At 47.5% G+C, this 144,179-nt stretch overlaps 2 protein-coding genes and 1 long non-coding RNA gene across 4 annotated transcripts; all 3 read right to left on the bottom strand.

The window, feature by feature from the left end:
- Positions 1 to 64,944: 64,944 nt before the first annotated feature.
- Positions 64,945 to 124,385, bottom strand: USP12 (ubiquitin specific peptidase 12). Of its 2 annotated transcripts, none has more exons than XM_055542498.1 (9): positions 124,148 to 124,385; positions 92,036 to 92,116; positions 84,199 to 84,412; positions 78,570 to 78,796; positions 76,539 to 76,615; positions 76,335 to 76,418; positions 71,838 to 72,035; positions 69,279 to 69,357; positions 64,945 to 68,155 (listed from the first exon to the last, which is right to left on the bottom strand). In XM_055542498.1, the coding sequence occupies exons 1-9, from the start codon at positions 124,193 to 124,195 to the stop codon at positions 68,054 to 68,056; spliced, it is 1,110 nt and encodes a 369-aa protein (XP_055398473.1). In that variant the 5' UTR covers positions 124,196 to 124,385; the 3' UTR covers positions 64,945 to 68,053. The 2 variants fall into 2 exon arrangements, with proteins under 2 accessions (XP_055398473.1, XP_055398472.1); XM_055542497.1 differs by lacking the exon at positions 124,148 to 124,385 and adding an exon at positions 96,389 to 96,690.
- Positions 124,316 to 124,951, bottom strand: LOC129624837 (ctenidin-1-like). The gene has a single exon (XM_055543125.1). The coding sequence runs from the start codon at positions 124,949 to 124,951 to the stop codon at positions 124,316 to 124,318; it is 636 nt and encodes a 211-aa protein (XP_055399100.1).
- A 3,023-nt stretch (positions 124,952 to 127,974) lies between these two features.
- Positions 127,975 to 134,409, bottom strand: LOC129624493 (uncharacterized). Its single transcript, XR_008700987.1, has 4 exons — positions 134,277 to 134,409; positions 133,882 to 134,011; positions 131,585 to 131,771; positions 127,975 to 128,173 (listed from the first exon to the last, which is right to left on the bottom strand). It is a non-coding gene; the product is annotated as an uncharacterized LOC129624493 (long non-coding RNA).
- Between the last annotated feature and the right edge of the window lie 9,770 nt (positions 134,410 to 144,179).

Raw genomic sequence — 144,179 nt, 5'->3', positions numbered from 1 at the left:
GACTTCTTACCAGGCTCGGTAAGTACCAGAGAAAGAAATGAAGCGGAGCTGGGATTTCTGCAGCTGAAAACCTGTGGGCCGGAGTTTTATTTGAATAATTGACTATAAAGTGACGATTAAACTACTAGTTGAAAGGGAGAGAACTATGATTATTTAAGATTAAGCAACTTGGGAGTTCCCTGGTGGTCTGCTTTCACTGCTGCGGCCTCGGTTTCGATCCCTGTCAGGGAACTAAGATCCTGCAAGCCGAGGGGCACAGCCAAAAGAAAACAATGTTTGATTTAAAAATATAAAGTCACACCAGTCAGAATGGCTGTGATCCAAAAGTCTACAAGCAATAAATGCTGGAGAGGGTGTGGAGAAAAGGGAACCCTCTTACACTGTTGGTGGGAATGCAAACTAGTACAGCCACTATGGAGAACAGTGTGGAGATTCCTTAAAAAACTGGAAATAGAACTGCCTTATGACCCAGCAATCCCACTGCTGGGCATACACATTGAGGAAACCAGAATTGAAAGAGACACGTGTACCCCAATGTTCATCGCAGCACTGTTTATAATAGCCAGGACATGGAAGCAACCTAGATGTCCATCAGCAGATGAATGGATAAGAAAGCTGTGGTACATATACACAATGGCGTATTACTCAGCCATTAAAAAGAATACATTTGAATCAGTTCTAATGAGGTGGATGAAACTGGAGCCTATTATACAGAGTGAAGTAAGCCAGAAAGAAAAACACCAATACAGTATACTAACGCATATATATGGAATTTAGAAAGATGGTAACAATAACCCTGTGTACAAGACAGCAAAAGAGACACTGATGTATAGATCAGTCTTATGGACTCTGTGGGAGAGGGAGAGGGTGGGGAGATTTGGGAGAATGGCATTGAAACATGTATAATATCATGTATGAAACGAGTTGCCAGCCCAGGTTCGATGCACGATACTGGATGCTTGGGACTGGTGCACTGGGACGACCCAGAGGGATGGAATGGGGAGGGAGGAGGGAGGAGGGTTCAGGATGGGGAACACATGTGTACCTGTGGCAGATTCATTTTGATGTTTGGCAAAACTAATACAATTATGTAAAGTTTAAAAATAAAATAAAATTAAAAAAAAAATAAAAATATAAAGCCAAACCAAGAAGGGTGGGAAGGGGTGGGAGGTGGGAGGGAGGGTCAAGATGGAAGGGACATATGTATACCTATGTCTGGTTCATGTTGATGTATGGCAGAAACCAGCTCAACATTGTAAAGCAATTATCCTCCAATTAGAAATAAATAAACTAATAAAATAAAACAACTCTTCTTTATCAAACCTCCTTACTAAAAATGTGGTGAGAAAAAGATATTCCTTTCAAGATGAAAGATTTTGTTTTGATATTGTCCTTAGACAGAATGTCTAATTTGATATTGTCCTGGGCTTCCCTGGTGGCTCAGCTGGTAAAGAATCCACCTGCAATGCAGGAGACCTGGGTTCGATCTCTGGGTTAGGAAGATCTCCTGGAGAGGGGAAAGGCTACCCACTCCAGCATTCTGGCCTGAAGAATTCCAAGGACTGTACAGTCCATGGGGTTGCAAAGAGTCAGACAGGATTGAGAGACTTTCATTTCACATAGGCAGAATGAACCCTGTGCAAATGGGGGCTACCCTGGAATCCCCGGACACTTTCACTTCCTGAAGTGAATGGCTCCCTGAATAGCTCACTTAGCCAAGGGCTAGACAGCAAAGTGGCCTAGAAGTAGGGGCTCTGGGGCCCACACATCTGCGCTTAAACTCTGGCCCCACAACCTACTGAACAGTCCTCACTCACCTCCATGGGCCTGATTTTCTCATCTGTAGGAAGGAGAAGGGGTCCCATCTCACTGAGCATTTGTTGGGAAGTTCATGAATGGGTTATCTGCCTGGAGGATAACTTATCCTCAGTAGCTGATGGCCATGTTCTTGGTAGTTCTCAACTCTGAGTGCTCACTGGCACCTCCAGGAGGATTTTCTAAATGATTAATTCCCACTGCAAATCAAAGTCATAATGAGATATCACCTCACATCCTTTAGGATGGTTATTATCAAACAACAAAAACACCCAAAGAGAAAATAGCAAGTGTTGGCAAGAAATGTGGAGAAACCAGAATCGTGGAGCATTGCTGATGGGAAAGCAAAATGGGGGTGCTGCCATGGGGCACAGACTGGTGAGTCCCCCTCAGTCACACACAGAATAACCATAAGTAAGTAAGTGAAGTCGCTCAGTCGTGTCCCAACTGTTTGCAACCCTGCAGGCTGTAGCCTACCAGGCTCCTCTATCCATGGGATTCTGCAAGCAAGAGTACTGGAGTGGGTTGCCATTTCCTTCTCCAGGGGATCTTCCCAACCCAGGGATCGAACCCAGGTCTCCCGCATTGCAGGCAGACGCTTTAACCTCTGAGCCACCAGGGAAGCCCTAAGGGTCCAGCAATTCCACTCCTAGGGACAGACAAGACTGAAAGCAGGGACTCAGAGAGGCACGGGCACACCCATCTTCGTAGCAGCATTATCCACAACAGCCAGGAGGTGGAGACGACCCAATGTCTGTCCACAGATAAGTAGATAAATGTAGGGCTGACATATAACGGAACAGGGCTCATCCTTAAAAAGGCAAGACCTTCTGACACACGCAAAACATGCATCAACTCTGAAGACACGCTGGGCAGAAGAAGGGAGACACTAGAGGTCTCCAGACACTGTTGGATGATTCCACCCACAGGAGTCAAGTCACGGAGACAGAAGGAAAGGGGAAGGGTGGGCACAGGAGCTGGGGGAGCAGGGGCAGTTACTGATGAATGGGGACAGAGATCCAGCTTTGCAGGATCAGAAGGATTCAAGAGCTGGATGGTGGTGGTGGCTGTGCCACAGCCTGTGTGTACTTAATGCCACTGAACTCTAGATGTAAGAGTGGTTAGAATGGGGACTTCCCTGGTCAGGTGGCTAAAATCCTGCACTCCCAGTGCAGGGGGCCCAGGTTTGATCCCTGGTCAGAGAACTAGATCCCACATGCCACAATTACGAGTTTTTGTGCCTTAGCTAAAGATCCTCTGTGCCCTAACTAACACCTGGAACAGCCAAATGGGGGCTTCCCTTGTAGCTCAGTCGGTAAAGAATCTGCCTGCAACATAGGAGGTCCAGGTTCGATCCCTGGGTTGGGAGGATCCCCTAGAGAAGGAAATCGCACCCCGCTCCAGTATTCTTGCCTGGAGAATCCCACGGACAGAGGAGCCTGGCGGGCTACAGTCTATGGAGTCACAAGAGTCAGACACGACTTAGCGACTAAACCACCACAGCCAAATAAATATTTTTTTAAAGGTGGTTAAAAATGTAAACTTTATGTCAGGTATATTTCACCAAGTTTTCAAAGCTTATTTTTACAATCGTTCAAAAATATTTTAGAAAGAAGAAACAACAAACCGGAATGACAGGAGTCCACATTTGTAGAGTAGAAGAGACTATTTAGGTAAACCTCCTGCCTCCAGCCCCGTTAGTTCATTCAATTATCAGTTTACGGTGCCCTAAGTGAGCTGTAAGGCTCACCCAAGTGCTGCCAGCTTTATGGGGTCTGCGGGCACTTTACGAGCTGCCTCAGCTCTCAAGTGTCAAATTGGGGCTGTATCGACAGATAAAAGGAAAATCAGCTGCTGGAATCGAGGCCTTTCCCTGCGATATCTTTATACTGAGCTATAAAAGCCTATCACACTTAATTTAAGGAGTGAAAACTGTTGACATCTCTTTCAATTGCTAATCTTTAGGAAACAATGAGTGGAATATTATTTGGAATGAATAACTGCTCGCTTTATTGGCGAGTAGTAAAAATCTAATAGTTGGCAAAACAATATGGTGTTTACTCTTCGAGATAGGCGGGTTTATTAGCTCGAGCACCAGGAGCGTTAACAGTCCACTCGGCCCTCGCCTCCTCAGGGCTTCCCTTGGGTTATAGCACTGGGTGTTTTCTGTGCTGTTTTTCTTTTTCTTTTTTCCCCCCTCTCTTGTTTTCTTCTTTCTTCACTCCCCCAATATAAGGTGACTTTTTTTTTAGTTTTTTTTTTTTGGCTGCACTGGATCCTTGTTGCTGCAAGGACTTTTCTCTAGTTGTGCCGAGCAGGGGCTACTCTTCACTGTGGTTCCCTGGCTTCACCCCGGTGGCTTCTCTTGTTGTGGAGCACAGGCTCTAGGCTCTTGGGTATCAGTGGTTGCAGCTCATGGGCTCTGGAGTGCTGGCTCAGTAGTTGTGACGCATGGGCTTAGCTGCTCCGCTGAATGTGGGATTTTCCCAGACCAGGGATCGAACTCATGTCACCTGGATTGGCAGGTGGATTCCTATCCACTGTACCACTAAGGAAGTCTGACACTTTCAATTAGAGCCGCTGCTGCTTAGTTACTTCAGGCGTGTCCAGTTCTGTGCGACCCCATGGCCTGTAGCCCACCAGGCTCCTCTGTCCATGGGATTCTCCAGGCAAGAATACTGGAGTGGGTTGCCATTTTCTCCTCCAGGGGATCTTCCCAATGCAGGGATCAAACCTGGATCTCCTGCACTGCAAGCAGATTTTTTACCACCTGAGCCACCAGGGAAGCCCTTTTAATTAGAAATGTTGTATCACATTGGCATATGGTCTTTTAACTGAAAAATAGCCTTTGAGAGGGGAAAAAAAATGTTCGTCAGATGGTTACGAAAGGTTGTTGTAGATTCCTAAAGTGAGAACTTTCAGGTCAGGAGGCTAGGAAGTCAGAGACGTGACCAGGGCTGGGAGCAAGTCTGGTGGGTTTCTGTGTCCACACTGCCCACACACGCAAACCTACACACCTGCACACACACACTTAGTCCACAGCAGGCCTGGAGGAAACGAGGCTGCTCGGCCCTGCGTGTCTGTCACCACATGCAGTTCCCCTGCTCACTTGAGTGTCTTCTCCACCCTCCCGGAGCCCAGGACTGCTCGGCTCGGTCACTTAATAAGCACAAAATGAGGAAGTTGAGGAGTGGACTCTGAACCAGAGAGACCATTTTTTATTATAACATTTTGAGAACAGACTTCTTGTGCAAATGGCACCGGTTTCCTCTTTCTTGAGGCATCAGCTTGGTTCCCCCCGGAGGCCGGGCTGCACCTTCCCGGTCCAGGACCTCTGTGAGTGAGATGCGCTGGGGGCTGCTGTCTCTCTTTTTACAGGACATTTTCACTGCCGTGAGATTACATCACAGCAAAACATCCAGACAGGGGAAAAGGGCCGGCTGCCCCTCTATGGGCCCCTGGTGGTGCCTTGGGCAACTCCAGTCAGTTGTTTGGACTTCCCAGCTAGGGCTAACGGTAAAGAACCCTCCTGCCAATGCTGGAGATACAAGAGATGGGGGTTTGATCCCTGGATCGGGAAGATCCCCTGGAGAAGAGAATGACAACCCACTCCAGTACTCTTGCCTGGAGAATCTCATGGACAGAGGAGCCTGGTGGCCTGCAGTCCACAGGGTCTCAAAGAGTCAGACACTGAGTGACTTAGCACATATGCACATCAGTTGTTTACAGAAATAAGCTCTTGCACCTTCACCAGCCTCCCAGGAAACAATGATAAAGAGGATTTTTGCACATGGAGACTGGGTCTGGTCTTCAGACCACAGGGTCGGCATCAAGGCCGAGGCCAGTAGTTCCCTGACTTGGGTGTAAAAGTCCCTGCAGAGCACCCTAGGAGAAACACACGGAACAGAGCAGCACTTTTAACTTCACTCAGAGACATTGCAAGTGCTCAGAATGGCTCATGCGAGGCCACTGCTCTCCAGAGACACCACAAGTGGACAGGGCCTACGAGGTCACTGTTAAGCCCCACTGTGGGTTCTGCGCTCCCTGCAGGCAGACCTGGGCACTCTGTCCAGGTGGTCCAGCCTGCCTTGAGTCGAGGACAAAAAATCACATCCACGCTTTGCACACAGGTGGGGCTGGGGCACGTGGTCCAGAATCTTCGGTGCTCACACTTCTGCTGCTGAGACAGTGACACAGCTGGGAGCCAGGCCTGAGTTCAAAGGTGGCAGGGCCCCTGGACCAAGCCCCGCTGCTAGGCCTGCCGATCACTCATACCAAGAGAGGCGCCTTATCTCCTGAACTTTCAGCCTGCTAATTCCAACCACGGTACATATCGCTCAACTTTAGGCAATAAAAGAGGAAAAAAAAAAAAAAGTGTTTATCTGCTATGGCCAAAGCCAGACTCTCCCAGATGACTCTTCCGCAGAACTATTTCCTTGTTCTCTGTGTCCCCGTCTCTCCGGTCAAGGCCAGTCAAAGCTCAAGCCTCACCCACTGGCCTGAGAACTTGGCCTTGTCACCAGGCCAGTGAGAAAGCCCTGAGCCCACTGACCTGACTCAGGGGGTTGCCACCGAGGTCGGGAGCAGGTGCAAAGAGCACCACTGGCCCCCAGGCTCTCTGTCCTGTCAACAGTGAGGTACAGGTCAAAGGGGATTCCAAAGCCACTGACGTTATCTCAGGATCCTGCTGTAGGCCTAACACCTCGAGGGGCCACCACCTGACCCTGGGTGGTACACAGACCCCCAAGGTGGCAGCCAGACTGCAATCGGGCCAGGTGACACCAGGGCCACAAAGGTCACCCGAGCAGCTACCCACCCCACCCAGCAATGGCCTGTGGGCTGCGAGGGAAGGTGCATGGTCACTTCTTCCCAGTGACCCTGGAAAGAAGGAACAGATGGGGGATGAGGACCCCATGTTTGAGGGGCCGTGCCCCTGACCAGAGTGGATCCCAGGCCAGCAGGCTAGGCCCAGCTAGCAGACATGCAGGAGGGGTGGGGTAGGGGCCGGGGGGCCCCACTGGTTACTCCTCAGCACAGCAGCCCCAGGGACACATCCCCCTTGGTGCCTCTGCTCCATCGCCAGCCCCCATCCCTCCCCCAGCCTCGTCAAAGGCAGAAAAGGCTTCTCCTGGCCCTTTCTGTGAAGGGAGCCTCCTGGCAAGGACTGAGCTGCTCAGATACAGGCTGACTGGGGATCCCCTCTCAGTGGACACCTACTAACAGCACGCCCACCTGTCAACTGCCTCCACTGAATCGTGGTTTGGCAGCTTTATTTTTCCCAGAAGCGGCATTATTTGGCCACATGCATATGACATATATGAGGCTTCCCAGGTGGCTCAGTGGTAAAGAATCTGCCTACAAGGCAGGAAGTATAAGAGATGCAGGTTCAATCTCTGGGTCGGGAAGATCCTTGGAGGAGGGCATGGCAACCCACTCCAGTATTCTTGCCTGGAGAATCCCATGGACAGAGGAGCCTGGTGGGCTACAGTCAATGGGGTCGCAGAATCAGACACAACTTAGCACAAGCACAAAACATAATATGACATATTATATATATGACAGCGTCTCTGAAGAAAGCAGAGACCCCCCTGGAGCTTCAAGAAGAGTGTTTCAGGGAAGAGTGCCAGAAACGGCCACCTTTGAAGATGCATAGGGTGCACCCCAAAGAGCTGAGGACCAGAAGGTTGAGGGGCTGGAGGATTCTGGGTGTGTGGGCTGGCTCCTTGGCACCAGCAGCCCCAGTGGGGAAACTCGAGTCACAGCCAGGGCTACCAGATTTGGGGGCACATCAGATACACTTCATGGCAAACAGATGGGCGAAAAGTGGAAATAGTGACAGACTTTGTTTTCTCAGGCTTCAAAGTCACTGTGGACAGTGACTGCAACCACAAAATCAAAACGTATTTGCTCCTTGGGAGAAAAGCTATGACAAACCTAGACAGAGTATTCAAAAGCAGAGACGTTACTTTGCCGACAAAGGCCCATATAGTCAAAGCTATGGTTTTTCCAGTAGTCATGTATGGATGTGAGAGTTGGACCATAAAGAAGGCTGAGCGCCAAAGAATGGATGCTTTTGAATTGTGGTGCTGGAGAAGACTCCTCAGAGTCCCTTGCAAAGAGCCAATTCACTGGAAAAGACCCTGATGCTGGGAAACATTGAGAGCAGGAGAAGAAGGGGACGACAGAGGATGAGATGGCATCATCAACTCGATGGACATGAGTGTGAGCGAGCTCCAGGAGATGGTGAAGGACAGGGAAGCCTGGCAGGCTGCAGTCCATGGGATCACAGAGAGTCGGACGTGACTGAGTGACTGGACAGCAACAACCACCTATACGTCTTGGTGCCTCCTCACTCGGCAGCCAGCAGCATCCACTTCCGGTGCTGATGCTGCCAGAGCATTAATGATGCTGTAAAATAATAAGGCTCGGGACAGCCCGCACGAGAGTGAGCACTTGATAAAAGGGAGATTTACAGCCACATCCATCAATTTAATTATCTTTTACTGGGGTTTAAGCTTAGGAGTAATACTAATCTCTATTTAGCACGGTTTACAGGATCTATGGACACTTTACAATCTTCCTCTACTCACAAGTGTCAAATTATGGCAATATTGATAAAACGGAGTAAACAACGAGTGAGACAACCCCAGAACAGGCTAATACTCTTTTTACTGCACCGTAAAAGCCTATTACTCTCTGATTTCGGGTGAAAATTTGTGGCCAATAATCTGAGTTGATAATGTTTTGGAAACAATTGCATAGATAATAAAAGCTGGCTTCTCCTTCAACACCCCCACCCAGCCCCAATCCCAGCCCAGCCTCCTCCTCAGACTTGTCCATAAAAAGACAGGGCCACAGGGCCCAAGCCAGAGGCTGCCTGGCAATCGGCAGCCTCGGCGCAGGGCCTTAGGGGCCTGGGAGGCCTTGGGGGCTATTCAGGGACAGAGACGCATGCACCCCATTGCCCCAGCTGCCCTGCTCTCAAGCTTCCACCCCCCGCTCCGCCCGCACGGGCCTTGTGCAAGGAAACCACCTTCCAGAGGTCTTCACAGGAATCTGCACTTTTTGGGGTCAAGGAGGAAGAGGAGTAGCCTGCAACACGATCTTGGACACAGCCCCTGGGGACCACCTCCAGCCGATGATGTGCCCCAGCAAAGGGCCCTCAGGCCAACACCCCCACGGAACCGCTGTGTAACTCGGAGTCTGGTCTCTTTCTCATTCACTCACTTTGCTGTTGGCTCAGGATACCCCAATGGCGTCTGTCGATGTCGTTCAGTCACTCAGTCGTGTCCGACTCTTTGCCACCCCATGGACTGCAGCACGCCAGGCTTCCCTGTCCTTCACTATCTCCCGAAGCCTTGCTCAGACTCACGTCCATCAAGTCGGTGATGCCAACCAACCATCTCATCCTCTGTCACCCCCCTTCTATTCCTGCCTTCAATCTTTCCCAGCATCAGGGTCTTTTCCAATGAGTCGGCTCTTCACATTAGGTGTACTGGAGCTTCAGCTTTAGCATCTGTGCTCAGCACAGGTTTTCTCCATCTGGATCTCCTGTGCTTCCCAGCCTGACTTGCTTGGAACCAAGACCCCCCCCCCCCCCCCCCCCGCCCCACCACCCCAGCAAACACAGCAGGGCTTTCAAGCCAAAGCTCCCTACTGGGTGGACGGCGTTCATCATAGATGCTGGCTGGTTCTAGACAGAGAGCAGGAGAGACCTGTGCACCCCTCTCCACCCCGGGGCTTCCCCAGGGTCCTGCGTCCCTGCTTCAATCTGGACTGGCGGCCTTAGGCCTGCACCATCTCCAGGCTGTCTGCATCCGCTGTCCCACGCTCGTCTCAACCACTGGGCCCAGGCTGGAGCTCAGGGAGGGGAAACCCTGACTGCAGACTCGAGTTTTTGGCACCGAGTTTGTCCTCCAGACCTGAAACCACGGCTGTGGTCCTTGGTTCTGCTGCTCCACCCACGTCCTGATCCAAACAGGGCATGGTGGCTGGGGACGTGGGACAGAGGGAGTGGGGAGAGGGGGCACTGAACCCCACCCACAGCACACAGCTGGCCCCTGAGGACGGCCTCGTGCCCCCCCACCCCCACTGTCACCACGACACTCTAAACACTCTCAGTACTGCTGTGGAAGCAGTAAACGTCCACAAACATGAGCCCCAGTTCTTCCAAACACGAGTCTCCACCAACCACAAGTCAGACATCATCGTTGTGAATCAGAGACCACTCCTGGTTTGGCGGCCAAAGAAATGGGCTCCTGGAACTTCTCTGAGTCACAGTTAATCGATCAGCACCATGGAATGACTTGCCTTCTCCACGAGTCTTTACGAAAATCACAGGAACATGTAATATTGATAGAAGCGCCTCGTAAACTGTAAGGTGCTGTAACAACGGCAACAATGACATCCCCCAGCAGTTACTCACTAAGTGCCAGGTGCCAGGATGAGCATCTCGTACAGATTAACTCCTTACAATTACACCCCCAAAATCCCTATGCCCAATGTGTTAGTCACTTAGTCATGTCTGACTCTTTGTGACTCCATGGACTGCAGCCCGCCAGGCTCTTCTGTCCATGGGATTTTCCAGGCAAGAATACTAGAGTGGGTTGCCAAGCTCTCCTCCAGGGGATCTTCTCGACCCAGGGATTGAACCCACATCTTTTGTATTTCCTGCATTGGCTTCCCTGATAGCTCAGTTGGTAAAGAATCTACCTGCAAGGCAGGAGACACCAGTTCGATTCCTGATCAGGAAGATCCATTGGAGAAGGGATAGGCTACCCACTCCAGTGTTGTTTTGCTTCCCTTGTGGCTCAGCTGGTAAAGAATCTGCCTGCAATGCGGGAGAACTGGGTTCCATCCCTGGGTTGGGAAGATCCCCTGGAAAGGGGAACAGCTACCCACTCCAGTATTCTGGCCTAGAGAATTCCATGGACCGTATAGTCCATTGGATCGCAAAAAGTCAGACACAACTAAGCAACTTTCACTTTCAACTTTTTTTTCAACTTTTGTATCTCCTGCATTAGCAGGCAGGTTCTCTACCTTCTGAGCCACCAGGGAAGCCCCTATGAGGGAGATACTGTTGCTATTACCCCATGTTAATGAAGCTGAAGCCAAGGCTAGGAGAGGCAAAGGCACTCAAGGCCACACAGCTGGTGAATGAGAGGTGGCCTAACGCCACTGCTGCCCCTAAAGTGTGGAGGTAGGGCTGCACCGCTTGGGTAATGGTCATGTGGTCAGGGTAGCCACTTGGCCTGGTAGCTGCAGGGACCAGGGTCAGATGGGAGTCAGAGAGCCAGCCCTCTGCCAACATGGCCTTCTGGATCAAAGTATAAAGATACACCCCTCTTCAGAGTTCTGAAGTTGCCCAGAGCTGAGCCAAGCAAAATATCTAGATACTAGCCTGCATGTGTGCATGCTCAGTCATGTCTGACTCTGCAACCCCACAGACTGTAACCCATCAGGCTCCTCTGACCTTGGGATTCCCCAGGCAAGAATACTGGAGCGTGTTGCCATGCCCTCCTCTATGGGATCCTCCTGACCCAGGGATCGAATCCAAGCCTCCTGCAGCTGTTGCGCCGCAGGTGGCTGCTTTACACTGAGCCACCGGGGAAGGCCTAGATACTACCCTAGCTTCCCCCAGTTTTGAAACTGGTGTGGAGAGGGTACAGTGGGGGCCGTGGGAGCTGGAGGACCCTGTAATCCATCTGGGCAGGGTGACTTGTCCAAGGTCACACAGCAGAGGGGAGGCTGGAAGTCAGCTCTCTCCCCTTGCGGCTCAGGGCTCCTCCGGCCCACCAGGCCAGGTGAGGTGAGCTGCATCCCGCATCAGGGCCAGTCAGAGCATCCGGATCAAGTGCCAATTCCACAGCCACGCTAGCTTCCTGCTGGCCAGGAATCTGCACTTTCAACAGATCTATTCTCCTTGCACACCTTGTTCCCAAGAAGATGAGGTGCACCCAGCGCTGCCTTGGGAGGCCTCCGCCGCTGCGTGGACCAGAGGCCGAGGGGTTGGGCTCCAACCAGCTTCTTCCTGAGTTAACTGTAGGCGCAGCAGCGCAGAAGAGGCTGACCCCACCAGGGAAGTAAACCTACTCCCAGGCACACACTGCTGCTTCTGAAACCTACACGGAAATCTTTTTAAACCACCTTTCCTTTCTTTATTTTCCAAAGTCCTTTTCCAGGTGACTTTTCCTGTCTCTTTTCAAGCTGGACCCAACCCAAAGCTGTTTCTTCAGTCTCCTTGACAATCCCACGCCTCCTGAGAAGCATTTACAGAACATGGGTGTGCTTTTACCCTCCCAAATGTGACTCAGAAGACAGAGCCCTGGCCTGAGCTTGTACCCAGAGTGGGGAAGGGCCGTGTTTCCATGCCGGAACCATCTCCGTGTGAACACCTGTGCCCGGATCCTGGCGCTGGGGGGAGAGCTGAAGGGGTGGCTCAGAAGACACCTGTGTCTCCTAGAGCAAGGTCCAGATGAGCGTGCAGGACGGGGGGCACAGGGCATGACGCTGGTGGTGCAATCGCCGCCACTGCCATCCAGGGCTCTGCAAACCTGAACACCGAGGGAGGGGAGAGGCACAGAGGGCTGACCAGCAAGCGTGCCTTCATGGTGGTTCGTTTATCAGCTCGCTTTCCAAGAGGCCTCGGGCACACGGCAGGTGCAGGTGTGTTTGAAACAGACATGAAAAGGAGAAGACGCAGAGCTGTGGAGGGGTGGGGAGGGCACCCCGACAGAGAAAGATCAGGGAGCTCAGGGCAAAGGGAGACCCACGGGCTGGAAAGAAGGGAGCGGGAAGGATAGAAACCCCAATCCAGGGGAGGAGAGCTGTCCTCGCAGGTTCTCTCAGGGTCTGCTTGTCAGCCCTTCTAGAACAAGGTGGATGATAGTGGCCCCTTAATAGTCAGCAGAGTAGACTTCGGCAGCTGTAAAGTATCACCCAGATGTGTGTGTCACTACCGGAACATACCAGAACATAGGCATGGCCCTGAAATAGGCAGGGCCATCCATCTGGCCTGACACCACAGCCACGAGCAGAGGGGCCAGGTGAGCCGCAGAGAAGGCAGGCGGGCAAGGAGCTGGGCATTGTTGGAAAATCGGGAAGACTTCTTTTGATACAGGAAAGAATTAACCCCTCCATCTCAAGAAAAAGAGAGGTTTCTGATAAAAGGAAGGTTCCAATTTGCAGCAGTCATGCTCAAGGCAATGGTAGTCAAATGTTAATAATGGCTAGAAATAGTCAATATCATTCCTCTCCATGAACACATAAATATACTAGAGATGATTTATTTGGCCGTAAATTATTTCCAAGCACACATTTTTCCTCTTTTCCATTGCACATGTTTTAAAATCTGTGTCACATGTATCAACACGTGGGGTGGGGGATGGAAGCACACAGATAATTTTCAATCTGTAAAACATACATTAAAAAAAAATTCTGAAAATGTGAAAGAGAAACAGTGATTGATTTGAACGGTGATTGGGGTGGGAATTGCTTGGGAGGTGCGGTTGGTCCCACAAATGATGCAAGAGACAAAGGGCTCCAACCAGCAAAGAAAAAGCCCACCACCCCACCGCTGTCCAGCCCAGGGTGTTTGCCGTGTGCATGGAGGCAAAAAGTCAGTTTGGGATTCCGCCCGATCTTATCCGCCCAATCTTATCAGGTGGTAAATCTGTCCTTTGATCTTGTCAACAATGTGGAAGGTTGGAGACAGCTGCCACCACCCCAAGTCAGCAGGGCCTCACCATGGCCTCATAAAACATTTATGAAACCTGTGATAAACAGGCCTGATAAGGAAGAGGGCTCAAGATTTCAAAACTCAGCAGCTACAGAGAAAATGCCCTTCTCTGCCTCCAAGGTTCCTTTATTTGAAGAACAAACACAAACCATCAATTCCCAATGGCCATAAAGTTTCTGAGCAAAGAGTTTCACCAAGCCCTGAGATTAGCAGAATTTGTTCGGAGCCTTACCCATAAGGGAAAAACCACCCCCCCCGCCCCGCCGCCTGAAATTCTCTGAGCTGATACAGGCACCAGGGCGGCCGGGCAAGACAGAAGGAGGGGGCCAGAGCGACAATAAAAATTCAGTCAAGGAGAAATAAAGAGTCATTTGATGCCACAAAGTAAACTAATATTCTATGATTGAGTTTAGAAAAGAGAAGAGTAGCATTTTCATGGCCCGTCACAAAATATAACTTTGTTAATATTTATTTTAACTTCTGTTTTCTTTTCTGGGAAATTAATGGCATTCTCTGAGTTTAGCAGAAGTAGAAAGAATCCTCACAACTCCCCCACTGTCCAGGAGCTTTCTTAGTTGACTTTACTGGGCAGGTGTCAGGTGAGTGGCTGAACTCTCAGGTCTTCAAAGAATCTAGAAATAAAGAAAGCCAAGACCATCAGACTTCCCTGATGGCTCAGTGGGTAAAGAATACGCTTGCAATGCAGGAGACACAGGAGACATGGGTTCAATCCCTGAATCAGGAAGATCCCCTGGAGGAGGAAATGACAACCCACTCCAGTATTCTTGCCTGGAGAATCCCATGGACAGAGGAGCCTGGTGGGCTATAGTCCATGGGGTCACAGAGAGTTGGACACAACTGAGCGACTGAGCGCACACAAGAGAAAGAAACACAATGACGGTGACTGGAAACTCTTTAGGAATATGAATGTGCTTCAGGGCAGGGAAAGCTGGCGGCCGCACGCTGCAGGAGGGGCCTGGCACTGTGGGCGTCCGAGGAAGGATGAGTAGGTGAAAGGAAGCAAGACGGGAGATGCTACAGGCAGTCAGGAGCCATAACAGCACACCTGAGCTGAGACAGAGAGAAACAGCAAGCACACACACCATAGGAACAGCTTTGTTTAGTTCCTGCTTCAAGTTGGTCAAGAAGGCAACATAATCAAAGGATAACTGAATTGATTGGGAGGAAGATTCCAGGTCTCTCATATCTTCTGCCTGGCCAACCAGGTGACCAACTACATGAGAAATGAACAGGTGGACCCCCAGGGTGGGGGCTGCTGGACAACCCCACCCCTGGCTGAGCCACGCTCCTGCACAAAAGCCTTTCCACCTCCCACCCCCACCCCACCAGGTCCCCAGGCTGGGAGATGCTCTCCTGCCCTCCTCCTTGGTGCCCACCTGTCGGGCTCACGTTCCTACTCAAGGTCCACACCTGCCTCACCGCTCAGCACAAAGCAAATCCGCACACGTCCTCACACGGGGGCCCCTGGGCGGTGCGAGCATTCTGTGTGTTCACTGTTTTCCTTTCAATTTTTCTGTGTTCAGAGGGTGGAGGCCACCTCGATTGATCTTGGAAGCATCTGCTCCACCGAGAACACCTGGAGTGGACGACAGTGGTGGGTCAGCAGGGGGGCCCCAAGGTGCTCCCTCCCCTGTGGTCGGCTTCTGTGCCCAGAACACTGACCGGCAGGTGGGCTCAGGTGGGCTTCAGCATTCCAGGCTAAGGACACACAGCTGGCAGCATCTGAGCTGTCCGAGCGTGCACGCACTAGCCCTGTTCAACTGTGGTCTGGCCAAAAGCCACTGAGGTGGGCAGAGATGAACTAACCATTCTGTAAGACACAGGACCCCCTGAGCAAACAGGCTATGTTTTGAGGTTCAGAGCTGAAGTGTCTGCATTGCCTCTGGACCAAGGGAGCCGAGCTGGACTTTCATGGAGAGCTTGCCCAGGGGATCTTTCCAGAAGCCCCATCTGATGGGCCATTGTCAGGCAGTGGCCACCTCAAGGCCACAGACCTCCCGTGCCTGGAACCTCAGGGAGAGGAGGGAGCTGGCTGTTGGGACGTCTGCGGGCGGGAGATGAGGGGCCCTATGTTCCGCCCTCCAGGACAGGCCCGAGCATCTCCCGGAAGTCAGGAGGCAGGGCGGGACGCAGTCAAGGGCACAATCTCTCTGCCAACTGCCCAGGCCCCACGCCCGCCCTCACACTTCCTACTCCGTGACCTTGGGCACCAAACCCTGTGCTGGGTTTTCTCCTCTATAGAATCAGAAGGGTGAAACCATGGCTCTCGCTGGATCATCGTGAAGAATGGATGAGACAATGCAAGAGCGGCACCGGGAACCCTCAACACCAGTTGGCATCATCTTTAGTATTCTGAGGCCTTGCCAGCATCTTTCCTCCTTAGTGCTCAGAACAAACAGCTCGTAATTTTCATGCACATTTCACATCCACAGAAGATTCTGTATGAAGCCTGAGTTTTGCCCTGAAGGTTGGCACTCCCTGCTTCTTTCACACGCTGACATCACCAATCTCGATACCTAAGAAACTGTAACTCTCTTTCTTATGGTATTGCCCATAAGATTCAGTTACTTCAGTCGTGTCTGATTCAGTGATGCTATGGACAGTAGCCCACCAGGCTCCGCCGTCCATGGGATTCTCCAGGCAAGAATACTGGAGTGGGTTGCCATTCCCTCCTCCAGAGGATCTTCCAGACCCAGGGATTGAACCCTGCATCTCCTGCTTCACAGGCGGACTGTTGATCACTCAGCCACTGGGGAAACCCATTGCCCATTTAGTTATCTCACACACACACACACACACACACACACACAATCCCACATAGAGTGGATGTGGTGATCAGCCCCATTTTACTGGCAAGGCAACCAAGATCTGGAATGGGTTTCCAAGCATGGCTAGCAGGTGTGAACCTCGCCTCTGAGGCTTGGAGCCTGACTCTGCTTGGACCCAACTGGACAGGACAGTGAGGAGAGGTCTAGCTGGGATGGGGCAGAGGGGCAGGTAGGTCAGAGGCAGGGACAGGGATGAGGGTGACAGAGGGGGTGTCCCAGAAGACGGGGTCACAAGGACATCCTAGTTAAAGGCAACAAAGACCCCAGCCCAACAATCTCTGGCCAAGGTTAAGGCAGGAGAACGTGTTGTGAGGTTATGGCATGTTCCTCCGGGCAGATGGGCAGGGGGGCAGGCGAGGGCTGGCCACACTCACACCTGTGCTGTCTGCCCCCTTCACAGACACCATCCACCCCAGGGTGGCCTTCGAGCGTCCTGGCCGCCGCTCCCCTGCCTTCCGTTCAGGCCAGTGGGGAAGTCCCCTCATCCAGCACAAGTTGAAAGATTCCAAACAGTTTACAATTTGGAGGTTGGGTATCTGCACACCCGTGCTCAGAGCAGCACTATTCACAGTAGCTGAAAGGTAGAAGCTACCCAAGTGTCCACTGACGGACCAACAGAAAAACAAACCGCAATGTATCTGTGTGATGGAATATTATTCAGCCCTCAAAGTGCAGTGAATCCTGACACAGGCTACAGTGTGGAGGGCCGTGAGGACAATGGGGGAAAAAAGACGAGGGCTGCGGGACTCCACCTGTATGAGGCCCCTGGAGCAGTCAGATCCATGGAGACAGAAAGCAGGCCCATGGGGCCGGGGACCAGGGGGTGAGCAGCCAGGGGTGGGGAGCTGCTGTTCCATGGGGACAGAGCTTTGGTTTTCACACGATTAAAAGATTCTGGGGGTGGTGGCACAAGAACATGAATGGACCCAACCCTGCTGAACTGAGTGCATAAAAATGGTGAAGATGGTAAATTTGACATTATGTGTATTTCACCATAATTTGTTTAGAAACTCGGATGGGGTACGCTGCCTCAGTCCAGGCCCAGCGGGAAGTCAGCGCCCCCTCCCCGTGCCCCGAGGGGACACCTGGCCTTGCTTCCCAGCCACCTGCCCACGCTTGCTCAGTGCCCTGGGCAGGGCTGCAGCTGCCCAGAGGAAGGGGGCCAAGCTCACCCCTCTCGGTTCCCCTGTTACTCGGGCAGGGCCTGACACACAGCTGGTGCTCAGTAAAGACACGGGGCAGGTAAGGAGGGTGGGAAAGAGAGAAGAGGAGCAGACAGACGGACACACGAGGCAGAGGCAGACAGACACAACACAGCTCCCTCTCTGCATCACGTGTGTGCTTATGGCCTGAGAACCAAGGGGGCTTTCTAGGCCCTCAGAACTTGCCCTGGCTTTGTTTTAGGACTTGATGAGTCCTGTCCCCATTTCACTGCCCAGAATTCTGAAACCCCAGAGGGCTGGGGGTGGGTTCCGGGTCTCTCCTGTCCTGAGCATTTCAGGGCCCAGACGAACTCGTACGTGAGCACAGGGGCTCAGCTGTCCATGATCAGTGTCCATGGCAAAGGGCCCCATGGCTGCAGAGGTTCACACCAGCCAGGTCCCCATCACCTCGCTCCCCCTGAGCCCTGACAGAAGCTCCTCCTCCCCAGCACCTCTAAGCGTCTTAGTTCCAGAAAACCCGAAGGCTCCCTCCCTGGTGGAGATGAAGTGATCCCCTCCACAGAGCCCTCCCCACACCCCCTCCATCCTCTCACCCCCGGGGCCTCCTTCCAGGGGAACAGCCACCCCCGCGGTTCCGTTATCTGCACAGACTGTTCCCAGGCGATAAAGGGCCAGGGTCAGGTGCGGGGAGCTTTGTGGACCGGCTGAGCACAGGGATTTCCCTGGCCCGTCGCCCCTGCTGTTTGCTCACCTGTCATCTCAGCCTGGTGACGAGGCTGACATGAAAGGGGGAGCGGGCGCGTGTGGCAGGAGAGGTCACTTTTTGGAAGGCTGTTGGCTATAAACATGCCTGCGCGGCTTTCGCCGGAGGCCCTGGGCAGCCACGCGGCTGGTCCCCGGTTAATATGTAACCAGTGAGCACCCCTCGGGCAGCCGTGGGAGGTGGTTTCACCCCCGCTCCCTACCCATTTCTTCCCACACCTCCAGGCCGGCCACCTCACGCTGTGCTCGCTGGGCCCTAACCCACTGCAAACTGAAGGCCAGAGGCACATCCCAGCCCTCAGCCTCCCCCAAAGGCCCAGCTCCTCCAGCTCGGGGCGGGAGGGTTGCCCACACGGGGTGCAGTCGAAGCGCAACCTCTGACCCTGGGGGAGGACAGGGCATGGGGGTCAGGTGTGCTGGCCTCATACTGCAGAGGGGCCGGCTAGGACGTCACCCTCAGTGTGAAGATCCAACGTATGCTGTCTGTTCCCTGCCCCTCAGCTCCCAGCAAAAAGAATCAATGCCTTTCTTGTTAATCACGCCAATGAGGGCTGCTTTGGGGTTGAGCTGATGTCAAGAAGTATCAAAACACAATGCAGGCAAGGACCAGCGGTCCTGACCATGCCACAGAGTGGTCCTTGGTAAGAGCTGAAGAAATGGGCCATTGAGACTACAGTAATTGGTTAAAATGACAAATTCCTAAAAAGCACCAAATCCAGAGTGAATTTTATGTCGGGGGGGGGGGGCAGGATTTTTCCAGAAGCCCTTTTCCTGAAGTATATTAATAACAGAAAAGCACACAAATCACAAGAATACAGCTCAACAAATTCCCTACCCAGGGCGTTTGCCTGTGGGCCCTGCACCCAAATCACAGCACAGAGCATGATCGGCCCCAGGAGCCCCCAGACCCTTCCAGGTGCTTCCCTCCCCAGGAGCCCCCAGACCCCTTCTAGGCACTTCCCTCCCCCGGTAACCACCATCCTGACTTCAAACACCCCATGCAGGTTTTGCCTGGTCTTAAATGTCACATAAGTTCTCTGTGTGCCTGCCTCCCTCTGGGTCAGCCGGACGTGTGTGCTGGCTCACCCCCATGGTCACTGCCCTGACCCAGGGCTGGACCCCACAGGGATGTGTCCCCATCTACTTGCCCCTCTCCTGGTAGTACTCCTGAGGGTTGGTCATGGTCTGGGCCATTGTGATGAGAGCACACGTTGGTGTATTTCCAGTGGACACTGTGCTCTTCTGCTGGGCGCACATCAAGCTGGGGACCAGGCTGGACTCCAGGGGATCTGTTTGTCCTTTTGCTCTCTGAGTTAAATAAGCAAGTGTTGAGTATGAAGAGTTGAGTATGTTTGCAGAGCATTGATTTTTAATAAAAGTGGGTATAAAGGCCAGGAGAGAGATATAACATGCTACTAAAGTGCAGACCAATGAGTCTTCAAATGCTCACAGCTTCCGGCAAGTGGGTCATAAACATAGCAGAATGAGTGTGAGTGCAAGAGCGCTGGTGCTGGGCAGGACTGACTGGAGGAGGATGCGGGCCTTGGGGCTACTGAGCTGGGATCAGGACCCCAGGCCCTGGGGGCAGAAAGGACCAGGCTGTACAGGATAGCGAGGCTGGTGTGGGCGGGAGGGATGCTAAAGAAAGGACCATTCTGAAAACACAAAAGGACAGGGATGGGATGAGCTGGGTTCTGAAGGCAAGCTGAAACCCACCCTATCCCATCACTCCTGGTGGGCGACATTCTGTGGGGTCGCAAAGGGTCAGACATGGCTGAGCAGCTGGCTGGCGCTTTCACTTTGAAGGGAATCTGGGGCTTCCCAGGTAGGACAGTTGACTTCATGCAGAGGCTCTGTCTCCCCTGCTTGGGGTCCATTAGTCAAACAGGCCTCAGCAGCTCCAACCCCCACCCTGCGTGAACCCAGGACACACAGCACATTGGGGGCAGTACCTCCTCTGTCCCCTCCCTGTCAGTTGTATCTGCATCCAAGCCCTCGACTGTGAGATTCACAGCTCTAGAGAAGCTGTCTCTGCTCCAAGCCCCAGGTGAGCCTGTCAAAGGAGAGGACCCATTGTCATAAATCCTGGAGGTGATGCCGACACGCTGAGGAGCCCCTGCCCTTGTGCCCAGCACCCCCTCACTCTGGGGGACAAAGTGAAGTGAAGTGGTGTCTCAGATGGTAAAGAATCCACCTGCAATACAGGAGACCTGGGTTCGATCCCTGGGTTGGGAAGATCCTCTGGAGAAGGGAATGGCTACCCACTCCAGTATTCTTGCCTGGAGAATTACATGAACAGAGGAGCCTGGTGGGCTACAGTCCATGGGGTTGCAAATCTCAATATCCCAATATCCTGGGGGCAAAGAGACACTCTCAAACTCATCAGAATGGGCCTTCCAGCAGAGCTTCACCCAGTGATTATTTTATGAGATTGTTATCACCTGCAGCCACGGGATTAATAAAAACTGAGGGTAATAAAAGAAATCATGAAGGAAACTAATGCTGTCAACTGTGTCATAAAAATGGGACTTCCCTGGTGGCTCAGTGGTAAAGAATCCGCCTGCCAGTGCAGGAGACTCCAGTTCAATCCCTGGGTTGGGAAGTTCCCCTGGAGGAGGGCATGGCAACCCACTCCAGTATTTTGCCCGGAGAATCCCATGGACAGAGGAGTCTGGTGGGCTACTATCCATGGGGTTGCAAAGAGTCGGACACAACTGATCAACTGAGCACGTGACATAAAATAGAGGAAGAAGGCTTCATCTGTAGTGACGTATTCTCCCATCATGCAAACTCAGGAATGAGGGCCAGGAGGAAGGGAGCATAAAGGAGGCAGCGTTAGATGCAGGCCACTCACTAGCCCAGGTGCCTGCCTGGCAACAGCACCTGTGCCCTGCGCAAAACCAAAGGGCCGCCCACAAATGCCCTGGGGGTGCAAGGGGGAGGGGCTTCAGATCTAGCCTTTGTTTAAGCCCCCTCCCCAGGAGGAAGCTGCTCCCATGGCCACCCCCACTGCCTGGATTACAGAGGGGGAGGGGATGTGAGTGCAGCCTCCCCCTCACCACCCTCGGGTGGAGGGGCTCTCGTGATGCACACAGGAGGACGCGCATCTGAACCAAGAGTCCCCTCTTGTTCTGCACAGACACCAACCCCAAGCAGAGCCAGATTTCCCAGCAACACAGAAGGGGCCCCAGCATCACCCCTGTGACATCCCTGTACTTGCAGCTGGCCCAGGAGTTCCCTGGAGTGACCCAAAGGAAAGGGCAGCCCTGCCCAGCCCAGTGCAACCTGGGCACCAACTTCAAGGAAAAATGGAGCGTGGACTGCTGTTCAGACCTGGCCCTGAGCAGACCCCACCTGGAGGAGGGGAAGGAGTTTCAGGCCTTAAATAAGATGGGCAGTCTAGAGAAGGCCGCTGGCTCAAGGGCAAGGTCTAGGAGGCGGCCAGTTAGGGGAGGCGGTGGGAAAGTAGATGGTGGGGGCAGAGGCGGGCAGCATCGTGTGAACAGCACCGCACACGGGTGAGTTGGGGCTGGAGAGGCACAGGGATTTTGTACCGAGTGACTGGGTCAGGGCCAGGTGTTCCTGTAAAACCTGACTCGTTCAGGGGAGGCCATCTGGGCAGGTGGCCCTGGGCCCCATCCCCACCCTTGCCAACTTTCTTTGATTGCTGAGAACTGGGTTATGGTCATCAGGAAGCTGGGAGATGCTACTGGGAAAGCCAACTCGCTTTCGCAACAGGTGCATCGACCATCTCCGGCAGGTCTCAGCAACTCTGAGGACAAACAGGAGGAGGGGGGTTTCAAGAAGGAGAGAGGGTTTCAGAACAGGAAGCCCGATCCGGCCCAGCTGTTTGGACCTTGAGCAGAGGCCCCCCAGGGGCACGGCCGTGACTCATCCTGGCCTCTTCACTGTCCAACTCGGAGGTTTCACCTCTCTGTCTGACCTTCCTGTGCCCCAGTTCTGTCTTGGGTTTTCTCCCCTAGGAGATGTTGGGTGCTCAGGGCCTCCAGTAGCTCAAGGGATGGGGTACCAGCCGCCCAGATGACCCAAGTTTCCCAGGAGAGGCCTGTGTCCTACATCCAGCAAGGGTGAGTTGGAGCCAAGTGGCCACCCATCAATATGCAATCCAAACACCCACCAAGGCCCCTTGGCCAGTAATAAACCCAGCTGGATACAAAAACAGGCCCGAGAGCCCAGGATACAGCCCTGACCAGGTAATGATTAACGGGCAGCTCAGGGCCCTGGAGGTCACACTGATAATAAGAAAGTTTCCCTGAGCTATCTCAAGTGCAGAGGGCCCTGGGGAGGGGCCCTGCTGGCGCCCGACTCTGACTCCAGCTAACGCTTCCTGCCTCTCCAGGGCGTGCTCACTTCAATGACCCAACATGGCCCTGCCCACAGGTACAGGGGCCTGACGTCAGGAGCCTGGGGACATGGCCCTGGTAAAGTCCACAGTGAGGACGCCAACGGGGGGCGTCCTCTAGGAGGCGGCTTTTCCCCGGACCCAATGCAGATAAGCCCTTCCAAGATGAGAAGTCTGCGTGGCTTCTTATCTTTATGGTCCTGAGCCTTGGAGGGCCTCTCTCCAAGAAGAGTGAAACTCAGAAAGGATTTTCAGCAGGACTTTCAGCTTTTTTTTTTTTTTTCTTTTTGAAAAGCACTTTGGCATCTTGCAATGAAATTCTCCAACAACTTTCTTCCAAAGTTCCTGAACAACCTCAAATGCAGAACAAGTGAAGATGGCTAAGACCCTGATTTGGGTCTATCATGGCACTTTGCAGAGTGCAGGAGAATCCTTTCACTGGGGAGGCAAGGCCAACAGAGAAGCAATAACAATAAAAAGGACTCTAAGAGACTTCTCTGGTGGTCTAGCAGCTAAGACTCCTTGCCCCCAATGCAGGGGGCCTGGGTTCCATCCCTGGTCAGGAAACTAGATCCCACATGCCACAACTAAGAATTCTCAAGTGTGAGTGCTAAGTCACTTCAGTCGTGTCCAACTCTTTGTGACCCCATGGACTGTAACCTGCCAGGCCCCTCTGTCTATGGGATTCTCCAGGCAAGAATACTGGAGTGGGCTGCCATGCCCTTCTCCAAGGATCTTCCTGAGCCAGGGATCAAACCTGCGTCTCCTTTTTTTCTCCTGCACTGGCAGGCGAGTTCTGTACCACTAGCACCACTGGGAAGCCCAAGAGTTCTCATGCTGCAACTAAGCCCGGGTGCAGTCAAATAAACTAATTATCTAAGGTGAAGGGCCTACAAAGCCTCAGTGTTCTAGGAAAGCACAATGTCAGCAGAGGACGAATGGGGTCTCCCAATTTGCAAACAGATGTGAAGACTCGCTGGAGGGCATTGTCAGGACGAAGATGGCGCCATGAGCCGCCATCCCAGCTCTGGCTCCAACACCTTCTATCGAACCTTCTGCTGGGGTCCTTATCCACCCACGGAGTCCCAGCTCAGAGACATTTCAGTCTGTAATTCTTTTACCTTCCACTCCACCGGCCCCTCTGAACTGACAGCAAGGATCAGAAGCACCCTTCTTGCCAAGGACAGAAGCTAGGAGACTCTTGGAACACTTTCCAAGCTCTCCTTGCAGAACAGGAGCCGTGTACTGTTCCTTGAAAAAGCTGATCCTGATTCCTGCCGGCACACCCGTCACCTGGCACTCCAGGCGGTCCCCGGATGTCATCAAATATTGACATCCTGTCCTGGTGAGCGGGCAGCCAGCTCTGGGATCCTCTAACCTCAGGAGGCCACCCGCTGAGCCATATGCTCAGAGCCTTTTATCTGCGATTTAATTCATCAGCTAGCTTGTACCAAGACCCCACCTCATCTCTCCAGTCAGGGTCTACTGGGCAAGTGACTGTTTCCCCTTCTTCAGATGAGTATGATCACACCGATCTTCTCTCAGATATGTTGTACTTTAAAGTGCCCACAGAGACATCCCTGGTGGTCCAGTGGTTAAGAATCCACCTGCCAATGCAGGGGACAACGAGTTCCACCCCTGGTCGGGGAAGATCCCATGTGCTTTGGAGCAAATAAGCTTCGAGCCACAACGACTGAGCCTGTGAGTCACAACAACCGAGTTGCAACTACTGAAGCCCGAGCACCTGACAGCCCATGCTCTGCCACAAAGAGAAGCCACTGCCATGAGAAGCCCACACGCTGCAACGAGAGACTAGCCCCTGGTCGCCACAGATAGAGGAAGTCTGTACACAGCAACGAAGACCAGTGTGGCTATCAACGAGTAAATGAATGTTTAAAATAAAATTTCAAAAATAAATAAAATGTATTAAAATATAAATAAGCAAAATACAAAATAAATAAATAAATAAAACACTATGTGCCGTTGATGAAAATAACACCACCTCCTGTAAAGGAAGCAATCTGAACCAAAAAAAAAAAAAAAAAAAACCAAGCCCTATCAAGTTTCCAGATCTACCAACTAGTGTACAGGAAATACAGGACTAGAGGAAAATACTAAATGACACCCAGGGCTGCATGTGGCAGCATCTAGAACATTGGAAACCATATACTGATTGATCTCGATCCTTGCTGGGTTCATGGCGGGGGTTGGGGGGTCACTGTATTCTTTACTCTGCTTCTCTGAATGTGCGAAATTTCAATAATAAGGCTTAAAAATAACTACAAGTATTTGGCACATATACACGTACACAAATACAAAGCAACACTCAGACACCTCTCCATAACCCACCGTGCTTGGAGACAGTGATAAGGAAAATGTGGAGGATGGACCCACACCCCACCTGCTGTAATGGGCCCCTTCCCTGCCCTCTCATCTCCACCTGGACCAACAGGCTCAAGGGCCCCCAAGCCCTCCTTCCCCTGCAGATCCTGGCCTAGCACAGCCTCAGGGCACAGGGATGGGGCCCACAGGCTCGCGGTCATGATGGGTTCCAGGAAACACCACGTCTGGGTGCATGGACGCTGATCTGACTCCGCCAGTCACCAGCTGAGAGACTTTGGGCAAATAACCCCTGGAGCATCACTTGACCTCTCTGAGTGCTGATGCTTTCCTCTGTCAAAAGAGAAGAGTTATTTGTTCAGAACACACTGTGATGGGTGTGAGGACAATGAAGATAAGAATCTCTGCTCTTAGGAGCAAAACCGTGCTTCAGGAACATCCAGCACAAGGCTGGACGCTAGAAGGACCATCCCAGAGGAAAAGGCCACTAAGGAGCTCTGGGCAGAAGAGAATCATTAGTCCCTGAATATCAGGGAAGGCTCCTTGGAGTAGGTGCCATTTGAGATGGACCCTGGAAGACAGGCTGTCAGGGGACAGGAAGAGGAGAGGAAGCCAGCAGAGGGAGCCCTGAGCCCATGAGAAGGAAGATGCCTGGTGGTAGGTCTGAGAAGGTAGGTTCAATCCCTAGGTCAGGAAGATACCCTGGAGGAGGAAATGGCAACCCGTTCCAGTATTCTTGCCTGGAAAATTCCATGGAAAGAGGAGCCTGGTGGGCTACAGAACATGGGGTTGCAAAGAGTTGGACACGACTGAGCAACGAACATACACATACAGGTTACATAGACAGGGTGGCTTAGGGAGAAAGACCTGATGCAATTTAAAGCCAGAAAGAGGAGGGACCCAGGGCAGCCTCTGTGAACCAGCTCTGATGGTAACAGAGACAAGACGTCTGGCAGCACAGCGGGCTTCCTCCTCCGAGGGAAAATGCACACAGACACACACACCACACACACACACACACACACACACACACACACACACACAGGGGTGTGAAGATCGAACCAGGGTCTTGTGCACCGCAGGCAGATTCCTTACCATCTGAGCCACTGTGGAAGCCCAAGGCTGGGGCAGGAGTTCACAAACCATGTAGGAGAGAAAGGACAGCTGGAAAAAGGAAAGACGCCAGCTGCCAAATGCAAACACATTCACCCCCAAGATTAGGCAGGGAAATGTGTCCTCTTTTCCCCCATGTCAGGCCTCTTTGCATCCTGCCCAGGTTCATTCTAGAATCAGTCCTCCCGGACCAAGAGAACGGGTCGGGGGGCCACCTGACCCCTGCAGCCAGAGCCTGGCTCCCTGAGGGGGTGATGGGAAAGAGGCTGCCCTGCCCCCACAGCCCAGCACGCCGCATTCTCTCTGTTCTCTCTATAGAAAAATGGCATCACAAAATCAAAATGCATGTGGGTAAAGAAAAACATAAGAAAAATGTTTCATCAGGCAGCTTATTCACAGACAGATCCATTTCTGTTTGTGGTATTTGTAGGCGTTTTAAAATTTGTAACTTGATGAGATTTTCTCTTCTTATTCTTAAAAAAAAAGCTCTAGCAAACTCGGTCTTATTTTTCTTAAACTGTAGCACTCCCTCCCCAGATCCTCATCCCAAGTCCTCACAGTAGAGAACACCCCCAAATGTGCACCTACCCTTGTTCCTGGGCAAGTGAAGCTCTTGGGAGGCCCCCCACCCACAGCCCATCTCTTCTTGTCCCTCCTTAACTTGACTGATGGATGACCAGTGCCCACAGGGAGCAATGGGCAGCTGGAGGCAGGGCCATGGGACCCTGATGGTAAATGGACTCTGTGGGGGTGTGGGCCTAGGAAGATCGCGGGCCCTGAGAGCCACAGCTCCCTGGTCAGGTTCACTGCCCACCTTCTGGGGGCCTCTGGACACACTGCACCCCTCCCACCCTGACCCTGGCCAGTGAGAGAGCCAGAGACGATGGAGTACGAAGGAGCCAGTGGGGAACGGCGCTGGTGGAGACAGAAGCCAGTGCCCTGAGGGGACCCCATGTGGTTTCCGGCGGTGGCGGCTTCGACAGTCACAGCCTGGGACACAGTGGCCGAGGCCCCCAAAGTGGACTCTGAGGACCAGCTCCCTCAGGAGTCCACCTCCCGGCTCTCACCCTCACCCAGTGCTCTGCAGGCTGGCCACCTCCTCTCCAAGCTACTCCCAAGAAATGGGACTGTCTTCGCTGCCAGCGGAGCCCAGCCCTGTACCTCAGGATTTCAGAGGATACTTGAGAAACACTTGCTAAACGCGTGCATGCTGAGTCATGTCCAACTCTTTGCAGCCCCATGGACTGCTAAGCTCCTCTGACCAGGGGATTCTCCAGGCAAGAATACTGGACTGGGTAGCCATTTCCTCCTCCAGGGGATCTTCCCGACCCAGGGATCAAACCTGCATCTGCCGCATTTCCTGCATTGGCAGGCGGATTCTTAACCACTGGACCACGAGGGAAGTTGTCTCCAGGTGATTCTTACGAGCACTGAGGTCTGTGAGCCTGGCCCTGGCTGTGACATTTCCTTTCTAATGGCTTGCGGCATCTGCTCTCCGGATGTCTGTGGCCCAAGGCTCAGAACTGTGCACCTGTGTGGGCAGGGGAGGGGTCAGGGCATCTCTGGAAGGGGGCTGCTGACGGGCTTCCTCTGAAACACTGTCCAGCACCTGGTAACTCAGAAGGAGCCCACAGCGGATGAATGAACAGTGGAGGGCCCTGGAAAAATGCTCACTGGACAGGTGTGACAGCCAGGGACTGTCCCCCTTGGTGACCCCGCTGTAACCGACCAGATTCTGGGCTGGGAGGCCGCTCTAGCCTCGTTTGCCAGTGAAGATGAGAAACTGTCTTGCAGCCGCAGAACCTGGTGTGAACTCCCTGGTGTACCTTTGAATTTTCTAACAATAAAGATTAAACAATAAGATGTCAGCTGGGGTTGGGGGGGTGGCCCACTGCTGTCGGAGGGCTGGGTGTGGGTTCTGAGGGCCGTGGGGACTGCGTGGAACTCGGGGAGTTTTGCTCCCAGGCCGTGAGCTGCCTGGTTGGCGGGCTCCATGGGGAAAGCGCTGAGAAGACCCATCCAGGCCTCTCGGGCCCTGTGCCTGCTTGCTCCCCGGCTCCCCACTGGACAGAAGCTTCAGCCCTGACCCAGGGCCTGGCAGCAACCTGCGTGAAGAGCTGGTCAACGTCAGGATGGCAGCTGGGCTGGAAGGAGATGCCGCTGACCGTGCCTGAGAACTCATCATGACATGGGTCTTCCTGCAAAGGCCACCCCCCCTGACCTCCAACCTGGGCCCAGGGAGACAAAACTGCTCTCTGAACAATGAGTCAGACGGTCCCTTCCCAGCTCTGAAACCCTAAGGAGCTCTGGGCCCAGCCTGGTTAGCCCCAAGCCGGATGACCAGGCCCTGGGGGTCAGGGGTGGGGCGGGTGTGGCCTGGACTCTGCCAATGGTGGGGAAAAGCTTCCGAGAGTGTATCCAGGACGACATGAGCCATGACCCACTGCCAGACTTCCCGGGTTTGCAGCTTTCCCGACCGACTGCAGCCACGTCCCAGTGAGGAGAGCAGCTTTCTAGAACGTTCCGACTCAGCCCTCTTTTCTCCTCTTCCTCCACTCCTATCCCCTTCCCCATTTCTCTCCCTCTCCAGGCCCTACTCAGCCCTTTTGTCTTCTCCCCAGACACCATCATCAGCGATATTTTCTTGCTGAGCAGTCAGAAGGGGTGACCAGGTGGGCCGTGAGGGCAGCCGCCCCTCAAGGGGTCAGTGTCCCCCTCCACCTCCAGCCTGGCCTCCCTCGCCCGCGCCAGCCCCCATCCAGCTGTTCCCAGGGTCCCCGGGCAGATGCTAACTGAGGACAGAGGAGCCCTTTCTGGGAAGGACTCCACGCCACCACACGGGCCAATTAACAAGGGTCCACAGCACATGCTACACGGCTCACGCAACATCAGTTGATGATGCTGCTTTCAGAGATCCCGTCCTCCCCGCCCAACTTGTGATTTAAATTGTATTCAAGGAAAAGGAGCTGAGTGTTCAAAAGCCCAGAGATAGCAATAAAACCGAGAGAGACAAAAGCCTGGTGGCAAAGCCATTTACCCTGATGTGTTTTTCACCTCACAAACTGCTAAATAAACAGCACATGAAGCCCCACGAGTGTTTTACGGCGCCTCCTGTGTGTGTTATTTCCTGAAGATGTGTCTCTACACATCTGAGCCTCCGTAATTTAGCTGAAGCCGCAGAGGTAAAAGCAGCTGGGCCACTTGTCCCCACATCCACCAGCGAGTCTTGTGGCTGTGTTACCCATGCTTCTGGGAATCACAGCCCTTCCTGGCTGGCCAGGGGATGCTGCGGGCAGCAGGTGGCCACATCGCAGGCAGCTCCTGCCCCCGGGCTGGTGGCATGCCACTCGGCCTTGTTCCAGCAGCCTAGAGTGCATTGTTTCCATTTTATATCCGTTGGCTTTCACGAAACCTACTTATCCCACCCTTCAGTCTAACACTGGCAACTCACATTAGTCTCTGTGGGCCCCAGCCAGTCAGAAGGAGTTAAGTGATTCTGATCAGGTCTGACGCATCACCAGGCAATGTCAAGCTATGCCCTGGACTCCAGATGGTTCCCTCCACCAACTTGAACAAAATGGCAGAACTCAAGTGTCTAAATACTCAGATCTTCTACAAAGCCTGAAGGATTGCTATGGAATTGGGTTTAATGGGTCTCCAAAGCAGCAGAACTGCCATCAGGAACTGGTCTAACTGAAGGTATACAGGACACGAGTGTGTGCGTGCTGTCCTGTCTGACTCTTGGCGACCCCATGGACTGTAGCCCACCAGGCTCCTCTGTCCATGGGATTCTCCAGGAAAGGATACTGGAGTGGGTTGCCATTCTCTTCTCCAGGGGATCTTCCCGACCCAGGGATCAAACTCGCATCTCCAGCATCTCCTGCACTGGCAGGCAAGTTCTTTACCACTGAGCCATCAGGGAAGCCCGCAAAGGACGTGAGCAGGTGGGCACGCAGGCTTGCTGTTTGGAGGTGGTCTGTGGTGACTCTGCGCCTGGTGCCAGGTGGGGAGGTGGCAGCAGGGGGTTTAGATGAGTCCTTTTGGGGGTAAGCTGACCAAAGAGAAAAGGATGCTGACTGTCTGCAGAGTTCTCATCAGTCTTATTATCGGCATCAAAAATGCCAGGTTCTCGGACTTCCCTGGTGGCCCCATAGTTAAGACTCCGTGCTTCCACTGCAGGGGGCGTGGGTTCAATCCCTGGTTGGGGAATTAGATCTCACATGTCTCACAGTGCAGCCAAAAAAAATTTTTTTCTAATTTAATTAAAAAGTGCATGGTTCCCGAAGATCTTGTCAGTAGCCTACATTCAAAGTCCTACTTGAAATGAGGCTCTCCCCTTCATGGACCGGGGGTTAAGAGGGGGCTCCCCATCTCAGTCACTCCTTAAATGGCAAACCTCCTTCCCAGGGTTAAAGTTATAGGGACTGAAATAAAACAGAGGGACTCCACAGGGAAACAGGCATTCTTCACCGCTGTTCTGTACACAACTGTATTGACAGTTTTCTTACATTGCAATATTAAGCCCAAAGTCTACCTACAGAGTTCCCTTCCAGTCAAGGTCAGTGGTTTTCAAACTCACGTGTTTATAAGTATCCTGCACAACTGTTGAATTAAAACCATTTCAGGATGCTTTATGCGAGGCTGAAGGGAATTTCAAAGGTAATTTTGGTTGGACACGATTTTTGCCTTTCGTGTTGATATCAGAAGCTAACCCGTGTGCAATCCTCCCCCCCAACCACATAACCAGGAAATCAATGAATGTTAACACCCTGCTCACTCAGTTCTCCCAGGTGAGTTCTTCCTGCTCTCTCAGAGCCAGTTCGGGGAATGCACTTCCCCCTAAAAACCCGGACTATTTTGTGTCTTCTTCTACTTCTCTGTCATCAAATACAGAGAAGAAAAAAGCAAAGACAGGAGGAATACATTAATAGGATTAATAGAATTCTCTCTCGGAGAAGGCAATGGCACCCCACTCCAGTACTTTTGCCTGGCGAATCCCATGGACGGAGGAGCCTGGTAGGCTACAGTCCATGGGGTCGCTAAGAGTTGGACACGACTGAGTGATTTCACTTTCACTTTTCACTTTCATGCATTGGAGAAGGAAATGGCAACCCACTCCAGTGTTCTTACCTGGAGAATCCCAGGGACAGGGGAGCCTGTCGGGCTGCCGTCTATGGGTTCGCACAGAGTCAGACACGACTGACGCGACTTAGCAGCAGCAGCAGCAGAATTCTCTCTAAGGGTTCCCCTTAGATTTGGGGGATTTTTTTTTTCCTTTTTATATCTTGCATAAATATTTCCAGGTCAAGAAATAATGCTCACCCTACAGTAAAAGGGAAAGAGAAAGGAAACGTAGCACGTGAAGCAGGGCCCAGGCGCCACTCAGTCTGAGGCTGCCTGTGTTTATCTCAGATGTCCGCTGGCAGTTGGAAGCATTACAGCTCGCTGATAACCAGCAGTGAGTAAGCATCACGGCCGCTCAGAATGTCACCCTGAAACACCAATAAAACGCCCACAACTTCTGCGCTGGCATCACTCCATGGCCAGCGCGCTCCCAAAGGCAAGCTTACACGTCTTCAGGTCACAAATGACCGTTTCATCTGTTTTCCGCTACCTCACCTGGACTCTTGGCACTCAGGCTGGTCTCACTTGAGAGCCTTCCACAACAGCTGCAAGGCTTTTCTAATCTTGCAAGGCAGAGTTCGGTGGGGTGGAAATTTCCCACACCTGCTGCCTCAAAGCCAAGCTCCACAAATGTTAAACCAGGAGCTACTGTCCACGGGGTCACAAAGAGTCCGACATGACTTAGAACTAAACCACCACCTCCACATCTGAGCTGCTACAGAGACAATAATTGTGGATGGGCCCCTGGCTACACCCGGGCTCACACCTCCCTTGCCATCAAGGCTCTGGGGGATCCTTCTTAAGGCAGAGTTTAGCCGCAGTTCCAGGAACAGGAGACAGGGCAAGAGACTCCTGGAAGGCTCTTTATAAATGCCTTCCCTGGAGGGGTTTAACAACTGGAGTCCCCCGGTTGGTGGGGAGGAGGTGCTGTATTCAGGACTCGGATCCCTGGAATCCTGGGCTCTACTCCGGAGGTCGGCTACCAGCAGAGAGGGGTGCTCATGCAGGCTGTGAGCCGGGTCGGAGGGAAGCAACAGGTGACAAAGAGCAAAGTAGAGAGAGAGATGCCCCCTGGGGCTGACTGCAGAGAGAGGTCAAAGATTGGTCAGGAGAAGAAAGTAGGAGAGGGTGAGGCCTTCTAGCTTCCAAGATCTAGGAGAAAGGGACAACTAGGCTTGAGGGCAGGGGGCAGAGGGGTGGAAATGAGAAAGTGCTTGACTGTTGTTCAGTCGCTCAGTCGTTCAGCTCTCCACAACCCCATGGACTGCAGCATGGCCAGGCTTCCCCGTCCTTCACCACCTCTCGGAGCTTGCTCAAACTCATGTCCATTGAGTCGGTGATGGCACCCAACCATCTCATCCTCTGTTGCCCCTTCTCCTCTTGCCTTCAATCTTTCCCAGCATCAGGGTCTTTTCTAATGAGTTGGCTCTTTGCATCAGGTGGCCAAAGTATTGGAGATTCAGCTTCAGTCCTTACAATGAATATTCAGGACTGATTTCCTTTAGGATTGACTGGTTTGATCTCCTTGCTGTCCAAAGGACGCTCAAGAGTCTTCTCCAACACCAAAGTTCAAAAGCATCGATTCTTCGGCACCCAGCTTTCTTTATGGTCCAACTCTCACATCCATACATGACTACTGGAAAAACCATAGCTTTGATTAGCCAGACCATTTTACATTAAAAACAATGGTGGAACTTGGATCTGTCGTTACACAAACATGTAAGTACAAGGTTGACCAGCAGGTGTCAGGCTAAGACAATCTATTTTCTGTGAAGCAACACCTCCAGGCTGATTAATTCCCTCTGTGAACCCAAAGCTGTACCTCCACTCAGAGAGGGTGTGACCCAGTTGTCAAATAAATCAAATCTCTGTCTTTATGCCAACAGCCTAAGGAGCAAAAGTAACATGAAGAATTATAGCTCCTTTTCTCTACGTGTTTCTTTTCCTCTGTGACCCCAACTACATTTAAACAGGTATTGGAAGTCAGAAAAGATCCTAAGTTAGAAAAACAGTGTAATTTGAGATGTGGTGCTTTTGAGGACTTAAAAAAAAAGCGAAGAATATTAAATTGTGGAAGATGGTCTTTGCAGCATGAGGTCTCCAAATTCGTCGAGTCAGTACCTTCTCTGTATCATCAGGAAACAACCTTCGAGGGTCCTTTGTGTCCTGGGGTCCAGGCCGGATGCTGGAGACACACAGGCCCCCAAGCAGGGTCCCCACTCTCTGGCTTGATGCCTCTTCCATAAGGTCCTTGAGCGCCTACACTGTGGAGCTTCCCCGCTGCGTCTCCTGCACAAGCACTGTGCAGGCATGGGGGGCGTGGTTTCTAATAAATACGCATCGCTTCTGTCCACCACACGCGAGAGCGAGCTCTCCAGCAGGGCACCACCCTGACTCCAAGACGACATCAGTAACCCCTAGACTGTGCAGTTCAGGCACCAAAGCACATTCAATTTCCTTCTCGGTTTCCCCCAGCTCCTCCTACAGCATGAACCAGGATTCGGTGATTTCCGTACCATTTTCTGAGCATGTACGTGCTCACGCCCGGAATCGTGAGAGGAGGCCAGGGCACCCCCTAGATAGCCACACCTCAGTGAGGCTGTGATTATCATCCTTCCATCACAGAGATGAAAGCCGAGGCTTAAAGACGCTCAATTTCCCCAGTGCCAGAAACATTGAGTCAGTCTTTTAAATGACAGCAGGAGTGTGTAACTGCACACATGGCTGGCAGGGTTAGGGGGAACGGTGTGGCGGTGGCCCGGGCCCCACCCTCAGTGTTCCAGGATCTCCGTGTCCCATGATCGTTCCTGGTTTGTGCACGAAACAAACTGTGCCGTGTAGCCACACGTCTTAGACACATGGCCTCCTGCCAGGAGCCCAACATGTGAACTCCCCAAGGAGAGAACTCCCCAAGGAGAGACCCTCCCTTTGCTGGCTGTGAGCAGCAGACACACCCACTCTCCCGAATTAATTGTGTGCTGGTTCCAGCTCAGGGATTCCCAGAGGAACGCCATTCACCCAGAACCCTGGTTAAACTAAACACTCAGTTCTCAGAGAAGTCACCTAAGATCTCAGCTCAAGGCTAACGCATTTGTAAAGATCTTTTGAAATAAGGACGTTTTCTCCTCTTTTCCTCCCCAGACCTCACATACCGACGCTCAGCCGCTTCTTGCTCCCAAACCTTGCCATCTCTTGCCTCCTCTCTTCAGAGAAAACGTCCTAATGAAAGCCCCTGGATACCCCCAGGAGCGACAGTCACACCAAGCCCAACCTCTGCTTTCCTAGAACCAATGATGCCCAATATCCAGAGCAATGAAATCAAAGCAGCACTCCAACTCCACAGACCAGGTGAGCTCGGGGTCTGCCCCCAAGCCCAGGCTCTGCTCCACTGTCCCCAGGAGCTGAGCTGGAAACCCAAGGGCCCCCTGGCCTCGCCCACCCTGCCGTCCCCAGCGGCCGGGAGCAGAGCACCCTCCCCACCCTACGTGCCCCCGACCCTGAGCTCCTCCCCTCCTCCCCAAGCACCCACGTTCCCCTATTCCTCCTTCTCTACAGGATCGTGTGTAACTGCGCCTTTTATCACATTTTCCTGCCCATAGTTTCCCTTCGGTCCGGTTTTCTTCTCTATTTACTTTTCTGTCCTGTTTTTATTTGTGTCCGTGACCATGGGGACTGGACACAGCAGAGTGTATGTGCGTTCATCACGGCCCGAGATCTCTGTGGCAGAGGTCAGCAGCACTTCACGCTCACACCCGAGGACACCGAGGTGGGCGGGGCAGTGACCCTGTGGTTCAGGGGGCGGCAGGGGGTCCAGGCTCCTGGCGCATCATCCCAAGCCTCCCCTTGCCCCGCCCCACCACTGTGCCCCCACCTCTCTGCCCTCGAGTTTATAACCTGTAGGGTCAAAGACAAGGGAAGGCCACTCCCTTCTCTCATGATACAGGTAGGGCCAGGGTGGACAAGGCCACAAAATAAATAGAATCGAATTTAAAAGGGCCCTCACCTGGAAACGCCCCTGGCCAGGTAGGCTCCTCCCCGCCCCAGTTCTGCCGCATTGTGGGGTTGATGTGAACAACTACCCTCCCTGACCTTGAACCTTGACTCTAGTCTAGTTTCTACATTCCTCTAAAGTCATTCCCCTTTGTGACATGAGATTCAAGTGACAGGAAAGAAACCAGGGTCCCCGGTTAAACAAGAGCCAGCCCTGCAGCAACTCTGAGTCACAGACACCCAGACCCTAAGCAGCGGGCAAGGGCAGCTCCTCTGTCCCCTCCTGCAGAGGGTCTCCCAATCCCTCTCCTGCCTCAACTCGGCGCAGTTGACCAACACCCCTGCCGACCCCAAGGACTTCTCACCCGGGGTCATGGAGCCCCCCGGGGTCTGTGGGCAGGTTTGGGATGTCATGTGTCAACTTGGACAGAGAAAAAGATGACTCTTGATCTTCAGTCACTTCTAACTGCAACTTAACATTTCCTTAGACAGAGCAGCCTCCAGTGGATCTTCCCAGCTTTGTTCAGGTGGAAATGATTTCAGTCACTCTCTACTTCACCGCGTGCTACACTGAGACCTCACATCAACTCAGCTCGGGAAGCCTTGCCTTTGCTAACTGCGAGGTTTGTGTCTGGGGACAGCCTCTGACTTGATGGTTAATCTGTCGATCTCCAGATGTAGAAAATTAGACAGCAAGGGCCTGCACTAAGGTTCCTGACCACTCTGCCCCATGTCCAGTGTGTTCCCAGGGCGCAGACCAAAGAGGGAGCCCGGCCCCTGTGCGCCCGTCAGGGCTGGTTCTCTGGGAGCCTGGCTGACCTCTGGCCTCACCCAGCCCTCCGGGAAGAGTGCCCAAGATAAAATGAGATGCCCATGCTGGTCCTCAAACAGCTCGTTGTAAGCTCACCAAGTGTGATCGTTGCTCCAATGGAGCCACTTGGACCCGAGGAAATCCGGCTTGTCCACACAGCATTCCACAAACACCTGCTGAGTCCCTGCTGCATGCCAGACACCGCACAAAGCATCATCAACAATCCAGGGGATTCTGGGTGGGGCCCCCCAGAGACAAAGCACTGACCCAGACAAAGTCCTTGACCAGAGTCCTGGAGACTCTGATGACAGGTGTGCATTTTATTCCTGATGCAAAGCGAAACCTCAGGAGGGTTTAAGCAGGAAACTGTCACATCCATTAGCGCTTTGGAAAACATCCTTCTGGGCACAACTCAGAGGCTCTGGGCAAGAAGCCCGGATGCAGCCATGCTGGTGAGTCAGGAGACCCGGCCGGGCACCGGACAAGCTGAGGTCACTGGGCAAGTCCCTCATCTCTGGACACAGGGCCTTCACTTGGGAATGGTGGGGCGGACTGGGTGGACCGCAGAGCACAAGTGACCCTGTGAAATGGGGACCTTCCTGGAGTAGCCCGATGACTGGTGTGGACCCTGGGCACCTCTACCCAAGGCTCCCCCGAGTGGGATGGATGGCCCATGGGACCTGGGGCTGGCAGTGGTTCCCCCAGACCCCGTGTGCTTGAAAGGGTGACGGGGGCAGTGGGACCTATCAGCACAGTCATCCATCGATGCAAGTCCTCCCAGGGCACCCCGTTGGCCCACCGCTGACCCGAGGTGGGAGCTGTGTTCTCAGTAACCATTGAGCATTTGCCCAGGACACCCTCTGCCTGCAGCATCTGCCGCTGCTGACTCCCAGCTACTCACTGGGTCTGACCCTGGACACCCTTCCGTGAGGAGCCCTCCCAGGAGCCTTGAGTAGTCCAGGTGCCTCCCATCCAAGCTGTACTTCCCTGTAGAGCATGAACCCATAGCCGCTGCCCCCCTTTCTCCAGCAGTCAGTGCCCCTGAGGGCAGGACCAACCCCACCATACACAGGAAGCAGGTGCTAGACAAACACTTGCTGAAGGAACAAGTGGACACCTTTTAAAAGCCATCAGGACGTCCCTGGTGGTGCAGTAGATAAGACTCTGCCTACCAATGCAGGGGACAGAGGTTCAATCCCTGGTCTGGGAAGATCCGACATGCCTCGGAGGAACTAAGTCTGTGCGGCACAACTACTGAGCCCGAGTGCTCCAACTACTGAAGCCTGAACGCCTGTGGGCCACAACCAGTGAGCCTGTGCGCCTGGAGCTGGCACTCCACAACAAGAGACGTCCCCGCAGCGAGAACGTTACTAGCACAGAACAAGAGCCCACTGGACACGTCCCCTCGTAAACCTCCACCTCCTGACTCTGCACTCCCTGTGGGCCTGTCCACAAGGAAGAGAGCCCTCGATTCCACAACTGGAGAAAGCTGGCGTGTAGCAATGAAGATCCGGTGCAACCGAAAATAAAATTAAAAAAACAAAACATCGGATGCTGGGTTGCTATACACCATGATGCGAATTGTAGTTCAAGACCACTAAAATATCTGTGTAAGCAACAAACGGACCAGTTTCTCTGCTAAGACCACTTACTACATGTGTTCAGTTCAGACTAGGCAGTTTGTGAATCTTCCAATTCAAGTGGTTTATCCTGGGCAGAGAGCAGCAGGTAACCGCCGTCTTGCTCAGCACCCCTAGATACCTCAGCTGTCGACCCAAGCCCGGGGCCTGGACAGAACCTCGGCGATCACAAGGAGGCGTGAATTAGGGAGAAATTCAGCCACCGCCCTCAGAGCAGGTTGCTAAATGGACAAATCACTACCTTAGCTTTTATATATTCATATGGTTATACTTTAAAAGCAGCCTCGGGTATTGATTTTTTTTTTTCAGTATTCAACAATATCACTAAGCCTCTGTGTTTTCAGAATAGTCCGGATGGGTTTATCTCAGAATGCCAGCTGGAGTGTGGGTGGCAGTCAGTGCCAGCCCAGGGGAGCGCAGAGTCGCCAGGTGGTGCCAGTTCAATCACTGATCACTGAGGCAGGAGGCAGGAGAAGGCAGGGTGCTGCCTGCTTTACTGCCATGCCTGGTTTCTCCCTTCCAACGACCTCTGCCTCCAGTCCAGGAGCCCAGGTGAGGCAGCAGGGGAGACGCCAGCTTTGTTCTGCTTGGGCAACCTCAACAAGGCCTGAGAACCCCAGCCAGCAAGCAAAGCTCTCTGCCTGCACCTCGAGGCATGGCTTAAAGAAAATGGACCATCCAGCCTTTCTCCAGCAGGACATGCGCATCCTCCAAACACAGGGGCTCCCCAAGGACAGAGCGGCCCAGTGAGGCCTTCACAGGGGGCTCCCTCAATCATCCTTGGCGCCCTCGGTGGCCCAAAGACCAGGGGTTGAGGGGCATACAACCCAAACAGAGACTTAGGTGTTTTGAAGAAGAGCCCATGAACTTGGACAAAGCTAGGTTGTCTGGCCCTCAGCGGGGACACTCCTTAACAGACGGGGCTCTGCCAACCAGATGTGTGTGTGTGTGTGTGTGTATGTGTGTTGTGTGTACGAGCAAGCGTGAGGCCGGGGGGCAGGAAAGGGAGCAGGAAGGTGGAAAAGCAAAATCCACCCAAGAGCTTTCTCGATAAAACTGCCTTCAAGCAAATGGATTTTCAAAGTAAAATCCTGACTGATGGCCCTCCTCCTTTTCAAATGCTAAGTCCAACCAAGACCTAGACCGGGAGAGCATTTGAGATGTTAATAGCGCGGTGGACGTGGGTGCCCCTCTTTCACTTCCACCTCCTGACTCTGCGCTCCCTGCAGGCCTGTCCAGCTGCCAACCTCAGGCCCCTGCCCAGCCTGTTCCTCTCTCTTCCATGCAGACCAGCAGGCAAGGTTTTCCAGCCTTCCCACAGCCTGCACCTCCAGCCACCCCCTCGGACAAGCACCCTGGGAATGCAGCTTGAAAAGGTGATGCGCTTCAGTGCCAAACAGACTAAGGGGTAGATTCTGCAGCTGCCACTTGCTACCTTTGGGCACATCACTCAAATCCCTTGAGCATCAGGTCCATCAACTGTATAATGGGTATAACCCCTCAGTCATGGACCATTGGTTGAAAGTAACAGAGGCCCACTGAACTGGCTCAAGTCAAAAAAAAAAGGGGGGGGCGGGTAAGTTACTAAAGGGATGCTGGGATCAATCAGAGAATCCAAGGAAGAGCTGGGCCAAGGAAAGCTCAGCAGGCTACAGGCTTCATGAAGAGGGCAGATCAGAGAGAGTGCCAAGAACCTGGCCACTGCAATGCCTGGGCAGCAAAGCTTTGCTCAGTGTCCGCCATTGTTATTAACAGGGTTTCTCCAGTGGCTCAGCGTAAAGAATCCACCTGTAATGCAGGAGACACAGAAGAAACAAGTTTGATCCCTGAGTCAGGAAGATCCCCTGGAGGAGGACATGGCAACCCACTTCAGTATTCTTGCCTAGAGAATCCCATGGACAGAGGAGCCTGGTGGGCTGCAGTCCATGGGATCGCAAAAAGTTGGACACAACTGAAATGACCGAGAACACACACATTGTTATTAACAAGCCAGTTGCACCCTCTCCCAGAGACTATGAAACAGAGATTTCTCACTTGTATGAACTTAGTGTCTGTTCTGTTGGCATCTTCAATATTTCTAATTAGACAGTATAATTAGATGGTAGAATTTTCCAGACACGGTAAGGGATTTGCTCTATCTCATTTGTTTAATTTTTCCAACCAGAGTCTAATTTCCTTCTCATTTGCTGTGCGACAGCGGCAGACAGCGGCAGAGCTGAGCTGCAAAGAGGAGCCTGTGTCGGGGCGGGGGCGTCCCCTAGCTTCTCCCACGAGGTCCTAGCACAGAGGCGGGTAACATCCAGATGCGCCCGCAGCCACCAGCATGGGCATCCCTGTGGCTTCCCTGAAGCCCCCCCCCCCACCCCACCTCTCTGCACGCTGGGCGGCTGCTTCCCGGCTTCTCAGGGTGGCGGACCACCGCCCTAGCCACCTTCACGATGGCAAGATATTCAGCACAGCAACACGTGGTCAGCCTCAGTTACACAGACAGACATACCCACTGTGCAGTGTTTAGTCAGAACTCTGGAATCTCAACGATCCCACTGTAAATCTGAACTCCGGCATTAACCCCTCATGTGACTGAGAGCAAATCATGTACTACCTTTTCCCCCATTTTTTTATTACAGTAGAATATATGTAACAAAACCTGCCATTTGAATTATTTTCGAGTGCATGGGTTAGTGGCCTCACACACATCTGCACATCGCCCTGCAGTCGACACCATCCATCTCTGGAACTCTTCTCACCTTGCAAAACTGACACCCTAAGTCCATTGTTGATAGTAGGGGTCCTTCAGAGAAACAGAACCACAGCCACATAGACACATCCAGAAATAATGCTTAACCAGCTGTCTGGGCACCACTGGCCCACTCAGATTTGTGTGCATGCTAAGCCACTTCAGTCGTGTCTGACTCTTTGAGACCCCATGGACTGTAGCCCACCAGGCTCCTGTGTCCACAGGATTCTCCAGGCAAGAATACTGGAGTGGGTTGCCATTTCCTCCTCCAGGGCATCTTCCCCACCCAGGGATCGAACCCAGGTCTCCTGCATTGGCAGGCAGGTTCTTTACCCCTAGTGCCAACTGGGAAGTGAGAGCAGTGTTTGTCAGGCATGCTCCTGCTATGTACAGGACCCAGCTCGGGCTGCAGACTGACTAGCAAAGCACTAAATGCTCTCCCGCCTGGGCTGTGTGTGATAGACTAGCAGACAGTCCCCTCCTCCCTGCCGCCCAGACAAGGAAAGTACCATCGATGACATTCAAAATCAAGGTTCAGGCTCAAAGTCCTTCTTCATGTCTCCTTGCCATCTGCTCCTGTCTTTATCTCTGAAATACTGTGCAATTGCTCTTCTTTCCAGAACCTCCTGATTCTGACATAAAAGGATGTGTCTGATGCTTAGTCTCAAAGGTGAAACCAATGAACATGGATGAGGTGTGCACCACGGGCAGGAATAGAGCTCCCCTGAGCCCGTTACTCGTGATTGTTGGCTGTTACATTTTGTTCTGTACCTTGAGAGAAGGTGAACAGGTTGCTTTGTTAAATGAATGAAAAAGCTGTTCTAAGTATGGAATAATTAATAGGTTATCTTATATAGCATTCTATAAAATATAAGACAATGAAAGCATTTTCAAACCAACTTGAAATTGCAGTCTTCCTCTCAGCAGAGGTTTTCTTTCCTGCAGCTCGAAGCTGATGTCCTTGTTCACTGTAAGTGTGGTAGGATGATGTACCATCATCCCCTGGGAATGTGACATGAAGCCCTCCCTGCACAAGGTAAGAGGCTGGAAAACAGGGCAGGGCAGAGTTCATTTGGAAAAATCAGCCTTGAAACATAGAAACATTGGCACTTCATGGCGTTCCAAACTTGAGGGGCAAAGGCTGTTTACAGACCCTGCAGTAACCACTGGGCTTCCCAGGTGGCCCCGTGGTAAATAACCCACCTGCCAAAGCAGGAGACTCAAGAGATGTGGGTTCGAGCCCTGGTTCAGGAAAATTCCCTGGAGGAGGACAAGGTAACCCACTCCAGTATTCTTGCCTGGGAAATCCCATGGACAGAGGAGCCTGGTGGGCTACACAGTACAAGGGGTCTCAAAGAGTGGGACATGACTTGGTGACTAAACAACAGTAACCTCTGCTTTGCATTAGATACCTCAAAATATAATTCTGATGTTTCAGATGTATTAATGTATCGGTATACTTAAAGATGGAGAAGGCAATGGCACCCCACTCCAGTACTCTTGCCTGGAAAATCCCATGGATGGAGGAGCCTGGTAGGCTGCAGTCCATGGGGTCGCTAAGAGTTGGACATGAATGAGAGACTTCACTTTCACTTTTCACTTTCATGCATTGGAGAAGGAAATGGCAACCCCCTCCAGTGTTCTTGCCTGGAGAATCCCAGGGACGGGGGAGCCTGGTGGGCTGCCGTCTATGGGGTCGCACGGAGTCGGACACAACTGAAGTGACTTAGCAGCAGCAGCAGCATACTTAAAGATACAATTTTTCACTCACCAAATGGAGGGGGAAAAAGTCACTGAGAATACGTGAAGAGCATAACTTAAGAAAATGCGGAGACTGAAATTTCCTAAATTGTTAGTAAAACACTCAGACATACAGATACACACAAACACGAATAGCACACATCCCATACCATCACTACTTGAAATGAGAATGTGTTAGTTGCTCAGTCATGTCCGACTCTTTGGGACCCCATGGATTGTAGCCCACCAGGTTCCTCTGTCCATAGGATTTTCCAGGCAAGAATACTAGAGTGGCTGTCATTTCCTCCTCTAGGGGATCTTCTTAACCCACAGATCAAACCCACATCTCCAAGTTTCCTGCAGTGCAGGTGGATTCTTTACTGCTGAGCCACTGGGGAAGTCCATTTAATCTGTATGCTTAGCCATTTCACACAGTTCCATATATTCCATCACAGCTCCGAATGATAGTGAAATAACTCCATTAACCTTCAGAGAATTCTACCAAGTGGTGGGACTTTTAACTCCAGTAAGCACAGGACAGCCCAGGTTCTCTTGTAATGTTACCTACACAGCTGCTTCTATCCAAAAGGACTCCACAAACAGTTCATCCAACCACCCAGCACACTTGGAGTATGAACTTCATCTCCACAGCCAGGAAGAGCGATGATCAACAGAGTATGAACCAGTCTAGGCATCTGGACCGTGGCCATCCTGCCCTTGGGGGCAGCCACCTTCCTGTATTTCAGAGACCTTCCTCAGATCCTAAGTTGCCGAGTCTGAGTCTGAGACCTTCCTGGGATAATAAGAACCAGAGAGGTGATGGAAATTGACATGAAGCTTTAGCCAAAGAAATGCTTTAACTGAAAAAGCTATTTGTAGACCATCCTGTACTATGAATTCATTTCTACACAACATCTGTATGGGGTAGTGTGTGTTTAGAGTAAACTCTGGAGAATATTACCTAAATGTAACTAATGGTTATTGCTCTGGTTGAAGCTGAATTTTAGAGTACTCTAAGTTTCTACTTTACTTTGATATTGAACCTTTTGCTAATGAGCATGTATTAGTTCTGAAATCAGAAAAAAAATCATTTTTTAATTTTAAAGAATAAATGTGCAAAATAAGTTTCAACCTATCATTTTACATTCTATCAGATATGGTTTTATTAATGGCAAAATGAGTGACTAAAAATAAGATTGTCTTAGCCCAGAGGCCCTATTTATTTTTCATTTCCTCATTTTTTATGCCCCAAAGAATATAGGAGGATATTTAATAGGATTCTAATTTTTAAAGGTGCTAATCATTCTTTAGCCATGACATGAAGGCACCTAGCAAATGAAACAGAGGAGCTAAATAAATTCAATGTAGAAAACAACAAACTTTATCAGAGTTTATATTAGGATTTTCAGTCATCATGAGGTTCAATGCTGGACCCTATTTCACTCTCCTCTTCTTTTTTCAAATAATTGAAATTTAATAAACAGTCATATTCTACAATGTCATTCTATGACAAATCGTAAGCATTTCCCCACATTGTTAAAAATTCTCCAGAAACAGATCTCGTATCTGTACAGAAAACAACTCTAACAGCTGTGTCACAGACAACCGTGTCTTGGTCAATTTGGCCACTAGTCTGCCATTGGCCTCCTAGGTCTTTAATTAGCTAATGGAAACAGTCATCGCCTGTTCATCAGCTCCTTCATCTACCAATTCAGTGAATTCCTTCTGCACACTGGCTCTGCATCAGGCACTGTGCTAGGCATTGGGATGCAGCCACCAGCAAAGCAGGTGTGTCTTCCCTGTGGGTGGAATTTAGACCTGGTTGCAGGACAAACACCAACAGGTCAGACGCCCGTATTGTCACTCACGTGCTGACCACTTCTGACACAGTTTGATGACACCCAATTTAAAGTTACCTGCAATTCCTCCAAAAATTAAAAAATTGAATGATCATATGATCTAGCAATTCGGGTAAATACTTCCAGGTATTTATCCAAAGAAAAAGAAAACACTAATTCAGAAAGACACATGGACCTCCATGTTCATTGCAGCATTATCTGCAAGAGCCAAAACATGGAAGCAACCTAAGTTCCCATATATAGGTGACTGGATAAAGAAGATATGGTGTATATATACACACACAGTGGACTACTACAGGCCAGCACCAACAGACATCAGTCGACTCTTTTCTGGCCCTGGCCCTCCAGGAAGGGGCTCAGGTACCCGTCCTCTGACCCCTCGGTCTGGGTTCTGTTCCCCTGGCTCCCTGTGGTCACCTTTAGGTCAGCACTTCCTACATCAGACTGTCCGTCTGTCTGTCTGTCTCCCCTGCTGGACGGGGCACTCTGAGGGCAGGAACAGGCCCTCCAACTCTGACTCCCAAGGCCCACCCAGATCCTGGTGACAGGGGCTCACCCATAAACATCTGCAAAGTGAGCAAATTCACTGCAGCTTCACCCAGGGGACTGTTCCCCGTGGGCCCCTCTGGGGACAGATGCACACACATCCCCACCCCGAGTCCTCACTACTTTCCTCCACCTGCAGTCAGGCCAATTAGCACATCTGCACATCAGGCCAGGAGGGCACCAGCTGGAGGGGCCGCTCAGCTCAAGAGCTGATTCAGCAAGCAGTCCCCGACAGGTGACACCCCAAACGCTAGAGCACCCTGGTGAGGTCAGGGCCCTGCCTCAGCTGCTGGGGAACCGCAACTGACCTCCTCCCCTCACCTGCCCAGAGAGTCTGCGCCCAGCAAAGGCCAAGATGAAAGTCAGGCTGCTTCTGCAGGAAGCCTCCGTCCACACAAACAAATGACGCTGCATCCAGCGAGGAAGCGACAACGCACCTTTGCTGCTGCTGCTGCTAAGCTGCTTCAGTCATATCTGACTCTATGCGACCCCATAGACAGCAGCCCACCAGGCTCCGCCATCCATGGGATTTTCCAGGCAAGAGTAGTGGAGTGGGTTGCCATTGCCTTCTCTGAACACCCCTCTAACCATGCCTTAATAAGAAAGCGCCATGAACATGCCAGGTTTAACTGCGGAGGGCTGCCCCAGACCTATCCTCTGAGGTTTTATCCCTACTCACTCGGCTTTTAAAACGACAGCCCAGGCCTGAGCAGCTTGATAGCCTCCACAGACTGGCCCCAGTATAGGGAGGACAGAGGTGCCCCAGCTCACATTTGTGGGGTCTCCAGATCCCCTGGAGGAGGGCATGGCAACCCAGTCTGGTATTCTGGCCTGGAGAATCCCCATGGACAGAGGAGCCTGACGGGCTACAGTCCATGGGGTCGCAAAGAGTCAGGCACGACTGAGGGACTGAGCACACACACACTCTTCAGCCAAATGCTTCTTCCTCAGCTGTCTGGTGCTTTGTGACATTTGTTTCTGGGAAAGGGAGAGGGAGGCCCCGACAGCTGCTTCTGACGTGTGTGCACTCTGGGGACCTGGGGTGGGGTGGGGGGTGCAGGGAGAGACAGCTGCTGGGCCAGCTGGCCTCCTCTCTCCCTAACACCACCCGGCTTCCTAACCCATCTGCGTGCCTCCTCGGGTGCCCAGAACCCTGGTGGAGTGGGACACAGCAGCAAGGATCGCCGGCAAAGCACTCTACACCCAGCCTTTAGAAACACTTCCTCAGCTGTTAGCTGTGCTAGATGGTGGGCAGACATGGAGGGTATGAAGAGTAAACATGAGTTCTCCTCAAGGCGCCTGGGTTCCAGCTGAAGAGCTGAATAAAGTGCAAATGAAACAGGATACAGCAGCCAGTACAGGAAGCACGCTGCATTCCACCTGGGGGGAGTCAGGGGGGCTCCCTGGAGGAGGCAATCATGCCTTAACTGAGTCATGAAGCAGAATCACTAGCTGCATGAAAAACTGGGAGTAAGGGACAGAGATCAGACTGTCCAAAGGAACAAGCAAGAAAGAAGGGGCCCCGCACAGTCAGAAAACCACACAAGCCAAATGAATCTGAATGAGGTCATGTCAGTTATATGAGGATATGCTCGGGTACAAGAAAATTAACACCCAGCAAAAAGTCACTCAAGGGCTTTCCAAACTTCAGAGTGTATACAAATCACCCAGGGATCTCATTAAAATGAAGATGCTGATTTTTAAATGATTCAAATGAGAAGACCTGGGGTGGGGCCTAAAGTGAAATGAAGACGCTCAGTCGTGTCTGACTCTTTGCGACCCCATGGACTGTAGCCCACCAGGCTCCTCCATCCGCAGGATTTTCCAGGCAAGAGTAGTGGAGTGGGTTACCATTTCCTTCTGCAGAGGATCTTCCCGACCCAGGGATCAAACCCGGGTCTCCCACATCGTAGGCAGATGTTTTACCATCTGAGCCACCAGGGAAATCCCTATTAGAAATGTGGAACATAACTGACAAAGTAATTGGCCAAGATAATGGATAATACAATCAGGGTGAGATGTGGACCACACTTCTGGTGGCAAGGGTTAAACTTCCAGGAGATGCCTGGATCAGGTTGTTGGACCGTGGATCCAGTGGCTTGGCCACATCACCAGGGGTCCAGTTTTCTGTCTTTCTACCCTGCTTCTCCAGAGAAGGCAATGGCACTCCACTCCAGTACTCTTGCCTGGAAAATCCCATGGACGGAGGAGCCTGGTGGGCTGCAGTCCATGGGGTCGCTAAGAGTCGGACACGACTGAGTGACTTCACTTTCACTTTTCACTTTCATGCACTGGGGAAGGAAATGGCAACCCACTCCAGTGTTCTTGCCTGGAGAATCCCAGGGATGGGGGAGCCTGGTGGGCTGCCGTCTATGGGGTCGCACAGAGTCGGACACGACTGAAGCGACTTAGCAGCAACCCTGCTTCCCAGCACCACTGTCCTAGTCTCATGTTCTTGTCATCAAAGCTGAGCATTACATCTCTAGACAGTTCATCCTGCCACACCACAATAAAGCCAAGAGCAAAGAGGTCTCCTCCTCCCAGGGCTCTTCCTTTTCATCAAGGAGAAAAACCTCCCCATATGCTTAGTCACTCAGTCATGACCAACTCTTTGCAACCCCGTGGACTGTAGCCCGCCAGGCTCCTCTGTCTATGGGATTCTCCAGGCATGAATACCGGAGTGGGTTGCCATTTCCTCCTGCAGGGGATCTTCCCAACCCAGGGATCAAAACTGCATCTCTTACATCCCCTGTATTTGCAGGTGGATTCTTTACCACTAGTGCCACCTGGGAAGTCCCAATCTCCATCCATATATATACATATATATATACACACATACACACACACATATATATACACACACACACACTTATCTGTTTATCAAGAGAGAAAAGAGAGAGATTCATTATAAGGAACTGGCTCATGCAATCCTGGAGGCTGGGGAGTGCCAAGAACTGCAGGGTGGGTTGTCAGCTAGAGACCCACGGGAGCAGATGGTATGACTCCAGTCCAAGTCTGAAGGTCTGAGAACCAGGAGAGTCAGTGATGTAATCTCTGGTCAGACAGCCAGCAGACTCTAAGCCCAGGAAGAGACGATGTTCCAGTTAACCTTCCAGTGCTATCCAGACCTTCAACCGATTGGACGAGGCCCACCCACATTAGGGAGAACAACGTGCTTTTCTCAGTCTACTGATTCAAATGTTAATCTCTAGGTTTGACATATATACCCTACCATGTGTGAAATAGATAGCTAGTGGGAACCTGCTGTATAGCCCAGGGAGCTCAGCTGGGTGCTCTGTGATGGCCTGGAGGAGTAAGATGGGGAGTGGGAGGGAGGTCTAGGAGGGAGGAGCTATGTGTATCCGTATGGTTGATACACTCTGTGGTTAGCAGAAACTAATGCAACATTGTAAATCAATTATACTCCAATAAAAATAAATAAATGTTACTACTACTCTTACTACTACTATTACTACTACTAATTTGCTTCAGTCCTGTCCGACTCTGTGAGACTCCACAGATGGCAGCCCACCAGGCTACCCCGTCCCTGGGATTCTCCAGGCAAGAACACTGGAGGGGGTTGCCATTTCCTTCTCCAATGCATGAAAGTGAAAAGTGAAAGTGAAATCGCTCAGTCATGTCCGACTCTTCGCGACCCCATTGACTGCAGCCTACCAGGCTCCTCCGTCCATGGGATTTTCCAGGCAAGAGTACTGGAGTCGGGTGCCATTGCCTTCTCCGAAATAAATGTTAATCTCATCCCAAATACCCTCACTTCAACACACAGAATTACATTTGGCTGAATATCTGGGCACCCCCATGGCCCAGCCAAGAATACTGAAACAACTCTGAAAATGAAGATCCAATAACACCACCTAATTTCAAGACTATGCATAGGCTACAATTATCTAGTCAAGGCAGAAGGCAAAGAGATGAATGAAACAGACCCACACATAAGCGCACAACTGACTTTTTACAAAGATGCAAAGTAAAAATGATCCATTAAAGAAAAAGGCAGACTTTACCAAGACTAAAACCTCTGCTTTTTTGAGAATATTATTAAGAGAACAAGAAAATAAATAAAACCAGCCATAGATTGGGAGAAATATCTGAAAAATCATATAGCTGTTAAAGAACTTATATCTAGAATACACATTTTTAATCAGCTTTTTTCTTTCAGTTTCACTGAAGCAAAGTTGACATAGAGCAGTATGTAAGTTTAAGGTGTGCAGCATAATGACTTACAGCTATTGTAAAATGGTTATCACAATAAATTTAGTTAACAGCTGCTACCTCATATAGACATAAGGGGAAACAAGAAAAAAAGGAAACATTTTTTACTTGTGATGAGAACCTTTAGGATATATTCTTTTAACTACAGTCATCGAATTAGTTTATAGAGTCTTTGTGGCTTTTCTCTCACCTTGAAAAGCTTGGCTCACTCCATCAACAAATTTACCTATTGATTTCATCCTCCTATGTAATTAGCTTCAAAATTACTAGACCGACATTACTACAGATAATAACAGTGAATGAAATTCAAGATTTCTCTGCTATTCTTTTTGATCTTAGAACATATCCCATCATCAGAGATAAGCCACATTTCTAGAGAATCAGACATGCAACAGGTTCTAGAAATAAAAACACCGCAGTTGTGGCACAGGACACACTCAGCGGCCAGTGGGACAGAGCAGTAAATTCACAGAAGATCTATGTGTGTAGGATTGTGATCAGACGCTGTCCTTGTCTTGGTGTTTCAGCTGAGGCCCCGCAGCTGAGAACAGGTGACAGGTACCCACATGCTCCAAAGATGCTGGACCATCTATGGCAATATTGCTCACAGGTGCCCCAGAAACAGTCTCCATCTGAGCCGGGAGTGATGGGAGAGGATGGAGGGAGATGATCAGTACGAAGGAAGGAGTTCCAGCAGGGACTGGCCAGGGTGATGGTATCACTCCTCGCCCACTCAGAGGAGGAGAGGTTCTGCTCCCTCCACTGCTCCCAAGCTAGCGAGGGGACTGCAGCCCCCAGCCTAGAGCGGGAAGCCACGCCAGTGGTGCAGTCAGACCTGCGGAATGCCAGGAGGTTGGATGGAGCAGCTGAGGAGGGATTAATCCCTGAGCTTCTACACAAGCCCCGACAGCTGACCCTGGGGGTGGCATGTGCTGGGGGGAACCCCTTCCCGGCCTCTCCAGGTACTTTTTCCAGGATAACCCTGGGTAGGGGGTCAGGTTATCATGACACCACCCCACCCCAAGGCTCTTTCCATTCCTTCTGCCTTGCCCAGCCTCTAGGAGCCTTCAGCCCGGTCCCCAGTGAAGACGTGAGGCTGCCGTGACCCCACTCAGCCCTGAGAAAGGAGTCATACCCTCTGCTCCCTCCAGCTATGGGTCTGGTGACTTCTGCTGGGGCATTTACACATTGTGCAGGCAGTCACTCTGCCATATGGACCCAGGGCTGCAGCTGGGAGGCTCCAGATTGCTGACGGACCATCTAAGCTGGTCAGAGGCCCAAGCATCACCGACAGAGCCAGCAGTGGATGCCAGGAGCCCCGAATGTGTTGTGGCACAACTCATTGTTAGCTGCGGTTACTTAAGGAAGCTTAGTAATCTCCCCACGTGGCTCTTGGAGCATGGGGGTAGGGGTGGGGAGCCAGTGTTAATATTCTGCGAAGCTCTTGACGGATGATGCCTGGTGACCTCCTCAGACCCAGGCTTTTGGACCTGCTCTTCTCTTGCTTGTGATGTCCCCTCTTGCCTCCCTCCAAATCCTACTGGCCCCCCTTTCTCCAGGATACCCTCAGCTCACAGCTCTGACCCGAGTCTTCAAAGATCACGGACCACTCTAGGAGTATTTTCTCAAGTTGCCTCTGGTTGGTTTTGTCCCCAGGTCTCACTTCCCTAACTGAATTTTTCATGCCTGCCCTAGGGTCCTTTTTCTGGTTCTCAGTCCTAGGCTCTTTCTTGTACATCATAAGCTCCAGAGAGGTATTCTCAATATTTGTGTATGTTTGGGAAAAAATGTAATAAAAACTCGATTAATAAATAAACGTGAGGCTCCTCAGAATATTAACACTGGCTCCCCACCCCCACCCCCATACTCCATGAGCCACATGGGGAGATTACTAAGCCTCCTTAAGTAACTGCAGCTGACAAACCATTGCCAAGTACAGTCCGCTGTGCTTTAAGTGATGCCTGTGTTCTGAAAAATCCCCCTCTGGGCGCAAAATCAAAAATCACTCCATGAACAGCCCTGGACTCACAGGAGTAAATGGGGCCCATGGAACAACCCTAAAGACCAAGGACACCTTCATACACAGACAGGACCCACTAGGGATCGTATTTTAACACAATCAATGGTTCACAAATACAAAAAAAGAGGAGAATGAACATGGCACTGTACCTTGGAAATGACCTGAAGTGGTTCAGGGAGGGGGCTGGGCAGGGCTGCAGCCTGTGTGTCTTCGTGAAAGGTGGGAAGTATGACACCCACGGGCCGGGGGCAGGGCCCCTTATCCTTGGTTATCCTTGACCAAAGGGAGGCAATCTTTCCAGCCTTTTATCCTGAGGTCTGGTTTCCTGCCTTGGAGAGGCAGGTCCTTTGAAGCAAGTGTTTATGGTAAATATTTGTTTTTATCAAAGCTGAGAATCAAATCCAGTATTATTGACTTCTCTTACAATCAACTTGGGAATCACTGCTGGAAATGTGTTTCTGATCTTCCTGTTTTTCTCATCGGCGCTCAGCACCTGGGGAAATGTGACAGGACCTGAAACCACTGAGCCACCGGGATGGCGTGGAGCTGGGTGGCTTCCGCAGGGCTCGGGGATTCCTGCGAAGGTGTCCGCACACCTGCAATGCCTTCCCCACACATGCTCCCTGGAGTCGTGGGCCTGGAGCCTCACACTCAAGTTAGGTGTGGAATAACCATTTCTTCTTTTTTATTTAATAGAGAAAAACTCACATATGCACAAGCAGAGTGAAGTCTTTCAGGACCACGGGTGCAGGGAAGCCAAGTCGCTGGGAGCTGTCTGAGAGGGCTGTGCACGTGCATGCTCACACCAGTGCTAGCATTCACGTGGGCACATGTGCTAGTGTGCATATTCGGACACATATATACATGCCCATGTTCACAGTCCCTACCCTGCTCATTTTAGGTGGGTGCAGGTTAACGCTCATAAGCAAACACAAAATTCACATTATGCTTAAATTTCCCCTAATGGCAGGCATCCCCAAGGTCTGGAGACTAATGCCTGATGACCCCAGGTGGAGCTGGTGTAATAATAAAAGAAATAAAGTGCACAATAGATGTAGGCTTCCCAGGTGGCTCAGCGGTAAAGAATCTGTCTACTAATGCAAGAGATATGGGTTGGAACCCTGGGTCAGGAAGATGCCCTGGAGAAGGAAATGGCAACCCACTCCAGTATCCTGGCCTGGAGAATCCCATGGACAGAGGAGCCTGACAGGCTACAGTCCAGGGGGTCACAAACAGTCGGACACGACTGAGCAGGCACACGCAGGAGCAAGAAATGTAATGCGCTTGAATTATCCTGAAACTGTTCCCCCACCCACCTCCACTCAATGGAAAAGTTGTCTCCCCTGAAAACAGTCCCTGGAACCAAAAAGGTTGGGGACGGCTGCCCTAATGTATCAGTCGCTCTGGAACAAATTCACAGGCTTCATAACAGAACTGCCTGTGAGTGGAAACTAACACAGAGACCACCCTTCTTCTGAGTACCACTCTGTCTTCCGCATCATCCTGGTGATGATAACAAGAGTGACAGCCGCCTTCTTCTCAGCACAGTCTCTGTATGTGCTGGGGTCAGAGACAGAGGTTTGATGCACATGATCACATCCTGTATTTACCACAAACCTGCAAGCCAAGTACTATTACATCTGGCTCCACAGATGAGCAAACAGACACAGAGAGATTAATTAAATCACTTGCCCAAAGACACACAGTTAATCGGTGTGTGTTATAGAGTCACGAAAGGCACTCTGCTCACTGCTGCCTCCGCCCTTCCCTTCCCTACCCCCTCCCTTCCCGTATGGTACCCTATTTGAAGAAGCACCGCTTTCTCCATCTTTACTCCGCCTTATTTTTGTTCACTGAATTTACCTGACCTGATCTCATAATATATTGATTATTTATTGTCAGTCCTCCCACGAGACTGTTAAGTCCTCCAAGGGGGGGACCTGGTTTTGTCCCTGCAGAATCTCCAACACCTAGAAGAGTCTGGTCCACAGCAGACCAGACTCCAAAAAGATTTGTGGGATGAATGAATATATCCCATGCTAACTCAAATTTTGCAAAGTTGAAATGGTGTCATGCAAAATATTAATAAAGCCTCACTTTGTTTGCAAAATGTAAAGCGATTCAAATGTTTCCAAGTTATAAGAATTCATCAAGATCCATACAGTTCCAAAGCTGGATGGAAGGGAAAACTGTAAGTTGTGTTTATACTGCTAACTATGGTTGGAAGATAAACCTCAGCTTCTGTACTCCAGACACTTCAGAAACCCAAGTATGGGAGGGATTTTGATGGCTCGTGTGTCATTATTTCCTCATTTGCTATCATTATAATTTAAAGTATTTTGGGTGTGTATAAAAATGTCATCCAAGCACTCACTGCGTTCATGCGGCAAAAAATTTGCCTGACATTCATCAACTTTGGAGCAGAAGTCAAATGTGATAAAGCTCTCTGTAAGGAAGCCTGAACTACACGCTGGTCATTTATGGAGAGTGTGTGTGTGTGTGCATATGTAGTTGCTCAGTCCACTCTTTGCCATCCCATGGACTGCAGCCCGCCAGGCTCCTCTGTCCATGGGGATTCTCCAGGCAAGAATACTGGACTGGGTTGCCATGCTCTCCTCCACGAGATCTTCCCGACCCAGGAATCGAACCTAGGTCTCCCGCATTGCAGGCAGATTCTTTACCATCTGAGCCACCTGGGAAGCCCTCATTTAGGAGCAGGACTTCACAGAAGCCTAGAGCCACTGACTGAGAAAACTGTTAATAAGAAATTACAAGGCCCAGATGGAGCCATTTGTGCCCCAGCCCCACCCCTGCAGCAAAGCAAGACTTACTGACAGTTTCAGTCCCTTCCAGATGTCAGCTTTGAAACAGCCGATCTGACACTTCCTGATCCAGTCTAGTGAGGTAAGACCCCTGCCTGCCTCTCCTTCCCCCCAAAAGAGTTGGCCTGGCCTGGGACAATCCTTTCTTTTCTTCTGCTAATACCTCCCCTTCCCCCACCCCCTTCTGCCTAAAAAAACCCACAGTTTTGTACAAGCCCACCTGGATGAGATGCTGCTGTCCAATTCATTACTCAGCTAACAGAGCACATCACATCTTCAAGTTTACTCAGTCGAATTTTGTTTTTATCACAAAACTTATGGCAACTCTGAGGCAAAAGGAGAAGGGGGCGGCAGAGGTTGGACAGAGGTTGGCGACAGATGGTTGGATGGCATCAACGACTCAATGGACATGAATCTGAGCAAACTCCGGGAGATAGTGAAGGACAGAAGCCTGGTGTGCTGCCGTCCACGGGGTCGCAGAGTAGGACACAACTGAGTGACTGAACTCAGCAACAAGCCGAAAGTAATAATAGTTACAGACTTCTGTGCTTTGTCTTGTGGTCAATACTTTGTATTTCGGTGGCAAAATAGGCCTCAAATCATGCGAGTCAAGTCTCCTTTAATCTGTAATGAGGCCACCAGGCTATGGGGTTCCAGACTCAGCTCCACAGGCAGGGTTGGCTGGGGGATAGCGACCCAACCCTCCAGTAATAAGGGCGGTTCTCTAACTGCTCTGTCCCCTGGGGTGGGTGGGTCCCCAACACTTCACGGCCAGCCCCGAGCACAGGTTTCTTCTCACCCAGATTGCAGGGCTCCCACCAGCAGCCTGGACCAAGACAGACAGAAGCCGTCACTGATGTGAGCCCATGTCTACTCGAGGCCACAAAACCATACCCCAGGCCCTGCAACTAATAGGCCACTTCTTTGTCCTGAACCTTCCTGTCATGGGCTCAGCTAAATATTAGCTTCTCTTTCAAACACAGAGCAAACTGCCCCCCAACACGCAGCAGAAGGAAACTTGAATGCTAACTTCCCCCACCTTCTGGGGCCCCACACAGGCCTGCGTGGAGGAAACCAGTGTCAGGTGTGAACCCTGAGGTGGTCAGTCCACCTCGCTGAGACCCTCCCTGTGGCCTGAGCTTCGTGCTCTGGCCCCACCCTGCCCCTTCCCTCAGGCCTAGGAGAGAGCAATGCACTGAGAAAGGCCACGTAGGTGGCCGTGGGGGACAATCAGAACCCTGGGGCGTGGGAGGCAAGCCTAGTGGGACCAGTGCAGAGGGAGGAAGGTCGGGGCTCTGTCCACACTGAGCACTGACTGCAGGCCAGGAGGGGCTCGGCTCCAGGATGCAGAGACAGCCAGACACACATCTGCTGCCCAGCGGTCCACATCCGGGGGCGTGATGCTTGTGTGGGGGAAGGAGACCCGGGGAGTCAGAGGCACCTGCTGGGGGTCCCACTGCCAGGAAAGTGTCCTTGTGTGCAAGCAGGAGTCTCCTCCGGAGAGCTTCTCTGGAGAGAGGGAAATGAAGGAAACAAAAGAGGCAAAGATGGCAAACGTGCTGTGTGGGGTGACGGACAGACACAAGCTGAAGCCAGAAACACGAGGACTAACTTTGACCTCTGCCGGTCACTGGCCAGGGTGGGGGTCAGGGTGGAATTCTTCGGGCTCTGAGCTCCTTAACCAGGCGAGGCTCCGCTTCGACTAGGAATAAGCCTACTATGCACAGGGCCTGACCCAGAGAGAGGACACTGAGAGGCAGTTGTGGCTCTTAACATGGGTGTGGGGAGGGCTCGGGTCCTGCTTGGGCACAACTGGAGGGGGGTGAGGGGCACCCAAGGGTGCATCGACTTCAAACCTGAGTCACCGATTTCCAGGCTGACTTGGTGTTATCCATACAAACACCCTCTGCTGAGGAGGTAGGAACTCAAGGCAACCCCGTTGGACAATCGTGGGCTCCTCTGGCATCCCTGGGCCCTGGGCCTTTTGGCTTTTATCCCTCAAGTTGCTCCCAAGGGAGGTTTCAGCTGTTCGCCAGCACCATGGTGTCACATCACTCTGACCAACTCCAGTACTCAGCAGCCACTTTCAGTGTGAAAATTCAGCTGCAGGTGGTGCCTTGCACTGAAGAGCATTAAATTAGTGTTTTGGGGAGAAGGACACATGCGTCATACACTCTGCTTTGGAACAGATGGAAGCTGAAGCCGGGTCTCCCATATCTCATAAAGGAAGGACATGCCACAGCCCCAACCCTGAGCTGACCACGCTGGCGGCCAAGAGCCTGGGCCCCTCTCTGTGTCCCAGGCGACGCATGTGACCATGGAGGAAAAACTAGTTCTAGATCCCTGGGAAAAATACACAAGGAATGAGATGCCATGTCCCACTTATTTGACCCTGAACTCTCATAACCTGTTTTTCTGCTCTTCCCTATTTTATAAGCATCCGTTTGAACTTTCTCCTGCTGTCACACCCGCGGCCCTCAGGCCTGGACTTGCCTTCTCACGTCTCCCTGCCCCTCCAGATCCCTGCAGACCAGTCCCAGTTCCTCCATGCAAGAGCTGAAACAGGTTGCTGCTATCTCAAACCAGTTTCGTGGAGCTAAGGTGCTTTGTCTATAAATTCAAGACAGAGAATAAGGCCTGGAGCTTGCTGTTGACCTGCCAAATAATTTCTAACTATAGAAAAGAAGCTTCTAAACACCATCCAGTAACACAGAAAGAAAATGACACGGGGTGCATAGTCCACAGGCATCCGGTTCTTGGGTAGAGATGATACTTTAGAGTTGTGTCTGGAGGTCTGGGGGAGAATCTATATTTCCTCCTTTCTGTCCCAAAGAGGGTTTACTGAACAGACAAGAAGCCCAGGTGGTTGAGACCATGGAACAGAGGGCCTGATGCAAGGAGTGCATTTGGGGTTTTAGGCTCTATGTCAGATTTAAGATACATGAAGATTAAAAACATTGAAATTCACCCAGTAAGAGTAAGACGGTGTTGGCTGATCCCATATGAAGTGATGGGGTCACTTATTACCTTTAGGGGCACATAACTCCAATGACCATGGGACCAGTGGACCGCTGATGGAGCGCTGGGGCTCCCAAGGAAGACAGGACAGCTTCTGGGTGAGGAGGGAGCCAGGCACGACTGGAAGGACCCACTCATGCACAGACACATGTGGCTTCTCTGCTGACAGGCTTTAAGGAGACATGAGGCAGAGATGAGCAGGGGGTGAGTCATAAGGCTGCCCTGCCTGTGGTGATGTGGATGGAAGCTGTGACATGCCAGCTGGGCCTCCAGTCCTTCCAGCAGCCCTCCTACCTCTTGGGGGCCGCCGAGGAGCCTGAATCTCAGTTGAAGGGGTCCAGGCTCCTGCTGACTGCACAGTAACAAGCCCTACAAGCCCCAGGAAGCCCCCTACCCGGGACCCAGCTCCCCAGCCCCCCAGAGCAGAGGCCCAGCCTGAGTCCCTCCACCATCACACCTGCCTTCGCCTTTTACATCTTCTCCTCTGAAAATATGGTTGATAACCACATCACAGCATAGAAACAGGAGCCTTAGAAACAGACTCTCAGAGCCCTGGGGTGAGCCCCTTGGGAGGCCGTGTGCACAGCTGACCCCCAGCCAGCAGGTGTCCCAGTGGGAAGCACTGGCCTCAAGTCTCTGCTTCTCCTCCTGCCTCCTTCCAGCCCCTGGAGGGAGTGAACCGAGGGTCCCCCAACCTCTCTGCACCCCAAGGACTAGGTGCCTCAAGAAGGGGCAGCCTGACTCTCCTGTCTTCTTGAGCTCACTCAGCAGCTTCACTCTCTCTGATTCTTTTTCTCCCAGGATCCTGGAGGCAACAGGGTTAGCAGTACAAAGTTGACTTTACAGCACAAAGCATCTGCAGGGATGATGAGGGCCACTTCATAGTGATAAAATGATAACACACGGACAGTTGCCCACTTGGGGCTGTCCGGCCTTGTTGGCAGTGCACAATGCTCTTACAACAGTCTTTTTTTAATATTTATTTATTCAGCTGCATCGGGTCTTAGTTTTGGCATGCCAGATCTTCATTTCACCATGAGGGATCTTCCGCTGCAGCGCACAGAATCTCTAGTTGCAGGGCACAGGCATAGTTGCTCTGAGGCATGTGGGATCTTAGTTTTCTGACCAGAGATCCGAATGGGTCCCCCATTGGGAACCTTTGCAAGGTGGATTCTTGCTTGGCAAGGTGGATTCTTAACCAGTGGACCACCAGAGAGGTCCCTCTTATCAACATTCTTGCATTTAAATCAAAATTGTTTTGGATATGATCAGTTAACCAAGAAGATATAATAATTTTATGTGTCTAATAACCTGGATTCAAATATATGGGTGTGTGTGTGTGCGCGCTCATGTGCTCAGTCGTGTTCAACTCTTTGCGACCCTACGGACTGTAGACCACCAGACTCCTCTGTCCATGGGATTTCCCAGGCAAGAACACTGGAGTGGGATGCCATTTCCTCCTCCAGGGGATCTTCCCAATCCAGGGATCAAACTCACATCTCTGGCGTCTCCTGCCTAGGCAGGTGTATTCTTTACTGCACCACTGACGATTTGAATCACCACTTGGGAGAGTCAAATATATAAAGCAATAAATAAATAAGACAAATCTACAAACACATACAGTGATTTTGACCTATTTTCATAATTAACAGATAAAAATCAGCCAGGATATAGATTTGGACAAGCCAGATATGTCTTTGAAAAGCAGCTTGGCATTATCTTTAAAATCACAGATATGCAAACCCAGAACTCCCAATTTTCGAGGTATAACCTGCAGAGAAACGACACATGTGACTCATATACAAAAATATTCACAATAGTGCTGCTCGTTGCCAACGGACTTGTACAACAGCCAATTCCCATCCACAGTCAAATGAGTAAGTAACCGGGGTATGTTCACCAGAGAGAACCCTACACGGCAGTAGAACCAGAGGGCTTAGTCTGCACAAAACAGCATGGATGAATCTCAAAGCATGAAAGCTGGGATAAAGGAACAGAGGATGACTCCACTCCCACACAGTTTAGAAAGAGTCAAAGCTCACGTGCCGTGCTTAAGATAGAGACCTGCGTGCTCACACTGCAGTGGACAGTCAGGTGGGCGGTCACTCTGAGGGGTCGGAGGTAGACTAGAGAGAGGCACACGGGGGTCTCCTAGGTGTTAAACTGTACGTATATTTGGGTTGGCCAATAAATTCATTCGGGTTTTTCTCTTCCCACCCGAATGGCCTCATTGGCCAACCCGATACTTTCACAGCAATTTCAGGTATGTTGGCTATTATTTACTGGTAAAAGCAATATTTTTCAAACTTAAGAAAGCTGGAGAGGCCCTGGGAGCTGTCCTGCCCAGAGCAGCTCTGCCCTCTTCTTCTCTGCTCCTCTCAGGCACCTGATCCTCCCTGCCCGCCCCCGCAGGTGCCCCCCAACACCACACCCTCCCCCACTGCTGTCTCCCACCAGGAAAGAGGCGGCTGTGGGATAGGAGGCAAGGCCCAGCCTATCTGGTTCTGGGCCCTGACCTACGTCCAGCTGGGAGAAAGGAATTCCTCATAGGGCCACACTGGTCTGTAAGGACGCACATGGGGCTTCCTCCTTGTAAAAGGTACATCTGCCTTCACCTTCCCTGTCTTGGGCTTATCAAGGGTGAGAAAGGGCTATGTTGAAGCAAAATTCAAACATTTCAGATCTTCAACCTTTTGGCATCGTCTGTTCCCGAAGTCCAGTACCAAGGGGCAGAGGCAGAAATGACAGAAAATTAAAGCCAGGAGGGTGGGGAGAGGGGGCACGACATCTCTGAAGATGTCAAGAGCCTTCCATACTCAGCAGAAGCACACGGTTCCCAAGAGTGACCCCACTCAGGGTACTTCCCGTCTGTGTTGGGGACCCAGCCAGGCCCAGAGGCTTCCAGAAACTCTTCTTCTTATTATTTTTAATAGATTGTTGACGCCTGTATATAAAATATATTCCTATAAACAGACATTTTCCAAAAGCTTTCCAACCACAAGGCGTCTACCTAAAGCCTGAGAAATGTAAGCTTGGGGCTTTATTTACCCTCCACATGGGAACCAGGCCCAGCAGCAGCCCCAGCGGAGCGGCCAAAAATGGGCTAGAGCGGCCGGGCACACCTCCCGCACCCTCGGCTGGCCGCGAGACAGATGGAAAGCAGGCTTCGCCTCTGTCCTTCTCCCTTGTGATGAAAAAGTCCGCAGTCTCCACTCCCCGCCCAACGCGGCGCCCCCTGCCCCTCGCCGCTCCCACACCTCCCCACCGGTGCCAAGGCGCCCCGCCCCCCCCCGCACCCCGTCCCTTCCCTAAACTCCCTGGCCCCCTCCCTCCTGCGTCCATCATGCCACTGATAGGGGGTCACTCCCTCCACCCCCACCCGCTCCTCTCCGCTGCCGCCCTGGGCATCCTGCCTCCCTGCTGTCCTCAGCATCTCTGCTCAGCCCTGTCTGGCCCATTTCTGGCTTTTTGCTTCCACTTTTAACCCCACACCCCCACCCCGTGGGCTTCCCTGCTGGCCCAGATGGTCAAGAATCCCCCTGCAGATGCGGATGACCAGGATTTGATCCCTGGGTGGGGAAGATCCCCTGGAGGAGGACATGGCAACCCACTCCAGTATCCTTGCATGGACAATCCCATGGACAGAGGAGCCTGGTGGGCTACAGTCCATGGGGTCGCAAAGAGTGCAGACAGGACTGAACCACTAAGCACAGCCCAGCACCCGCCCTACACCCCACACCCTGGCCTCAATTATCCATACAGTAGCAGAGCGTCCTTTTAAAATTGGAAATCTGGGACTTCTCTGGCGGTCCAGTGGTTAGCACTCTGCACTTCCATGGCAAGAGGCACAGGTTCGACTCCCTGGTTGGGAACTAAGATCCCATGTGCCCTGCTCAGCCAAAACAAAAAAAAATCCCTGGAAATCAGACCTACCCAGGTTCCTCCCCTCATTTTCTGGATAAGTTCCAAAGCCAGCCCCCACCCCCACCCCACCCCCGCCCCAGTGACATGGCCCTGCCTGTGTCTCTCCTCTCTCCTTAGTGCCCATCTTCCAACCTGCTTCCAGGTTCCTTCAATACGTCCGGCTAAGGCCGGGCTGGAGGTCTTGCCCCTGTCCGCTCTGCCTCTTGAGTCTCCCCTTAAGATGTCCAGGTGGTTCCCGTCAGATTCCCTCTCTGCTTTCATGTCCCCTCATAACAAGCCCTTCCCTGCCCCTGCCTTTTCACCGCATCCCCGGGTCTGCCCTCCTGTGCGGTCCACACACGTACATGACATCATAGGTATGTTTTACAGGCCTGTTTCCTGCCTTGGCCTACACTAGCAGGTACATTCCATGCCAGGGACTTGTTGGTCTGAATCAATTATTTCTTTATTCCCAGAGCTAACAACACTGACATGTAGTAGGCTCTCGATAAGTACATGGATGAACCAAGGATTTAAAAATTATATAAATACTTTCAACATTTTCTTTTACCTTAAAACACATACATGGTAATTTACTTGCCAATATTTTGACTCAGGGGCAAAGTCTTTCTTCGAGTGAGTCTTCCCTCGCTGGGGAATCTTGCTGTCTTGGTTTTTGCATAAATCACACCTGTAATGAATTATCTACAATTTCAGATTTTGTTTTCTTTAAAGGGGTTGGAGATCTTAAAGACTGTTGAAAAACCATTTCAGTACAGAATCCTTCTGTTTTTATTTTCCCCCAGTGTCCCCTACACCTAATTTAAAGCAAATATTGTTACCTTCATTGAATCTTTTCATTCAACTGAGCTTTCAAAGAAGCAACTCTCCCTTCCAAACTCATTATATTTGCGTACGTAATATTTAATTGACTGATGTAGTAGGGAATCACATGTCTTAAGCACAATATCATGAACCTCAGGCATCAGCTGGTTTAGGAAAAAACAAAGCTCCCTTCAAAGGCGTGCAGGTGAGCTGGAGAGATTCCAGGTTCACTTGCACCTGCCAGCGAGTTTGCTCCAGTGAGACTTGGAGTGGAGGTGGAAGAGCCCTTCTGTAGAATGCAAGTCCCTGACGCAACATGCAGCCGTTGTGATGGAAACTGGTCTGGCGCCATAGGGAAGAATCAGAAAAGCAAACTGAGGGCAGCTAGATGTGGTGAAGGGGCTTTCCCGGTGGTAGAGAATCCACCTGCCAATGAAGGAGACTCAAGAGACGTGGGTTCGATCCCTAGGTTAGGAGGATCCCCTGGAGAAGGAAATGGCAACCCACTCCAGTATTCTTGCCTGGAAAATCCCATGGACAGAGGAGTCTGGCAGGCTACAGTCCATGGGGTCGCAAAGAGTCAGACACAACTGAGGACACTCACACAAGGTTACTAGGAGAAGTAAATGAGATAGTATGTCAGGGGTCTGGTTCAGTAAATGCGAGCTCCCTTCTTCAGCTGTTTAGTAGTCTGCGAGGAACCCTGTTTTCATGGCTGACTGTGTATTCAAATTACGAATTCCCTGTATCCGCAAAGTAAATTTTAATAATGTAGTAGTACTTCTCTTGACCTGTCTGCACATTCCCTACACTTGTCTCAACTGTGGGTCTCGTATCCCCATGCTCCTGGTCTGGTCACTCGCTGACACCCTCTTCCAAAGGCCCCCTGCTGGGGTCCCAGGCTGGTGGGCTCACACATGCACACACCTTGGTCATGGGAAGCTTTCCCCCTCCCACCTTCTCAGATGTGTGGGCCTCAGAAGCTCCTGGGCTCTAGCCTGCCATCCCTCAACCCACTTCAGATGTAGGATCAGCCATGAGCTCTAAAAGCAAAGCTAAATGTCTATCATCCTTTAGGTAAAATTTTCACTGCAGCTTTCAAGGCGATTTTCAAATCCTGCTTGGCAATGAGGAGGATGGAGTCTGAGGCCCAGATCTGTCCCTCTGGGGCGTGTGTTAATGACAACTGTTTTCACCAGACCAGAGCCACCAGCCAGACACCACCCCCCACCCCCTTCTCTGATGGATGGAACCACAGTCACCGTGTGCGACACAGATATGAGCCAGTTCTGCTGTTTTGACTCCCATTTTGGAGTCCATTTCTGAATGACCTGATAATTTGTCATTTAGTTGCTCGGTCGGGTCTGACTCTTCGCAACCCCATGGACTGCAGCATGCCAGGTTTCCCTGTCCTTCTCCGAGAGTTTGCTCAAACTCCTGTCCATTGAGTCAGTGATGACATCCAACCATCCCATCCCCTGTCATCCCCTTCTCCTGCCCTCAATCTTGGCCAGCATCAGGGTCTTTTCCAATGAGTTGGCTCTTCGAATCAGGTGGCCAAAGTATTGGAGCTTCAGCTTCAGCCCTTCCAATGGTCCATATAGTCAAAGCTATGGTTTTTCCAGTAGTCATGTATGGATGTGAGAGCTGGACCATAAAGAAGACTGAGTGCCGAAGAATTGATGTTTTTGAATTGTGGTGCTGGATAAGATTCTTGAGAGTCCTTTGGACAGATCAAACCAGTCAATCCTAAAGGAAATCAACCCTGACCATTGCTTAATTTGATTTTTCAACAGTGCTCCCATCAGGTCCACTCCAGACTGGCCGTGACCCTTACAGAAACATAATCTAGAACTTCAAAGGAGTCCTAACACAGGCCCCAAACTGGATGATTAGAACTACCTGGGAGCCTTTGTGAATTAGCTTTCTCAAGGCCAGCAAGTTGAATTGTCCAAGTTTGGATATGACTTGTAGTAGAGTGGGACGAGAACCACCTGGGAGCCTTTGTGAATTAGCTTTCTCAAGGCCAGCGAGTTGAACTGTCCAAGTTTGGATATGACTTGTAGTAGAGTGGGATGATTTTCCTTGCTCTTGAAAGTTTTGCTTATTTAAAAACAATTTGGAGAAATGAAGTGTTCATTTAGTTCTGCATCAGTTTCATTATAGGCAAATCCTTGACAGCAAGTGAGGAAATTTAAGAAAGAAACCCATTATAAAGGTGGATAATAAGTGTCTTACTGTAAGCCTGGTGGCTCAGATGGTAAGGATCGCCTGTAATGCAGGAGTCTGGGGTTCAATCCCTGGGTGGGGATGGCTACCCACTCCAGTCTTTTTGCCTGGGAAATCCCATGGACAGAGGAGCCTGCTGGGCTATAGTCCATGGGGTTGTAAAAAGAGTCGGACATGACTGAACAAATGCCTAATACTTTCATTACTATTTCACTTTCATAGTAAGTGGCATATGACAAATAGTGTGAGCTTGTTTCTTCAGGAATCAGGTCCACAGTGGCTGCTTGAGAAAGAATTCCTAAGAGCCCTGTAGAACCCTCTTTAGGAACCAAGGGGTTAAGCGCTTGGAAGTCAACTTATACCTAGTTGACACCTTCCAGCTGAGTGACTTTGGAGTCACTTAACCTTGGAGAGACCTGGTTTCCATTTTTGTAAAGTGAGGATATCATGACCTCTGTGATAGTCTTCAAGCTACCTTTTTAAAAATGTAAAATGCTGAGTACAGAGCCTATCACACACTCAACTCAAAAATGATGGGTTATTTCAGCAAACCTGGAGATTTTAAAAAATGGTTGATAGCTTATCATAAAGAACAGACCAATGAAGAAAGGTAGAGAGGGTTTCAAATAACTTACACACAAGCACCCAATGACAAGGTGGAAAAGGTGAGAGGCAGTCACGGCTTTTTCAACAGTCTGTGAAACACTCTCTTGAATACAGACAATGTCATTTACTCAAAGTTCAGTATGTTACAGATGTTTATCTCAGGTCCCCAGGTAGCTGGCTGCCCTGTTACTGTGTTTAACTCTGAGAACTCTCCTTCAGAGACTCCAATGAGAGTGCTGCCTAGCCAGGCTTCCCAAGAACCATGGGGATCAAGAAACAGCAATTTTTAAGTCACTCTACAGAGGACCAGGCTTCATCTAAAGGTCATGTGATCATTTTCCAGGAGCAAGTAGGCCTGTGGAAGGGAGGATGGGGCATTAGGAACAGTGACTGCAAAGGCATCTTGCCCTCTAAGATTCTACGACGTGAAAGTTAAATTTTTAAATTTGGGATTTGGGGAAAGACAATGCCACTAAATAAAAACGAATACATGCACAGTGCATGCTGAATAAACATAGGCGCGGATGGAATACAGGTTTACACTTGTGGGATGCTTTCTGGGAAAATCTCTTTGGGCGGCAGGAGTAGTCAACTTTTGAGGAAAAGCAGTAAGACAGCGCCCACGGTGTATATTTCTATTTCGTAAATGCATTTTAAGGAGAAAAAAAAAAAGAAAAAAAACACACGCAACCCCACAGGCACAAATAGACCAACTTTAATAGATATTATTTTGTATTTATATAGCGCCTTCTTCAAGAACCTTAGATGCTTTACAGACATTGTATCTAATTAATCCCCACAACAACCCTGTGAGGTAGGTATTACTCCCATTTTACAAGATAGGGAGACTGAAGCACAGAGAGGTTAAGTGACTTGCCCAAGGTCACACAGTTAAATTCACTGAAGAGCCAGGACCTGAGCGCCTTAGCCTCCCGGCTCCCAGGTTAAATACCTCATGAGAGAAATCTTCAATGAAAAAGTAGCTTTAAAGAAAGTATCAAGAGTAGTATGTTATGGAAGTGAGGTCTTTCTACTGCCACCAAGGAAAGGAAAAAACTCTACACGGATGGTTAGAGGCGACGAGACCCATATATTACACACCCCCCCTTCTCCCTCTGCCTAGAGTCTCAGGGCTCCTGTCTCCAGCCAGCTTCTAAAGGTACCACTGCCAAGGCAGAAGCCATATGACTTAGAAGTGAGACTTAATTTAGAATACTTACTTTCAGTTACAATAATTCATAGAAATTCTTATTCCAATACACAAAATACGGGACAGCCATCCCAACAAACATGTACACAGTTAGACGGCAATCACCACTGTGTACAACTGGAACCCGCCCCTCCTTTCAGTTGGTCAGCCAACACACACCCTCATGTCGCTTTCTAGACGTGTCACTTTTCTTCCTCTGTCTGCATTTCTCCCCCTAGCCCTAAACCCTCCGAGTTTTTCAAGCATACTGCGTTTCTGAGAAGCTTCGAGACATTACACGTAGATGCAGCTGCACTTAAGAGAACAAAGTGAATGGAGAACCATCATGCCATTGTCCTGCCCCTGACAGGTCGTCCTATTAAACAGGGTGTAGATGTGAACAGTGTGCGACTACTGTGGAACTCAAGAAAAATGTGAGAACTTGCTTTCATAGAAAATTTAACCTTGGCTTTTACTTTACTGTACTTTTTTTTTTTTAATGCAAAATGTAAAGTTTACAAACACAACACAGTATCCCAACGCTGTACCTTTATGCAAATGACTTCATCTATCTTTCTTCTACATGCCGCGGCCCAGTGCAAGTCAAAGCTGGTTCAGCTTCACGTTACTCCTCGTCTCTGGACTGAAAGCTGCAGACCTTCAGCTTTAAATTAGAAGACGATTTGGCTGAAGCCCTCAAAGCAAAAAAAATATATGCACCTCCAGAGCTCTGACCTTGCCCACATTCTTGGTTGTGATTCTCTGAGCCACAGTGGTAGATTGGGCAGGCCATGTAATTTGTACGAAACCATCCCAGCCAAGGGTAAGGCTTTAGAAACTGTTATCTGCAAAAGCAATCTGTCAGAAGACATCATCATTTTCTCCTGGCACATTTGTTTCAACAGCCCAATTAGCAAAGTGACCCTGTTAAAGATCTATTCGTGGAACGAATAGGTGAAGTCATTTCCTGAGCTAAAAGATACAGATAATAAATGTTAATAATAGCAGCAGACAAAAACATTCTTCTTTGTTGCTTTTTTTTTTTCAGATTCAACAGTATTAGTAAAATAAGTTTAGAAAATTACAGCAATTAAAAAAAAAGATTACTGCCTTAAAAAGACTTGAATAAAGAACATCTAAGACCTGATTGCTATTATTTTGAATATATATTCAATTACTTTCTGCAAGTCACATTCGGCCACTGTCAGACAACTTACTGATGTATAGGAAAGTGTCAACTGCAATGGTTTACATACATCTTACATCACGCATGTCACTTCTTGAAACTCCCAACAGAATGAAGTCTTTACAAACACAAAGTTAAATTTCTAAACACTCTTCCAGTACGATCTGTAAAGGTGGAAGGGGGGAAAAAAGGACTTGCTTTCAAAGTACTCCTGGTTGACCTCATTAATGCACTCCTCACAGGGTCTGTCAGCTCCCCCAGGAAGGCTGGGGTTGGGATGGTCACTTCTTTCCAGAATAAAGAACATCTGAAAATAAGGTAACTGCTGTGACATGAGTTTTCCAAACATGACCTCAGCCTGAAACAGAGTACTGAAGAACCCTCAAGACTAGCACACCACTACCACACCAGGATTTCTTCCATCATTCCACAACAATAGGGAATTTTTTGATTATTTTTTTTAATTTTACTGAAATTAAAGCTGAATAAAACTTACAACTAGGAACAAATATTTAGAGCCAGAGATATCAGTTCCTCCTGGAAAAAGAATAATTTACCTTCTCTCACTGCAATTTTTCTTAGGGTAACTTATGATTTAAAATAGTTTAAAAATTCACCTTAAAAATAGAAACAAACGAAAGGATTCATTAAACTGACAAAAACTAATAAAAATATGCTCAAATTTACCGACAGAATCATGGGCATTTCATACAATACTTAGACTCTACCAGTTTTAAGTAAAATAAATAAGGAAAAAAATTATAATTACAAAGCCAGTCTTTCCCCTTGGGGAAACAAAAAGCCGCTTTTGACCAATTGTTCCCTAGATATACATATACTGTATATGATTATAAGCTTCTTCAGAGAAGCAAACGTTATTTGCCTTCCTGACACTGGATTCTAATATCTGTTCAGTCTCTTTACATCAGGAAGGCGACTGCAAGTGTTGGGCCCAAAAAGCATTTCTGGTTTACGCTCGAAAAGACTACCCAGTGTTCTCTCTCTCTGTGTCCAACCCAGGCACGCGCGTGTGCGGCGTGTTCAGCATCACCTCCTGCCATCGTCAGTATAACCTCGCACAGACTCCCGTTCTCTCTGCTGCACCCCCAAGGAGCTCAATCACTACCGGTGCAATGAAGGAAGAGAAAATGCATGTCGGTTACTGGAAGGCTGTTTTACAAGAGGAGCTGGTATCTCTGATTTCACTGCCTTATGCAGAGCTGCACAGACAGCATGATACCTGAGCGAATCAATCAACTACCAGGATAGGAAGAGCGTGTTAACCCACGGTCTTTGCTTTATTGTGTGCAAAGTGTGCTGCTGCCCCCCTGAGCTCCCTGCAGTTCTCTTTTCTTGGAAAAATCGGTGCTTGATCCTTTCCCAAATAACCAGAGAAGAAATGAGGCAGAAAGTCTCTCTTCATCGCGGTTCCCTCAGTCCCGGGACTGATAGAAAAGGATGTAGCCAGACTCAGAGTTCTTCGAGATATCTGATGTTAACCCGTAGAATTCTTCAATAGCTTGTGCATCTATTTTCTGCAAGGAAAAAAACAAACGTCAGTAGAAAAATGAGCTCTTTGGACTCCTGGAATCCAGTAAAAGCTTCAACCTTTCTTAGGATAATGTCTTTCATTTTCTCATTTGTAAAACAGCTCTGCACAATCAGAATGGCTTGGATGATGCCCAGTATTGGTGAGAACGTGGAACGAATGGAACTCTCATTCACAGCTGGGAGTGCAAAACGTCACCAGAAACAGACAAAATGCTTTCATCATCTTCTAAGCCTGAACATACCCTGTGACCCAGTAACTCTATTCCTAGGTACAGGCCGAACTATAAGAAACAACGGATTGTCAACCATTGGGGATCTATGAACATGGCAATTTCATAAGGTCCAATCTAATATATACTTAAGAAAAAACTGAGTGCACATGTTCAGTGAAAGACTTGTACGAGGGTAACCAAGGCAGTTTTATTTTAATAGTCATTAATGGACAAAAAGCCAAGTTTCTAACATGGTATATCTGTACAATGAAAAATTAGATAGCAATTTTAAAAAAGAACTACTACTGCAAGTAACAAGAATGAACTGCATAAATAGGAATGAGTGAAAAAAGACACCAAAGAAGTCATACTGGATGAGTCCACTTGTATTCAAACATAGACAAAATTAACCCCAGTAAAGATAATAAAATTAGAAATAGTGGGTTCCAGGGGATGGGGAATGGGGGAGGAAAGCTGTAGGTACTATAAACGAATAAGAGAGCTTGTTGGGGTGGTGAAATACACTATTTCTTGATCTAGATGGCAGTTATGTGTGTGCACTCATGTGTGTGTTCACATGTAACAATTTAAACTGTTGCTTAAAATCTGCATACTTAACTGTGTCTTATAGCTCAATAAATTATTTTTTTCATAGTGTAAGTTCTTTTTCTTAACTAGCTCTGTGGTTGAAAGATCTCACTTGTTTTATTCTAAACATTTTCAAGGCTACCTGACCGTTCCAGCAGCACTGGAACTGGATATTAGGGACTGAGAAGTAGGAATTCGATTACAACCTGAAGACCTGTCATATACAATGAGAAGCTGGAAGGAAAAAGTCACGAGCAAGATACACATATAACTTTGAAGGAAAACAAGAAATCAGGAAACTACTTACTTCTACAATGTCGTCATCAAACAACAACCAAAAATCATGACTCTTAACTATTGCAATATAATGGCCTCGATTGGGACCACTAAAACAAAGAGAAATAAAAGTTAACTTTATATAAAGTTTATTAGTATTACTCTTCTTGTCCTAAATTCCATGTTCTGTAAAGGAGAAAAACTGAAACAGGTAAAAATGTTCCTTACTTATTCTTTCCCCCCAAGAGATCAAGCTACATTGATCTGAACTGTCATTCGATTTTAAAATAATTTGTACTCTGCTTTGAGAGATATAACCAGTATTCTATTTATATAAAGCTATGCTATTAAAATTCTTTGTTGCCTTTTAAAATTATTATTTTTAAAGTAAAGTTCAAATTTGATTCTGCAAGAGACTTAAATAAAATTTTCTAGCATTTTTGTGGGGCAAGAGAGGCCAGAACACACTGAATTATAACCATCAAACAATGTACATAGAATTATTTCTGAGTCTTAACCCTTGGCAATAGTTTTTCTTGAGGAAAAATTCCACATGATGCTTGAAAAAGATATTGAAACCCTGGATCTGCAATCAAGCTCCAACTTCATAAACTTCTCTAAACAAATAACTTATTTTTAGTATTATTAGTGCTAGTTTTAATTCTTAGCAACATGTAATTATTATAATTGCCTCTGCATTTCATTTTAAATAAATCTGGGATACAGAAATCTAGAAAAATGTAAAAATAAAGGTGGGGTTTGTTTTTTTTTTTTTTTTGGCCATGCTGCATGGCTTGTGGGATCTTCATTCCCCAACCAGAGACTGAACTCGTGTCCCCTGCAGTGGAAGCGTAGAGTCCCAACCACCGGACCACCAGCCAATTCCCTAAAAGAAATTCTTTTTAAAGAACATATCAAAGATTTTTTTTAACTTCTCCCAGTTATTTAAGTATGACTCACTAGAAAAGCTTATATAATTTTTAATTAAATTACAATTCTACCACAATTATTACATTATAGGCCTTGAAAAAATTTTCAACACAAATTATCCTTTATGGCTCTGAATACTATTTTAAAAGCAGCAACCTCAGATCTGAGAATAAGCTGCCTCCCAGTTTCTTTAGATCTTTGATCCCGTAGTTAAAATGAGTATCTTTGTTGACAGAACAATATGACGAGAGTACTTTTTCCCTGCGGATGAAAACATCTTAAACTTAAAAAAAAAAATCTTAATGCTAACATAAACCTCCAGTCTGATCATTACAGTAGGGTTCTGTAAGTTATCTGATACTGTTTTCCTCTGTTCAGATGTCATTACTTACTTTAGAAAAAGAATGCTCCAAAAATGGAAAAGCAAGATTACTGCTGAGGATAAATGACAGGAAATGGGCTGACGCAGACCACAGAGGTTAAAGTCTGTGACAGGGTGGACCCCCCTCCCAGCTCTCTTGACATATTCTGAGCAGAAAGGTGGGAGGGAGGGACAGCTAACGTTCTCGTTCTCTGGGATACAATACGCTGTTAGTACACGTTTCCAAACACCAGGGGAAATGGAGGAGTGTCTTGTTTTAAAATTATTACAAAAGGGAATTTCTTGGTGGTCCAGTGGTTAGGACTTGCACTTCCACTGGCTAGGCCCTGGTTCAGTCCGTGGTGAGGGAACTAAGACCCCACAAGCTATACAGTACAGCCAAAGTGTGTGTGTGTATATATATATATAATAAAATAAAATTAATACAGGAAATTGTAAACAGTCAATGAAGATTGTATGTTCTAAACATAAATGTTGATTATGCAATGCTCTTGTGGTCTGAGAATCTTTTTGAGCTATTTTATGAATTAAGGTCTATAGATGAGATAGTACACTAAATTAGCTAATAGGAAACATACACACAGACTTGTAAAATCGGAAAACTTATCTTTGAAGGTTATCTTCAAGGCCTTCTAAAAGTGTTTTTCATTATTATTAATATGATGAACATATCCAACTAGTCTCAGATTTTGTAAAAATAAAGAACTTATTTTATAAAATCTCTTTAAGGAGCATCTTTTTTCTTTTTTTTAACCAACAACCAAGAAAAACAAAAAAGAAAACTAACAGGACTTAAAAGTTCTCAGAGTAATATTTAGATGGTGGTGGTGGTGGTTTAGTCACTAAGTCGTTTCTGACTCTTTGCAACCCCATGGACTGTAGCCCGCCAGGCTCCTCTGTCCATGGGATTCTCCAGGCCAGAATACTGGAATGGGTTGCCATCCCCTTCTCCAGGGGATCTTCCCAACCCAGGAATTGAACCTGAGACTCCTGCACTGCAGGCAGATTCTTTACCAGCTGAGCTACGAGGGAAGCCCTTATTTAGATAATAAGAACAAATATCAGATCCAAGCAATAATGCACTATTTTAACAGATAAAAGCTTTAAGGAGGAAACGGTAAAATGGATCTGAAATACTCATTCTGAAATAAACTCATCTCGGTCCTAGAGCACCGGGGGTACAGGATCTCTGGCAGGCCCGCCTCTGAGTGGCTCTGGGGTGTCCTGTGCGCACTGCCCACCCCCGAGCTTCCCGCCGGCACGGCCCACACCCGTTACCTTCCACAGTGAACCACGACGGCCACGAGGTCGTACATTCTGTCAGGATTGGTCGCATCGCCTGAAGTGTTAAACAGACGAAGTTCTAAAGGAAAAACCACCCGGTAAGAAAGTTTTGTGTATCGATGAAGTTGATCCATATACTTAAATCTTTTCAGATGCAGAGCTAGAATCATGGGCAGCTTTTTCACTTTCATCCTGTCAGAATAAACATGAAGACAGAATCTCGTAACAGACATTCACCATGTGCTTAAAAGAACTATCAAACTGCAGGATTCAATTAACCGTTGACAGTTTTATTAGCCCAGCACTGCCCACTTCCGCATTATTTCTACCTGTGCCTTTTTTAAGCTTTTTATTTTGTGTTGGGGTAGAACTGATTAATAATGCTGTGACGGTCTGAGGTGAACAGCAATCTCCTGGGACTCTTACATCAGCAGAGCAACATTCTGACGGTCTTAAGACGGCCCCCTGTCCCTCATCATCTCCAAACCACATAATGCGACCTGGAACTCCGTGTGGCTCCCAGACAGAGGTCTAGCCCGTTATTTTAAGAACTCTGAACTCCTGAAATAGAGGTCCCTTAAGACAAGGCAGACTGCAGGCGATGCCTGCGTCTGGTAGAGGAAAAACCGGTTCCTAAGAGCTGCTGAGAGCAGAGACTAAAATACATTTGTTCTACTCATCTATATAAGTCAGGAACAGACTGGGAACAGGAGAGAGAGAGAGAAGAGCAATGAAGACCAGCCACTCAGGGCGTTTCACAGACAGGATACAGTTCCTTACTGCGTGGATCCCAGAAAGGCAATAAAATAACCTGGAAACACAGGAATGAGGTTTCTACCTGTGAAGTCCAGGCCTCCTCATCCTCAACAATCCTGAAGACCCCCTCCATGCCATCTCCACTCCCCCATGTCACCGCACGGCAGCCTCTTCTTAACAAAATTCGCCAACGCTTTCCCGTCCAACAGAAACAGCTGTTCTCCTCCACCCTCCACCAGCACTTTACAGACTCACTCTGTCTCGGTACAGTTTGCTACACGACAAAATACAGAGATGGTTGTGGTCTCTCTCTCTGTCTAGGGTCTGGACTCTGGGCAGACAGAAACCATCTCTTTCATCGTATTTCTCCACCCCCCAGTAATAATGCCTGGCACACAGCAGGTACTTGACAAACAGTGCAGGACTGAATTCTGTATGTGTTCAGTGAAGCAAAACACTTTTCATACTTTAAAATAAAAATTACTAAGCCACTGCCTCTAATAAAGTGAAAAAAAAATTTTGTAGCCTTATTCGAAACCTGCATTCTACAGATCTTAAGTGTGGAGGAGCAGCTGATTATCCCAGAAATATTTACTAACCTGGCCAGTGAAAAACATTAGTGAAAATAAATGTAAAAACCTAATCTTTCCTGGAAAACCAGCCAGCCACAGGAACCAACAGTCTTTATGCCCTTTTCCTCAATAATTCCATTTCTAGAAATTAAATATATAACCTCAAATGCAATATCCCTGAGCCCTCACTGAGACTGAGAAACAGGGATATTCATAATCTCAAAATACCTCCACACAAAATGCATATGAGTAACAAACTAGGGAGAAAGCACAGCTTAACATTTGGAGACAGCACCTCAGTCAAGTGACCAGAGAGAACGGTGGGAGTCACGGGACCTACAGAGCAGCCCCAGACCGTCCTGGGAAGGGCTGGCTGTGGGGCTGACCCTCAGCTGGCATCTGGGAACCTGATCTGGGGGTGCTCCCGCTGTTCCCTAGCTGGTAAGCGGTGCTTGATGTGCCTGAACTTGTGGTACAGATCATATGGTTTATGCTGAGCTCTTGCTTCCCTTCCAGGAGCCTGGAGTTTTGGTACAGGCCTGATGGCTTGGCGGGTGAAGAATCCGCCTGAGATGCATTAGACATAAGAGACTCAGCCTTGATCCCTGGGTCAGGAAGATCCCCTGGAGGAGGAGATGGCAACCCACTCCAGTATTCTTGCCTGGAGAACCCCATAGACAGAGGAGCCTGGCGGACTATGGTCCGTGGGGCCGCAAAGAGTCGGATACTGAGTGACTGAGCGTGTATGCACACACACAGGCAGGCAATGCCTAGGCGACCTGCCCCCAGTAAATCTCGGGCACCACACTGAGTCTGTGATGAGCTTCTCTGGGAGACAATGCTGCCACATTCGATGCTGGAGAAACAAGTGTGTCCAAGTGACTCCATGTGGACAGGACACCCGGCTTCCCCTTTGCTGATCGGACCTGTCACTGTTCCCTGTGACAAACCTTAGCTGTGAGCAGGACTACAGACGCTGAATCCTGTGAGTCCTTCTAGGGAAGCATCAAATCCAGGAGTGGTCGTGGGGCCCCGACACATGACACGCATCAAAATCGTGTATTTAAAAAGAACACAGCCTCACCTCTGTGTGATTCCTGCCCAGAAAACATAATCTGAACCTCATCACATGAAAATATGAGATGGACCCAAAGAAGGACATTCTGTAAAATAACTATTAAAATAACTAAGTAAAATAAGTAAACTAAGTAAAATAACTACAATTATTAAATTTTATTAATAAACCTGACAACTATGACACATTCTGAATAAAATAGTATCATAGTGATATAGTGCTTATACATGAATCTTACACGTGCATAGTACATTCTGGGTGTTTTGATTAAGTTTTTCTCTCTGATAACTGATCTCTCTTTTTTGAATTTATTTATGGGATGTTTTTGCAGCAAGTGGGATCTAGTTCCCTGACCAAGGACCAAACCCGGGCCCCCTGCATTGGAAGCAAGGAGTCTTAGCCACTGGACCACCAGGGAAGTTTGAGGTGTTAGTTTCTCAGTCATGTCTGACACTTTGTGACTCCATGGACTATAGCCCACCAGGCTCCCTGTCCATGGAATTCCCAAGCAAAAATACTGGAGTGGGTTGCCACGCCATTCTCCAGGGGATCTTCCCGACCCAGGGATCGAACCCAGGTCTCCTGCAATGCAGGCGGATTCTTTACAGTCTGAGCCATCAGGGAAGCCCTGGACCACCAGGGATGTCCCAGATAACTGCTCTCTTTAGTTACTAAGACTAATTTTTCCCTCATCTTTGACATACAACAGTTATTTTCTTTGAAAAGAGAGGATGACCGTGATTTCCTCTCCATTAGTTCTACCACATAAAGCAATCCCTACTAACATATCATCCTACTGTAATGAAAATCTCATTCTCTTAATAGCTGCTCTGTTTCACACTCGACTGGTAGAGCACTGGTTTCTCAGAATCCAGTGGGTCCTCAGTCATAGCAACAAACCTGTACATGAGGATCTGGAATTATTATGACTTACATCATTGTTTTACATATATTCTCCTCCCATCCCTGTGCTCTCATTCAGAAACACTATGCTGCTGCTGCTGCTGTTAAGTCACTTCAGTCATGTCCGACTCTGTGTGACCCCATAGACAGCAGCCTACCAGGCTCCCCCGTCCCTGGGATTCTCCAGGCAAGAACACTGGAGTGGGTTGCCATTTCCTTCTCCAATGCATGAAAGTGAAAAGTGAAAGTGAAGTCACTCAGTCGTGTCTGACCCTCAGCGACCCCATGGACTGCAGCCTACCAGGCTCCTCCGTCCATGGGATTTTCCAGGCAGGATTACTGGAGTGGGGTGCCATTGCCTTCTCCTAACCTGTAATTTTTAAGTGTCAAGAGAGTGAAAGTCAAGCAAAGACTAATAAGGAACTGCTCCCAATGTAGAAAGACGACAGAGACACGAATGCTAAGTGCAACGTGTGCTTCTGGACTGGACCCTTTTTTTCTATAAAGGACATTACTGGGACATCTGGTGATGCTAAAGGAAGGTCTACGACAACAGTAACATGTCAGTGCTGCTGTCCTGACGTGGCCGGACATGGTACAGGGGAAACGTCTCCACTGGCAGGACACTGCTACCGAAGCCTCAGAAATGTGAGACATCACAGCAGGGACCCACTCTCAAATGGTTAAGGGTGAAAAGGCATTCTTGGTATATTGCTCACAAGACTTTGAGGCTGCTTCAAAATAAAAAGTAAAATAATCAGGGTGATGATGAGTCCCTTTTCTGATACCAGAATACGGTCTTCATGGTAACACACTGAGAGAAGGCATGAATCCTATGGAGGAACAGTGGAGATTGGAGTGGGCGTGAGGAAAGCACTTTCCCCCTCTTCTTTCCTCACCAAGAGAAAGCTTACACAACGAGGAGAGCTTCAAAGCAGAACCCTCTCACTGTGTTGGTTTATGGTGATTAAACACTCACCAAGTGTGGACAGTCAAGGCAGCACAGAGTTGAGCACTGTTTGCCTGGTAACCACCTAATGTGTTTGTCTAGTAATTACCTAATGAGTCTTAACGGTTGGTGATAAAATGAAGGATGATTACTCAATGCAAACTGCCAGAGATCACTTTTGGTTAGAACATCCATGGCCAAAGAATCACTATGAATTTCAGAAAACACTAAATTACCGTTTGTGTGCTTCCTGTTTGCTGCGACATTCTTCACAGTAATATTTGTATTCACTGCATAGAGTTTCTGTGTTGCTAAAACCCCTGTTGTAAAATTCAAAATAAATTAGTTTTGCCTATACCAGAAAATGATGTATTCATTTAAAGATATTCTAAAAACCAAAGATAATCATTAACTGTCAAAATAAATAATTCCACGCTTACCTTAAGCAGTGAGTAATTGATGTGTTTTGTTCCACGTCAACAGAAAGGTCTAAAAAATCTTCATCTTTGCTGCTTATCTGTAAAAATAAGAGAATTAATTACCTTTGATTTCTTTAGATATCAGGAAATTACTGCTTCAAAATGATAGAATTAAATGTGGGTTATTATCAGTATTATCAAATACATAAAGAACCTTTTCCCCCAAGTTGAAAAGAAACTACTTGAGTCATGCAAGTTTACAAAAGGACGCTGAATCAACACCCTTCATTATATTTAGAGGAAAATACCAAAGTGCACCTACGGCTGCTCTCCTTACTGGCAAAGGCTGGTGTGATGTGAAATCCTATCACTTCCCCGAATCCTGGTATGGGGGGTGGTTTAGTCACTCAGTCGTGGCCCACTCTTTCAACCCCATGGACTGTAGCCCGCCAGGCTCCTGTGTCCATGGTGTAAAGCATAAAACAAACTATGCCATACACAGTAATTCTTAAAAGAACACAGGACAAGGCTGAATGAGAATGGCTGGTAAAGGACATGATCTCTGTACTGTTTAATTATTTAAGAAAAAAACTACCATTTAAGAAAAAATGTTAGTCCAACATGCCAAATGAGCCTTCATTTATGACCTTCTTTCATTTACCCTCCGAATTTAACCATGTTCTGTGTGAACTATGAATAAATCATCTGTCACGATCTAAAGTTACTACTGATTCAGTGAACTGGAGTAGGACACATCCCTCGCGCTGGCTGCCTCCCTTGACAGGATGCAACAGGAGGGACGTCAGACTCGGTGCCCGGGACCCCCCCCCCCCACCACACGACTCTACACGCACAGATGGTCTGTGATGACTTTCTCGATATGACAGCAAAAGCATTTAAAGAATATCAAAAGCACTTCCATGAAGGAAAACAAACAAACAAACTGGACTTGATTAAAATTTAAAATTAAAACATTAAAAACTTCTGATCTGCCAAAGGCATGGTTCAGAGAAAGTAAAGATGAGCCACAGGCTGGGAGAAATCCTTGCAAATGACACAGCTGACAAAGGCCTGGTATCTAAAATGTACAAAGTACTCCTAAAACTCAACAACTAGAAAACAAACAACCTGATTTGAAAAATGGGCCAAAGACTAGTACTGGTACCTCAGCAAAGAAGATATATAGATGGCAAACAGGTGCATGAAAAGATGTTCCACATTATATGCCATCAGAGAAATGCAAATTAAAATGAGACAACACTACACACCTATTAGAACAGCCAAAATTCAAAACACCGACATCAGCACGTGCTGACCAGGACGTGGAGCAGCAGGAACTCTCCCTCATTGCTGGTGGGAATGTGAATGTAGTTCCTTCCAAAACTAAACATACTCTTGCTACCACACGATCTAGCAACTGCGCCCCTGACCACCAACTGAGGCACTGAAAACATATCCACACAAAATCCTGCACATGCCTGTTCAGAGCAGCTTTATTCATAATTACCAAAACAAGCAACCGAGACGTCCTTCAGTAGGTGAATGGATAAACTCTGGTACATCCAGACAATAAAATGTAATTCAGCAATAAAAAGAAATGAGCTATCAAGCTGTGAAAAGACGGGTGGGAACCTTAAATACCTACTGCTGAGTGCAAGAAGCCAATATGAAAAGGCCACATGCTCTACGATTCCAACCACGTGGCATCTGGAAAGGGCAAACTATGGAGGCATAAAATGACCGTGGCCGCTAGGGGCTGGGGCAGTGGGAGGCACAAATACACGGGGCACAGAGGGCCGTCAGAGCAGCAAGACTACTCTGTACGACACTGAGGTCACAACACAGCCCTCCTGTTCAACATGAAGTCTCAACACAGTTCACACCGCAGCGAGTGTTCCTCTGCCGGCTCAGGGTTCAGTCAACAAGAGACAGCTGAGAGGCTCGTCGGTCACAGGCACCACAACTCTCAAGTTCACTCTCACACTCATCTTCAAAGAACTTTTAACACAATGGGTTAGATGTGTTCTGTATGACATTTTATGATATACTTACGGTTTCACAAGTAAGACACCTGGTTTCATTAGTCAGTGTTCCCTGAAAGATCTCATGAACCCATGTTGGGTCTGCTGTGCTGTTATTTTCACTGTCGATGTTGCCGTTAGGCAAACGACCATTTTGCTTCTCCTGCTTTCTCTCTTCTTGTAAAATATCAGCAATGGTATTTAGTAGGTAATTTAGGAATTCGTGGGCATCTTGCTGCATGTAGTTGTCAAAGAGCTCTAAAAATAATGATACATAGAGAATTATTTCAGAATGAATAACTTCATTAAAAAAACTAAATTAAAAAAAGTATATCTAGTACTCTATCAGAATTACATAAAATGTTTGGGACTGTTAGTAATGAACAAGAAACACGTACCTTTCACATATACAAATTATGACTCAAATGTGGGGAAAATAAAGTTATGATGAATAAAAGTCTTCTGCTGCTGCTGCTGCTGCTGCTGCTGCTGCTAAGTCACTTCAGTCGTGTCTGACTCTGTGCGACCCCACAGACAGCAGCCCACCAGGCTTCCCCATCCCTGGGATTCTCCAGGCAAGAGTACTGGAGTGGGGTGCCATTGCCTTCTCCAATGCATGAGAGTGAAAAGTGAAAGCGAAGTTGCTCAGTTGTGTCCGACTCTGTGCGACCCCATGGACCACTGCCTACCAGGCTCCTCCGTCCATGGGATTTTCCAGGCAAGAGTACTGGAGTGGGGTGCCATTGCCTTCTCCAAAAATCTTCTAAAAAATACTAACTGATCAAAAAAGAGAAAACCTATCCTCATACAGAATGTATTGAGGTGGTAAGAATCAACTGCTTTTTATTAGTTCACTTAATCTGTTGTCCCATAAATACTACAAAAAGGCAAAATGGTTGTCTGCGGAGGCCTTACAAATAGCTGTGAAAAGAAGAGAAGTGAAAGGCAAAGAAGAAAAGGAAAGATATACCCATTTGAATGCAGAGTTCCAAAGAAGAGCAAGGAGAGATAAGCCTTCCTCAGTGATGAATGCAAAGAAATAGAGGAAAATAATAGAATGGGAAAGACTAGAAATCTCTTCAAGAAAATTAGAGATACCAAGGGAACATTTCATGCAAAGATGGGCTCAATAAAGGACAGAAATGACACACACCTAACAGAAGCAGAAGATATTAAGAAGAGGTGGCAAGAATACACAGAAGAACTATACAAAAAAGATCTTCACAACCCAGATAATCACGATGGTATGATCACTCACCTACAGCCAGACATCCTGCAGTGTGAAGTCAAGTGGGTCTTAGGAAGCATCACTACGAACAAAGCTAGTGGAGGTGATGGAATTCCAGTTGAGCTCTTTCAAATCCTAAAAGATGATGCTGTGAAAGTGCTCCACTCAATATGCCAGCACATTTGGAAAACAGCAGTGGCCACAGGACTGGAAAAGGTCAGTTTCCATTCCAATCCCAAAGAAAGGCAATGCCAAAGAATGCTCAGACTACCACACAATTGCACTCATCTCACACACTAGTAAAGTAATGCTCAAAATTCTCCAAGCCAGGCTTCAGCAATATGTGAACTGTGAACTTCCAGATGTTCTAGCTGGATTTAGAAAAGGCAGAGGAACCAGAGGTCAAATTGCCAACATCCGCTGGATCATGGAAAAAGCAAGAGAGTTCCAGAAAAACATCTATTTCTGCTTTATTGGCTATACCAAAGCCTTTGACTGTGTGGATCACAATAAACTGTGGAAAATTCTGAAAGCGATGGGAATACCAGACCACCTGACCTGCCTCTTGAGAAACCTGTATGCAGGTCGGGAAGCAACAGTTAGAACTGGGCATGGAACAACAGACTGGTTCCAAATAGGAAAAGGAGTACATCAAGGCTGTATACTGTCACCCTGTTTATTTAACTTATATGCAGAGTACATCATGAGAAATGCTGGACTGGAAGAAACACAAACTGGAATCAAGATTGCCGGGAGAAATATCAATAACCTCAGATATGCAGATGACACCACCCTTATGGCAGAAAATGAAGATGATCTAAAGAGCCTCTTGATGAAAGTGAAAATGGAGAGTGAAAAAGTTGGCTTAAAACTCAACATTCAGAAAACTGAGATCATGGCATCTGGTCCCATCACTTCATGGGAAATAGATGGGGAAACAATGGGAACATTTGACAGACTTTATTTTTAGGGGCTTCAAAATCACTGCAGATGGTGACTGCAGCCATGAAATTAAAAGACGCTTATTCCTTGGAAGAAAAGATACGATCAACCTAGACAGCATATTAAAACGCAGAGACATTACTTTGCCAACAAAGGTCCATTTGGTCAAGGCTATGGTTTTTCCAGTACTCATGTATGGATTTGAGAGTCAGATTATAAAGAAAACTGAGTGCTGAGGAATTGATGCTCTTGAACTATGGTGTTGGAGAAGACTCTTGAGAGTCCCCTGGACTGCAAGGAGATCACACCAGTCCATCCTAAAGGAAATCAGTCCTGAACAGTCATTGGAAAAACTGATGCTGAAGCTGAAACTCCAATACTTTGGCCACCTGATGTGAAGAACTGACTCATTGGAAAAGATCCTGATGCTGGGAAAGACTGAAGGGAGGAGGAGAAGGGGATGACAGAGGACGAAATGGTTGGATGGCATCACCGACTCAATGGACATGAGTTTGAGCAAGCTCCAGGAGTTGCTGATGGACAAGGAGGCCTGGCATGCTGCAGTCCATGGGGTCACAGAGTCAGACACGACTGAGCGACTGGACTGAACTGATAAATACTACAACAGGGCAACTTTTAAAGCAGAAAGTGGACCTTGTGGCAGTGCCAGGGCAAATGTATACAAATCACAGAGGAAGCCTTGAACATGATAAATCACTGGGCCACACAGCCCCGTGTACACCCTCTGCCAGAGTCAGGTGAGGCCTGGAACCTGCACTTCTCCAAGCACCTCCAGGTGATTCTGCTGTGCAGTCAAGTTTAGGGAACAAAGGCATCATGGAAAATATATTTAATCCAGAGAATCTCTAAGGGCCCTTCCAAAGACCTGTAACTCCGTGGAACGTCCCCCGTAGCTACTCAAATGAGTCCTGTCATGGAAACACTAAGCATTTGACCTGTGCTCACATGATGTACCCTGAGCCTGGAGAGGAAGACCTTCCAGGGCAGGGCCTCATGCCATCTTCCTAACAACCCCGTGACACCGCTATTAGCAGTATTTCACATGTGAGGAAACAGAAGAGAGCGGTAAAGACACTGCCAGGAATCAGCAGGACCAGGACTCAAGGCAGGCCGTCAGGCCCCACCCAGGGGACTTGGGCAGCCAGGCCACCTGACCACATAGGCATCTGCACCCAGCCAACAAGATGCACTCAGACCACCACCCCGCCAGGAAGTTTCACCTCCAGAGCTTATATAAGTTCAGGAAGTTTATGGTTTACATTTTCAAAATGATAGAATAGAAACAGATTAGAAAATCGAGGGAAAGCCTCCCTAAGACACAAGGAATTTAAAAATTACATTACAGAAGAGCTGCAGATATGACCACATAAGACTAAGTTCTACACATTAGAAATCATTTAAAAAGTTTAAGATGGTGAAACCTGAAAGGTATCAACATCTTCAACACAAAAAGAATTTATACAAAAGACAAAGTCAGCAAAAAACTTGAAATCAACAACTTATAGAAACAAAATTTTAAAGGTTAAATAAAATACATGAAAAAACATTCAACCCCATGGTAAACCAAAGAGGTCATTTGGCATTTTTTGAATGAATGAATGAATGAATGAACAGACCACAGGCACTGAAACAGTGAAGGTGACATAAGAAGAATAAACTTGGCCCCCAACAGCAGTGTGAATGATGCACAGAGCCACAAGCCAGCTGTTCTGACTTCAAGCCACCTTAGGAGAGGTGACCCTCTGCACAGGTGAAAACCCATGTAAAACCATAGTTGGCCCCTTGTATGTAAGGACCCTCCGTACCTGGTGGTGCACCTGTGGATTTGAGCCGCCACAGACGAGCAGGGCTCTAGTATTGACTACTGAAACAATCCTCGTGCAAGTGGACCCGTGTAATATAAACCCATGCTGTCCAAATGTCAACTGTACATGAGCTTTCTACCAGGACAAAATGTTTTAAGTGTCCCACCAACACAGACAAAAAAAAAACAACTCTCCGAGAAGACCTGAATCAGTCTCATTCTAACAGAGTTGTACTTGGCTTTCTCACAAACAGCAGATACTCGACACATCTGGAATTTAAGACAGTAAGTAGGTTTAGCTTTGAATCAGGGAAATATTTTAAAAAGTGCTTTTGTGAGCAATTAATCTATTTGTATATGGAGAAAATGAACAAAACTTTTAACATGGTTATCAGATTAATAAATAGTAACCTATAATCATATTATTCCAGCATCTTCATATGTTTTAGGAAATTCAGTATGACCCATGCTTTTCTCGATTCATGTGACAATGAACAGTTCAACTGAGTTAAGGGCAGGACTCCCCATTAATAACCAACCTTAGAAACTTCTCAAATTATATTTCTATTGGCATCATTATATTCGACAGATAACAAATGAAACTAAAAATAACACCCAATTTTCTTTCTACAGTGACTGAAATGCCTAATTCCAAGCAAATAAGCAAAAAGAATTCCACACGTTTCTCAAGTCCATCCGAACTTCCCGAGGCGGTTCACCACCCTGGACAGACGCTGGGCTCAGACGTCAGGGAGGACACGGGCCTGACAGGTCACCGTAACATCCCTGAGTGCCAGTGACGTTAAGGCAACTGAGGAAGCAGTGACTAATGATGAGCTTGCTAGGGAAATCAAATGAAAACTATTTGAAGAGAGAAAAGGGAAGTGGGGGTGCAGCCAGTAACTATTTTTAAAAGGGTGGGGTGGGGTAGGCGGTGGAGTTAAAACCATATATCTAAGCCAGAAAGTTTCATTTATTGTGTTGGCGCTTTCCTTTGCCTGGGGTGTGACTCCCGGCAAGTCTTTTAGCGTCAGTTTTTGGTTTTTTTTTTTCATGGCTAAAGTGGGGGAAATATAATGGCCTTTCATCAGGTTATTGTAAGGATCAAATGAGTTAATATGCATAAAAAGCATTACCAAAAAAAACACAAATGAACAGTAATTGGAAAAAAAAAATCAACAAAAAAACTGCAGAAGACCCCGCAACTTTTCTTTTTTCAATATTTGGCTGCACCAGGTCTTAGCTGTAGCATGCAGGATCTAGTTCCCTGATCAGGGATCAAACCCAGCCACCCCCAACCCGCCCACCCCCGCCCGCATTGGGAGCCTGGAGTCTTAGCCACTGGACCACTGGGGAAGTATCCCCCAACAACTTTCCTTGATCAAAGAGCCAAGTAGGCAAAAAAAGAGAAATGACAATTTCTCATTTCTGGGCGTACAGAATTTAATCTCTGTACAGCACACTTCAGACGGCAGCCACACCTCACAGGAACCCAAGTGACTGTGTCCTCACTGAGCTGGCTGGCTCTGCCTTCCAGGCAGAACACCGCCTTTGGCTTCTCAGAGGCCGCTGCACCATCGGGCGTGAGGATGCCCAGCCGACACTTGCTGCACCTGATCGTCCTGTTACCTCAGCAGCAGGTTGAGAAGCAGAAGAGTTATTTACCATTTTCTTTCCGCAATCTCGTTATGAACTTCTTAGGAGGTATGACTCCAACCTTCTTCTTCTGGGTGGCGATGCTGTGGAAGAGGTCTGCTAAGCACGTGAGAAGGCTCTCCTTCTTCCGGGGCTGACTCTTATACGCGAGAACTTTTTCCCGAAACGGACGACAGAAGTAAAGTGCCTGAAGAACTGAATTGCAGTAGCAGGTATTCCCAAACTAGGATAGAAAAAGAAGAAAAAAAAATTTTTTTTGGTTAAAATTGGGGGCAAAACAATTTCCAGAGAAAGAATTTCCAAGCCTAGAGTTGTTGAGAGAAGAGAAAGAGCAAGATAGGGAATATTTATGATCCTCATAAATCAAAAGGTACCCGAGGGTAGAACTGTGGTGTGGAGAAGATGCTTGAGAGTCCTTTGGACTGCAAGGAGATCCACCCAGTCCATCCTATAGGATCAACCCTGAATAGTCATTGGAAGGACTGATGCTGAAGCTGAAACTCCAATACTTTGGCCACCTGCTGCAAAGACTCATTTGAAAAGACCCTGATGCTGGGAAAGATTGAAGGCAGCCGGAGAAGGGGACAACAGAGGATGAGATGGCTGGATGGCATCACTGACTCGATGGACATGAGTTTGAGTGAACTCTGGGAGTTGGCGATGGACAGGGAGGCCTGGCATGCTGCAGTCCATGGGGTCGCAAAGAGTTGGACACGACTGAGCGACTGAACTGAACTGAGGGTAAAAATAATTGTCCTGACTGCAAATTAGAGATTTTAACATTAAATGGATGCTCTTGACATTAGTTTCAGGTTAAAATGGAAGAAAGATACATGTGATAAATTTGGCCTTTATGACCACTGAGTTAAAGAACTACAGTTTAAATAGTGAAATTAGATAAGGTTTAGGATTCTGGAGAATTTTTTTCTTTCCCAATTCTCACTCTTTTGATAGGATTGGTTGTATAAGAACTATTTTCTATACTGTACATTTAAAAATATAACTCTCAAAAATTATTTTATAAAAACATAATAGTGAAGTTTACTATCAAGTTCTTCAGTGCCACCCAAAAAATAAAAACAGAAAATAAGAAAAAAACAGGATACTCTGAAGTATTAGATGAAAGAATCAACAGTGTGACAGCCTAACCACTGACATGCTGAAATGCCAGGTCACACCATGCTCAATCCATGAGGAGGACGTGGACTCGCTCTGGAGTTGAATCTTGAATGGCTGCGCCACCTCTCACTGGCCACGTGGCCTGGAGCAGGCGACCACGACTACTCAGCTTCAGTTTCCTTCTTTTTTTTTTGGCCTTGCCCCAAGGCACGTGGGATCTTAGTTCCCCAACTAGGGATCAAACCTGCACCCCTGCATTGGAGACACGAAGTCTTAACCACTAGATGTCAGGGAGGCACGAGTTTCCTTCTATTTAATGACAAGGGAGGAAACAGTCTTACTTTACAAAGAGAAGAACACAGAGCTTGACAAATATTTTCTGCCTTCCTTCTTCCTTCCCATGAATAGACGATGACGTGAAAAGCAGGCTAATAAAACACCTGGAAGTCACTCAGGGAGGATCCAGGGAGTAAACAAGGACCGAGGACAGTTCTCAGAGCACTCTCCCAGGGTAAGGTCCTATACGCGAAACTCTAACAGGCTACCTGCAGAGGAGTGCTGAAGAATGCAACCCTTCAACTATGTCCATCAACACATGCACACGTCTGCTGATATTTTAAAATTAGGAAGGCTAAACCAAAAGCTAATATAAATGATTATTTATAGAGAGAAGGAAAAGAGGAGAGAGCAATGAAAGTGAGACCGCTGTGCATGTACATGGTTATAAGAAGTTTCTTTTGCACCCATATTTTTAAGAAAAGATTTATTTGGCTGCCCTGGGTCTCAACTGAGGAACACAGGATCTTTAGTTACAGCATGCCGACTTTTAGCTGCAGCATGTTAGATCTAGTTCCCCAACCAGGGATCGAACCTGGGCCCTCTGCATTGGGAGCTCAGAATCTTAGCCACTGGACCACCAGGAAAGGCCCTGTATCCATATTTTTAAAAAACTGAATTAAAACAGGAAGAAAAAATAAATTCCTAAAATCGAAAATAAAGAGAAATAAACCTAAATGTCTATCAAATTGGTGGCAGAATTACTTAAAGAATGACTTCAGATGACTTTAAAGCACAGGATGGGTTTTTACTATCAACGCCTTCCTAGGGAAGTTACCAAGCCACTCTATTTATCGGTTTCCTCATCTGTAAATGACGTTTATACCAGCACCAACCTCTACAATCTTGTGAAGAAGTAACTCAATGATCTGCATGAAGAACTTAGTGTGGTTTGGCACACCTCATCACTACATGGTTATTTTTGAAACAACCTTTTTTGAGTCATCTGTCCCTTTTGGAAAATTAGCTTAGCTGAAACAGATTAAATCCTATAATCCCCAGGTCTACACTTAAATCATGATAGATGGCAGCAGCACAAATAAACCAGAGGGGTGGTAGCATCAGCCTGCAGCACTGTGCAACTTGAAGTGATAAGAGCCATCACACGTGTGGACAGCGTACGGGTACCAGCACTGTCCATTTATTAAGAATCAGCAAAGCTTAATCTATCTTCCATTTTTAGATAAAAGTAAACATTAGCAGTGCTCATACTTTTGCCCCCGCCCCCCAATGAATCATCTTACATATTCCATTTGGAAACTACTGGTTTTAACCACTATTATGTCAACATAATGTCAACAGAATGTTTTAAATGGCTAACTGCTCCACTGTCGCCCACGCTGGTTGGTGATGATGCCTGTCCCATGAACATCCCCTTCTAAGGGAAGACCCTCTTCTCCCCACAATTTCTATTCAGGCACATCCCCAACCACCTGCTCCCTGCAGCCAAGGGTACCTAATCCAGATTCTCAGGGATGCTGTTCCTCCCCCTCACCTGACCCTCATCCTGACCCCCTTCCTGATCTGCCCCCCCCACCTACTCCCCTCTACTCACCTGCTCCTCCCCCCTTCACCTGCTCCCCAGCCCCAGGCCTCCTCACAGGAACTGACTTCTCTATGCAAATTCTGTAAGGGGGTCAGTCACAAGCCCTTCTGCAGATGCTGCCACAGGGTCAGGCACTTGATCCAATCTGGCCCGAGTTCTTTGGTCAGGTTTGATATGAACAGTCTGCGATCTCTGATAATATAGGCTTTGAGCAGCCTAAGGACACCAGGTGGGAAGAAACTAACGGAGAATGAAATCAACACAAAAGAAAATAGAACCAAGAGACATCAGCCTACTCAACCCTGTAACCTGCAAATGGTAAGTTTCATTTTTATTTCTCTTTCCTCCATGGTGACCCTTGTTCCCTGCATTCAGAGTTCCAACTAATGACTACTATCAGTTCAGGTTGGAGAAAGCCTTTTATAAGATGGTTCAGCCTCACAAAAAGATTCATTAATCCCAACCAACTTGTGTTTGGGGGCTTATGTATTAGAAAGTTAAAATGATTCTCGAAAGGCTGCTAAAAATGGAGCAACTGCACAAAACGTAGGAAAAAGACACTAGCAGTCTAAATGACTCTTCACTCAACTTCACTAGACTAAGTATTTATTGGCTACAAGATATAAAGGGGAAAAGGCAAGTTGGCTGATCAGATTAAAACCATTTGTTTTCAACGAATTCAGCTAACTGCACAAACAGCCGACATGTAAAAGAGGGATTTTACAGCAAGAGAAAGCACCCAAAGGCTCCTCCGCCTCTCGAGATGGTTTCTGCACTCCCCTGTACCCCACCAGGCACCTACATTTCTCCTGACATCCTGCAACATCAGAAATACTAACATATCCACAAGGGTTAACTCAATAGGAAACCCCCACTATATGTATTATGCAAATCACAGGGATAGACATCAGAGTTATCATGAAGAGTCAACTGCCATGAAAGCTATCATTTGCGAAAATGTTCCTCCAAGATAAAAATATCTACAACTGAAAGTAATGGAAACTAGATTGTTATTACAAAGTGAAGAGTAACCACTCTGAATTTTCTGGTAGGTTAATTAAACTATGGGGTTTTTTTCCTTCTCTTCATTAAAAAAAAAAGTCTACTTTTCTAATTGCCCAAATGCACAGACAGTTTCCCAAAAGCAAATGCCTTTGAGTGATTCTAGTACTTTACTAGTTGCAAAAAGGGATTCAATCAGGCAGACCTAACAGGAACTCTTTTCAGTATTCGCTTTCAGTATTTGCTTTTTGTAAGATTGATTAAAATGAACCTGGAAATGCACACTTTGCTAGAACAGATTGATTAGAAGAAAACAGACACGTGCCTCATTTTAACAGAATCCAATTATTAGGAAAGATTAACCACCAAGTTCCTAAAGCAGCTGCATTCCGTGTTGTTTATAAACACTAATGACTTGGCAGACAGGCATAGGGACAGGAGGAAAATGCTCAAATGTTCACCTCTGAATTAACTAAGCCATCTCCCCAACTCCTCAGAGCTCCAACCTTAGCTTTTAAGGGACTCTATAAATAGTGTGATAACTCCAAATAAAAAAGGAGAAGGAAACTAGAGAGAAGGGTGATGACAATGTAAGAGTTGAAAATAGAGCTCATGGAAAACGGTTCAAGGCACACAACACAGCTGTAAAGTGGCCCAAGACCAAAGATCACAGGAGCATGTATCGTTGTCCCAGGTCAGCTGAGCCTACTCTCACCACCACTGATCTCTGAGCAGAGTTCGAGGTCTCATCAACCCTTCACAGCCGGAGCCCTGGCTACCCCAGGATCTCAGGGATCTCAATTCTTCATCACTGTAACAAGGCACAGAGATCGGAAATTCCAGCTTTCCTTGGCTTTATTGGAACTTCGTTTATTCAGCTTCAGGGAGAAACACAAACTCTACCTTCTGAATTTAGACTGGTGCATACGAAGTAATAAAAATGATACCTTCTTAGAAACTTTTGGTAACACAATCAACAATGGTTTTTGGATACTGGTATCATATTGAGTTAAAAACATTAGCAGAAAAAAAAAAAATACCACAGAGCTTTGTGCTTAGTCGTGTCCAACTCTTTGAGACCCCATGGACTGCAGCCCACCAGGTTCTTCTGTCTTTGGGGATTTTCCAGGCAAGAATACCGGAGTGGGTTGCCATGCCCTCCTCCAGGGGATCTTCCTAACTCAGAGATCAAACCCAGGTTTCCCGCATTGCAGGCAGATTCTTTACCAACAGAGCCACTCAAGAAGCCCCACAGAGCTTTAGGACTCATATCCTATCAAGTATGTTGTTTTACTTGTTTGGAGGTTATTTGCAAAAAAGTTACTTAGGCACAAAAGGGAGAAGGCTGGAATGCTTACACAGGACAAGCTAAAGGCAAGACAGCCTTCAATATAGAAAACACTACTGTTTTAAAGAAAAGAGGTTCTCCCGGGACACTAACAATGGGCACAGCTTTACGACAGTTCAAGACACAAATGAGCTTTGGGGTCTGAACCAGGTAAGAGTGGTTCCCACAGAAAAGGAGCAGTGAGACTGAAGAAAATGGGGTCTACTCCCCCAGAACTGAAATGAGGCTTCTGATCGCTAGGCAACTCTAAATGTAAGTGCAAGCATTTCAGATACTATACAGAAGTCGAGGCTAGACTTCTCAATTAACAAGGGAAATTAAATATTCATTTAACTCTCTTCCCCAGGAAACCCCAAATAAAATGACAGTAAAAGAATAGATTAGGCAAAAACTCAAAAGGCTAAAGAAGATGACAATAGACTAGAGACAGCAGCAAACTTAGAGAAAATTTCACTCTTTTAGATGAACAAAATTTGAGGAAACCTTCCAATAGTAAAGATACTAAAAAAGAGGTGAAGGGGGGAGTGGAAATAAACTCAAAGGTCTCAGAAACAATCCAGTGAGTGCAAGAAAACCTCGGCAACAACAAAATCTTTGAATAATATCGTAAGAAAAGGAGCAGAAGATATTGCCTCCATGAAACAAGATTTAAAAAAAAAAACAAACAAGGTAATACTCTAAAAAATGAAACATGCAAAGGGTGGATAAAACAGTTGAAGATACAGTCTAAAATGCAGACTAAGGGAAATGATCAAAAATGGAATAAAAAATAAAAATAAGGAATCAGTCTGTTTCAATATGCAATTAACCATTAAAAAAAAAAAAAAAAAGACAAAACAGAGACTTTACAGTAACAGGAAGAAAACTATCCCAATAATAGTACCAGAAATGGCTTAGACCTGAGGGACACACATCATTAGTCTGAATGGGTCAGTAAACAACACAACAGGGTTCCCATCAAGAGACAGGATGAGATTTCAGAACACTGGGGACAGAGAACACCCTTCAGGACTCCCAGACACCTTCTAAAGGGGAAAAGAAGGCACGTTCGTAAGAGAGAAAGAGCCAGAATGGCTCTCTTACTGAGAGGCTCTCTGACTTGCTGAGAGGCAAGTGCCCTCTCAGCATCAAGAGAAGCCAGAAAGCACCAGAGCAAGCCCCAAAGACTCTGAAGGACAGGTATACCCTAGGATGGACGTCCAACTGACACTTAGAGACAGACAACCAAACCTGTCTTTGGTACACACGACCTCAGAGTTTATACCTGTGCACACCTCCTTAACAAGTGACTGCAGGCTGTGTTCTGCAAAGCAAGGGAGGAAACCGCTGGGAAGGGGTCGGGATGGAGGGAAGGAGTCAAGTGCAGGGGCCGTGCAGGGCAACAGAAGAGACGCTGCCAGGCACCAGGAGAGCACAGAGGGGGCCTGCTGGGCACAGCTCCGTGGAAACTGACACAAGGTCTTCTTGGCTTTCTTTGGTTCTCTTGAAGACTTTGGTTAAGAATAAGTGACAATTAAGGCCAAGATTAATTTCATACTGGGAGAACCAGGGAAAGTGAAGTTGGGCAGGGATGAAGGGAAAAGACAGCAAAGTTCCTGCTTCTGTTTCTGCCAAAACAGCAAGTCAGTGTGTATATATATATATATATATATATATATATAAATAGAAGTATAACTACCTTATTTACTCTATAAGGACATATTCCAGAAAAAAGAGCCAGAGGATTGATGAGTGGTCTCCTCCAGGGAGGGGAATACAGTGGAGGGTGGGCACTGCTGATTCTGTGTCCAGCACAGACAAAGAAGAGTCCCCTAGCAAGGTGACACCACACACCACTTTATCTGCCCTCCTCAAATCGCACAAGAAATCCATGTGTACATAACGACATGCTAGAACCAAGTTTAATAAAACTTACTTTCATACCTGCATTATCACATACATATATATATATATATTTAAAATGCTACAGATCCACCGAACAGTACAGTACAATAGCATAAACTACCATGCCAAACGTGTAAAGATCTGTGGTGTTCTCTGATGATTCAGGAAAGAGTTCAAAATTCTAAAGAAAATTCTTTAGATTCTACAGACACACAGAGACATTTACAAAACTATATTTATTTCTATCTGTACATGTAGACCACTTATATTTAGACATGTATATAATTCTCAAAGAATCAGATCATTTGGTCTAGGCCATATGAGATTTTGGTTATGAGAAAATTCTGACACAAAATAGAAAAAAAAAAAAAAAAAAAAATCAGGCTGATAAATTAGAAACTGTTCCAAGACTCTTAAGGCTTCAGGCAGTGCCTCTCTCTCTTCCATTAGAGAGAATTCTGAAATTCCAAGTCGAGTTTCTTGCATTAAATCTGCTGATGCGAATGAACAATTTTCCTTTAATAAATTATGAACTGCATTCATCGTCCTTAAGACTACTTCCAAGCACAATTCTATAGGCTACTTACGTATTAACTTACATTGATACTTACATTGACTAATCCAAAATAGTGCTCGTTGACTGGAAACTGTTCTGGACCAATCTCTTTCTCTAATGCCGAGGCATTGGCGCCCTATGGGATGAAAAGGAGAAATCTCAGTATTCAGGGTATTTTCCCAATACTATCACAGATGCATACACATTACAGAGAGATCCTTAAAATGATTTTGTTTCCTGTAACTACCTAACATTATGGAAAGAAAATAAAGGGTGACAATGAAGAAGAAAGCCTTTTAATAATATGACTAAAAAAACAAAAAACAGTTTGCAGGAACAGTTGGATCAAGGAATTCTACTAAATCCTGCTCCTTTTCCTACATGATTCTTATGTGATGGATGAGAGCCCCTGCTGTATCTGTGGTCTCACAGGTGCGTGATCTCAGAGACATCATGAAGTTAAACAGGAACCTTAGCAACCTTCAGCAACCTAACACTTCTTCAGCAGTGTACGCATGAAAATTTCTCACGCAGAACAAAGGGGGACAAGAATGTTTGCTGAGGGCTTCCCTGGTGGTTCAGTGGTAAGGAATCCACCTGCCAACGCAGGAGACATGGGTTCAATCCCTGGTCCAGGAAAATCCCACGTGCCCCGGAGCAGCTCAGCCCGTGGCCACAGCTCCTGAGCCCGCGTGCTGGCACTACAGGAGCCCGCGCGCCTCGAGCGTGTGCTCCACAGCAAGAGAAGCCACTGCTACGAGAAACTAGAGGACAGCCCCTGAGAAAAGGCCTGCACAGCGACAAAGACCGACACAACACTGCCAAAAATAGATAAATAATATGAAAAAAAAATTAAAAAAAGAACGCTTCCTTAAATCTCACCGATGACGGCACAGCTGACCGCAATCTACGAACAGATGGCCTATAAAATGACAGATACCACGTAGCCGTCAGAAGACACGAAGCAGAGTGCATTCAAACACAGTTATTTCTCAAACACATAATACTAGGTACACACAGAAAAAAGATCAACACAACCACCACCACGTATATACACAATAGCACACGGCAAGGGGGCTGGGAGGATGTACATGACACGCACCTGAGTGGGGCCGGAGGAGGCCAGGACGCAGAAGTGAAGGGGGTGAAAGACAAGAGCAGAGAATGAGACGACACCCAACAAAAGAAGGGCCTTGCTCAGAGAGTAACCGTGTGCCACGGTCTCAGGGATACGGTCGACACGTCTGTGCATCTGGGGCCCCGAAGGAAAAGGGACTGGGGGGACGGGGTTGACAAAGGCCCCGAGCACCGGCGCGTGCTAGCAAATGCACTCCAGACGCAGTCTGAAAGGGAAGTCAGAGCGATTCTGGAGACAGAGTAGCTGTTAACTTCAAAATTCCCCAGAAAACACAGGACCAGACGAATACAACTGACACTACCCACAAAACAGCCGAACGCTGCCTTGTGTACGAAGCCACGGACAGGACGACACGCACACGGCGCCTCCCCAGGACAGCCGCACTCAACACCACCCGGTGCCCAGCGCGCCCCTGCTGCCTCCTGAGCCTTTGTCAGGTGGCGCCTCCTTGGCTTCCTGACACACCAGGCCTGAAAACAAGGCCTGATGGAAGGGACCAGGCAGGCTGGTGGTCAAGCTCGACCAAAGCAAGACATTTGCCTGAATACATTCCAGCCACCCAGCACCTGTATTTATACATGATGTTTACTTGTTTAAGACATACTATTCAGCTTTATATAAGACCTTGATACAATCCCTAGCTCACAGATACTATTTAAATTTGGCATTCCATGAACTTTTTAATAATAACACGAAATTCAGTTATGACAGCAACTTCAAGATCCACTGAACCAGAGCCCTTTGTGGGGAGCCTACCAGCCCACTGTCCATACCGCCAGCTCGAGTGTCTTGTCACGGAATTTCCTCACGTGTGCTGAAAACTATCACTAAGAATTCAAACTGATACTGGTGTCATTCAAACAAGTATAACCTCTTTCCATACACACATACACAAAAGCTAGAAAAGGTGCTACTGTCAAAGGACATCTACTTGCAACAGTAAAAGCCAGCAGGCACACCCAAGGAAAGCATTTCTCGCCCTCAGGGTGAATCAAGAACCCAGCATGCCAGGCTTCCCTGTCCTTCCCTATCTCCCAGAGCTTGCTCAAACTCATGTCCATTGCATCAGTGATACCTTCCAACCATCTCACCCTCTGTCCCCCGCTTCTCCTCCTGCCCTCAATCTTTCCCAGCATCAAGGTCTTTTGCAATGAGTCAGCTCTTTGCATCAGGTGGCCAAAGTGTTGGAGCTTCAGCTTCAGCATCAGTCCTTCCAATGAATATCCAGGGTAGATTTCTTCAGCAATTTTCCAAACCCCAGCTCTAAGCTCATCTGTTGGGTGTTCAAGGAAGCCCTTATACCAACTTAGGTTTTCACAGCTAAAGGTCAGATAATTTCTAAAGTCTCTTCTAACTCAACATTCTATCATGTCTAATCACTTTTATCCACACTTCTGAGGACATTACTAGATTAACACAAAACTCTAGGAACCAAGTCAACCAGCACATGACAAGCACCATAGATGGTTATAGATGGAGTAAGGGCAGCAGACTGCAATGGGAAGTACAGAGAGCACGGAACTTACGGACGTGAGTGCTAAGTTAAGGTCCAGCGCAGTAAACTATACCTTAGTGCAGCGCGATGACACCGCGGCGCTGATTCTGTGAACGTGCCGGAGGACAGTCTCATGGCAGGAATTCAAGACTCTTGCAGAAACGACCAGAGCACATTCCTGCCTCTAGCCAAACACTAACTACAAAGGCAGAGTGTAGACTCATCCAGTGGCTGATGAGTGGTTCTTTTTTTGTTTTTTAATTTAGAAGTGTTTTCAACACTGTAGTTAGACATTAATTGGTTAAAAAAAATAATAAAGAAAAAAACCCCACCAAGTTGAAAATGTGCTATACAATTTTTTTAGTACATTTACAAGAGTTCTCAAACACCATCCCCTGAAGATTCTAAGATTCTGTTGAAGGTTGCCAAACCCTATCACATCAAGTAATAGTCCATCCAGCAGCCCAAGATTTAAATTGAGCCTAGAACCTGTCAACATCCAACGGGGATGGCTCTGAACAGTCTCCCATCCCCACACTTGAGAAATATGTTCCTACTGCAATTAACAACGCTGCGTGAAATCATGGTTCTTCACTGGGACAAAGGGAAGAAATGTTGGCACTCTCAGGAATCTCTGCTCTAAAGCCATGGGGATCAGGAATGTCATCTGTTTTGTCTGAGAACACAGCACACTAAAGGAAAAAAACATTCTTTCTGACTCTTCTGTTACCACGTAAGATTATTTTAGACTCAGGACCTATTGCTACAAATTCATCACAAAGAAGTGATTAGATATTTATGACCCTCCTGATGAAAACCACCAAAAAGTGGATGAATTTTTTAATTAAAAAAAATATACAGTAATTTAGTGAGCTGGTGAGAAAATAAGAAATCTGCAGAAACCAAAAATCAAGTGATGGGAGAACCTGAGAGATGAGCAAATGCCAAAGACGGATTTCACGAGGAGGCACCTGCCGACACCAGCGACCCGAGCACCCTACGCTGATGGCCAGATCGAGCAGGGCACGGAGACCAGGGCTGAGGCTCAGGGCCCGCTCAAGACGGGGACCGGCAGGAGACCCAAGCACGGCAAGGGAGCCGAGAGGGCTGTGTCTTCAGCAAAGGCGGAACAAGAAATAACCCTGCACCACAAGAGGAGATGGCAAAAGAACCTGCCGGCCTTGTCCTTGGCCTGGGGGTGGGAGAGACGACCAGTATCTTCCTAACAGTCATAACCACAAGCTGGCCCCCATCAAAGCTTGTGACCCAGATTCACACACACAAACAAAATCAGGCAGGAAATGTAATTCAACAAGGTCCTAAGCGGATGGTGCCCACAACTAGCAAACAGGGGAATTACAGACTCATTCCAGAAGACAAATTCAATCCACCCACAAGGAATTCCCGCAAGTAAAACTCCCAGGAGATTGAGTTCACAGTCAAAAATCACACATACACACAAAAGCAGAAAAACAAAGCACCATGTGTAAAAACCAGTGAAAATACAGACAGAAGAATTAAGGCTCAAGATGCTAATATACTTCAGACATGACATAAAGCAAATGGTTGGTATATACAAAGAAACAGCAAAAGCCTGATTATAAGAACAAACATTAGAATTTAAAGCCTAAGCTGATTTGTTTTTAAAGAATCAAATAAAACTTTCAAATCTGAAAATTATAATGGAAAGTAAAAAACTCAATGGTAATTATGGAGACAGTTTAAAAAAAAAAAGCTCCAATACTTTGGCCACCTGATATGAAGAGCCAACTCACTGGAAAAGACCCTGGATGCTGGGGATGACAGAGGATGAGATGGTTGGATGGCATCACTGACTCAATGGACTTGAGCTTGAGCAAGCTCCGGGAGTTGGTGATGGACAGCCTGGCATGCTGCCATCCATGGGGTCATGAAGAGTCAGACACAACTGAGCAACTTAGCAACACTCTGCTGCTGCTAAGTCGCTTCAGTCATGTCCGACTCTGTGCAACCCCATAGACGGCAGCCCACCAGGCTCCCCCGTCCCTGGGATTCTCCAGGCAAGAACACTGGAGTGGGTTGCCATTTCCTTCTCCAATGCATGAAAGTGAAAAGTGAAAGTGAAGTCGCTCAGTTGTGTCCGACTCCTAGCGACCCCATGGACTGCAGCCTACCAGGCTCCTCCGTCCACGGGATTTTCCAGGCAAGAGTACTGGAGTGGGGTGCCATTGCCTTCTCCTAACAACACCCTGGCCTGGCCTAGTCCAATTCTTAAAAAACTGAGTGTCTCACCGAAAATTAACCACCAACCCATGTGAAAGAAGAGAAGTAGAAACTATAAGGATACCTTCTGTTTACTGATAAAGATACTGTGTTTTGAGGACACAGCTGCAAATAGGAAAAAAGAAAACCATTCGGGAGATGGCTCTTCTGAAGGACAACGTTTACACAGTCAACCATGAAAACACATCTGACCGCCCTGCATTCTGCCGTTGAAAGAAACAATTACACAAAAGCAAAGTGACACCCAGGAATGTTTTCAAGGCAGTAAATTAAGGAAATCTCTTCTACCATCTAAAGCTCGACTATGATTAAAAAATGGTTATCTGTGAAGATGTATTTGGAAAAGCTAATTATGTTCAGTGTACAATGCTTAAGAAAATAGCAAACTTTATACATTTTAGCAAGAAATAAAAAGGGATGAAAATGTAAAAGATCAACACCTCCATATAGAAAATGGACTTATCAAGAACATAGTCGTCTGTCTGTATCTGTGGGGAACTGGTTCCAGGACCTCCACAGATCCCAAAACCCAAGGATGCGCAAACCCATCATGCGAAACGACGCGGTTCTTGCATATGACCCATGAGCCATCTCTCGAGGTCATGTCACACCTAGTGCAGTGTAAATGCCATGTGAACAGCTGCCAGCGCACGGCACATTCAAGTTTTGCTTTTACGAACTTTCTGGGACTTTGTTTACAAATGTTTTTGATCCTGGGAGGTGGAACCCACAGATACAGAGGGCCGGCACTTCCTTCTTTCCATTAGACAGCTTACAGTTCTTTATACTAGATAGCCTGTATTTAATACAAATATGAGAAAACACATTTCCCCCACTGTTGTGTTTCAAGTCCTATCTTGAAATCCAGCATTTATCATTCCCAGTTTAATACCGAAGAGGGTCAGATCAGGTCAGGAGCCAAAGGAGAACTGCCAAAACAGGCAGGAAAGGCTTCCTGAAGATCAAAGAAGCAAGTGACCCTACAAACCGAGAACAGTGCGGGAGGCACAGGAAGAGGCGAGGTAGGATGTGGACAAAGCAAGGAGGAAGTGAGTGCGGGCAGGAAAGGGGTGAATCCAGAGTGAGATGTGAGAAGCAAGCTCCTGTCTTCCAAACCAGAAGATGGAGAAGGGAGACAAGGCTGAGAGCCCACGACTGTTCCCCTGGAAGACGCCATACCCCGACGCTAAACCAGAGACGCCATGCCCCGACGCTAAACCAGACACTGTACCCCGACACTAAACCAGAGACAACAAACATTTTCATGAGAAAACAAACCATTCCCATACTCTCAGTCTCAGGCATCCTAAAAGTCATCCCAAAGCAGTAGTCCTCCAGAAAGGATGAACCTCAGTAAGCATCTGAGAACCAAAAAGGTCGCAGCCCTCAGTAGGTAGCAGAGTATCACAACCGCTGCTCCCTTTTCAGTGACGCTCAAGAGGCCACAGTGCCTCTCCCTACCGAGAGAGTAAACGGTGGTTTGTGAGACTTCTGTTCCAATATTCAAGTACACGTATATTAGGTCTAACTGCCAAACCGCTCAATCAGAAAACGGGGACCAACGTTTTCCCACTTACAAAAACATGAACCCCTCAGTTTTCCCCAAATCCTGTGTTACAGTAAAGTGAACTATGTGAAAAGTCCCTCACACTCCTGCAAGGAAAATCACCATCCAGCTACAACGTATTATTAAGCTGAAGTGAAATCAAAACTATGTAAATTATTGACTGACTGAATTATTCTGTTACTGTAACAACAGGGTTCATACTCCAGATTCCAGGGGCTAACTGTAATAAAAACTAAAATTATCATCAAACTGAAATAGTTGTTAGACACAGAAAGGAACTGACTGCAGCTGGCAGCACGCGGAGTCCTGTCCAAAACACCCCGCAGAATGGAAAGACGTCACAGAGGAGACACAGGGGGAAGTTCCTGGGGTCAGGCCCTCCACCACCACTGTTCAGCTAAAAAACCCTCAGCATTAACTATGTCAGAAGACTTACAACCACAGGCTTTAAAACCCTTCGGAAAAAATGAGGGGAGAATACTTTCTCATTTTATGAAACCAGCATCACCCTGACTCTGAAGCTAGACTAAGACACTAAAAACTACAGGCGCTATCCCTTATGAATACAGATGCAGAAACCCCAACAAAGCACTAGTGAACCAAATTCAAGGATGTACTAAAAGGATTACCGACCATGACCAAGTGGGATAAACACCCAGAATAAAGCACTCTTACAATCCAAGAACAAAAAAAAAACAACCCAGCAAAACCAATACAATATTGTAAAGTTAAATTAAAACAAAACAAAACAAAAAAACAACCCAACCAAAAAATAGGCAAGTGACTCAAACTGACATTTCTCCAAAGATGATACACAAATGGCAAACAAGTACATTTAAAGATGCTCAGTATCACTACTCACTAGGGAAATGCAAATCAAAATCACAAGGTGCCACTTCACACCCATCAAACTGGCCAGAATCAAGGGGGGGAAACAGAAAACAGGCATTGGTGAGGATGTGAAGAAACTTAGTGGTTCCTCCAAAAATTTAATATGGCATTCCCATATGGCTCAACAATTTCCATCCTAGGTACATATCCAAAAGGTCTGAAAACAGGAAGGTCAACATTCACAGCAGCATTAGTCATTAAAGGCAAAAGGCAGAAAGAACCCCAAATGCCCATCAAGAGAGGAACAGATACACAAACCATGGACTAATACAATGGAGTATCATTGAGCCATAAGAAGAAATGAAGTACTGATTCATGCCATGACATGCATAAACTTTGAAAACATTATGCTAAGTGAAATAAGAGGACCTAGACCCAAGAGGACAAATAGTGTAGGATTCCATTGACATGGAACACCTCCACTGGGCAAATTCACAGAAGACAGAAAGTAGATTAACTTTAGATTAAGCAAAGTCTGCAGACAGGGAGGAATGGGGAGTTCTACTGAATGGCCATGGAGCTCCGGCTGGGGTGATGAAAACATTCTAGAATAAGACAGCGGTGACAGCTGCCACGACATGGCAAATGTAATTAATGTTACTGAAATCTATACATAAGATTAACTGAAGAGGCAATTTTTTTTTTGTTATATATATCTGACCACAATTTTAAGAAAAGGACTTCATGATCAAGTGTCAAGGCTGTTATACTGGGATCCCAAGACAAGAGTTAATCACGCGTCCTCCCCCACCATTGTTTTCCTGGAGAGCAAGTCACTACTGAAATCCATAATTTCTTGAGTTAAAAAACCTCACCATGAGGATCGGATAAGGCCAAGCATTGCTTGTTTAGTGTCATAAGCCCAAAAGATGAGTTAAACCTTGAAGCAAACAATACCTACCTTCCACTGCTCTGACTGAGCTAGCTACAAGAGTGCAAAATAAAGACACAGGGAAAATTCCGGGAGGCACTGCTGTCTGAGGAAAGACGGGGACAGAAGGGCAGAGAGCAAGTGCGGTCCAGATGCCCAACAGTGAGAGGCTGAGTGACTCCCAGCGTCGTGTGCGGCACTGCTGAAAAACCTCAACAGAACTCACCTTTCAAAATAAACACAGGCTTACCTGTTTTAAATACAACTAGAACACAATGTTCCAAATGCAGGGAGAAATCGGAGTGGGAGCCTGAGTTTGGGAATGCTACAGAGATCCTGTGTGGGGGCTGGGAATCGGGGACAGAGTCTGAGCCCAAGCTCAGCACCACCTCCGGACAAGTCACCAAGGCTGGTGTGGTCTCTGCACCTCCTAATACAGGAAAACACCTACTCTGCCAAGGTCATGGGGCTGGAAAGCAAACAACGAGAGTGAAGCTGCCCTTTGTAAGGCTATCAGAAGCATCAGTCACTCAAGTGATGGTTTCAACCAAACGGAACAACACAACGGAAAATTCCAACAGAAGACAGCGAACTACCTCACTTGTACTTTGTTTGGGAAGCTACTGGGCAGGTTAAAGAAAACACATAGCTCTTTATCCAAAAGTCTTAAGTTAGCACCCCCTGGACAGTTGTAATAAATACTAGAACAAGCACCAAATCCCTTTTGTGCGCCTCATGTAACACCTTATTTAATAAATACTGCAAGCTCATATACTGAACACAATGCAAAGTGCAGAGGGTAGAGAGTAAAAGCAAGGTGTTGTTGGTCGCCCCCTCCCTTCAGTTCCTTTCCCCAGAGACACCGGCTGCTAACAGCTTGGTTTCAGCGCTACAGTGGTTATTATCACAGCTGTAAATTACAGATGTCTCGTTACCAGCTTTAAATCTGCTCTGCAAATGCGAAACTGGCACACACACGCCTCCGGTTCTCCTTCCCCACGCCACCTCCCAGTTTTTATTACGAATTACTGGGTATAAGATTGCTTTAGGGAATCTAGTAATTCTATATTTAACTCTCTAGCCAGATTTACCAATCTCATAAAGTAGGTAAATTACTGCTGTGAAACTCTCCTTCTATGTCCCTCCTTCCTCCCCATCCCTACTACCTGTTTACCTGGGCAGAGGCTGGACCACTCACATTTGCTTCTGTGACAATTCACCCACCACACTTCACTCACAACACAGGAGCTCCACAGACAGCAGCTTGGAGGGCAGCCAATGCTGCCCGGGAGCTCAACTCGAAAGCAGACAAAAAGACGTTGAGTAACTTCGACGTAAGAAAAGGTGAGTTACAAAGGCGGCAAAACTTTACAACTATCAAAAACCAAAAAAAAAAATCATCGCTGCAACAAAGTTCAGGAAAGTCAACAAGAAAAAAACCTAAGGAACAGACACATGGCCCTTGGACATTTAACTATTGTCACTTAAAGGAGAACTTTTCAAGTTTCCCGTTCTCTTTCTCCCTCCCCGGTTTCCCTTAAGTGTCTGGAAACCCCCGCTTAGCAGATATAACTTGTGAAAGAAAGATGGCCAGCATCTGCATCTCTGATTGGGATTCCTCCCCACTGGTCCTGGAAGAGCTGGGAGGGACAGGGAGGCAGAGCGCCAGGGGGCGTGGCTGGGGGTGGCTGCACCCTGGGCTGGCCCTAGGTCTTCGGGGACCCAGCCCATCACATGCTGGTCCCTGCTCTCTCCCCAGCCCTAACGGCCAGTCCACCCACCCCCAGACAGAAGGTCAGCCACTCTCTGCAAAGACCAGGTCTCTGGCCTGACCCCACGTGCCCACTACTCTGTGTCAATAGGAAGCGAGAAGGCTCCCTGACCCAGCTCTCCCAAGCCAGAGGCTAGATGCGATTACCATGGTGACGGCATCACAGCCACAGCCAACCATGAACGGCAGATTCCAAGTTCAAGCTTCCACAGGGGCTCTCTGGGGAGGACCACAGCTGGCTGGTCTGTTTTTTGCTTCTTTTCTTTCCCATCACTACTTTCCAGTCCTCTAGGAATCCCTCAAAGGATCTGGTGCATCGGTAACGCCGCTCACCCTCTAGCTCTATTGCAGTTCAACAGACAAAGCACCAATAGCCAGCCACTCAGCACATGCACGCAGACACACCTTTCTGTGACTCCCACAGATGGTGCCACTGAAGAAGCAGACGTGCATGTGCTCACACTGGCCACAGGGTCCTTTATAGCAGATCTCATAAGAGTTTTTATATTAACAAGTATAATATCACTTCCAGTAGTCTGCGCTCCACACAACACTAATATATCTAAATCCTATAACAAGCTCTGCTAATAAACATCTACAGTCATGAAAGGAGTCCTTCTTGGTGCTAAACCAATCTCAGCAGAAACTCGCACCCCACAGCAAAGGCTGTTTCACTCAGACCACTGTTCCCTGAAGTCACTTCCAACAATGCTTTCTTATTACATCCAGAAATGTAAAAGAAACTCATAGATCCATTATCTACTTCAGAATAGTTTTTATAAATTAGAACAAATTTGAAAACTTATTAGTCACACTATGACTATGTCACCACACTCCAAAGAAGAGGACTAAAGGACTGCTCTTTCTAGTGATGCTGATTCCCACGGGATAGAACATGGAGAGAAGCAGTGTGCAGACCAAAGGTGACTCAACTTCAAAAATATCCTTATCCCATTTGGTTTGCCGTCTAGAATCATCTTCCATTATATTCTGAAACTGACACAGAGGTGGGGAACAGGTCTCCTCTATTCAGTCTGAGGAGGGAAACGTGAGTCCCACGGTGAGCACACACATCACCTGCCCAGACACATGGTGCCCCCTCCCCCAAATCCCAAAGAATAGGGACCTGCTCTCCACTCAGGTCCCCTTAAGTCTTTCCTACTACCAAAAATACTCTCACAGTTACTTCCTTCTGAACAGCGAAGAGTAAGCCGAGGAAGTCTGAAACAACCCCAACAAACAGTAATTCTAATTCCTCTACAGAAGAAGTAAGGAACTTGAACACAACTTGAACATAATTTTGTAATGCTAGAGACGTGATCTCATTACAGAATGTGATGGGTGTTCTGCTGCTGCTGCTGCTAAGTTGCTTCAGTCAACTCCGTGCGACCCCATGGACTGCAGCCTACCAGGCTTCTCCAGGCAAGAACACTGGAGTAGGTTGCCATTTCCTTCTCCAATGCATGAAAGTGGAAAGTGAAAGTGAAGTCGCTCAGTCGTGTCCGACTCTTAGTGACCCCATGGACTGCAGCCTACCAGGCTCCTCCATCCATGGATTTTCCAGGCAACAGTACTGGAGTGGGGTGCCATTGCCTTCTCCCAATGGATGTTCTAACAAAGTTTTAAAATCACTTTTACAGGGAGCTGCCCTGGGGGTCCAGTGGCTAAGACTCCAAGCTCCCAATGCAGGGAGCCTGGGTTCGATCCCTGGTCTGAGAACTAGATGCCACATGCCACAACTAAGACCCAGTGCAGCCAAATAAATAAAATAAATAGTCTTTTAAAAATCACTTTTATAAAGGAAAGACTAGGTCAGCAATTAGTGATATATTATGTGGGGTATCAGCAAACAAGCAGACAAAAAACAGTGCTCCATTCTGTGAACAGGAATGCAGACAAAAAACAGTGCTCCATTCTGTGAACAGGAACCCAGACAAAAAGCAGTGCTCCATTCTGTGAACAGGAACGCCATCCCAAGCCATAGTATCCACCAGTGTCATAAAGAGAGACCTACACAGGATGCACTTAAACGAGAGAGGAGATGCCATGCAGACACGCTGGGCCGGATGACACAGAGACATCAGGAACAAAACGCTGCTGCCAGAGGCACCTACAAGCAGCCTGAAGATGAACGAAGAGGCATCAAAAATGAATGAAAACATTCCGAGTTTTTTTTTTTTATCTCAGATCTCTAAGTGTAACAAAATTTATCAGCTGAATACAGGTAATGCTTTATGGTCTCAGCTGCACCTCCAAACATTTACATAAACACTTAGCCACTGAGGTCTATGAAATACACAAATCCTAAGATATCGGCTGGTCTCTACGGAGGATACAATCATACATCAACAAGTGCAGCCAGGAGTGCACTGGGGAGGGGGCCAGGACATATGTCTCCCCCACCCAGAACACACGAGCTTTGTGTGAACAGGGTTCCTTCCGGCTAGAACTCAGGCAGGATTCTGTCTAGGAATCCTCCCACCACAGGCCTGAGTTACTGCGGAGTCTTGTTATCAAAGGACTGCTTCACCATCACAAGTCTATGTGGAAAGCGATAGGGATTCTGAAATGACTTTGCACATGTGTGTGTAGCTGCCTACCCACTTGGCACCACCAGGCAAAGCAAGATGTGGACAAGGCGATCCCTATTTGCAGGGAACCCACAGCGTAGGAGAGGAGAACCAGGGCCCAACAGGAAAAGTTAATTTCAGTGATAACATGGTACCTGGGATTCACCTCAGAATAACCCAGGAGGTGTACAGCAGGTGGGAAGGAAGAAGACAGGCTGGTCAAGAGACACCCTGGGCTGCAGACAGCAGATGGTGCACGGCGGCACGCGACATGAAGCGCTGACCCGAGAGACGTCTGTTTTTCTTTAGGAAAGAAGACTGCGCTTGGTTAAAACAGAATGGGAAACATGATGAACTGCCAAAGAAGTGATTCAGATAACGGATTCATTTAGAAAGAGGTGGCCCCTTCACAGAAAATAATCACAAGCAGGACATTTACCAAGCAAGGGGAGAAACAGCCTCAGTCAGGCTGACTTCACACTGACAAGCTGCTGGGAAGGCATCACTGTGGTGGACAGAGTTAAAGGGCTCCCCTCGACTGCAGGAAGGGCCAGCAACTTGCTTCTAACCAACAGAATCTGACGAAGGTCACGGGACAACGATTCTTTGGTTATAGAAGACTCTGCACCGCTCCCTGGCGTGCTGTCTGACTCACTGACTGGCTCTGAAGGAACAGGCTGCCAGGAGCTGAGAGGACCATCCCAGGACAGAGGGGGGCCACATGGAGGGGAGGGCTACATGGAGGAGGGGTCCTGCAGAGAGGTCTCACAGCCAGGAACTAGAGGCGACCTCTCAGTGCTGAGGGTTGTCTCCTACAGACAGCCGGCCAAAAGCCAGGCCCCTCCAACCTGTGCCCTCTGCAAGGCTGCAGCTGGTGCCCTGGCCAGAGGTCAGTTCTCATCAGAGCCTCACCTGGCAGTGGATCTGCTCGATGACAAACGCATGCTGGTTTAAGCTGCGAACTTTGTGACAGTCTTCAATTCTGAAGCTCTGCATTTGTCACAGCTCGTGCGGTGTTTGCCCCTTTAGTTTTGCCATCGTTCTGTCTCTTGAGTTTAAAGAAACACTGATTCTGGAACCCCAGGATACAACAGAGAGATCAACGTTGACCCTGCAGAAGGACCACGGTGCCCTGCTCTGCCTGAGACAGTGTGGGCCAGGTGTCGGCACACATTTCAGTCCCAGAGGGCCCCAGGTGAGACGAGAACGCAGCCTTGTATTCACATTCTACACCTTAAATCTTTACCTTCCCAAGCACGACTGCACCTTTCATTCTTTTCAGTTTGCTCCAACTGAACACCCTACACATCTCTATCTATTACCGTTAACATTCTGCTGGACTTTGCCTAGATTAATGATTTCTTTGGTAAAGAAGTTCAGCGTACAGATCAAAATACAACATTTAAGCTTGCAGACACATTCAACAGAGCTTTCCTTAGTTTACATCTAATGGAGGAAGATTCATTTCTGTAATGCTGATACATCCAATATTCCTACCACAGTAGTAAGGTTCCTCCAGCTTGTGCTACACACGTGTATAAAATTGTTTCTAAAACAGTTGTTCTTAGATAAAATAATGTCAGAAACTTCTTTAGAAAGACAGAGCTTTCCTACAGCAATTTCATATACCCAATTGAAGTCACTCAGTCGTGCCTGACTCTCTGCGACCCCATGGACTGTAGCCTACAGGGACTCTCTGTCCATTGGATTGTCCAGGGAAGGGTACTGGAGTAGGTTGCCGTTTCCTTCTCCAGGGGATCTTCCTGGCCAGAGATCGAACCCAGATCTCCCGCATTGCAGGCACACACTTTACCATCTGAGCCACCAGGGAAGCCCTAGGCCCACTTTATTTTATGTGGTACATGCATGCTAAGTCTCTTCATTTGCGTCCAACTCTTTGCGACCCCTGCTGGACTGTAGCCCACCAGGCTCCTCTGTGCATGGAATTCTCCAGGTAAGAACAGTGGAGTGAACTGCCATGCCCTCCTCCAGCGGATCTTAGGATATATATAAACGCAGGTGAAGTCACACACAGGTACTATGTTGTACATGAGAGACAGCATTAGAAAACTGCCACGGCTTGTCACAGGTGAGGAATGGATCTGTCAGGTCGAAGGAAGCCCTGATTTTGAGATGATCCATCAGAATCTGCCCACTTAGAATTCAATTCCTTTATTGAACACATAACTTTTAATCGAAAGGTTAATTTCTCCCACTAGAACCTAAACTAAGAAAGAGCTAAGTATAACTCAGAACCACCACAGAGAGATGGCCCTACCCTCCAGCGGCAAGTGCGCTGACACCTCAGACTTTCCAGCTGCCGATGATGCCTGACACCAAGCGACTCCACCATGTCCTGGGCAGACCCTTCCCAGGGTCTGTCCCTCCCTTTCCACTCACCCCAAAACTGCCTGAATTTTGACTGAGGATTTCCACCTGAAATAAGAAGGTAATGTGCAGACAGGTCAAGCGAAGTACTACTATGTTACTAAAATTTACCTTGCTGATACAGGAAATTCATAATTTGATTGAGTATATAGTCAGCCATGAATACACAGGGTTCCTGGAAGACTACTTGAGAGCTGAAGAAGGGAGTTAACATTTACTGAACCAGATCCCTAATATACCATCTCATTTACTCCTCCTAGTAACCTCATGTGTGTGTGCTCAGTCGCCTAGTTATGTCTGACTCTTCACCACCGCATGGACTCTAGCCTGCCAGGCTCCTCTGTCCATGGGATTTCCTGGGGAAGAACACTGGAGTGGGTTGTCATTTCCTTCTCCAGAGGATCTTCCCAAGCCAGGGATCGAATTCACGTCTCCTACATAGCCAGGTGGGTATTTTACCACTGAGCCACCTGCGAGCCCCCCATTAACCTCAGAGCAGTGCTTCTGGACAACCGGTTAAGTGAGACAGTTATAAACCAAGACTCTGGACCCAGACTCAAGGGATCTGAACCCTAGATCTGCATGACGGTAGGAAAACTCCTTCAGCTTTTTGTGCCTCAAGTTTGCTTCCCTGTTGGCTCAGCTGGTAAAGATCAGATCAGATCAGTCACTCAGTTGTGTCCGACTCTTTGCGATCCCATGAACTGCAGCACGCCAGGCCTCCCTGTCATCACCAACTCCCGGAGTTCACTGAGACTCAAGTCCATCGAGTCGGTGATGCCATCCAGCCATCTCATCCTCTGTCGTCCCCTTCTCCTCCTGCCCGCAATCCCTCCCAGCATCAGAGTCTTTTCCAATGAGTCAACTCTCCGCATGAGGTGGCCAAAGTACTAGAGTTTCAGCTTCAACATCATTCCTTCCAAAGAAATCCCAGGGCTGATCTCCTTCCGAATGGACTGGTTGGATCTCCTTGCAGTCCAAGGGACTCTCAAGAGTCTTCTCCAACACCACAGTTTAAAAGCATCAATTCTTTGGTGCTCAGCCTTCTTCACAGTCCAACTCTCACATCCATACATGACCACTGGAAAAACCACAGCCTTGACTAGACGAACTTTTGTTGGCAAAGTAATGTCTCTGCTTTTGAATATGCTATCTAGGTTGGTCATAACTTTCCTTCCAAGGAGTAAACGTCTTCTAATTTCATGGCTGCAGTCACCATCTGCAGTGATTTTGGAGCCCAGAAAAATAAAGTCTGACACTGTTTCCACTGTTTCCCCATCTATTTCCCATGAAGTGATGGGACCGGATGCCATGATCTTCGTTTTCTGAATGTTGAGCTTTAAGCCAACTTTTTCACTCTCCACTTTCACTTTCATCAAGAGGCTTTTTAGATCCTCTTCACTTTCTGCCATAAGGGTGGTGTCATCTGCATATCTGAGGTTACTGATATTTCTCCCGGCAATCTTGATTCCAGCTAGTGTTTCTTCCAGTCCAGCGTTTCTCATTATGTACTCTGCATATAAGTTAAATAAACAGGGTAACAATATAGAGTCTTGACGTACTCCTTTTCCTATTTGGAACCAGTCTGTTGTTCCATGCCCAGTTCTACCTGTTGCTTCCTGACCTGCGTACAAATTTCTCAAGAGGCAGGTCAGGTGGTCTGGTATTCCCATCTCTTTCAGAATTTTCCACAGTTTATTGTGATCCACACAGTCAAAGGCTTTGACATAGTCAATAAAGCAGAAATAGATGTTTTTCTGGAACTCTCTTGCTTTTTCCATGATCCAGCGGATGTTGGCAATTTGATCTCTGGTTCCTCTGCCTTTTCTAAAACCAGCTTGCACATCAGGAAGTTCACGGTTCACATATTACTGAAGCCTGGCTTGGAGAATTTTGAGCATTACTTTACTAGCGTGTGAGATGAGTACAATTGTGCGGTAGTTTGAGCATTCTTTGGTATTGCGTTTTTTGGGGATTGGAATGAAAACTGACCTTTTCCAGTCCTGTGGCCACTGCTGAGTTTTCCAAATTTGCTGGCCTATTGAGTGCAGCACTTTCACAGCATCATCTTTCAGGATTTGGAATAGCTCAAATGGAATTTCATCACCTCCACTAGCTTTGTTCGTAGTGATGCTTTCTAAGGCCCACTTGACTTCACATTCCAGGATGTCTGGCTCTAGGTGAGTGATCACACCATCATGATTATCTGGGTCGTGAAGATCTTTTTTGTACAGTTCTTCTGTGTATTCTTGCCATCTCTTCTTAATATCTTCTGCTTCTGTTAAGTCCATACCATTTCTGTCCTTTATTGAGCCCATCTTTGCATGAAATGTTCCTTTGGTATCTCTGATTTTCTTGAAGAGATCTCTTGTCTTTCCCATTCTGTTGTCTTCCTCTATTTCTTTGCATTGATCGCTGAAGAAGGCTTTCTTATCTCTTCTTGCTATTCTTTGGAACTCTGCATTCAGATGTTTATATCTTTTCTTTTCTCCTTTGCTTTTCGCTTCTCTTCTTTTTCCGCCTGCAATGCAGAAGACCTGGATTCGATCCCTGGGTTGGGAATATCCCCTGGAGAAGAGCACGGCTAGCCATTCCAGTATTCTGGCCTGGAGAATTCCATGGACTGTATAGTCCATGGGGTCACAAAGAGTCAGACATGACTGAGCGACTTTCAGTTTCACTTTTCCCACCCATAAAGGAAAACAACAGTTCCAACCCCACGGAACTACCATGAAAACTAAACGGATTCATGTATGCAAAGGGCTTAGAATAATGACAAGCATGCAGTCAGCACTACCCAGCTATTATGCACATTATGTGGGGCCCACTTTATACAGAAAATAAACTCAAGGGTTGAAGGCAATAGGCCCATGGCTGTAACTAATAAATGGCAGAGGGGAAAGTGCAACGCGGGTCAGAATCACAGAGCTCCCTCTCCTCATCACACCCCCTCCCCATGTCAGGTCCACCTCAGATCACTAGCGAAGTGCAAGACCTTCCCCAGGGAGTCTTCTTGAAAAACAACAGGCAGCAAAAACATGAGACTGAGTCCCACCTTCCCAGGTGGCAACAGCAGCCCCTCTGCATGAACCACATGTCATAATGTGGCTGAACCACAGTAACACTCCGGCTAAAACAGGCCTTATCCGTTTGGCTAAGGAACTAAATTATATACACTGTTTCCGCGGGAGAGTCAATGAGCACCAACTGACTGACTTTCAAAAAGACCTCTGGAAATCAGTCTGCTGGCTGGAGACTTCCTGCATAACCACTCTCTTCCAATGCTTGCCATTCCAGTTTGGCAGTTTTTCAGAAGGAAGGACAAATTAATAATAATGTACACTAGTTCCCATTGAGCTTCAAACTAAACCATGATGCTTAAGGAGTTCATTCAGAATCTGCGCATCACTGTGAAGTATCAGGACGTCAGATTTAGCTCCCCTGCACCACATACTGTAAAGGGCCAGTTGTCAAAAGGTTCTTTTTAAACTCCAAAACTGTAAATCTGTAATACCAAACTCTGGTTGTCAGAAGACAGAACGAGAAACAACAAAAATAAATATATCTTGGTTTCCAAGAGGTCAGAGAATAGAAAGATACAAGAGCAAATAAAACATCTGCTATGAGAGCACTAGCATTAATAATTAACTCAATTACCCACAAGACGGTAAGAGCATATTTAATAATACAAATTGTGTTTTAAAAATCATGTCTGCCATGTATGGAAAAGACCAGGAGAGATACAAAAACATGTTATCAAATACGAGTAAATGATTAATGGGTTACTGGTGACTTCTGGCTTCTTTACACATTGCTGTCCGTCACATTTTTTTCCTGTTATAATCAGTAAGACAGTAAAATTTCTTAGTAAGTATCCATGTAACTAAAAGAAAACATCACACATCTGTGAAAGACTTGGGAGTGGGAAGCTGGGTAGAGGGTAGCAAATGATCAATCACAAAGGAAAAAAAAAAAAAAAAATGACACAGCTAGCCAACTACATCCACTTCCAGAAAATGTCAGCCATCATTGGTTTAATGGAATATTAAGTGTCCACCACTGCACAGGTCCAATCTTGGCTCACAAGTGACGTTAGAGATATTTACACTAGTTAGTTTAAAAGACACTTAAACTGGTTGCTCCCCCCTCACCACCAAAAAACTACAGCTCTTTAAGTCCCTATCTGATTTCTGAAAGGATTGAGATGGCAATGTTTCTTTAAGTCACCCGTTATGAACTGAACTGTATCCATTCCCACCCTCCCCACCAAAAAAAAAAAAAAAATGCATGTAAAACTTAACTCACAGCAGCGTGGATTGTGACCTTATTTAAAAACTGGGTCTTTACAGAAGTAATCAAGCTACAATGAGGTCACTAAGGTGAACTCCAATTCAGTATGACTGGTGTCCTTTTAAAAAGGGGAATTGAGACATAGACATGCACAGAGGAAAAATGATGTGAAGGGACACAGGGGAAGGTGGCCACTGACAAGCCACGGGACACCTGAGGCTCAGACTTCCAAGTGAGGCGCTCAGATGCTGGCAGCGGGGCAGGGAGCCCAGCACCTTCCAAGTGGGCAGTACACTGTCAAGACCGTGGACTTGGACTCTGGCCTCCAGACTGTAAGACAATCAATTTCCCTTGTTCTAAGCCATTCAGCTTGCAGCTCCTGTTACAGAAGCCCTACGAAGCTAATACACCATCCGATAAGCATGCAGGACACCCTCAAGAGCACTGCCTTTCCAAAGAGCTCACACCGAGCAATTTCATCTGTAGCATAAATACTCAGCGAGGCTAGTCTAAAGGCATGCCAATATACAACTACTGAAAGGAATTCATACTATCATTTCATTTTAGTTTGCTTCCAATTTTCTTAAGAATGTCTTCTGTGAGAATGTTTGTAATATTTAACTGCAGTAATATATTCTTGGTTGAGACACAATGATTTTGAATGAATTTAATCACTCTGGCCTATGAAGTTGATATATTATAACTGAAATGTACCCCCATAAAAAAAAACCCAAACTTTCAACTGAATGGTATAGGCATTTAACATAAACCCGAATTTAAGAATCTATAGGTCATAAACACACAGACCCACAACCAGGCATGTGATAGTGAAAACGCTGAAAGTCAAAGACAAGGAGAAAAAATTCAAAGCATGAGAAAAAGGACGAGTCACTTAGAAGGGACACCTTCTCAGCAGGAGCAAGGATGAGGAGGTGGGGTAACACATTCAAAGTGCTCCCTTTTAAAATCCTCATTTTTAATAGTTCAAAACAATTTATGCAACCTCAGAGGCATATCTACCACCCCATGTCTAACACACAGGGGGACAGGTGGGAGGACAAGAGAGAGAGGCACCACCCTGCCTCGAAAGTGACCACGGAAATGAGCCAGCTCATCACTAGCACAACATACAGGGTGGTATAAGAACCACAGCACAGTTCCCGGAGCGAAAAGGAGAGAAGATGACATCTGGGGTGAAACACTGCAACCACGGGGGAGAGGCAGGAGGACATGCGAGAGGCAGCCACGCCGCCTCGAAAGGACAAAAATAAAAACAAACCACAGGCAGAGATGAGAAAAGGTAAGAGAGTCCACTTTTCGGTCGAAAAGGGCAATGTATGAACGTCTTCAAAGAAGAAGACAACGAGGCAGATTTGCAAGCGTGGTCATGGGGCAAGGGCTGGATTTTCACAGGGAAAACCCACCAGAGCGCTCACAGGTGCCTCTAGGTTTCTCCTGCTGGGCTGACCAGCTCCCCCGGGGCACCTGCTTAACCAGGGAGGGGAATCGTCCTGTGGGCTGGCTGCGTCCCCTGGGAGGGAGACGTAAGCCTCCTTTAAGTTAAAATATGCAGCAAAAACAAATAAAACTCACTAGTAAACTAGAGAAACTAGTCTTGAAAAACAAAAAAAAAAAATGAACTGTCTTTTTAAAGAATGACATGCAAATTAACAAAAACAAAAATAATAAATTTGCCTAGCAGAGTCGTTAATACAGTACCTGGGGTTTCGTTTTTGATCAACTGTATCTAGTTTTGAGCCTTTGACATTTCAAAACTGTTCTGACTTCTGTTCACCTTTAGTAACCCTGATTCCCTCAGGGGGACACGGAGAACACTTGATTTCCATTCCTCGCCTGCTCCTGGATGAACCAAAGCCACGTCATTCACGGCCGAAGTCTGAAACCGTCTAAACATGCTGTCTTGTTCAGTAGAAACCAGAACACCCTTCCTCTGCTATTTCAAGACACATCTTCCTCGTGCAAACTTCAAAGTACCAACTGCTACCCCAAGGTACCACCTTGATCATCCTGCAGAAGAGCACTTCCGTGAAGCAGATTAAACACCAGGGAATCGTCTCAACATCAGGGAAAGCAAACAAACCAAAAAAAAAAAAAAACTGTGGAACAACATTCTAGGGAAGAAAGAAAAAACAAATTCTTCAAAATGACAGTGGCTGGCTTTCTGGACTGAGGTTCAGAGCAGAGGAAATGTTTATGTCTACAGGATCTCACATTATAAACATATTTTCCACTCCAGAGAATAGGGGGCTCTTATTTTCTTCTTTCCTTGCCCCTAGGACTTACTCCACTGCTTCCTTTCTTTGTGCCCAGATGGGCTCTCTTTCTACAATCATAATTTGAAAGAATTACTAAAGCTCTCTTTTCAGGCATTCCTGAAAAACTCAGGTAGATGAATACTATAGAGATTAACACAATTGATTCACTATAATTTTAGACCTTAAAAAAAAAATGTCACTAGAAGGAAACAACAAGAAGTTAGCTGACATCACAAGTAAACTGCTCCCTCACAGCACAAATAATTTGGCAAAGAACTGCATGTCGTAGGAGAACCAAGCCCACAGATACCTCATTAGAAAGAAAAGAAAAAAAAAAGTCTATGAACCATAAATCCCTAAAAGACTTTTTTAATGAAAGAGAACCTAAAATTGTGCTTCATCAGTTACCTGAGCACCGCAAGACCAGGATCACTAAAACATTCATTTTCAAACTCTGCACTGACTTCTATTTCATCAAAGGGAACCTGGGAGCCCGCTGCCATGCCACAGCCCAGATGGCCAGACACGCCCCGCCCTCTGCCCCTGAGGACGAATGCCCATCATCAACCACCACGGGGATCTCCATATATGTTTCCAGTGCAAAGAAAGCAGTTCCACATGGATCATCTCCCTTCACAGGCATTCTCTCATTTGATCTAATGGGGAGAATGATTCCATCTCACGGTAAGTGGTCCATCCAAATACACATAATTAGTAAGTGGAGTGGGACTCAAAGCTACACACACATACAGAGAAGCTTAGAAATTAGGGACAAAAAAGTTTCCCAAATTCTTGTTTAAAAAGGAAAGAAAAACAATTTTATCTCAACCATGAAAGAGGCAACGTATTGCCTTGTAGATACCATCACGGACTACGGAGTCAAGAAACATGGATCTCACCCCCAGTCGCTTTGGGGACGACTTGAAGCTTGTTTTTTTACTCTGTGAAAGTGGGGCTGATATTCCCTGAGCTTCCCTCGCTCTGAAAGGATCTTAAAGATGACAGATGTGAGAAGGAGTATGAGACTAACAAAAAAAGGACTTAAATGATCTTAAAATATCTAGAAAAGCTATCTGCACATTAAGTTCTTAGAGGTGATGATAGTATTGTGTTATTGTTATATACATTGTCCTTTTGCTTTACAATGGTTTTTAAGCGATATTTTGTTCTTTATGTAATCTGATAGTTCCTTAACTATAATACAGATGAATTTAATCCATTTAGATTTATTATAATTAATAAAACAGCTTTCTTCCATTTTACTTTGGTTTTCTGTTTATCTTCTTCTTTTGTTTTTTTTTCAATCTTATATTTCCTATTTTCCTGCCCTCAGAATTTGAGTGATAAAGTTTCAGCTAGTTTGGAAACAAGGAAAATCATTTCTTGTGTAGGTATCTATTTAGCCTTAATTTTTACCATGCATATACAACTTAAAATTTTCTAATACTGTTTTTTGGGAGGTTTTTTGGATAGGGGATAAGACTTTTAACAAGTTTTTAACTACCATTAGTCCCTTCTACTTCATCATGTTATTGTCACCATATTTTTTTAAAAGCAACATTTTAACAATTAATGTAGTAAAATTTACCAATTACCTTTATCAACTCCACTATACCTTTATCCCAACTCTCCCCTGAACTTACACCTTCTCAGGATAAATGCAGATCCCAGGAGGCTGCACCTCTGCTCACCTCTGGAATCCCCTCTCTTCCTGCTCACACAGTGACTGACTTCCTTGCACTAAATTCAACCCTGAATATTCACTGGAAGGACTGATGCTGAAACTGAAGCTCCAATACTTTGGCCACCTGATGCAAAGAGCCGACTCACTGGAAAAGACTCCGATGCTGGGAAAGACTGAGGGCAAGAGAAGGGGGCAGCAGAGGATGAGATGGTTACATAGCTTCAGTGACTCAATGGACACGAATTTGAGCAAATTCCGGGAGACACTGGAGGACAGGGAAGCCTGGCGTGCTGCAGTCCATGGGATTGCAAGGAGTCAGACACAACCGAGCGACTGAACAACAGCAACAGCACAAAGTTCCGATCTCTTCCGAGAGGTTTCCTCCCCAAGCCCTCCTCTCTCTCCGAGGGAGAAACGACCACTTCCTCTTTCACATACTGATTATTCCTCACTCCTGATGTGCTGTATACGTCTGGCCTCCTCCCCGACGTTTTTCTCATCATGGTACACACAGTGAGTACTAAGTGTGGAGCCCACAGGAACATACAGGTAAGCCTATTCTCACGCGTACTTGTCTGCTAAGTCGCTTCGGTCGTGTCCGACTCTTTGTGGCTCCCTGGACTGTAGCCTGCCAGGTTCCTCTATCCATGGGATTCTCCAGGCAAGAATACTGGAGTGGGCTGCCATTTCCCTCTCTAGGGGATCTTCCTGACCCAGGGACTGAACCCACGTCTCTCATGTCTCCTGCACTGGCAGGCGGATTCTTTTCTGGAAGCAAATTGGTCAAGGGTCTCTGGTCAATCCAGACAGCTCCTGGTTGCCCAGCAGCCAAGAAGATTTCTCTCTGGGCACAACTATGACCTGTTCGGGACACACTGAACGGGAAGGTCCTGTGAGACCAGAGCTCATCATGCTCATCTGCGTATTCTCAGTACCGCGTACACCCTGACAGCATGCAGGTCCCCGTGAACACTTCCTCAAAGCACTTATGAAGAAAAGGCACTCTTTACAGGGGGCAACAAAAAAGAACACATCGCTATTAGCTTAAAAAGAATAAATCCATCACACCGTCCATGAAAAGCATTTACACACTTAGCATCAGGAAGAAGCCTGGCTTAGGTCACTGAAAGAAAAAAGACTAAAATAAAACCAAAGGCAACAATACTCTAACTCCTTTAAAATATACCATGACGAGACCACTATTCACAAGTAGAAAGTGCAGGGTTGGTCCCTGAACCTATGAAGCATTTCAATAAGAATATCTGTCAGCTGGCACTGGAAAAATATCCACTTGTTCTGAGCTGGAAAAAATTTTTACTGGCCTGCAGCTTTCGATGTGTGGATTACTACAGATGGAGGTCCTAAGCAAGCTTCGACATCGTTCTATAGACGTCACACAACTCTGAGAAAAAGCCGATCTTTCTTTGGAAGCCGCAGCAGCAAAGGATAAGCCAGTGAACATACAGGATTATGAAGACCCACACCACTCACACAATCACATTCTATATTAAATATCATGTACTTCACAGCATCACAAAATTCTTCTTGATTGAGTACTTCTGGGAAAGTAGACGTCAGGGTTTTTCTTCCAAGATGAATTATGTATACAAACCATCTCTCTCATCTCCTTCTAATATAAATTCTGTGCATAAGGTTTTAAATGATGATGACTTCTATATGGGTATTTTCAACAGTACTGGGTCTCTGGATTATTGATTCAGCATCTCATATAACTCACCGTTATACCTGGCATTTACCTTTTTCTTCCAACACAAAGCATTTTACAGATATTTCAACAATCCTCTTGGAAAAGCGGGTTCGGTAACTGCACCACAGGCCAACAAGAAGTATCATCCTGGTAGGGGACCAGGGCATGAAGGAATCAAATGCAACAATGTGGCCCCAGGAATAAACAGGAAAATCCAAAAGGAAATAAGGCCTGAAGCTGACTTTAAAACACAAACTCCATTCTACCAATGATGACAAGTTGGTGTGCTTTTTTTCAGTATAAAAAATAAGACTTGTCTTCTCAAAGTACTATTCCCAACTTATCTAAACTTCTCAAACATGTTTGAGAATGTTGCAAATTTAGACCATTTTTATTCCCAGCCAAAAGCAGTAGTTCTTACAAACTACTCAAAACAGGAGAAAAAAGACAATCCACATTCTTAGTTTGAATATTATGATCTAACCCACTTAACTTCAAAATAAATGTGTGCTTTCTCAGAAGCATATACTATTAATAAACTCATGTTGCTTATGATGAAAATGAACTAAAATAATGGCATTTTATTTAAAAGATTTCCATTTTGGTTACTAGTATTTGCTAACCTGACATTAACTAGAAGTGCCAATGAGTCCTTACCTCATGGAGGGGAGCAAACCACTTTACAAAGGTAATAATAATAACTACAAACACAACAGATGATTAGTCATGGGCCAGTACCATTCTAGAACCCTATAAAGTGGGCGTTATTTCACCCCCATTTTACAGATAAGAAAATCGTGGTACAGAGAACTAATTTGTCCAAGATCACACTCACACCCGTGAAAATAAATGTGGAATCTCAAAAAGGGCTTATACCTGCTCAGTCACTCAGTCGTGACCGACTGTTTGCAACCGATGGATGTAAAGGCTCCTCTGTCCATGGGATTCTCCAGGCAAGAACACTGGAGCGGGTTGCCATTTCCTTCTCCAGGGGATCTATCTTCCTGACCCAGGGATTGAACCTAGGTCTCTTGCATTGCAGGTGGATTCCTTACCATCTAAGCCACCAGGAAAGCCCTCAAAAAGGGCAGCAATTCAAAAATCTTTAAAAAATGGTATCGGAAAAGAAAAAAATGTCAAAAATAAGTAAACAGCTATGTGGATTGAGCCCCATAATGAATAAAATAGTGATATCGCTGCTGCTGCTGCTAAGTCGCTTCAGTCGTGTCCGACTCTGTGCGACCCCATAGACGGCAGCCCACCAGGCTCCTCCATCCCTGGGATTCTCCAGGCAAGAACACTGGAGTGGGTTGCCATTTCCTTCTCCAATGCATGAAAGTGAAAAGTGAAAGTGAAGTCACTCAGTTGTGTTCGACTCTTAGCGACCCCATGAACCACAGCCTACCAGGCTCCCCCGTCCATAGGATTTTCCAGGCAAGAGTACTGGAGTGGGTCGCCATTGCCTTCTCCACCTCCACTAAATGCTTTTGAAAGAAGAAACATTTACTTTGGACCATAATTATCCATAAATTCCACAACATTTTTTTAAAAACTAGCAAACTAGGTATAATCCATATTTAACTATATCTAAGTCCATGCTCTTCATGTTATCTAAAACATGATCAGATGCAACCTACTGAACAGGAGAAACTACTGTAAATCATGTATCTGCTAAGGGACGAATATCCAAAATATATGAAAGAACTAATACAAATCAATAGCAAAAAGCCAATCCAATTACCAAGCAGGCAGAAGATCTCAACAGACATCTTTTGAAAAAAACACATACACATTTGCCAAAAGTTACATGAAAAGATACTCTATATCATTAATCACCAGGGAAATACAAATCAAAACCACAAGGAAGTATCACCTCACACCTGTTAGAATGTGTCAAAAAGACAAAAAATAACAAGTGTTAGTGGGGAGGTGGAGAAAAGAGAATCTGCTCACTGTTGGCAGGAATGTAAGTTGATACAGCAACTATGGAAAACAATATGGAGGCTCCTCAAAAAATTAAAAATAGAACTACCATATGATCCAGCAATTCCTCTTCTGGACATTTATCACATCAAATGAGAACACTAATCCAAAAAGATAAATGGACCCCTCTGTTCAGTGCAGCACTATTTACAATAGCCAAGATATGGAAAAAAACTATCTAAATGTTCATCAATGGATGAATGGATAAAGAACATGAGGTTGTTCATCAATGGTTGAATGGATAAAGAACATGAGGTTGTTCATCAATGGATGAATGGATAAAGAACATGAGGTATATGTATACAATGGAATGTGACTCAACCACTAAAAAAAAATCTTGCCATTTCCAACAACATGAATGGATATTACTGTTATTATGCTAGGTGAAATAAGTCAGACAGACAAATACCATATAAGCTCACTTATATGTGGCATCTTAAAAAAAAAAAAAAAGGCTCATAGATAACAGAAAACAAGAGTGGTGGCTGCCAGAGGCGACAAGGGTGAAATGTAGAGAGAACTGGGTGAAGGAGGTCAAAAAAGTAAAAGTAAAATTAATTAATTAAACATGATTAACATTCCCAAAATGATGAAATCAACAGTCATTTATAAACTCTAAAAGGATTAGAGAATACTGAGTTTTAGATCTAGAAGGAAACAAACACAGAAGGAATATTTATTAGCGTCTAGTCCAACCCCTTTATTTTACAAATGAGAAAAATGAACTCGGAAAGTTTTAAGAGACTTTCCCATATGCGCAGATCTAAATGTCAAAATCTGGACTAGAGTTTTCCTTCTGGTCCAACTGCTCTTTTTAATTATACCATGCGGTAGGACACATTATAAAATACTATATTAAGCTTCTAGAACGGAGCTACTGAGAGAGAAATCAAAACAAAATCAGATCGTTTAAATCTAAAAAATGAAGATTGCTGGAAACGAATTAATGCTAAATAAACAAGTGCTAACATAATCTTTCTCGAGACAGTAAAACTTTCAGGAAAGCTTCAGTTAATCTGACTTTAAAGGGAGGCTGGTGGCTTAGTGGTAAAGAATCTGCCTGCTAATACAGGGAGACACAGGGTCAAGGGTTTGATCCCTGATGGTGGAAGATCTCACATATCTCAGGCAACTAAAGCCCATGCACCCCAACTTCTGAGTTGTGGCTCCACAACAAGAGAAGCCACCACAATGAAGTCTGTGCACCGCAACTAAAGAAAGCCCTTGAGCAGCAACAAAGACCCAGAGCAGCCAAAAACAGATGAATTTTTTTTTTTTTTTAAAGACAAAACAAGCTCTGGGGGTGGGGGGGAGGGTAAAGTAAATTATTTTCTGCTGCCTTCAGAGTTTCCAAACTCTTTTTAATAGAATATTTTCCAAATTTTCTATAATGAGAATAATTTTTTATGTCCAGTACGTATTCTGGCCAAATTCAGAAGATCAGCCGGCTTAAATAAAACTTATTCTCAACGATTTATCCACTAAGGTCCTCAAACACATCTTCAAACATTTCCTATCCAACCAATTATATGACAGAAGACGCCTTATTTTTGAAGTTTTCATCCCTCCTAAGTTAATGTTAAAAACAGCAAAATTAGAAAACCAACAGCAACTCACTTTAAATATTCCTGTCACAGAAACACTAATTTTACTACTAAAATATAGATAAAAATTAATTAAATATTTCGCCAATAAAAGAATTACATCCACCCTTCCCTGGTGGCTCAGATGGTAAAGAATCTGTCTGCAATGCAGGAGACCTGGGTGCGATCCCTGGGTCAGGAAGATCCCCTGGAGAAGGGAATGGCAACCCACTCCAGTATTCTTGCCCGGAGAATCCCCATGAGCTACAGTCGACGGGGTTGCAAAGTCAGACATGACTGAGCAACTGAGCACAGCACATCCACCCTACTTCCTAAGAAGGAACACAGAATGTTATTATTTAATAGAATATTCAGACTACAAGAAGAGCCTACCCTACAGCCTCACCCCCATGAACAAGGCACCATGGGTGAGTGACCCCAGTGAGACTCAATAAGAAAAGACAAGTAGCCAGTCTCACCTGTGACTTTCCTGCAGTAAGTACAGTCAGTTTCAAGATTCCCACGCCTTTTTCAAAGCAAACTTGTCAGACACCAAGCTGCAGGTTATGGTCTTGGCTCAGCAGTCCCATGTTCCAGGGGACCTAGCTGACCCCAGGGACTGGGGACGGGCAAGAAGCCAGGCCACCCCACCGCCTACCACCTTCCTTTGCCACAACTTCTCCTTTACTTAAGCCCCGGCCCATGCCCCGTCCCTGGCCAGGACTCCTACAACCCAAACAAGCCTAGATGTCTCTCACATCCCCGGAGCACCCCTACTGTGCTTCCTGACAGCCTGTGTGGTCACCTGGTCCCAGCCGCTACAAGCTGCTCTACAAGTTCACTTCCATTTCCAAACGCAGGCCGCCCCTCTACATGCATTTGTCACTTTCCCATTATTTCACCACGATGAAGTACAATATTAAATACTGGGTAAATACTCCATGTCAGGCCCTCAAGTCAGGAGCTACTTTGGCGGCAAAAGCACCATGTGATACTGAAATTACTTCCTGGACATTATAAATAAGAAGGGTTTCTAGAGGCACCCTGCAGATGGATTCCCTGCAGCCTAAACGCAATTCCTCACTCGATTAGGCTGTAACATTGACTTAAGAGCAACAAACGACTAACATTCCCATGCCAGCAGAACAGTGATCTAGGAGAAGACACTTTGGAAGACATTTGCTTTTAACAGGTACTTAATCCAATCCAAGTCCAAGGGACTGCTGATTTGCCCAAGTGCCTTATGTTGACAGGTGAAATAAAATTCTGTCAACTTTATTATTTATAGTATAAAATGTCAACTCATTATAAATGTTTTCACAGCTGCTGATTCTCTGAGAGATCCAGCTCCCTCCTCCCACCACCCAACACACAACCTCAATCTCAGCCACATTTAGACAAACTCACTCCCCCCAGACATCAGCATGGGATGGAAGGGACCCGGAGAAACTCTTGACCGTCCGCAGAAGGTAGTGCTCTACCAAACTGCACAAATAAACAACAGTCCCTCCGCTTAAGGCCTTTACAATCCATCATAATAAGGCGATAAGAGAAAACTTTACAACATAGCTAGTGTGGGAAGTACTGAGATTAAAAAAATGCTGTGAAAAGACATGAGTGGGGATGAAGGCTGGGGATGGACAGCTGTAAGATTATTCAAGTAAGGCTACCTGCTTGAGAGAGAGCTGTGAATGCGCCAGAAATCTACAAAGACACACAGGTAAATGCTTTGCTTCGTTGTCTACTTGGTGATATCTCAGAACATAGGCTGAAGTGCTCCTTAAGCAAAAGATCGCAGGCTACTTTGAGATGTTCAGCTCTATCTCGGACAGCGTCAGAGTTTTTATTCAAATATGAACACTGACACACCCAACTTTAACACTGCTTCAGGAGCAATCTCATTTGGCTGAGCACTGATGTTTCTGTATCTGCCAACAATACACACATCACACTACATGCAATTAATGGACCAGAGCAGAAGCCCTAGAAAGAACTCTAGAGTATAAGGTTCTTGAGATCAAGATCCCACTCAGTGTTTGACGTGGCAAATTGCTCTGCCTCATTTTCTTAATGTGACTAGTGCATCTATAAATTCGTTGATGTGAATGACGCTTGTTTCCCTTAACTAGAAGGTAAACAACCATGAAAGCAAGAGTCCCACTTGACTCCTGTTGTATCCCCAGTGCTCAGCACACCCTCCTGCACGAAGTAGGTGCTAAATGTATACCTGAAATACTGGAGTGGATGAGCAGTCAGTAAGACAGACACATCTCTCCAGAAACTCTAGACTTTGACAGGGAACCATGACCCGGCAATCTGTGCAGGCTCAGCAATCTGGCGAGATTATCGAGATTACCATTTTCAAAGACTTAATTATCACATTCCTTCTGAAACAGAGTAAGATGATAACTGACACATCTAAGCGTAATTAATCTACCTGACCCTTGGAAATCAGCCTTTAAAACGGTCCCTTTAAATTCAATGCTTTCCTAAAACGTGAACTCTTGGAGAAAAACATCCACTTGAGGAAATGGACTCTTCATGATTCATTCTTCAGCGTGATGTCTTTAATACTGTAGATTTTAATCCCACCTGATTTCAGCCATTTTTAAAAATACTGTTTCTCAGGGTGCAGTTCAGAAATCTGCGGCTAAAAGCCATCTTTCCGATCGGATTCGCCGCTCCTTAAAGAAAGGTACAGGAAATGTACCACCCATACGAGGAAGACAGCTGGTGGGGGGCGGGGGGAATTTCCCACAGGCACAAAAAGGGCTGGGAAGGCGTAAAACAGAAGGAAAGACTGCAGGAGTCTTTAATAAACGTGATCGCTAGGCCCACGTGGTAGAAGAATAACTTTTTTTTTTTTCCTGAGACTGCTCATAACTAAGATCGCCAGAGAGATCGCCAGATGTTAAAGCCATGAGGAGCTAAGGAAACGAATTCGCCCCCACCTTGTGGAGTGACAACGGGTACCCCGGCCACGCACAGAACACCAAGATTTAAACGCACGCTCGCTCTGCTTAACTCGGGACTTGTCCACGAGGCAGGAGCTCTTTTCCCCTTCTACTTAAAAGCCCCCGACACAACACAAGACAGAGATGCTGCCGTCAGTTCCCGCACAGAAATACTTCCAAGTCACACACCGATGCGTCTGGTGCGTTCAAGTAAACAAACGACAGGAACGCTTAAGCTGTTCTCAGGATCAGCGGGCATTCCCAGACAAGACTCCCCGGCTGCAAATTGGGGAGCTCAGTCACCTTCGAGGAGGAGACACGGTGGGGGGGGGGGGCGTGGGGGGTCAGTTTCGACAGCACTTGAAAGTTTCCCCCTTCGCGCACACACACACGTCCCCGGGGCCCGGCGAGGGGACGCGGCCTCGCCAGGGCGCGGGGAGCAGACCTGCGCCGACTTCCGTGCGCGCGGGCCGGCAGCGGGACCTGCCTACCCCGCCGCGGCCCCGCGCGCTCCGGACGCAAAGGCGGGGGCACCACGCGCGTGCTCCCGCCTCCGGTCCCCCAGAGCCGCGGCGATCGGGAGCACCGCCGGCCCGCGCCCCTCCCTGCCCCCGAGCGCCCCGGGACCGCTCCGCCCGCGCTCGGGCCGCGCCGTCCAACCGCCCCCGGCCGGCCCCGCGCTAGGCCCCGCGGGCGGCAAGGGCGGGGACGCGGGCCACCCGCCCGCCGCACCTACCATGGTACAGATGGAGGCGAGTTTGGAGACCGTCATTAGGATTTCCATCCGCCCAGCGCCATCTTCCACCCAATCGCGGCGGCGGCGGGCGGGGAGGGAGGCAGCCGGGCCGCCCGCTCGCACGGCGGGCCGACCCCGAGCCGCCGCGGACCCACGCACCGAACCTGCTCAGCCGCCGCTGCCGCTTTCGCCGCCGGCGCTCCGGCACTCCCCGCCGCGGGCCCCAGCCCCCGCCTGCCGGCCGCCCGCCCGCCCCCGGCTCCTCCCCGGCGCAGGGCGCAGCCGCTGCCTCCGGGCCCGCGCCTGCCCGCCGCGCACCCCGCCCAGCGCGCTGGGGAGCGGGCTCCGCCGAGGCCCTAATGCCCAGCCTGCCCGGCAGCTGCGCGGCCCGGCGGCGCGCCCGCCCCGCCCACCGCCACCGCCACCGCCACCGCCCCGCCCCTCCCACCTCCGCGCGCCCTGCCCAGTCCCGCTCCGGTCCCGCCCGCCGCCGCCGCCGCCCCGCCCACCGCCGCGCACCCCCGTCCTCTCCCGTGCCGGCCCCGCCCACAGCAGCGAGCCCCTCCTGCCGCCGCGAGCCCCGCCCACTCCAGCGCCGGGCCCTCCCTCTCCCCGTGGACACCTCCCTCCACCTCCCTCCGCCTCCCTGAACGCGCCACTCTGGGAACTCCCGCGCCGGCTCCACCCCGCGCTCGGCCGGGGCGGGGCTCGAGCGGCACCGCCTCCCGCCCGCGGCCCTCGCGGTCCTAGAGCCTCAGCTTCTTGTGAGGGACGAAGAGGGTCGCAGGGGCGACCAGCGTCCATCCTGAAAGGAGCTGACCTCCAGCCTCTACCACGGCCGAAGGAACAGATAGCCTCCACTGCCCAGAAAACTGAGGGGCGGTCTCGATAATCCTGGGTGCGATGGGAGGAAACCTGCTTCTGGACGGTTAAAATAGCCCGGGTCATCCAACATCCCAAACAGCTAAAATGCAAGGTGGTTTGTCTCTTTTTACACACTTTGGGTGAATAACCTGGGTCAAAACACCATGATTTAGCGAAAGACAAATTAATTCAATAAACATGAAAGGGGCAAAGAAGAAACTATATGTATTTAGCTCTTTGAATCAAGAAAGGTAAATTACGAGGAAGGGGGCGAAGCTGCTTTCCTGCCTGCTTGTTGGCCATAAATTTAGAATTTGGCTATAAATATAGTTTCTAAATATATTTGTTCTGAAAATCGAGTTGCAAAATAGGAAAGATCTCAACCCAGCAGTGACGATGATGTTCCCAGGGACAAGTAGTCCCGCAAGTGAGAAAAAGGTCCTGTGAGAAATGGTGAAGCTGGTGTTAGCCGTGAGGACAGTTACCATTTTCCACTTTTGTAAAATGCATCATTGCACCCTGTCCTTCCTGTCAGGCAGCTCAGCTTCACTTCTTCCTATTTGAGAAAGAAGTTCAAGTTAATAGAATATAAATTATTGTATTAGCCTGCATGTGTGCTCAGTCACTCAGTCATGTATGACTATTACCGACCCCAAGGACTGTGGCTGGCCAGGCTCCTCTGTCCATGGGATTCTCTAGGCAAGAACACTGGGGTGGGTTGCCATTCCCTTCTCCAGGGGAATCTTCCCCACACAGGGATCGAACCTGCATCTCCTGTGGCTCCTGCATTGGCAGGCGGATTCTCCACCACTGAGCCACCTGGAAAGCCCTTATTGTATTAGAAAGCTGTGATTTTTCACAATTAAAGAACTGTGGTCATGGAATGCTTTTTTGGGTTCCCCCATTTCAGTGGGGCAGAAATTCAGACACATCTCTAAAATCAGATATTCCTTATCTCCTCAGTTCAAAACATTCAAAAAAACAAAACATTCAAACAAAATTTAGGTGAAAAATAGATTTCTGGTACATGCATGCTGTTTCCATAGTGATTTCCATTATAAGCTTGCTTGGGGGGGAAATAAATTGCAAACAGAATATAACTAAGTCCCATAGTAGCTGGCCTGATGCTCCAGGCACCTGCCTCCTGGGAAGCCAGGCCCACCCTCTTTGCCCTGGTACCTGAGCCAGTACTAGAAAGCTCCAAGACACACGTTCAGGGTGGTGGGTGCTCATCTCCCTGTTTCTCTGCCCAGACCGGGAAGTATCACCACCTGAATTCCTTCTTGCTATGGTCCATCTTGCTGAGGCCTCCAGTGTGTGCCTGGGCCTCCTACCAGTGTCGCCATGCCCCTCGATGCTGTCTCCCTATTTGGGTTGAAATCTATCTTCATCTTGTCCCATCAAGCAGGTCCACACCAGAACTTGAGCCCCACCTCTGTCTATGCTGCCCACCGAGATCTTTCCTTGTCCATGGAACAGAAGCCACCAGATTTACATGTAAGTGTAACCCATGGACAGAGGAGCCTGGCAGGCTACAGTCCATAGGGTCATAAAGAGTCAGACACAACTGATGAGCTTGCAATCATGCACGTAAGAACAAGGACTTTCCTACATGGATTTCTGGTAGAATTACCTGGAGTTGTGTTGGTTGATGTTCAGTTTGCGCAGTCATGTCCAACTCTTTGTGACCCCATGGTCTGTAGCACACCAGGCTTCCTTGTCCTTCACCATCTCCTGGAGCTTGTTCAAACTCATGTCCATTAAGTCGGTGATGCCATCCAACCATCTCATCCTCTGTTGTCCCCTTCTCCTCCTGCCTTAGATCTTTCCCAGCATCAGGGTATTCTCTAATGAGTCGGCTCTTTGCATCAGGTGGCCAAAGTATTGGAGCTTCAACTTCAGCATCAGCCCTTCCAATATTCAGGATTGATTTCCTTTAGGATTCATGGGTTTGATCTCCTTGCTGTCCAAAGGACTCTCAAGAGTCTTCTCCAACACAATTCAAAAGCATCAGTTCTTCAGCACTCAGTCTTCTTTATGGTCCTATTCTCACATCCATACATGACTACTGGAAAAATCAGAGCTTTGACTGTACAGACCTTTGTAATTTAGAGTCATCAAATTTCAGGTGAGGGACTTCCCTGGTGGTCCGGCAGTTAAGACTCTTGTGCTTCCATTGTAGGGGATGCAGGTTTGATCCCTGGTCGGGGAACTAAGACCTCTCATGCCTCACAGTGAGGTAAAAAACTTAAATAAATTGGGTGATATCACAGATCCAAAAGGCAAATATCTCAATGCCTCGGGTCTCCAGCCTAAAGTTGAATAGAAAAATACAAATGTAAAGAAGAGAGTCTTCCATGCACTAGGTGCTACGCTGGTGTGTGTTTTTTGGTTTTTGTTTTCTACCATCTTTAATGCTGTTGAAGGCAATGGCACCCCACTCCAGTACTCTTGCCTGGAAAATCCCATGGACGGAGGAGCCTGGTAGGCTGCAGTCCATGGGGTCGCTAGGAGTCGGACACGACTCAGAGACTTCACTTTCACTTTTCATGCATTGGAGAAGGAAATGGCAAACCACTCCAGTGTTCTTGCCTGGAGAATCCCAGGGATGGGGGAGCCTGGTGGGCTGCCGTCTATGGGGTCGCACAGAGTCGGACACGACTGAAGCGACTTAGCAGCAGCAGCAGCAATGCTGTTGAAGATAAGATTAAGCTGAAATGTCACACTTTCGCCCCCAGAGCTTGAAAGGGATTATCTGGGCTTAGAACACAGTCTTCACCTGTAGCCATATCAGCTTCACAAAGAGCTTCATTGTATGCAGGGAAAAGATGAGTTTGTGTGCAACTGACTTCTTTCGGGCCTCCCTGAGTGTATCAGCTCCAGTTTACACCCAGATAACTTCAGGGACCAACCAAGTAAACAACCTAGGGCCAAGCTGATTCCATTTGGTCAGCACGATATTTATTTAAATGGCTTCATCTGAATAATTTTGCACAATCTTTTATATATTTCCTTGTATAGTTCCTTGCAAGTCACTTTGTATTTTCTGTTCTCTTCCTGCCTCCAGTTCACCATGTGTCACTTTGTATATTTCTGCTGCCTCTCTCTCCCCTGCAGGCATTAGGGTTTGCAGCCAGCTGACATCAGTGAGTGAGATGTTGCCTGTGATGGGGAGGGAAGGACACGGTGAGGAGGTGGGGAGAAGTGCGGAAGACACCCACAATGACAGGATGTGCTTATCAAGGGCTTCTCTGTGCACCAGGCATGGAGTCAGTGCCACCACCACCTCATTCCAGATGAGGAAACACAGGCCCAGAAATAACTTTCCAAGCTTGCACAACTAGTAAGCAATAGAACCAGGATTTTAACCCAGCTCCCGAGGTCACACTTCTATATACCCTGCTAACCCAGTAAATGTCAAAGTGCCTCATTTTGATTCTAACAGAATGAGGTTGAAAGGTACTCACTCCTTTGGGACCCAAATCCAGGTTTTAGCTACAAAATATACTCAGATAGTGCTTTGCCTTACTTTCCTCAATTGGCAGATAAGAGTAATGTTTATGCCTACCCCAGAGGGGTGTGACGGGTGTGATGTTCTGATAGCATCACGGACTCAATGGACTTGAATTGGAGCAAACTCCAGGAGATAGTGGAGGACAGAGGAGCACAACTTAGAGACTCAACAGCATATTAAAAAAAAGAGAGAGAGAGAGAGAGGAGTGTGACGAGGATAAAACCTGGAGACACGGTTATAAACGTGTCTGGCATTCAGCATAGACTGGCAAGCTTTTCGGCGTTTTAATAATCAGGATGGGCGAGTACAGCTCGCAGGCTGCACGCTCACTCCCTCTGATGGGACAAGGCTCTGCTGTGTGCCAGTCATCTGATCTGTATTTTAGATGCATTTTCTAACAGAAGCTCCCAAGGCCCTTGGACCTGGATCATTTTGTGCTCATTTTACCATGTTTATCTCAGCACTGCCCACACAGTACAGGGCCAGGGGCCAGACCAAACACTGAAAACCCAGGGTGTCTCCCCTTCTCTCTCTGGATGCTTGACAGTTGAATGAATTAACCTTCTTGGTGGCACTAATTGACATCATCTACCTATCCAGTTGCATGTGAGAGCTGGATCATAAAGAAGGTTGAGCACCAAAGAACTGATGCTTTCAAACTGTGAAACTGATGGTTTCAAATTTGAGAGTCCCTTGGACAGCAAGGAGATCAAACTAGTCAATCCTAAAGGATATCAACCTTGAATATTCATTGAAATGAATGAATGATGGTTGGATGGCATCACCAACTCAACAGACATGAGTTTGAGCAAGCTGCTGAAGATGGTGAAGGACAGCCTGGTGTGCTGCAGTCCATGGGGTCACAAACAGTCAGACATGACTGAGGAACTGAACAACAAAATTCATTGGCAGGACTGATGCTGAAGCTGAAGCTCCAATACTTTAGCCATCTGACGCAGAGTCAACTCATTGGCAAAGATGCTGATGCTGGGAAAGATTGAAGGCAGGAGAAGAAGTGGACGACAGAGGATGAGATGCTGGATGGCATTGCTGACTCAATGGACATGAGTTTGAGCAAGCTCCTGGAGACAGTGAAGGATGAGAAGCCTGGAGTGCTGCAGTCCGTGGAGTTACAAAGAGTTGGATATGACTGAGTGACTGAAAAACAACAAACTGTCCAGCATGCTAAGTTGCTTCAGTCGTGCCAACTCTGTACAACCCTATGGATTGTAGCCTGCCAGCTCCTCTGTCCATGGGATTTCCCAGGCAAGAAAACCTGAGTGGGTTGCCATGCTCTCCTTCAGGGGATCTTCCTGACCCAGGTATCGAACCCACGTCTCTAACGTCTGCTGCATTGGCAGGCAGGTTCTTTACCACTAGTGCCACCTGGGAAGCCCCCCCATCATTTAATCAAAACAATGATGTTCTTTTGTTGGTCAATCAACAAATCAGTGACTGTCTTTTCAAGGCTGATTTCTAATTCAGACGAATGAAGTTGAACCATATGCTCTATGGATATACAACTCTATTTTGCTGGGCAGCATGGCATTGTAGCTAATATATTTAAAACTTTGTCATTGTTTAAATCGAGGTCTTCAAATAGAGGGCCAAAGGCACAGCCCCTTTATACTCTATTTAAAACTGAAAAAAATTAGTTCATTCCTTAAAACCAATATCAGTTGGTCATCTACTGACCAATTTAAGAGAAATCTGTGGCCTCAGGAAGTACATGGTCCTCTGGGGACGAACAGGTGAGTTTTACGGAAAACAAGCTGAGAGAGTGAAGAACGTCTGCCTGCAGGAGGGACGAGGTGAGGCCAGCTTCACAACCTGGGAGAACAGGACGAACAGTGGTGAGGGACGGGACCACAGAGGACACCCATCTGAGCCTGAGGCTCGTCTAAGGCTGGGGCACTGAGTGGTCCATGGTATCTGTGGAGATGATGGTGGAGTGTTAAGGGGATGCAATCCAACCTACAATGACCAGCAAGGGCTATGGTCTCTGGAACCTCTACGGCTATCTCCATCCATACTAAGTGGTAGAAGCAGCCTACTCCACTGTTTCCTGGGACTTCCCTGGTGGTCCAGTGGCTAAGACTCCATGCTCCCGATGCAGGGGGCCCTGGGTTTGATCCCTGGTTAGGGAACTAGATCCCACATGCTGCAACTACAACCTGGAGCAGCCAAGTAAATACATGGACACGTGTATATGTATGGCTGAGTCCCTTTGCTGTTCACCTGAAACCATCACAACATCATTAACTGGCTATGGTGGTACCCCAATACAAAATGAACTGTTTAATAAAAATAAATAAATATTAAAAAAGAGAGAAACCTGTTTCTAGTCCTTCCCATTCTCTATTTGGATTCTTCATCCTGCTGTTTTTGAGCCTAAACATGGTAGAGAATCTCAAGGAGACACCAAACTAACTGATCTGTAACTGGGGAGAAAAACCGTGACTTCTGGTGAGCACAGCGGTAACCCAGAATGGTTTTGTTCAGTACTTGGCTCCTTACTAAGCAGGGCCTGACTGTGGGAGGCTGGGGAGAAAACTGGGGAGCATCCTGGCTGATTAGAAAAAGTGCAAAAGCTGCTGAGTGTGACTTGAGAAGTGGATATGTTTTCAAATGGTTTCAATCAGCCACTCTATCTCCTGTGAAAAGGGGGGAACACAGAGAGACAGCCATAGAGTGACAACCTTGGATACAAACATGAACCATTCCAGTCATGCGATTACTCAACTTTGTGCATCTGAATTGCATTTTTTTAGTGACACATATCTGTTGAATACTTCCGACACTTCAGGAACAAAAAGCTTGCTCCTTCGAGAAGCTTGCCATCTAGTTGAGAGAGAAGACGTGTACACAAACCACTTTAAGTCAGCTAAGTACCAACTGTGTGATTTGTAGCATTATCACTGTGCAGAGAAGAAGGTGCTTGTTTCTTCTTTAGGTCATCCAGAATTCTACCACTTACTGGAGAGTAGGGTCATCTGATCCAAAGGGAAAAATTGGAAAATCTCAGAGTAACATAATTATATCTTTTAAGTAACACTCACCTCCGTCTTCTTCCTCAAACACCAACGAGCTCCAAGACATTTCTGAGCCTTTGTACTGGCCATTCCTTCTCCCAGGAACACTCTCCTCCTTTACATGGTCACCTTCTCCAGGAGGCCCACTCTGATGCCACCGTGTGTAAATTTGTGATAACTGGAACCCTGTCTGTTTTAGAGCTATCCCCAAGGCCTGAGAAAGAACAGTTAAGTGTTCAGTGAATAAACGTCAGTGAATGAACAGAAACTGATAAACACCTACTCTTTAAGCATGCCCCCTCCAGAGCAGGTAGAACTGTTTTATGCTAAATAATCCACGCAGTGAATGTGAAATCTCCGAAAGCACTCAGAGACACTCCAGTGCTTCTGAGTCTCTTCCGTCTGGAGTTTAGCATTTTCATTTCAGCATTTGCTCAGCTCTTGTAAGAAAGTGCATCAGGAAAAAAAAAAAGAGAGAAAATGCACTTTGTGGACTCTGAAAGTCTGAAGCACCTACATCTGACTTTCCCAATCATGACTCTGACTTTCTTGATTGTGCCTTTAGGATTTTTCTGTGGAGGCAGCATCTTACTTCATCCTGACCTCTCCTTATGACTTACTTCTCAAAAATGTCAGGGCAGTTTTTCTATATGATTCACCAGAATTTAACCATGTACTTGGAGTTTGTATCGTAAACGTTTGCCTCTGACCTGTGATTTTACTGCCATTTTTGCATCTTACCACCCACCGGGCCTCCTGTGCACTTGACTTTGAGGAGCCTGCCGAGGGCACCTAGTATGGGGCAGTGTAGCCCCCAGGGGTTTCCTGAGACGCGCAAGCTCTGTCATCACTTGAGACAGACAGGCGTGACACCCACTTCTTCTTTTTAGAAGAATCTTCTATTAAAATAGCCGAGCATAGTGATGTTAGACAAAGGCAAAAATTCCAAACTATATTTAGCATACAGAAACTCTTGTTGAACATACAGGAAACTGTTCATGGTGATTTCCCAGGACTGAGGAAGTGGGAATGGGTGCAAACTCTTTATGCTTTTCGAGTTTGGGAATATGCAAAAGTATGTCAATTTCAAACGTTGAGTAAATTGAATTTTTTTAAACCAAAAGATGTAGTTATGTGACAATATTTTAAAATTATTGGGCACAATCTAAATTTTTTTTTTTTTTTAAGTAACTTGTCAATGGGAGCCTAGTTCAGTTCTGGTCCATCTCTGCCTAAATAGAACACACATTTGACGTCTGACACTACCTCCTGTAAGACTCTGGACTCTTCTGTCTACACTAGCTCAGACTCTGTGAGTTAAGAAAGATAGCAGTCTCTTTACAGAAGGGCAAGCTTTTGTCTGCCTGCCTCAAGAGGGCTAGCCATGGGTATTTCTCCTGCTCTGGTGGCTCAGAGGTTAAAGCGTCTGCCTGCAATGCGGGAGATGCGGGTTCAATCCCTGAGCTGGGAAGATCCCCTGGAGAAGGAAATGGCAACCCACTCCAGTATTCTTGCCTGGAGAATCCCATGGAGGGAAGAGCCTAGTAGGCTACAATCCACGGGGTAGCAAAAAGTGGGACACGACTGAGCTACTTCACTTTCACTTTCACTTTCTGTCAAAAGGAAGAGGTCATGGAGGAAATGAGAGATGGGAAGAAAGGAGGTGAACACAGAAAACCCTGTCTGTTCTCCTGTTCCTGGTGCTCCATCCTCAAGGCCCAGATGGAAAAGAGATGATATTTCTTTTCATCTCTTTTGAGATCACCCTCATGTGATCATATAACCAATGAACCAACGACCACCATCACATGACCTCCTGCCTGACACCTGTCCAGGAAACAGTCCGGTGCTTTTCTCCAGAAGAGTGCTCATCCTCCCAGACACTTCTGCATCTTAACCTTTTCTAGGTGTTTTTGTAGGACTTTTTTTTTTTTGCTTTAGCCTTTCCCAATTCCCTCTGGCCAATTCTACTAAGCATAGTGTGTGTGTGTGTGTGTGTGTGTGTGTGTGTGTCTGTGTTAGTCGCTCAGTCGTGTCCGACTCTGTGATTCTATGGACTGTAGCCCACCAGGCTCCTCTGTCCATGGAAGTCTCCAGACCAGAATACTAGAGTGGGTAGCCATTCCCTTCTCCAGGGGATCTTCCTGACCCAGAGGTCAAAGCCAGGTCTCCTGCATTGCAGGCCAATTCTTTACTGTCTGAGCCACCAGAGAAGCTCACCAAGCATAGTAGAAAATTTATTTCTCTTTTGAACAACAGTTACACACAGGAGCAGATATATCTGCTTACTGGCACAAAGCTTGAGCAAAAATGACAGATAATACCAGAATTTCTTTCAACAGGTCTTCCAGGAAACAGGGAAACGCACGCCCATCTGTTCAAGGCTCAAGCCAGGGGCTGCTGCTTCTGACAAACTGGCCACACCTGGTCCCACTGCTCCCTCATCTTTGCTGCCTGCAAGCGGCAAGGAGTTTTTTAAGGATTCGATAGTTAATCATTCATAAGAAATAGGAAACAGACATCGAAAATAATAAATAAGGGAAAAACAAAATTGTATAAAACTCCCTAGTAGATAGCAGTGGTCGACTTCTGAAATACTAGAGGGTTTCAACTTAAAATTAGGGCGTCTCAGACTTCCCTGGTGGTACAGTGGATAGGAATCCGGCTGCCAACGCAGGGAACATGGGCTCAATGTCTGGTCTGGGAAGATCCCACGTACCTCGGAGTAATGAAGCCCATGTGCCACAACTGGCGAGCCCACACGCCCCCAAGCCTGTGCTCCGCAAGAAGAGAAGCCACTGCAGTGAGAAGCCCAGCACTCAACGAAGAGAACCTGCTCATGCAACTAGAGAAAGCCCTCAAGCGGCAATGAAGACCCCATATATCCAATAGTAAGTAAGTAAATTTTTTTTTAAAGTATTAGGGTGTCACCTTGGTTGGATCCCTCCCCTTCACCCCCACAGGGTGTCCAGTTTGTGATCCTGAACAAACTCTTCACCCTCTAAGCTCCAGTTTCCTCTTTGTTGCAAAGGGGAAGACCCTGATGTCATCAGCTTGTTGGGGAGATTAAACGAGATACTGCATGTAAGGACTGGCCTCCGCTGGCCCCCAGGCTGAGTGACATAAGAGAGTGCATGACCGTTCTCATGAATTCTTTCCTCTTTTCTCTTCAACAAGATGATTCAGTCAGAACAGTGTTTCCTATTTCTTATTTGGCCTGTAAAAGGAACAACTTTCTGATGCATGCAACAGCATGGAAGTGGTTTGAGGCCATGATGCTAAGTGAAATGAGCCAGTCACAAAAGGCCATACTGTATAATTCCGCTCACATGAAGTACCTAAATGATCAGAGGCTTCCCTGGCAGTCCAATGGTTAAGACTCTGTGCTTCCACTGCAATGGCACAGGTTCAATCCCTGGCCAAGGAATTAAGATCCCATGTGCCATGGAATGTGGCCAATAAATAAATAATAAAATGGGTTGAATGCATAGAGACAAGGAGAATGGTGGCTGCCAGGGGACAGGGAGGAGGGAAATGGAGAGTTAGCGTTATTATAATGAGTACAGAGTCTCGATCAAGGATGATGAAAAGGTCTGGGGTATGGACAGTGGCGATGGTGCACAGCAACATGAACACATTTAACGCCATTGGACTTTGTACTTAATAATGTTAATATGGTAAATTTTATGCTATGGATTATACACTTCACCATAATAAAAAATAATCACAAAAAATACTCCCCAAGGACTTATACACAGACAGGGTCAATGCATTCGTTTAGACTGAGTTCCTTCGCCCTCTGGGCCCCACACTGACCTGCCTACAGCTTCTCTTCTGCCACCCCGTATGCCTCCCCGCCCTAAGGCCTGCCTTCGAGTGCCCCTATGGGTCTGCCCAGGGGTCCCCGCTCCTTTCTGAATCACTACTAGGATGCGGAGGCTACAAACACACCAGGCACGCCTGTGGCTCAGTGTGAAACCAGGCCTCCCTCGGTTCCTGCCCCACTGCCCATCTGCTTCTGCACTTCTCTTTCACAGGCTTCCCTGGGCCCCGTGAGTCACCTGGACTCCTCTTTTCCACCCGTGCTGACCCCTTGATGGAGTGACTCAGCCCTTGGATTGCCCGCTTGGCTGGGCACTTGGCCTTTCGAGGTTCAGCTTCCTGTGTTAGCTCCATGATGACTCTTCAGAGTCTGCCAAGCAGCTGAAGTCATTCTCTGCTTGTCTCCAGCAGAAGCCACCGGGCTCTGAGGCTGGGAACGTGAGCGTCACCCATTTCTGCCTTCTCTCCTCTGCCCCTCCATCAGGGCCACCTCAGGAGCACCTAGTCCTTGGAACACGCCCTTGCATCCTGCTAGAAGCCTCTGCGTGCACCTCTGGTCTGGCTCCCTCCTCCAGTCTGGTGTGCCCCCTCTATTCTGTGTTCCTCCTGCAGTCTTGTCTCTCTCCTCTGGTCTGTGTCCCTCCTCTGGTCTGGTCTCTTTTCTCTGGTCTGGTCTCCATCCTCTGATCTGGGTCCCTCCTCTGGTCTGGTCTCTCTCCTCTGGTCTGTGTCCCTCCTCTGGTCTGGTCTCTCTCCTCTGGTCTGGCCTCACTCCTCTGGTCTGTGTCCCTCCTCTGGTCTGGTCTCTCTCCTCTGGTCTGGCCTCACTCCTCTGGTCTGTGTCCCTCCTCTGGTCTGGTCTCTCTCCTCTGGTCTGTCCTCACTCCTCTGGTCTGGTCTCTCTCCTCTGGTCTGTGTCCCTCCTCTGGTCTGGTCTCTCTCCTCTGGTCTGTGTCCCTCCTCTGGTCTGGTCTCTCTCCTCTGGTCTGGTCTCCCTCCTCTGATCTGGGTCCCTCCTCTGGTCTGGTGTCTCTCCTCTGGTCTGGTCTCTCTCCTCTGGTCTGGCCTCACTCCTCTGGTCTGGTCTCTCTCCTCTGGTCTGTGTCCCTCCTCTGGTCTGGTCTCTCTCCTCTGGTCTGTGTCCCTCCTCTGGTCTGGTCTCTCTCCTCTGGTCTGGTCTCCCTCCTCTGATCTGGGTCCCTCCTCTGGTCTGGTCTCTCTCCTCTGGTCTGGCCTCACTCCTCTGGTCTCTGTCCCTCCTCTGGTCTGGTCTCTCTCCTCTGGTCTGTGTCCCTCCTCTGGTCTGGTCTCTCTCCTCTGGTCTGTGTCCCTCCTCTGGTCTGGTCTCTCTCCTCTGGTCTGGTCTCCCTCCTCTGATCTGGGTCCCTCCTCTGGTCTGGTCTCTCTCCTCTGGTCTGGCCTCACTCCTCTGGTCTGGTCTCTCTCCTCTGGTCTGTGTCCCTCCTCTGGTCTGGTCTCTCTCCTCTGGTCTGTGTCCCTCCTCTGGTCTGGTCTCTCTCCTCTGGTCTGGTCTCCCTCCTCTGATCTGGGTCCCTCCTCTGGTCTGGTCTCTCTTCTCTGGTCTGGCCTCACTCCTCTGGTCTCTGTCCCTCCTCTGGTCTGGTCTCTCTCCTCTGGTCTGGTCTCTCTCCTCTGGTCTGGTCTCTCTCCTCTGGTCTGGCCTCACTCCTCTGGTCTGTGTCCCTCCTCTGGTCTGGCCTCACTCCTCTGGTCTGGTCTCTCTCCTCTGGTCTGGCCTCACTCCTCTGGTCTGGCCTCACTCCTCTGGTCTGTGTCCCTCCAGATCTTTCTCCCCATCATGGCCAGAGCTGTTGTCCCAAACGCAGATCTGGTCATGCTGCTCTCCTGCCAAGAAGCCCCACAGGCCCCAACCCTGGAGGACACGCCTGGGCTCCTTGCTCACCAGAATACACCCCCCATACGGGCACCTGCCATACCAGCCCGGCCCCTCCCTCACCACAACACACAAACATCTCCCCATCCCCACGGGCTTCCGCCAAGGCGCACATAGCATGGTTTGCCCAGAGCGGTCTCTGCTTACACCTGTTGTTTGGTGTAATTATGAATAGCCTTCCTTTTACTCTGCACAGTGTCCTGGTTTGGGCAACAAGGTACGTGGTCACTGCATTTGCCCTAATTCTTCATCCTTCATGATCTGCTCCCTGTTGGAGGTGTTGGGAAGCCTTGCCCACTCTGCCTTCTCTGTGACTTCATGACAGTGTTTACCAGGCTGCATTGTTAGGGAACTGCCTGTCTTCCCTGCTAGACTCCTTGATCTTAGGTGTGCTCAGTCACTCAGTCATGTCCAACTCTTCATGACCCCATGGACTGTAGCCCGCCAGGATCCTCTGTCCATGGGATTTCCCAGACAAGAATACTGGAGTGGGTTGCCATTTCCTCCTCCAGGGGATCTTCCCGACACAGGGATCGAACCTGTGTCTCTGATGTCTCCTGCATTGGCAGGTGGATTCTTTACCACCAAGCCACCTGGGAAGCCCATCCTTAAGTCTTGCATATCTTCTCATCCCCAGCACTCAGAAGCATCCCTAACATAAAGTAGGTGGGCAATTAAAGTTTGCCAAAGGGGAATGGAAAAGATGAATTCATTCATTAAATGAGAATTCTGTGCCCAACACTGTTCCAGGTTCTTGGCAAAGCAGGTGACCATCCACGTTCTCGTGGAGTTCCTCCACATTTAAGTGGAGAAAACAGACACAAGTAAGTTTCTGAGCAGATCACTGGCAGGGTACAGGTGTGGGATTTGCTGGGTGACTAAGCAGGCTCGCCCCCAGACCTGCTCTGTAGGTCAGCTCTCCTTGAGGCATGAGACTGTCTGCGGGATGAGGGCAACCCTGGCCAAAGCAAGCATTCGGTCAGAAGGGAAGAAGCAAACTGTGATGACGAGAGGGGGTTCACAGAGATGCTAGGATGCTGGCTTTGAAGATGGTGGAAGGGGACAAGCCAAGGAATGTGGGTGGTCCCTTGAAGCTGGAAAAGGCAAGGAAATGACTCCTCCCTAGAGTGTCCAGAAAGGAATGCAGCCTGGCCCAGACCTTGAGTTTAGCCCAGTGAGGCATGTGTCAGACTTCTGATCTTCAGACCAGAAGACCAAACATTTAAGCTCTAAAAAACCTGGAGAAGAGAAGAAGCAAGGAAGAGAGGCTAGGTTAACGCGTCCACTGGGAGTAGGACTGGGGGAACGATCCACCTCCAGGCCAGAGCTGCCTCCGGTAGTGTCTTCTTCCCACCCTGTCAGCATACTTCTGGGACAGTGCATTTAACTGTATGTTTGAATGTTACTCAGAGCGTTATTGTAAAGCTCTGGGTGAATACCCTGCCTTCCCGCCCAGGCACATGCCATGTTAGAACCTGTTCACACTAGTTACATGCTCAGGACCTGCCAACCTTGTCCTGAAAACTTTCCTCAACCATCCCTGCTCCCTAACTCTTACCTCAAACACTACTCATAGTCATTTTTAGTAATTAGAATATCAGATCTTCAGGAAAATACCCCCAGAGAGATTGCTCCCATTCAAATATAAAAATGAAAGCAACTCAACAGACATGAAAAAGGCAATATCGTCTATTCTGTCGACATAGTTCGAACAGAAGAAGCCACCCAGGGAAAGAGTCAAGGTACCAGATCTCTAGGATTAAGCATACCCTGGAAAGCCCTAAATATCCTTCCTCCTGGTTCTACTATGAAATGGTCTGAAAAAGTCTCAACCCTAAAACCAAAGCACATCAAAGAAAATTTCTTCTCACTGTTTTCTTTTTTTCTTCCCTTGAGAGATGGTGGAGTAGCAGTTCCGTGGATGAGAATATCAAGCAGGCATTTTGATGATGCAGGTAATGAAGCTGGTTGGAGAAAATGGGAACTGCATTGGAAAATACCAAATGAATTCTTTTGTGTTCTCCTGTTCTAATGCCTGGGTCAAAGCAACCCAAACCAACCGCAGTTCTGCAACACCAGGTGAGTGTTCCAGGGAGGCCAAATCCTGCTCCATCCAGCAATCCATCACCTGTTTGAACCTAAAAGATCTCACTCTTCATCTTTCTGCCTTCTTTCCATGCCACTACTCTAATTTAAATAATTTCCCTGCTGCCAAGACTGCAGTAGATTCTTCTTTCCTTTTTGCTTTTTGTTATGAAAATTTTCAACTATATTAAAAAAGCAGAGGGAATAGTAACCCAATTTACCCATTGGGTAAATACAAACCAACTTACCCATTGAATAAACAGAACCCAATTTATTCATCATCCAATTTTTCTATAGAAAATTTGCATGTAGTAAAATGCATGGATTTTAAGTGTACAATATGCTTTGATAAATCATATGCTTGTTTGAGGCTTCCCTGTGGCACAGTGGTAAAGAATCTGCCTGCCAATGCAGGAGACGCAGGAGATTTGGATTCAATCCCTGGGTTGTGAATAACCTCTGGAGTAGGAAATGGCAAACCCTTCCAGTAGTCTTGCCTGGAAAATTCCATGGACAGAGGAGTCTGGTGAGCTACAGTCCATGGGGTTGCATAGAGTTGGACAAAAAACTCAGCATGCATGCATATACTTGTTTGACTGCCACACCCTATCAATATAAAGAATTTTCCCATCACCCCAGAAAGTTCCTTTGCTATCACCCAGTTTGGCAGTTATCAATACAAAGCCACGCTTGTTTCATCTGTACCCCTACTCCTGGACACCTCAGGATGACTTTGAAGAACATCCAGATATCTTCTTACTTTATCTGTAAATATTTCTTTGTATTTCTTTGAGATCACCAAACTATTATTATCACACCTAAACAAACAATAATTGTTTAACATTGTCAAATACCCAGTCTGCATCTATAGTGCCCCAATTCTCTTTTAATAGATTTACACTTGGTTATTCATCTTTGGTCTATTTCATTGATTTTGAAAACCACTGCAGGTGAACATTTCCAGTCCACCATCATGATTATCTACTGTGTATTCCTTAGTCTAGCACACTTGGACTCAACAGATAACTTTCCCATTTAAATTCCAATGCTCCTCTTCATGCAGCTTATCCTCCTACCAAAGAAAACTAGGTTTTATATGAATAAACCTGTTTCCTCATGGCTGGGAATTTGATTATGTGTCTCTTCCCTTTACCCTGCCCACAAACGTTTGTTAAGTAAATGTTTTCTGGACACCAACTAAGAACCAGGAATGAGCTTATAGCGAGGGAATCAGTAGGGAACAAGATAAACATAATTCCTACCCCCTGGGAAATCATGGCTTCCTCCCCTCTCTGCCTGTTGGAACCTTAGTTACTTTAAGTGCTCATTGCTCAGTAGTGTCTGACTCTTCGGGACTGCATAGACTGTAGCCCACCAGGCTTCTCTGTGCATGGGATCTCCCAGGCAAGAATACTCCAGTGGGTTGACACTTCCTCCTCCAGGGGATTTTCCTGACCCAGGGATCCAACCCGAGTCTCTTGCATCTCCTGCATTGGCAGCATGGTCTCTGTCTCCTCTGTTCTGTTCCTCACTGATGACTCTTGCTCTGTTTCTTCTTTCCTACACTGGGCTCTACTTCTTCCCCCACTGAACGCAGATCTGTGGGCTTGTGACCCTAATTTAAGTCTTCCCTCAGTCTCTGGTCCCCCAATCATGTCCCTGTTCAGGATCTCAGAGCCCTGTCACTTCAAATCCATTCATCGCACGTCTTTGACCCTGAAGCCAGAGTCCTGGACCAGAACTGATCTTTATCATACTTCCCGCCCCACCACTTACAAGCATTAAAAAGCCTCTGCAAATTGAAAAGGAATGGTTGCATATTATTCTTTTATGTTCAGCCATAATTGTCTTAGCCACTGTCCTAATACTGACCTTACATTAGTTTTCAGTTTGTCACTGTTACGAATAACATTTCAGTGAATATTTTTGTAAATAAATCTTTAGGCATATATCAAGTGACTGACTGACTTAGGTCTGGTTTGTGGAAGCAAAAGTACTGACATAAAATATGGCACAGGGACTTCCCTGGTGGTCCAGGGTTTAGGAATCAAGCTTCCACTGCAAGCAGTTTGATCCCAGGTCCGGAACTAAGATCCCTCATGCCCCAGGGTGTGGCCAAAGAAAAAAAAATTAAACATATAGCATATAGATTTGATACATAGTGCTAACTTGATTTTAGAGACAGTGTGCAAACATACACTCCCACAGCAGAGGATCTGTGTCTGTCTTGTGACATTGTTGCTAACCTTGGGCATTGTTGGCAAACTAGAGAACAAAAGGGAATTTTGGAATAAAAAGGAGCTTTTTCAACCAGATCAAGAATATCTATGAAAAATGAACAACTAGCATCATAGTTAATGGATTCAGACCAAAGGGTTTCTCCCTAAGATCAGAACAAACCAAGAATGTGCACTCCAACCAAATCTATTTAACAGAGCATTACTTTAAAATGTTTGCTAAGGTGCGATATTTTAAATCACTGTGTATTTTAATTTGCATCTCTTTGTTTTTGAGAATAACTTTTGTTACGTTTATTAGCTGTTTGTACCTCTTTTTTCATGAATTTTGTATCTGTAGTCTTTCCCTATGCTTCTGTTGGTGTCCTATGGTTTTTTAAGTTATTTTTGTGAGCTCTCTATATTTTTGTCTGGTATATTTAGTTTTACAAATCTGTAGTTTGCTTTTTTGAATGCCACATTTTTGCAATACAGAATTTTATTTTTTTAATAGTGATCAAAACTATGGAGTTTGTCTCTTTTTACGTGGTTTGGAAAAGACCCACATGCTGGAAAAGATTGAGAGCAGGAGAAGAGGGTAACAGAGGTTAAGTTGGTTGGATGGCATCATTGATTCAATGGACATAAGTTTGAGCAAACTCCAGGAGATAGTGAAGGACAGGGAAGCCTGGAGTGCTGCAGTCCATGGGGTCGCAAACAGTCGGACACAACTGAGTGACTGAGTAACAAGGAGTGGTTTTTATGCTCACCATTTGTTCTTACAGTACTGCATCATACTATAGAAACTATACTGCTTCCATATTCAAGTACTAGTTGGGTAGTTCAAAGCTATAACCAATTTAGCTATGAAAAGTAGCTTTTATATCCTGCAGCTGATATTATTTGTATCATTACAGTGCGTCAGCATGAAAAAAAAAATGGCTCAGAGAATCTAATTTGCAATATTGGTTCAAAGTTACAATGTGTAGGATTTATACTTATGAGTCACACTTTCATATGTAGCTCTCAATTAAAAAGATGGTGAGATCAATTATTCAAGAAGCAGAGGAGCATAAAAATGTATGACAGAATTTCATGGGGAAAGATAGCTTAATTTGGACTGAAAGTTCACCTTACTAAATGTTCAAAATGCAAATGGAGAAGAGTTTTGTCCTGTTAAAGAACAGCTAAAGGAGAATTAAAAAAGAATGGTTATTTTCACATGCCATCAATCAATAGTTTATTGAGGATATTGAGTATTGAATTTTCCCAAGGTTGTTAGTCTAAAAGGGGATGATTTTTAAATGTTCGTTTATTAAGTGACACCGAAGAATCTTTTATTTGACTTTATTTGTAGCTGAAGTCATGTATAATATCTGCAGGTTAATAGCCGAGAAATTACTGTATTTTTATTATACGTCATGTTCTTTTGTCTCATGATGAGTTTGGATATGAGTCAGTAAGACAAGATGTACCTCAGAGTAAGTACTTTCCAGAATTAATCTAAGCATTTGATGAATAAGATTTGTATGATATCAGTATTCTCAACATAAAACAAAGGGAGAGTCCAGATGAAGCAATTTAAGAGAGTAATTTAGACAGAAGTACAAGAAAGAATTGTGGATTACTGAGCTTCAAAAAGAATGCATGTATCAATCACAACTTCAAAATACATCAGTGGAAAGAGAGGAAAATTATGCCACCCAGCACTGTCGAAAGGTGCTCTGATGTTGGAAACACATGCCATTCAGGCCCCTGGCTGCCTTGCTCGCTCTGCTTCCCTCTGCCCAGTTCGGTTCAGGCCTTCTAGAATTTGCTTTCTGTCTCAGCAGTGCACCTGCATGGAGCAGGGACTCAGTGAATGGTAGCTATTATGAACACCTTTTTGATAGGTCCTTGGGGAACAGAATCCACATTCATATGAAGTACCAAGACAGTGGGCTCTGGGGCCAGGCTGTCGGATACAAATCCTGTATCCACTCTTAACCAACTGTGTGACCTTGAGCATGTTATTTACCTCTCGGTGTCAGTGTACTTTCATTGAAAAAGAAAATAAAAGCAGCATCATATAAGCATGTATATCAGGATTAATATCAAGGCGTACCAAATACCTGCTAGAGAGAAAGCATTAGTGGTGCATGCATGCTCAGTCATGTGACCCCATGGACTGTAGCCCACCAGGATCCTCTGCCCATGGGATACTCCAGGCAAGAATGCTGGAGAGGGTTGCCATTTCCTCCTCCAGGGATCTTCCCAATCCAGGGATCGAACCCTCATCTCCTGCGTCTCCTACATTGGCAGGCAGATTCTTTACCACTCAGCCACCTGGGAAGCCCAGTAAGCATTTGGTACACTTGAGCTCTTCTTACACAGAGGAGAGGAAAACATAACCAGTTGGATAGTCTCTGTATCATTCTCTGCCAGTGAAACAAAACAAAACATATATAAACACCTCCTAAAGCCATTGAGTCAAGTTTAGCTGCGTGAAATAAATACATACTCTTGCCCCTACATACACACACACACACACACATACACACACACAAAAGGCTTATGAAAATAGAAATGAATATCTCTCACACAT

This window comes from Bubalus kerabau, chromosome 12 (genome assembly GCF_029407905.1).
Source record: "Bubalus kerabau isolate K-KA32 ecotype Philippines breed swamp buffalo chromosome 12, PCC_UOA_SB_1v2, whole genome shotgun sequence".
NCBI classification, from domain to species: Eukaryota; Metazoa; Chordata; class Mammalia; order Artiodactyla; family Bovidae; genus Bubalus; species Bubalus kerabau.
This window is presented reverse-complemented; position numbering and strand designations above follow the sequence as displayed.

Excerpts from the sequence above, each read along its gene's own strand:
- USP12 (XM_055542497.1), bottom strand. The coding sequence starts at position 96,442 with ATGCCATCCAACCATCTCATCCTCTGTCATCCCCAGCATCCAGGGTCT. Across the intron at positions 76,616-78,569 it reads GGTGTCTTACTTGTGAAACC|ATAAGCAGCAAAGATGAAGA; the intron begins GTAAGTATATCA and ends TTATTTTTACAG. Across the intron at positions 72,036-76,334 it reads AAACAGGAAGCACACAAACG|GATGAAAGTGAAAAAGCTGC; the intron begins GTAATTTAGTGT and ends TTATTCTGACAG.
- LOC129624837 (XM_055543125.1), bottom strand. The coding sequence starts at position 124,951 with ATGGACGCTGGTCGCCCCTGCGACCCTCTTCGTCCCTCACAAGAAGCT.